Genomic DNA, 144,179 nt, shown 5'->3' with positions numbered 1-144,179 from the left:
GATTAAAATACATCACCCCAATTTGTCAGCTAAATAATAAGAAGACAGTAATTACTAGTACTTTTAGTCCTCGTGGATACGATATTCCCTACTTACCATAGCTATAATATTGTTCGATAGGTGTGCTTACCTTTGCCGTATTTATAGTTAGTTTAATGACCATCACGTTGCGACAAGGAACCACTTCATGTCGTGACATCAAGTTAAAATTTTGAAAATGTTGCAATGTGATCATTGTTCGATTCTGGGTTAATTTTAAAGCATACGTAGGCTTGTATAAGACCTGAGAAAGGTTGTATTGTTGATTTTGAATTGACATGGTTTTGCTTGTATGATTTATTATTTTAAAGTGTATGTTAATTGCCCGTAGTTGCTCCGGCAACGACTGTAGCATTCTAGTAGCTTGGACCCCACGATCGGGTCAGGAAAGAGGTGTTACAACCTAGTCATCCATGGGTGTCAAGGTTCAACTTGTAAGGTTAGTGTTATCTAATTTTGCATTTAAGGTTTTGAAATTAAGGATAAGGTTTTAAAGGTAAAAGGTTTCTTTTTATAAATTCCTAACGAAATTTAATTCCCATCATTCATGTATGGTTGAAATGACATTTGTAACGATTCGATTTTTGTCGGTGTTGGAGAACTTAATTCATGGTCAAAATTCCTTAAATCGTGATAGCCCAAGTATTAAACCGAGTATACATAATTATGAGTTAATTATGAAAATTAAAAATGACATTTATATGGCAATTTATTTAATTGATTAATGACAATATTATAGGGGAAAAAATGGTGGTTAACTAGTAAATAAATTCGAGGAACTTGATTGGCAATAATTTAGAATTTAGTGACACATTGTAGAAAGTCTTTGCTAATGATTAAATATAGTTAGCAATTATGAGTAAAGATTAAGTTGAAATGGAAGAAAGAAATAAAGGACTAAAAGTGTGAATATACCTTTAATTGAAAGGACTTAGTTTAAAGCATGAGTGTTAATTAAACCACCAGTTTAAAGCCTAAGTATACACGGTAATGGAGAAATTCCCTAAGCTAAATGATAGAATAAATAAAAGTGTTAATCTAAGTGCTAGGTGTCTTAATTTAGTAAAGACTGGTGGGAAATAAGGCTAAGTGTCTTAATTAGATGACACCAAATCCACTAAAGAGAGAAGGGAGATGATCGACTGTTAATTGGGAAAAAGAGTTGCTGCCATTCGACGAAGGGGAGAAGAATAAATAAATAAATAAAAAGGGAGAAAAAAAAAAGGACTCCATGGTTTCTTCTCCCCTGCCGTGACAACCTGTTATCAACATCAATTTATTGGAAAATAAGTGTTTAATAGGAAATGAATTTCATATTGTTTAGGAATAAAAGACAAAGAAATTATGAGTCTATATAAAATTTATATTCCATATTGCTTAAAAAAATAAAGGTAGTAGGACATTGGATCTATATAAAAACCTATGTTATGAATGTTAAATGCACCAAACCAAATATTGAATCTTCTGTTTGGTTTTTGAAAGTTTCCTTTTATTTATTATTTTTTTGAAGTTTTTAAGAGGTGTACTTAAATTTTAGGTTAGTGACAGGGCGGGTTTGAAATAGATAGAAAGTTCATTTCTTTGATGTCGAATTTAGTTAAGGAAGATGGTTTGGAAGAAAGTAAAGATCATTTGCAATAGTTTTAAATGAGGAAGGTATGGAACCAGATAACAAGCATGAATTGGGTAAGCGTTATGTCATGCAAATGAGATCGTAGCTTAATATAATTGAATTTGGTTAATTTTTATTTGAGTTAAATAGTTAAAGTATATAGTTACTGGGTTCAGCTGTTAATTTTCTAATTTTGAAATGAAAGGTATATTCATAATTTTGAAAATATTAATTATGTTTCCTTCTGTTATTTGGATGTTTTTGGTTGATGCAATCTTAAATGAAGATTTTAGAAAGTGTTTTCACATTATTTATTTGCTGTAAAGTTACATTTTGACTATTTGGATGTGTTTGACTGATGCAATCTTAAATGGAGATTTTAGAAAGTGTTTTCATATTATTTAATTGCTGTAAAATTACATTTTTGACATTTTGATAGGTTGGTTTTCAAACACAATGTCTCGAGATAAGTATTATACATTCTTGAGATAATGACCTTATTGCCTCGAGACAAGATAATATCGAATCCTAAACATAATTTGATCAATTTAGGTATTGAGACAAAAACTCTTCTATCTCGAGACACATTGTTTAAATTTAAAGATTCAATTTTGTTTTGATTCTTAACTCTATAATTAATACTATTAAACCCCTATTTGAGTACAACAAGATTAATTCATATTCAATTAGTGGCTACTTGTGTACAGTTTCAAACGTTGAGAATTGAATAAGTCTGAGTTGTTCCAACAACGTGATGCGACGTCACACATTCGGATTCAATGATTGGATCGGGTGTGTAACAACCCAATTTTAGGTGATGTCGGAAACAGCGGTTCGAGACCACCAAATTCGGCAAATAAGCTCGTAAGTTTGTATTATTTAATATTTACAAGCCAAATGTGATTTTTAAAATATTTTTGAATTAGTAATTTGTGTTTTATAAGCCTTTATTAGGTTAAGTGATTTAGAGAAGAGGTATCGAGATCTCAATCCTATAAACCGAGCCGTAAATATTTTTATAAATATTTACGGAGTTTCATTAAGGTAGTATTAAAGTTTCATTAGAAAATTTTAACGTTTTGGTAGTTAATTAATTAAAATGGACGAAATTGAAAAAGGTGCAAAACTTGCTAATTAGAGAAATAGTGATTAAATAGCCTAAATAGTAAATAAAGGAGGACTAAAAGGGCAATTGGACCCACATGGGATGGCTGAGGCGGCATAAGCATAGAAATATCAAGAAATTGATGTCATATAAGGGAAAAATTGTAAAATTTGCCAAATTTAAGTGAAATAAAAGGGAAATTGAAATTCTAGACATTTTCATCATCATTTTTCAGTTCTAAAATAGCCATTGAAGAGGGTTTATGCTGGTTTTTCAATATTTGCTTCATGTAAGTTTAAATCTTGCTCTTTCCTTGAAATTTTTATGTTTTGGGACTTTTACAATTAGGTCTAACTAATCATTTCATTAGTTTTTTTTATTTTGTCAAAAATTTTGGAAGATACCATTGATAAGTTTATATGATTTTAGTTATTAGATAATGAAATTGAGATGTTGATGGATATTTAAAGTTATTTTATTAAAGGATTTTGGATGAAATCATGATTTAGGGATTAAATTGAAAAGTTTTTAAATTCATGGAAAAATTCTAAAATTTCATGGAATTCATGGGCTTCTATTGATATATATATATATATATATATATATATGAAAATATCTAGGCTTGGGATAAGGATTAAATTGCATGAATTTCATTTTCCAAGCCTAGGGACTAAATCGTCATTAATTAAAAGTATAGGGGCAAAATGGTATTGAGTGTAAATTATATTAAATTGATGTTAAATTTAATCGTATAGATCTGGATAGATCAAAACAGAGTTAAATCGTGTAAAAGAAAAAGTATTGGATTAGTAGTTTACAAATCATGAACAATTGTCGATGTAAGTTTATGTAACTTAATTGTGTATATTTATATGCTTGTATTGAGTGTTGAATATGTAAATTGTGTAAATTTCATATATTTGTATGTAATTAGTCTTGTAACTAAAAATCTCTGATAAATAAATAAGTCTCATTTGGATAATGAGATTCGATGGATACAGGGTTCTGTTTCCTAAAATGGTAGTGTTCCTGCATATGTTGCGTACGTACCATAGCTCGAAAGAGTGTCCTGTTACAATCCCTCTCAAGCTTCCCATTATAGTGTTCTTGCGAGCTTCCCATTAAATGCTCTTTGGAGTATCCTGATCAGTTGCGACCCTACATGTGTTGTAGGCACACCGCAACTCTTATGAGCGTCCTGTTATATGGCTCTTTGTGAGCTTCCTGATTAAAGGCTCTTTGTGAGCTTCCCATTAGTGCTCACTTGAACTTCCCGTTATATGGCTATTCGGTGCTTCCCATTAATTACTCTTCGAAGCTACCTGTTAATTGCTCTTTGGAGCTACCCATTATAGGCTCTTTATGAGCTTCCCGTTATATTGCCCGGATAAGCTTCCCATTATAGTGCTTTAGAGAGAGATTTCTGTTTAAGTGCTTATAAAAGTACTCCCGGATATGAATTGATAGATTTATAGTATTGTACACTTCAGGTGTACTACCCAAGTATCCATTGAGATTTCAAATGATTCAATGGGTGAAATTCTGACATGAGAACATGTGAAATCAAAATGAAACTATTATCTATATATGCATGAAATACATGGAAACTCGATACCTGATGAGCTAATCCTTGTTTTTGTTATTCACATGAAATACATGACTAACATGTTTGTTGAGGTTATATGTGTTAGGCTAATTGCCAAAATGCTTTGGATGTATTATGCATGTTTATTATATAAGTAAATGAATGGTAAGTTAATTTCTCGTTATACAAACTTATTAAGCATTAAGTGCTTACTCTGTCTTATTTCCTCTATTTTGTAGTACTCGGAGGCTCGTAAAGATTGGAAGCTGGTCGAAGCTACAACACACTATCCCCTAGGCTTTTTGGTATATATATAAATAGTAAACTAATTTTGGTAATTATGGCATGTATAGGTTAAATGTTACCATTGATAGCAATTTAATGTTGGTTGAAATTAGCCATTGGAATGGCTATTAAATGATATGTTTTGATATGTAAATAGTCTTAATATGCTTGATGAGTATGTTTAAAGGGTTGAATGAGGAAAATCATATAAGTATATTGGATATTAGTTTATGATAGTGTATTTGGTAAAACATGTTTATAAGTATTAGGATATCTTGCTAAGTTGGACATTTGACCATAGATATTAATATGTCATGCATAAAACTTAAATTTGGCTAGGTTTAAATGTCTTGAATTGGCTCTTAAATGTGTTTAAATGTTTATATAGGTGGAAGGTGAAATTGGGTGAAGAATAAAGCTTGGAAATGGCCTTATTTTGTCCATACGGGCAGAGACACGAGCGTGTGTCTCTGCCGTGTGTGACACATGGCCTAACACATGGGTGTGTGTTCTAGCCATGTGCCCCTTGCATCTTAAAATTTTAAAATAGAATGCTCAAAATTGACCACACTACCTAGCACACAGGCGTGTGGCTTGGCCGTGTGACCTCTGCACTTAAATGTATTGCAAGTTAAAAGTTACACGGGGCTGGGGACATGATCATGTACCCTACTTCAAATACCACATGGCCTAAAACATGGGTGTGTCACTTGGCCGTGTGAGCCACACGGCCTAACCACACGGGCGTGTGTCCCTGCACTTTGGAAAATTTTGAAATTTTGCGAAAAAATTCTCTGAGTTTTCGATTTAGTCCCGACTTGTTTCTAATGTATGTTTTGGGCCTCAAAGGCTCGTATAAAGGATGATATGATAAATTAATGACTAATTTCTGATATGAATATGAAGTAATATGAAATACTTGAATCTGATCTATAAACCCTGATAATGGTCCTAAACTCTGTTCCAACGACAGATACGAGTTAGGGGTGTTATAGAGTGTGGAGTGTTACAACATTGCACTGACCTCAATATTCATAGATGTCAAGGTTTTCAACAATTTTCCATATAAATAAGGGTTGAACCTCAACCTTTTCCCTCTCAACTCACTCACTCTAAACTAAACCCTTTCGAGCCTAAATCCTAACCCATTTATTAGAACCTAAACCCTCAATTAAATCATTTGAAAAACACCCATCAATTATTTTCCTTCAACCTATTCAAGTTATTATCACTTGTTAAAGATTTTGATCTAACTCTACCTTCAACAACAACAACAACAAAAAACCACCTCTAGCTCTCTTAATATAAATGGTTATTATGACCATGGTCTTCTACAAGTGTTAAAGCATTCTTTGGCTATGGAAAACTCTTATAGGCTAACCGACCGCCTCTGGACGTACTAAAGTCTAGAGTGTAATTCTTGCAAACGAATTAGGCAGTTTCCGTAAGTATACGAGTCAGGTTGTAATATAGCTTATATAATAAAGTATGGAAGTATTTCGAGGATCGTTTCCAAGGGAGGCGAATACTAAATTAATAATAAATTCGACATTAATAGATCCCATTAGTATTTTAATTAAATTATATTACGATAAAACATCAAGTGAAGAAAATTTATTTTACAAGAAAAATAAATAAATTGCATAAAAAAATGAACAGCTTAATTTGCAAATTTAATCAATTCTAGGAATGGAAGACTAATTTATCTCAGTGGTCGTAACTAATTCCTATTTTGGGTTCTGTTCAATCAACTAATCACTAACTTAGTAGGATCTCTCAATCTTCCACTAAACTAACGAGTCGGCAAGAACTACTTATCTCTTGACCTTAAAGTTTAGACCAGATTGGGGTAAGGTGTTCACGAATAGGCAATACCAATTTTAGGTTCATTCCCACCTAGATGAATTCCTAGGGTTGCCTGGCCTAGGGTTGAAGTTCTTTCTATCCCAACCAACTGATCCGGTTAGAAACCCTACATAGAAATTAATTACTTCCACATCTACTCGCTAATCCCCCATAGGAGGTTCAAATCCTTATGAATCTCATAAACAACATACACTTGATTAAAAAGGTAAACATTAAAATTAAATCAAGAATAAGGGTTTTAAGAGAAATCTTGGATTGTATTGGTGATTTGGAAGCGCAAAAATCCACAAGTGTTTGACCAATTCACAAATTAGATATTCCGAAGAAAAAGAATGAAAATAGAACTGAATTACAAATAGAAATCCTGAGTACAAAAGAAACTGAAAACTAAATAAAATTTGCAACCTAAACTAGAATAAAATATTAAAAGTACAGAGCAGATGTTTATGAAGTGTTCAATGAAGCCTATTTATAGGCTTAGGGTTAGTCGTCGTCTATTGACCAAATTTGGTTGGCGTTTCCTCATTAAAGTTTGTTGTGCAAAACAAAATGCCTTTATCTCATTAACTCTTCATGTCAAGGCAATGTCGTGACATCCTCAAGCCTATGCCGTGACACTGGTGGCATTTTACAGGCTCGGACTTGGATTTAGGGCTATGCCACAACATCTTCTAGCTATGTCGCAACACGAAGGAGTTCTTACTCTTTTAGGTATCCTGCTCACTATGTTGTGACATGGCTGTCAGCCTCGTGTTCTCATGCCTCTGAATTATGTCCTATACACTAATCAAATACATTAGCCTTAACTCAAATCACACTTTTTATTATTTGAGGACTAAAATTGAAAAACTGAATAAAACATAATGAAATTATTTTTATACAAGCTCCTTAAGTACAAAAAATGGTTTAATTTACTACAACGAATTGCGGTAGATCACTAACTAAAAATAGGGTGTATTGCAAACCTTAAAATTTATTTAGGGTTAGTCTAAAACATGTCTTCGTACCAAATTTATGCTCTAACAATTAAGTCCATTCACATGAAAGGCATTCGTGTTAGGAGATTCAAAGTCTCCATTGGTTGAAGTTAGAGTTCGATCAAAATCCTTAACCTATAAGGGACAAAACCTTAAATATAATAAAGGAAATAATTTGGCAATCATTTTTCAAAATGATTTCAATTAGGGTTAAAGGTTAAGAATTTGGGTTTAGGGCTAGGATTTAGGGTTGGTCTTTAGGGTTCAAGAAAAATAATTTGGTGATCAAAATCCCTACACTTTACCCATAGCAAGCCTAAATTTCTATAAAGAAATTTCAGAATTTCCATGATTCCTTCTTAAACCGTCAATCATGATGGCCATGGAAATTAGTTACCCAAAAAGTCTTATTAACACTAGTTGTCAAGTTTATATACCACTTAGAAAATGACTTTAGGTCCAAGACTATTCCTTCCTTTTTAAACATTCTTAACCCACCATTATTTCAAACATAATCAATTGTGAAGCAACCATATAGATTGCATTGCCTCCTAAACCTATTAGTTTCAGTAGTAAGTAATCTTGTCTCACAGAAAAACACCATACCAAGGTCTTTAAAAGGCACAAATCCCCTCAATTCTTGAACTGACAATAGGTTCCTAAGCCCATGATGGTTACAAGTAAATAGCCTTATGGCAAACGACGGGGCTGGTCACTAGCCTCTATTGATATCTCAATAGGGGTTAAGGCCTCCAAACACCTTTTAGTAGCTATTGTAAGCATATTTATCTCCTCATTAATAATCGATGTTTGTGCCCCCTTTTCTTCTCAATTTTTACTAAAGACTTAAGCCTTCACTTAGCGTCCCTTTTAGGCTTGGGGATTTTTTTTTTTTTTGCTTTAGTTCTAAGCTAGTAGCAATGTGCAACTCACCTTAATTCTCACCGTAATGACTCCTTAAAGGAAGAAGGTCCTTCTCCTTTCTTTAACATAGAACCATGCTCTTCAGTTAAGGAAGTCATACCCTTAACTGGTCAATCAAGTACTTGTTGTTGTGCACTACCATTAATATTACTAGTATCTTTAAGTCTAGTCAAATGAGACAATGCTTGGTTTTTCAGTTGTTGAAACCCCTTATATTGTGCCTTACTAATTATCTCAATAGCCCTCTTTAAGACTAAAATCTCCCACCAAATTTACTTTAGACTTGGTTGAATCTTGAATCCACTCACCAAATTAGCTAATTCTCTTCTTCCCTTTCAACACATGCATCCAATTTACAAGCTACGAATATGTGACCAATTAGGCCACAACCATAATAGAAAGTGGTAAGCCCCTTATATTTCACTAGTGTAGCTCGTTGTAAACCCTTTCCCATTATGTCCCAACAAAATAACATGTCTCAATGGTTGTGTAATATCAAATTGAACCCGTAGTCTAATTAATTCTCCCTAACCACCCTCTATTTCCTCCAATCAGTTGTAACTATCTCACCCATAGTACCCCAAGCTATAAAGCAATGGATCTCTTCCTCCATCCTAATGGAACATTATAGATGCACAACCAATACAAACCAATGAAAAATAATTACTTGATAAGCTAAATTTTCTACAATCATACATGGAAAATAAAAGCTTATCAAAACACCATGGGCCAATCTATATAACATTTTTCTTACCCTAGACCCAAACTTAATAAGAAACATATGAAAAGATAAATATGTGAATATTACTATATATTTTATGTGCTAAACACCTACGAAAACTTGCATCATTACAATTTTATTGAAGCTATTATTGAAGATAATTTTCCCGATAACCTAACAACACCTTACATCCTTCCTCAACTCAATTTTTTTCAACTATGCCTTCAAAAAAAATTCATCCTTAGTAATCGATATACAACCCAACAAACTATTAATCTCTTCTACCATCTTTCCCTTCAAAGAAAATTCTAATAAGCAAAGTTTTTGAAGTAGAAAAAGCAAAGTAACTTACTAGCCCTTGTAACACCAAAAAGAAAGATCACATTCAAGACATCCAATTGGCTTTCAAACCAAATGTTACAACTGCTAACTAGAATCAGGTTAGAAAAAGTAAAAGCCCACCCCACTACCTAGGCAAATACAATTTTCCAAATAGATTAATTGTTTCAACAAGAAGTTAAGTTTCCCCGAGAAAAAGTCAATTATGGATAATATGGAATAAAATCAGGGACAAAGCCCTTTCCTCAAACAAACTTCCCAAAAAGAATAAAAGAGTTATTCACTTGGTAGGAACTATCATTCTCCCATCACCTTTCATTGCCACAAGACCATCCCTTCTAAAATTACCAATGAATGAGCACTATTACCTTATTTCTCCCACAGCAACTCGTAAGGTAACCTTACCAAAACACAAAACTTGCCTTTTTGGTCATGTTGTTGGACCCTCTCTCATGCGCAAACTACTTACCCACATGCAACCCACCATATAACCACCCTGAGATTCCCACATTAACCCGTTCTTACACTAAGAACTCATCGAAAGAGACCTTTAATAGCCCCCTAGTCATCACTCTAACATAAACAGACCCAACTACTTCCACGAGAAAATTCGTGCTGAGCCCAATCACACAACCGTATAGGGATCATAGGTCACCCCTAATCACTTAACTAGCACCACCCACAATTGAGCCACTCAAACTCCCACCTCTATGCTCGGAGAAGAGAGAAAACACTATGACAATACTCTATGTTACCAGTAGACATTAGGATGTCCAAAATACTACCAATAGATACTAGGATTTCCGAAATTTTAAAAATTTCAAATCATTTCGATTAGGGTCAATCACAAGTTCACATCAAATTAGGTTCAAATCATTTAGGTTTAACGCTTAAGTATTTTGGATTAGGTTATATGAGTTTGAATCATCTTGGACTTGGATAAGTTGAAGTTTACATTGGATGGATTCTAGATGTTGGTTTTGTAAGGTCAAACATATTAAATCGGACCTAAATTTAAACTTAAGCCCTTAACTCTAGGTTTGAATCAAGCCAGGAAATTAGTTTAAATCCAATAAAAAAACGTGTAGTTTTATGCGGGTTTGGACTTTTCTTTTTTTAATCCATTTCTTTTTATTTGAATCATCTTCCCATGCTATCATTATTTGAATTAATTATTTTAATCAAAACAAATTATAATGAATTCAAATTAAACTTTTGTTGAGACGTACGAAATCATATTTTTATTGAACAAGCTCTATCGTTTAAAACCTAATTGAAGAGATATAAAGGAATGCTCCCTCTCATATTCTCAAATAGTGTGAGACTTCAATTAATCATTTAACTCGCCGAAAAATTGAATGATATTCAGTCTCTATTGCCGCCTCTTATGAGAAGTCTAATTAAACGTTTTCTTTTCTTTATATGGAAAGAAATATATGCAAATTACACACCAACTTTAGCTCTAATCTCAACCCTCCAAATCACCAGCGGTTTCCTTTCCAAGTGTCATACCCACTAAATCAATGATTGGATAACTCTCGACGTGTCAAATCCACCACATCACACACCAGCTCTCACACTGAATCATATTACAAGTTTCCTATATATAAGAACGTTGAGAAAAAAAGGCACTTAAAATAAACCAAACCGGGAGAAACTAGAAAACAGCAAACACACACCCTACTCAGTTATGGCTAACTCGCCAGGATCAAATCCCATTAGCCATGGTTCCTCATTAGGAGCACCCTTGCTCGTCCCATCAAAAGAACCCGGATGGGATTCCGGGCCTGGATCCGAACCCCAGAAGGTTTGCATAGACGACATGTTGCAAAACTACTGCGGAGAATTTGGGTACTGGCAGCTGAAACACTTTGTTTTAACGAGCCTGGCATGGGCCCTGGAAGCTTTCCATACTATGGTCATGATATTTGCAGACAGGGATCCTGGGTGGCGGTGTGTTGGAGGGTTAGGGTGTGATGAGAAGGAGAGCAATGTTTGTGGGTTGGAACCAGGGTCCTGGGAATGGGAGGGTGGTCCGGGGAGCTCCACGGTGGCTCAGTGGGGATTGGTTTGTGGACAGAAGTATAAGGTTGGGCTTGTGCAAGCCTTGTTTTTTGGCGGCTGCATGATTGGTGAGTCGTTTCCTGCTCTTCTTTCTCTTTGCTTCATATCTTGCCATCTTTTCAATAATGTTTTAAGCATTTTTCATTTTCTTCACTATATTTTCAAGCTATTATCTATCAGGGTCTAATGTTCCTTTGTGCCTAACTCTTTCCCGAGTGGTCTTAAAATTACCTTAATTTTATGTACTCAAAAGGAAATCTCCGTCCTGCTGTCCTGGAAACAGCACATGGTGCAGTTAATGCATTTATGGACCAGAAGGGGGAAAAACAAACAAAAATACAAAGAACGGTGTGATATACACAAATTAAGTCAGTAAATCTTTATTAATTATACCCCAAATTTATATATTTTTGGAGTGACAGGCATCAAGGTGAGGTTAATGCATATTACAAGAAAAGGAATATATTTAAGCAAGCGGCGGTGATAACTTATTTTATGCATGCATATGATATTAAATTATATTGTATAGCAAGCAAAGCATTGGTTGTCTTTTTAACGAGTTATTTCCCACTTGGAGCTTCCTGTCATGGTCATATGATTTGTAATCTGGTTCACATGTGAGAAATGGAAAATGTTAAATTTTGAAACATATAACTCATGATGTTCAAACTCTAGCTTTAATTTATTGCAAATAAGGACAAAATGGCAATATTGGACCAACTCCTATAAATAATTCTCAAGTGGAAAAATTTTAAAAAGATACTTGCAAAAGATTACTATTCTCGTGGTATATAATTAATTTCTATTATCAGAACTTTGTTGGAAGTTTCGTCTTAATTTACCTTAATCAAACTGTAAGGTAAGTTAAAATAAATATTTGATTATAATTAAATTAATTTTTTATAATATTTAAAATTATTTATAAGTACTTTTTATACGCATATTAACGCGCTCGAATCTCGGTCTTTTTTTTTTTTGTCACCATGTCTATCTTAACTGAGTTAAACTATTTTATTGTATAAACTCTTATCTAATATTAAATGCTTATTTACTCTCTTCTTCTGACGCATCTAAACTTACACGGCCAAGAGCTAAAAATGTTGAATTCTCAACTATTAGTCATGGTGGTCCTGGAACAATTATTCCCCAGATACAATATCTGGAAAATATAAAGTGAAAGAAAATAATAATTGCAATCTTCTTAACCTGTGAAGAGGGTGAGAAATCTACCACGTCTCTTAACGTACTAAGAATAGTGTTATGAAGCCTTGTCCTCGAGAGAAACACTGGATGCTTTTTGGCAATATGCAATATACTACCATTAAGTAGACCTTTTTTCTTCTTTTCATTGTCGCTTACCCTCATGTTGAAACCCAAATGATTTTGTTCCTTTTTGAATTTGTTATTCACTTCTCTTCTAAATGTTAAATCATCTAAATCCCTTTTGGTATTTTGATTATTTGATGAAAATTTTCAAGGGAGAGAGAGGAAAAGAAAACAGTTCATGATTTGGAAGGTACAGTGCCGGAACATGAAAATCATGTTCTTTATGTCGATCACTTTGGGTATTGAATACATCGTTCATACTCCATTACATCGATGGCGTGTTCTACTTTCTTCAACTTGTCTCATCATGTCATGTGAGAGGTGGCGTCCCTATATCAACCTTTATGTATTTAAGACAGCTTCCCTTACGGAACTAGAATGTTAAAGTCATAATTATTGCGCCATGGACACCGCCGACTTCACCGTAATAGTAATAATTCTAAATAATAACTCATTACTGACACACTGAAATGCTGGAGAACTCTCTGTTGTAGAACTTCTGGTTTATTAAATTCATGACTGAAATTCAATGTTTTGGACACACATTTTCAGGTGCAGGGGTTTTTGGTCATTTATCAGATTCAAAACTGGGAAGGAAAGGTTCCTTAACCGCGGTCTGCATCTTAAATGCCATATTTGGTTGCCTTACATCATTAGCCCCTGACTACTCTACCTATCTCCTACTCCGCTTCGTAACGGGATTCAGCACCGGAGGTGTCGGCCTCTGTTCCTTCGTCCTGGCCACTGAACCTGTTGGTCCAACGAAACGTGGTGTTGCTGGAATGTCGACGTTCTATTTCTTTTCGACTGGAATCGCATTGCTCTCGGGCATAGCGTACATTTTTCCTTCATGGCGTGCGCTGTATGTTGCCTCGTCTATCCCCTCTATCCTTTTCCTTGTCCTGGTGGTCCCTTTCATCTCTGAATCCCCACGTTGGTATCTTGTTCGTGGGAAAATGAACGAAGCCATGAAAATAATGCGCACCATAGCTAATGCCAACGGACATCACCTTCCTGATGGGGTCAGCCTTGCACTGGATGATGAAGCTAATGATGCTTCAAATGGTAATCAAATTTGGAAAGCAGCAACAGTTGAAAAAGAAGCAATCAGTGGTTCCATTGTAGATGTAATCCGATCACCAATCACTCGAATTCGACTATTCCTAGCAGTGGGAATCAACTTCACCTGCTCCGTCGTGTACTATGGTCTTAGCTTAAATGTCGTCAACCTCGAGACAAACCTTTACCTCACTGTCCTACTTAACGCGGTAGCTGAAATGCCAGCATTCACCATAACAGCAGTTCTGTTGGACAAATTTGGAAGGAAGCCATTGGCAATTGGGACACAATGGTTTAGTGCAATCTTCTGCTTCATGGGGAGCCTTACGGGCAATGTAGGAATATCCAAAGTAATAAGAATGTGTTGTGGGCTTCTGGGGATATTCGGCATGGCTGGGACTTACAATTTGTTGTTTATCTACACAGCAGAGCTCTTCCCTACAGTGGTGAGAAATGCAGCACTTGGATGTGCAACTCAAGCAGCCCAAATGGGAGCTATATTGGCACCATTTGTGGTGATTTTGGGTGGTGGTTTTCCATTTCTGGTGTTTGGGGTATGTGGATTGATTGGAGGAATGCTTGCATCTTACTTACCAGAGACATTAAACAAGCCATTGTATGACACAATGACCGGATTGGAAGAGGGAGAACTTGCTTGAAAGTTGAATATATAAAGGGTGTCAATTATTTGTCACACAGAGCAGCTTCATTTCATCATTGAGCATTTTAAGCTGGCAAAATTGGATTTTCGCTGCAACAGAATCAGAAAAATCAAGATTTTCAGTAAGGGAACAAGAGCAAACAAGTTTTATATGGTTTAAGATTGTTGATGAACGAAATATAGGAGAACCAAGTTGAATAAGCTTTGATGAACAATATACATATTGAATAATTTGATCTTTTCCTGTGGCAGAATTTGAGTGGAGCCCCAAAATTGCAAATTGATCCTTATATTGTTGAATTTCTTTATTTTATCAAAAACAAAAAAAAAGGAATCCCCATACCGAAATCTACTTGCGTGGGCGTTGGCCCAATGATATTGACATTGACTGCAATGATATGACAATGGATATTCTTGTTAGGTATTTTATAATAGTAATTTAAATATTTTGATTAATTACGAAAATAACTCAATTTAGAAGTTATCTGTTTAAATGGATCGATTTTTATAGCGTCTATTAGTGTTGTTTAGCGCATCGGCGGCATCTACTCTCATTATTGGCTAATGATTGCATTTTCTAAAATATATATTTTTAGTAGTATCATTGAACAAATTGACGATATCGGATTGAAATATGATTATATAAAATATTTAGGGACTCGATAAAGCAGTTGTTTTTTTAGATTGTTTTTAACTTTTGGTCTATTTGTTTATTAGGTTTATCTCTTTTAAAATTAAGTTTAAATAACTCTTAAAATATATGAGAATAACAAAATATTCTCTATTTTTATTTTTAAAACAATAAACTTTAAAAATTATAAAAATTTTATTTAAATCACTCAAATATATCTTTCAAAGAATTTCTTTAAGTTTATCTAAATTGAACATTTTAATTCATTTCTTAACATATTTAAATTTAGATAAGCTTGAAATTTGTTAAGGATATTTCAGGTAATTTAAATAAAAAATTTATATAATTTTTAACGTTAATTTTTAAACTTTAGAGCTATTTAAATTTAATTTTAAAGAGGACGAATCTAACATGAAAATAGATCAAAAGTTGAAAAACATTTAATTTGGTCTCATGATGTTGACAGGTGGCACATTTTTTCAACCTATTTAAAAAGAGTAATTGTTTTTTCAGGTCCTCGAGTATATTATATAATCACATTTCAATATGGTGCCGTTAATTTATCGGACGGCACGACTAATTTTTTTTTAAAGAACAGGGCAATCATTGGCCGATGATGGGGCGCCGATGCAGTTGGTGTGTCTATGGCACTGACAAGTACAGTAGAAATCAGGACATTTACGTATATGAATTTTAAGTTGAATCATTTTTGTAATTAATCAAAAAATTTGAATTAGTTTAAAAAAAATAAGCTCTTTTGGTTATGTATTCCATTAGGACTAAATCTTAGATATATGCCGGTTATAAACAATTAGAGTTTTGGCTTGAATTTTGCGATATTTAAGAAAATAGTACGTATTTTCTATTTCTCTTTCTAAAATCGATCTATTTCTTTAAATACGTAGAAACCCATTTAAAAACCTTTTTTTAAAATGGCATATTCCTAAAATTTGGTTATTTCAGATTTTTTACTTTAATAATACGGAAAAACAACTAAATTAATATTTTAATAAAATTAAATAAATTAATAATATTTTTTTAAAGAGGCATCCATTTTCATCGACTTTTACTTATTTTATTTTATATATTTTAATTTTTGACTTAATATTGCAAAAGCCCTCAAATTAAAAGAAAGGTAATTAAGCCCTTACTTTTTACATTCATTTGGGTACTTAAACTTTTAAAATGCATAAAAATACCCTTAAACTTTTTCAAAAAAAGTAATTAAGCCCATGCATTTTATGGAAATTAAAAGTTAGTCCATTTATTTTAATTTATCATAATTTGATCTTTATATGTTTTCAAATTTAAATGTTAGTCAAAATTTTAATACTATTAAATTTGATCATCAAATTATTTACCTCAAAATCAATTGCAATTCATACTCAAAGAATTAATAAAATTATCGATTCCACAATTTATATGTGGCATTTAGAAAATTTTGATAAGTTAATGTTTTATGTTTTCTCAAGTTTTAATTACTTTTTTGTATCATATATGTTTCATATAATCATACAACGTCAAGTATTGTTAAGTTGTTTTAAATGTCTAATTATGAATTTTTATCTTTTACTTTATAAAAGAATTGAGAAACTAATTTTGTACTTTAATTTGTTAAAATTTAATTCTCGTACATTATTAAAATTAATTCAATTGTTGATAAAAACATATAAACTTGAACCATCCGACTCATTTCTAATTTGTAACATATATATTATTGGATTGATAATTTTATTAAATTTGATAAAATAGCTAATCTTGATGTAAATAATTTGATGATCGAATTTAATAGTATTAAGTAGTTTGATTAACTTTTAAATTCAAGAACATATAAAAATCAATTTATGATAAATTAAACTAAACGGAATAACTTCTAAATTTCATAAAATAGAGGTATGAAAATTAAAATTATACGAAAACTACCCCACTTGTGACTATAAGATGATGAAACAAAAGTATATAAACTTTAAAAAAATTTGAAGCTTGACATTTCGACGTCATCTCTTTTAAATTAAAATATTTTTATTAAAAATGTGATTTGACATATTAACGACACTATTTTTACTATTTAAAATAATTAATTTTCGTAAACAATATATTTTTTCGTCTAAAAACCCCTATCCATTGCTTTCTTTTTTCCCAATCTTTTTAATTATTTTTTCGACAATACAATGTTCAAAATAAATAAACAATACAATATTATTTATGTACAAACATAGGCGGCTAAAGAAAAAAATTGCGGATAATAATAATCAATAAACAACCTGGAGATGCGGGAGATAAGTCATGGCGACATCATCTTTGTCGATTGAGGCTAATGAAAAAAAAAATTAATGATTTCTTAAAGGTGAAGAAACTTTTGTTTTGATTAATGTCTAAAATTCGTGTTTTAATATGAGCATAAAAATTAATTACATGATTTCTTTCATAATTTGGTGAATTAGTACTTCAATATTATCCACATGATAAAAATCGATGTGAATTTTATTAGGAAGTAATGCTGTTAGGTATTAATGAAGTGTCAGTTAGTAGTTAGTGTCAGTTATGGTTAGTTGCAAGAGCAGTTAAGTGACGGTTGTTTACCTTGCATTAAATACGTGTAGTCTGCATGAGAACATTTGTGATTTTGGAATACATTTTTTCTGTTTTCCTTGAGTATTCTGTCATCTTAGCATGGTATCAAGAGCCATGATTTTCTTGGTTTTCTCGTTGTAGAAAGAGATTTTCTGTCCGTCTCTCATGGCCACTGATGCGGCAACAGATACACCACGTCACTCATCCAACACCAGGGAGGTGAACATTCGCAAGGCAATGGTGTTCTTGGTACGCCAGCAGTTCATTACTTCTCTAAGCATGATACCATAAAATTCACCTCGCACAATTTTCTTCTATGGAAGCATCAACTTCTGTTGATTCTTGAAGGCTATGGACTTGAAGGGTTTGTGTTAGGTACCACTCCATCCCCTCCTCCTTTTGTTATTGGTTCTGATGGGCAGCAAGTTGAGAATCCAGATTTTCTTGTTCATAGAAAGCAAGACAAATTTCTTGCTTCTTGGCTGTTATCAACAGTTATAGATGATATCTTGGCTCATCTTACGACTGCTAAAACAAGCTTTGATCTATGGACTGCTATTAAAAGGAGTTTTAGTGCGAAATCAACAATAAAAGTCTCTAGCATGCGTCATGCTTTGTACTCCATCAAGAAAGCAAATTTGTCTATTAAAGAGTATGTGTCTAAAGTAAAACAACTTAGTGATAATTTGACTGCTGCTGGTAGTTTTATTTCTGAGCAGGAACAAGTGAGTGTTCTTTTGGCTGGACTTTCAGTTGAATTTGAATCCATTCAGGTGTTTGCTTCAGCAACCTCCTTATCTTTTGACCTGTTAACTGAATTGTTACTTGATTGTGAATCCCGTCAACTGGAGTCATTAACAGAAACTCCCTGTCAAGCGAACTTAGCAACTTGTCAGCAAGGCAACGATGATGGTTTGAAACGGTCAGATGAGTCTTCTCGGTATTCTTAAGACTCCAAGCAAGGTTATAGAGGACAGGGTCGAGGTTGGTCTCGTGGAAATGGAAGGGGCTGGTCACGTACTCGGCCACAATGTCAGTTGTGTGGCAAGATAGGTCACATGGTTCAGACCTGTTATCACAGGTTTGATGAGAACTTTTCTAGTGTTACTGAGGCCAATTCAGTGCAAGCCAATTGTCATCAGCTGCATGGCTCTGGTTGTGTGTCCTTCGCTCTTGCTTCTCAAGTAATGTCTCATTGTTGTGGCTCGGTTCCTCAGACTGCCTCCAATCATCTACTTCTTCGAGCTTTATCATCTTCACAGGTTGATTCTATTTGGTGCCCCGACTCTAGAGCAACAAATCACATAACACCTGATGTGTCCAACCTCACGAATGATTCCTCCTATACAGGTACAAATCGTGTCACTATGGGCAATGGTGATTCAGTTTCTATTGCACATGTAGGGTCATCCACTCTCTCAGTTGGGGCTCGACTACTACGACTTCAGAATGTTTTGCATGTTCCTGCAGTATGCAAAAACTTAATGTCTGTGGGTCAATTTGCCAAAGATAATAATGTTTATTTTGAGTTTCACCCGGCTTTGTGTTTTGTGAAGGACTTACAGACAGAGACAACACTGCTCGAGGGCCATATGCATGATGGGCTATATCGGTTTCAGTTCACTACGTCTGCTCCAACTGCTGTTGATGTAACCCCGAAGCCTAGCTACAGTTCATTGAACAACACTCAACTCTCTTCCTCTCCTTTGTGGCACAACACACTCGGCCTCCCCTGCAATAAAGTTCTGACTCGTGTGTTGAACTCTTGTAATGTTTCCCTAAAAAATAATAGTATGCAGCAAGTATGTATAGCTTGCCAGCTAAGCAAAGCTCATAAGCTTCCTTTTACAGGTTCACAAACACTGTATTCTGTTCCTTTCAAACTTGTGGTTTCAGATGTATGGGGCCCTGCTCGTGTGCCTTCGAATGGTTTTTATTACTATGTCTCATTTGTCGACATGTATAGCAGATATACGTGGGTTTATTTTCTCAAAAACAAGTCTGAAGTGGCTCAATGTTTTCTGTATTTTCATCAGATGGTTATAGTCCAATTTGGCTGCTCTATTAAAATGCTTCAAACTGATGGGGGCTGAATATCGTGCATTGGCTAAAGACTTGTCTCATCTTGGTGTTCAACACAGGGTCTCGTGTCCCTATACCTCGAAGCAAAACGGGGTTGCAGAAAGGAAACATAGGCAGTTAGTTGATATGGGCTTGACTCTCTTAGCTCAATCTAGTATGCCTTTAAAGTTTTGGTTCTATGCCTTTGTGCATGCTGTACATTTGACTAACAGGCTACCTACTCCTATCTTATGTCATTCTAGCCGTTATTAAGTCCTTTACAAGGTTAAGCCTGATTACACCTCACTGAGAGTGTTTGGATGTGCTTGCTTCCTAAACTTAAGGCCCTTTTAACAGAACAAATTGAATTTTCAGTCCCAACAGTGTGCGTTCCTTGGCAGTGTCCCCAACACCAAAGGTTATCGGTGTCTCGCAGTGGATGGTCGAATATTTTTGGCTCGACATGTTACATTCGATGAGACAAAATTCCCCTTTGGAGATGGATTCCACAAAGAGTCTTCAACACAATCTGAGCGGGGTATTCCTTATCAATTTGTTCATCCTTTGGTTATAGCTGGTGGTGCTAGTGTACCTACTAGAGATAGGTTATCTCTCAGTCCCTCTCATATAAGATCTTCTTTTGGCAGTTGCAAACTGATCAAGCTTCCTCTAGTGTTTCTGCTAGTCCTCCGACAACAGCTATTGAGTCTATGAGGATGGCTCCACTTACTGAAATAGCTCGGTCACCTACAGTACAAATGAATCATCACGCCATGCAGACTCGTTCCAAAAGTGGAATTTTCAGACCCAAGGTCTTTGCATCGGTCTTGGATGAAACTGAACCAACAACCATCACTGAAGCCTTTCAAATTTCTACATAGACAACAGCAACCAAAGAAGAATACAGTGCCTTGATTACCAATAACATATGGGATCTTGTTTCCTTACTAGAGGGTCGTCGTGCTGTTGGCTGCAAATGGCTCTTTCATATTAAGAGACATGCTGATGGTTCTATTGCCAGATACAAGGGTAGACTGATGGTCAAAGGGTATCTACAGGAAGTCGGAATTGACTTTCAGGAAACTTTCAGTCCTGTAGTTAAACCAACCATGATAAGAGTAGTTCTTGTATTGGCAGTATCCTTCAACTAGTCCCTTCACCAAGTCAACATAAACAATGCATTTTTAAATGGGGAATTGAGTGAAGACATCTATATGGCACAGCCATCAGGGTTCGAACAGTATGGTGTCAATGTAGAGCCTCTTGTCTGTAAGTTAAAAAAATCTCTCTACAGTCTTAAACAAGCTCCTAGAGCTTGGTTTCAGAAGCTAAGGGATTTTTTGGTTGCCATGGGTCTTACGGCTTCTAAGGCTGATAGCTCACTCTTCATTCTTCAGAATGGTACCCAATTACGGTATGTTTTAGTCTATGTTGATGACATTATAGTAACAGGCAATGATTCTCAAGAAATTGATCAGTTCGTCAATAAACTCAATGCTCAGTTTGCATTGAAAGACCTTAGACAGTTGAGTTACTTCTTTGGAATTAAAGTTAAGTATACATCAGAAGGGATGTTGTTGTCCCAGACTAAATACATCCGAGACTTACTTCACAAAGTCTCCATGGAGAGGTTGAATGCTCTTCCAACACCAATGATCACAAATAGTCATCTGTCAGCTACTGAAGGGAGTCCTTTCGAAGATGAACATCACTACAGAAGCATAGTGGGTGCCTTGTAGTATATGGTAATCACCAGGCCTGACATCGCCTATTCAGTACACAAGGTGTGTCAATTCATGCATAAGCCATTGGATGTTCATTTCAAAGCTGTTAAAAGAATATTGCGGTATCTCCAAGGGACGTTGAGTTATGGTTTGCAGTTCACTCGCGCTTCAAGCTGTTGCTTGAAGGATATTCAGACGTTAGTTGGGGGTCTGACGTTGATGATCGTAGATCCACCTCCGGGTTTTGTGTTTTTCTTGGCAGTAATCCAGTTTCTTGAAGCTCCAAAAAGCAACAAGTGGTCTCCCGTTCGACAGCAGAGGCGAATCACGAGTGTTGCTCACATAGCTCTTGAAATGATTTGGATCTGATCCTGTTAAGCGAGTTGTGTGTTCGGTTTGCCCAAAGCCTTGGTCTAGTGTGACATTCAATTGCGGTAGTAGTAGCAGGAAATCCTGTTATGCATTCCAAGTTCAAGCATGTGGAGTTGGATTTTTTCCAGAGAAAATGTGGCAGCCGAAGTTCTTCAGGTCGGTCATGTTCCAGGTTCTCACCAGATTGTAGACATACTAACGAAACCTCTATCAGCATCAGTGTTTAACAGATTTCGGGATCAGCTTAGAGTTGTTAACATGACTTAAAAGATGTTGTGATCAGTAAGGAAGTAGATAAGTATAGGGAATATTAGGAAGTAATGTTGCTAGGTATTAATGAAGCGTCAGTTAGTAGTTAGTATCAGTTATGGTTAGTTGCAAGAGCAGTTAAGTGACGGTTGTTTACCTTGCATTAAATATGTGGAGTCTACATGAGAACATTTGTGATTTTGGAATACATTTTTCTGTTTTCCTTGAGTATTCTGTTTTCTTAGCAAATTTGCAAAATAAATATATGGCTTAAATATTTTGTTTATCAACATAGAATAAAATATTTCTACCCTCGCCACTAGGGTTTTTTTAGTTTGATTATTGGTGTCCTCTTTCTGTGTATTTTGATGGTATTTTCTGAAATTTTCGAGTTAGAGGTATTCAAACGATGAATTTGAGATCGTTTCATTTTATACTTGAACCAAAATATTATTAATTGAATCGAATTATTATTAATTGAATCAATCAAAATTTTAAAACTTTAACAGTTAATTGAATTAATTTTTAAAATCTATTAATTAACTGAATTAATTTCGATTAATTCAAATTTTTACATGTTTTTCTTTTGCTCAAACATGAAAAATATTCATTGCAATATTCTTTTTTTAATTTAAATTAATAAAACAAAACAAAAATAACAAATAATACATTAACAACACTAAATCATAATCATAATAAAAACAATAACTAATGTCAAGTCCACATGCTTAAACAAACAAAAGGAGAAAGGATATGAATAATTTTAAGTATTGTGTAAAAAAATAAATATGATCGAAATGTTATGAGATTGTTAAAAAAACTTATGTGGCAAGATTTACACTAATTTTTGTTAGGTTAGGGCTTCTTTCTTTTATTTTTTATTTTTGTTAATTTTTTAGTTTAAAATATATATAAATTTTAAGCTTATTATAATTATTTGTGTAAATCTATTATGTTTTCAGCCCATTCTTTTATTTTTATATTTTGGACTTACATAATATATTGGACCTATCTAATAGATTGGGCCTATAATATTTTATTATTAATAATTTGATTAATCGGTTAATTATCTAATTTTAAATCAAAGTAACCGTTAACTGAAATTTCGAAAAATAGTAATCGACTCCCACTGAATTAAATTCGATGGTCAACCAATTAATCAAACTAATTTGGTTTGATCGGTTAATTTGATTAAAACTAAAATATGCGCAGCCCTACTTCAAGTTGAGATGTCATGGATAAGGAGATAAAAGGAAGTTGTATCCAACTTAGGCCCCATGCAAACCCTACACCTACATGGTTTTTTTTTTTTTTTACTTTTCCATTAAAAGAATTGGCATGTGTATTTAATGAATTGTTGATATCTTGGTTCCTCTCTTTCCATACTACATAACTTTGGATTTACTACCTATGTCCTGGTTAATGGGGATGATATTATAGTCACTGGTAATTATGCTCGAGAAGTTCACTATATCATTGATGTACTCTTTTTTTGCTTGAAGTTCATTATATCATTGATGTACGCTTTTCTTGGTTCTTCCTTACAGATTTGGCCCAATATGTTTTTTTTTTTTGTGGAGGTTGTTCTAGTTTTAATGGTATTTTTTTTCTCTAAGCATAAGTATATCATGGATTTGATGTTGGATGTTGATATGGCAAATTGTAAATGTGTGCCTATCCTCGTGACTTCTTACTTAGAATTTCTCATCGTCTACTAAAAATAACCTTGTTGATGCTTCTCTTTATAGATGTATAATTGGGAAGCTTCATTCAACCAAACGTCTCTTTTTCAATCAACAAATTACCTCAATTCATGCATATACTAGGTATCAATCATGGGTGAGCAACCAAACATCTTTTGCTTTATCTTCGACATACATCTAATTTTAGAATTAAGATTGTTCAAGATAATTGCAAATTCATTGCATATTTTAGTTTTGATTGGACTAGTGATCCCATTGATCAGACCTCTACTGTTGGCTTCATAGTGTCTATATTGGCAGCACACCTATTTACTGGTCATCCAAGAAGAAAAGTTCTCATGTCTTGGTCATCAATTGAACCCAACTATCATGTTATTACAACAACTATTTCAGAAATAAATTGGCTTCAACATCTACTGTGTAAGCTTAGCTTTCTCTTTTTGTCATCCCAAGTATTTTATATGACAATGTCGATATAACTTACATTTGTTCCAACTCAAATTTTCATAGTCGCATGAAACATGTGGTTATTTACATTCATTTTGTTTGTAAACAAGTTCAACAATGTGACATTGAGGTTAAACATCTCCATACCGCACATCAAGCCGATGATGTTCTTATGGACCTATTGTTGCAAGCTTCCTCCCTTCGAAATTATAAGGAATTAACCCGTGAATGCAACAAACAAGTAAATAAAGTATAAAATTGAACAGATTGAACACACAAATTTTACGTGAAAAAACTCCTCAAATGAAGATAAAAAAACCACAAGCAAAAAGAGATTTCCCTAAATAAAAAAATAGTGCAAAAAGATGGAGAGAATCAAAACAAAAAAACTCAAAACCCTGAATAAAAAAACCTTTCAAACTTAAAAATAGAATTTTCTCAATCTTAATATTTTCTATTGTGTAAAACCTAAAATAACTAAGGTTTTATATATAGGCTGAAATTCGTAACATTTATGACTAGAATATCCCTATATTAATTAGAATTTTAGTGGGAAACTAAAACAGAGTTTAATTAAGAGAAGAAAATTGAGAAGATTGAGAAATACGTCGCCACATTGTGATGTGCCGTTTGGTCGTTAGGATGAAGAACGATCGCGTCGTCGAGACGAAAGTCTTCTTCTCATCGTGGTTACACGTTGGGACTAGGAGTCTTCCTTTATTATGACATCACTCACTGTTTTGATCGAAATGCGAGGCATATTTTTACAAATATCAACCTTGACTCGTATTTCACTTAACTCTCTTGTCAAGCCCTATTACGGGACCAATTAGATCTTTTTTGGATACTTACCAAGTCTAAGCATTGTACGAATTTTGAAACTAGAAGACTTTTTTTCAACATGTCGGCCAAATTTGTTCTGTGCCAATTTTATGGATCTAAACATCCCCTTGATGATCACATCTCGAACAAAGTGATAACGAATGTCTATGTGCTTTGTCATTTCGTGATGCATCTGATCTTTAGTGAGATGTATGACACTTTGACTATCACTGTCACACCCAATTTCCTTTAAGACTGGAAATTAAAGAATAATTGGGGGATTAAATTGAAAGAAACCATAAGATGGTAGCCTCTATTGAAAAATTAAGAAACCTTAGTGACTGATTTTGGATGTGGTTAAAATCCAATTTTGGTTTGATTTGAATTAAAACCAATTGGTTCCTTAATGGAAGACAAAATGATTATCAATGGATGGTTTCCATACGGTTGGAGATCATACGCGAAGGACTATAAATAGTAAAGTAATTTTTTAGGGTGAATTTATCTCAATTATGTTTCATTCTCTCTTCTTCTTCATCTTCTTCCTTGGTTGTTTTGAAGAAGAGATAGATATGGAAGCTCTGCATGGGGCGATGATCAGGAGGCTTAAGTCAAAAAAGTAGAAAATCCAGTGAACTAGTAAAGCTCTAAGTCATTTGGTGCTTGTAAATTTCAGAAACAAAGCTAAGAATTTTTAAGAACCTTTGAGTGGCTCTGCATGTTACTGTAAAATTAAGCTTTAAGCCGAAATTTCTAAACTTAACCCATGATTTTGGTTGTCTTGCTTAGCTTCTAGGATAGTGGAAACTCTGAAGTTCAGAAAAGCTAAGCTAAGAGGGTAAAAAATCATCAGGTGAGTTTTTGTACTTCATTCCTAAAATGCTGAGTGGCTGGCATGATTTTATGTTAAGTTCTGTGATGATGCATGAACTTTATTGATTGTGAATGTTAAGCATATGTAGGATTGTCTAGTATATGGGTATTCACCAGTGTAGCTTAATGTGTATGAAATCAGTTATGATTCCATGTTTTTAAAAAATTGTGTGCCCCATGATAGTATGTAAATGAAATGCATGCATTGTATAATTATAACGGTTGGGTATAGAGAGGAGACCATTAACAGGTTAGATGAAGCTAGGATTCAGGAAATAGTGTTTCTGTATATCGTCATATGGTGTTGTTGGGTGCAAACCATGATGTACGAAGCTTCGGGCCTAACGAATGGGACACTTCGGTGTTTGGGCATCAAGGTTAAAAATGGAAAATTAGAGGTATAGGCGAACGAATAGGGAAATAGAATTTCGTTAAGATACTAATACGGTGTTGCTGAGTGCAAACCGTGATATGCGAAGCTCCGAGCCTTACGGATGGGATACTGCGATGTTCGAACATCAAGGTTAAATGATTAATGGAATGATATCAACAGGTAATTTGAGGCAACATCGTGATGACGTTTATTAGGTTCCATAGAGCAACACCACGACAGCAGTTAGCAGGCTCTATGGGGTGACACCGTTACGGTGGTAAGGTCCTACGAGGTGACACCTCAAAAGAGGTCTAACGTATGTGACCATAACTCAGCTATGGCAACTAGTAGTCTGTTGGAACAGTAAATATGGAATAGTCTGTTGGGACAATAAACACAATGTAGCCTACCGGGATAGTAAACACAGGGTAGTTCACCGAGACAATAAACACGGACTACCAGTAAATACAGGGTAGTGTGCTGAGACAATAAATAGGATGATGTCTGCAAGGACATTAAATATGGTATTACAGGTGTAAGACCATAGCTCGATTATGGTAGCATATAGAGTTCGTTAGGATGATAAATGCAGGTGGTTCGCCAGGGCTGTGAATATGGAAAGTCACGCAAACGATGAGAATTACAAGTATTGGCAAGCGATAGTCAACCAGTAGATTTGAGGAATCTACCAAAAAAGGAAAAAAATGTAATATAAATGGAAAAATTCCACTTCACGGTAAATAAGAAGGCCAATAGGGTGTATGGTGACAACCCAATTAAGATTTATTGGGGGAATAATGTGTTGTTACTGCCTTGTATATAGGCAATGGAAAGGGATATTTCCGTAGATCGCGGGTAAGGATCCATCATTAAAAACCACCAAGTAGGGATCAAAGAAGTTTTACATGTTAAGGGAAAACCTTGGAAGGTTATTAAGAGATACGCACCCGATATAAGGTTCGGTGAACCTGTGGTTTGTACGGGGAGGGTTAATCGCCTATACTCCGAATCGACTAATCGATAAAGAGGGGTTGGCTATAACCCACTGACAAAAAGAGGTACTAAGAAGGAATAACCGAGTGATAGATATGTCTATCGAGGCTATTCCTCTTTAAAGGGATATCATTGAGAAAGTACCAATCAATAGGCTAGTTCTATAGGGAACCATCATATGAGAGAAATCGTAAACTCAAATTGTCACCTAAATGACAGTCTGTCGAAATACTATAGACCAAAGCGGTCCATAGTAGAAAAACTTGTGCCTTTAAAGCAATGTATCATTGTTAGGGCGGTTCACAAGGGTGTAACCCAATCAACATTGCAACCAGGATGTAGGGTGAATTGAAATCTAGTTCGTTAGAATGGCATGGGTCCTCATTAGCTAAACCAACTAGTGGAGTGTCAGTAAGTCCTACAGGACTAAAGTAAGAAAATAGAGTCTACCAATGACTAATTAGATTTACTATGATCACCAATGAAGGCAAAACAAAATGGTTATTAGGGTGGTAAGCAAGACAACTATGTAACAACTCGAAAGTCAGTGGTAACGGAAAGTGTGGTTTCGGGACCCCATTTCCGTAATTGAGGTACATGAATTAAATTATAAGGTAATACATAACTAAATGACTTACGAAGCAAATAAAATTTTTTTCAAATTATTAGTGGACGACATTAATGTTTGAAAGATTAAAATGTTATAAAATTTTGTTAAAATAAAACATAATTTAAGTTAATAAAGGAAAATAAAGATAGTGGAGAATAAAAAGAAACAAAACAAAAATATTTTTCTCATCACCTTTTGCACACTGAATTGGAGAGGAAAGAAAAGAAGCTTTCGGCCTTTGAGTCTAATTTTTGGAGCTTGATTTGGTTAATTAAATTTAGTTATTTTCTTATAATTTTTATATTTTTAGAATCCTGATATTATGAGGTAGCCAACTCATGTCTTATTTTTTTGATACTGCTTAAGATTTTAAATGATACAAATGTTGAGTAGTTAAAGCTTTAGCAATTAATTTGATAGATTTTTAGGTTGGAAGTGAAAAAATGACTAAATTTTGAAATAATTGTTGATTTTAAGCAATAAGGACCAAATTGTAAAAAATTTCAAAAGTTAGGGGTAGAAATGAGAAATATGGAGTTGAATTTGGCTTAGAGTGAAATTGGTATAAAACTTTAGGGTTAAATGTGAAGTTAGGCTAGTCTCAATTTTAGGGACTAAATTGAATAAAATGAAAAATTTACGTAAATTAGCAACTGAATGTGAAATTGTTTGTGTATTGATGAAATGTGTTGTTTGTTTTATTCCGTAGCTAACATCGACCCGTATTCCTTAAGAAAGAAGGGAAAAGACAAGATCATCGACAAGTAACTCGGAGTTTACTATTTGTGTTTCTATAATCTTAACTAAATTATAAATTACTGCGTACTGATTTGTTTGTGAATGGTAAGTAATTGAGGTGAGAATTCTTGTTCAATTGGGTTTATTTAAATAATTTGATTATTAAAATGACTTGATTATGTATATTTGAGAAATATATGTATTTTTATGATTGTATGATTTGAATATAGATTTTGAGAAATTGTGGTTGGGTTCAAGTTGAATAAATGCTCACATGTTGATAATATTTATGAAATTGAGATATTGGTTGTATTATAATATGAAATGAAAATACTATTAACTATTCGAGCTGAGTCGAAGATTGATGACATGCTATAGGATAGGAAGTGTTTAGGGTTGCTTTGACTATGAGTCGATGAGGCACTGGGTGTCAATTTGCTTCAGTTTAATCGATGAGACACTAGGTGTTAATTTTCTTCGGTTTAACCGATGAGACACTGGGTGTCAACTTATTATAGCGTTAGGCACAATTATTTGCTTCGAATGTATCCAATGAGGCACTGGGTACCAAACTAGTGTGTTGGTTGGATCAATGTATCCGTCCGAGTCTGAGTCTTGTTAATAGGGATATAAACAATGAAATGATGTGTATGAATTGATATTGCTAAAAGAATATGAAAGGAAATAAGAAATAAGAAATGAAAGTATGATACATGAATCGAAATGGAAACATTGATATGATATGTTCCATACGCTTTGAAATTAGACTTTGTTATGGAAAAGGTTTATATACATTTTGATAATAAATTTGATAATCTTGCATGTCATTTTTATTTATTATACTTAAGGTTTGGATTATATAAATACAACTAAAATATGCTTAGTGTATGTTTTGTGACATGTCCGCAGGTTAGGTACATTTCAGTTTGTTGTCGACTCAGTATCTAACAGTGATCTGAGTCTCAAGTGTGGGTGATGTTTCTATTTTGTTATGGCATCTACCTAGGAGGTCTTTCAGTTAATAGTTTGCTTTGGTAATGTGATAACATATTAAATACTAAGTGTATAAGTGTTTATATTCATATGGTTGAAGTTTAAACTATGTTTTGGTATGTTTAGTTAAGCTTGATGATTTACATATATTTTGGTGACTTAGGTAGCTAGGTAATTAGTTCAATATGGAAATTTAGTATAATTGAGTAGTTGAATGGTTTTTTGCCTTATATTAATTTGTTTGAATTGTAAATTGAGATGTCATTTGAGGCATATTAGGTTGACATTTAAGTGTTTAATTGGATGATGTTATAGTTCTTACTTGATATGTGAATTTGGTAAGGAATGAACTTTCTAAAGATGAGATTTTTACCATATTTATTTTTAAGTATCGATACTTTGGCATCTGGTATCGATACATGGCCATATGAACAGTTTTAAAACAAACAGAATGCCAAATTGGTATCGATTTTTATTTGAGTATCGATACTTTTCATAAAATATCAATACCTTTGTTTTGCCAAGAAAACATAATTGAATTTTGGTATCGATACCAACTATGTATTTTCGAAATTCATCTTTAAACTTTTAAAATTTTCATTTCAATTCTTTTTCATGCTTGAAATTCTCAATTAGGCCCATGTAATGTTATAAAATTTCAATATGCTTGATTATATTTGATTTGATGATAAATATTTAAATAATATGTTGATTGTTGAATTTTGTTGTAGCATCTTATTACTCGGGTCTAGAGATCGAACCGGGTGAGAGGTGTTATAGACTACCTTATAATTCCAAGGTGAAAAAGAGGTTCTATACTGGTAATTGACCACCCAACTATGTGGTTAATGATTAAAAATTATGAGTAGAAGGATGTCTAGGAAGGGAGATAGGTGAAGGAAAAAATGTACGTAAGGAAGGGACAGAGTCTGCGATTATGGTGAGACACCAAATAAACTACCAAAACTTGTCGAATGGCTATAGGGTCAGCCAGGGGAAAATCGTTTATAGATAAGTTTGGGAATGAATCAAATACTGTCAACCCAGATTGAAAGAAATTGTCTTAAGACAATTAGGGAGTTAAATGTGTTTAGTTACTTTTTTTTATTATACTGACAAGTTTGAGGGTTATTTTGCGTAGTATAGTAAAGAAACTCACTAAGTTCTTTTGAACTTACAGAATTGAGCTTATGCATGCAGGACTCGATGGATGAGTAAGGATCTTGATGAGAGACCTAGCTAGACCGAAATAGATCAATGAGCAATTATTAGTTTGGTGTTATGGACATAGGAGGGGGTACCTTTAGAGGCTTCACCTAGAGGTCAAATATAATGTACTTAAACAATTCCCTTAAAGTTTGAAACTAAAGATAGTATGTTGTAATTTAAATTAAGATTCCGTTGTAAGAAGTGTAATTTAAATTAAGCTTAAAAATTGTGTTTAATCCAAATCGATCCAATTGTGGCACTTCATACCCAGATTCAATGATCGGGTCGGGTGAGGGTCTTACAATCACAATATATGACAACTACCCTTTTCTCAATAACCAGTTCGCTAAACAGGCCTCTTAACCAAATTGCTTCCTTTACAGCTGTAGTGATTGTCATGTATTCTGCTTCAATAGTTGATAAGGCCACTGTAGCTTTAAGTGTAGCTTTCCAACTGATGGCACAATTTCTGAGACAACTTGTGAGAGAACTCCTTTGATCTAAGTCTTCTGCATAATCTGAATCAACATATCTGACTAAACCATTTTATCTTCTTTCGAATTCTAAGCACATATTTGAAGTATCACGCAAATATCTAAAAATCCACTTGATTGCATGTCAGTGTAACTTACCCAGTTTTTCCATGTATCTACTAACAACACTAATAGCATGTGAAAAATGGAGGCGAGTGCATACCATTGCATACATTAAACTTCTGGCTACGCTTAAGTAAGGTATTTTTGACATGTACCTTTCTTATTCTTCATTTTGATGGAATCTAAAATTGAAAGTTTAAAATGTGCAACTAAGGGAGTACTTACTAGTTTTGAGTCTTGCATCTCAAATCGTTCGAGGATCTTCTTGATGTACCTTTGTTGCAATAAAAAAAATTTTCGGAATGTTTATCCCTTGAAACAATTTTGAGCTAGAGTAGTTAGATGGTAAATACCTATTTAAATACCTACATATCAGGTCCCTGAATATTTTAGGTCATCACATTTCAGTCTAGTGTTGCTAATATGTCAGGTGGCACCGTCAGAGCACTGTAGCAAATACCTATTTTCATAATTAATCTGTTTTCCATACTATTTTTGTAATTAATTATTATTTTTATATTAATTACGTAAAAAGAACTCCAATTTTTAACCATTGTAATACACGCAGTATCTTGGAGAGGCAAGGGGTTAAAGTGGGTAAATAATTCTAATAGCCTTTGACTTTTTTTCTAACTGGTCCGGTGAGAGTTTTGTGAATGGTTTAAGATTATTGATGAACATACGTTGATGAATGAAAAACCAGAAGACCTAAGTTGAGAATTTGAGTCAAGCCGAAATTGCAAATTAGTCCTCATATTAATGAATCTCTTTCCTTTTATGAATTTTACTTACGTTTACATTGACCCAAAGATTTTGTAATGATTACGATGATCTGGCAAAAATGACGTGCATCATTTTCTTTTCTTCCTTTTTTACTTTCAACGATATGATGTTCAAAATAAATGATATTATATTGTTATTATCAAAGGGGGAAATTACCAATAAAATCTGTTTTTTTTCAAAATTTACCGAAATGGGCCGATTTTTTGATTATTTACCGGAATGGTCTATTTTCTGGGAAATCACGTCCACGTCAGCGCGATGTCAGGGTACATGTCAAGACATCGCGTCCACGTCACGCCACTGGCGGCGTGGACGCGATGTCCTCCGCAGTGAACAAACAGTACTAACGGTCAAAAATTTGACCGTTGCCCCTAACGGTAAAAAACTATAAATACCCCACCCCTTTTTTTCACAAACAAATCCTATCTAATATTTCCTCTCTAATCCTCTCAATTTCTGTAACACCTAGACCCTTGTCCGTCGTCAGATTAGAGTTACGAGGTATTATCGATCAAAATCCAACTCGAAATTTTTTTTTAACTCAACCACGAAATTTTATTCCATATATATATATATATATATATATATATATATATATATTATCACATAACCAATTTAAAATTAAACATGCATCTTTAATCAAGTTTCATATACTAACCATGTTTCAACAATTCATCCACATCATTATCATTTACCTAATCAAAATTTAATATCATAAATCAAACATTTATCCAAACATTTATTTCATTTCAATATACTAACTATACTACATATTACAAACATAGGTAATCTACCCTGTTTGGACAGCTCTTATACATCAAAAATTGAGCAGCATATATGTATAAAATTAGACAGCATTTTTTTTTTCACCAAAAATTAGGCAGTATACATATATCAATTTGGACAGCACTTATACACAAAATTTAACAGCATGTGTATACAAAATTGGACAGCATTGATTCACCAAAAATTAGGCAGCATACATATACCAATTTGGACAGCACTTATACACAAAATTTAACAGCATGTATATACAAAATTGGACAGCATTGATTCACCAAAAATTAGGCAGCATACATATACCAATTTGGACAGCACTTATACACAAAATTTAGCAGCATGTATATACAAAATTGGACAGCATTGATTCACCAAAAATTAGGCAGCATACATACACCAATTTGGACAGCACTTATACACAAAATTTAACAGCATGTATATACAAAATTGGACAGCATTGATTCACCAAAAATTAGGCAGCATACATACACCAATTTGGACAGCACTTATACACAAAATTTAACAGCATGTGTATACAAAATTGGACAGCATTTTTACATCAAAAATTTGGACAGCATATATATGACAATTTGGGCAGCATAAATACATCAATTGGGCAGCATTTAAGCATAAAAATTAGATGAACATATACCACATTTTAAACCATTAAAGCATATGCATTAATACCAAATTCAAACTAAAAGAGATAAGCCATTTTCGCATGGCTTTTAAAATACATATGCACATTGGTTCCAAAACCAATATTTTAACTATGCTATACATGCCATATATTTGAGAACGATTTAGCAAAATACCAAAAGAAAATATCTTTAGTGTGACGAGCTTAGCTGACGATTCCCGAACACGTAGCAAACACCGAAATCTATACATCAAAATAATTATCCAACATATTGTAAGCTAATTTAACTTAGTAAGTTATAAGCAAAATAAACTCTACTATTTACCGATATCTCAAATAATATTCAACCAATTCATACTACTAAATCATCTTACCTTTAGCTTACCATATCATAAGGTAATTATTCACTTATTACTATGATTTAACTAAAATCAATATAATTATACATCCATAAACATTTCTTCAAATTTAAACACAAGACCAAATACATTATGCATTTCCTCATCATGTAATATAAAGAATCATATTATATATATATATATGATTCCAAATATAATCACCACATAGGTTTAATACCTATAAAATTTAACCTTAAATAAAACCATAATGGCTATTACTCAAAAATTCCAAGTGTTTACTCATTTTACTAATCATGATTTCTCAATAAGACAAATACTCAATGCTAATAGTTATTCGAAAATATTTAATAAGTTCGCACACTTAGTGCTCAATAATCAAACTCGCACACTTAGTGCTTTACCATTAAACTCGCACACTTAGTGCTTTACAAATTAAACTCGCACACTTAGTGCTTTACAATTAAATTCGCACACTTAGTGTCGAAAGTCAACAATTCAATACATCTTATTTCAATAATTTTATCACTACATGTATATATATATATATACCATTCAATTCAGCATAATTACATAGATACTAAGCTGATTTTTAAAACGATACAATTATATATATGCTTAATAACTTACCTCGGATGTCGTCGACTAATTGATCGACTACTCAACTACTTTCGATTTCCCTCGATCTAAATCCGATTTCTTGATTTCTTGATCTTAATCTAGCTCAACAATGGCCGAACCCTAGCCAAGCTTTTATCTTTTATTCTTTCTCTAGTTTCAAAAGTGGGAAAAGATGATATGATAATGGCTTTGTTATTATCATTATTATTATTATAACATATATTATAATATTATCATTTTTAACTTTTATTTTTAATGTATAAAAAAACATATATTAAAACAACATGTCGTCCACTACCTTATAATTTTGGCTAAATTTCAACATAAGACCTCCAAATTATAAAGACAACAACAATTAAGAACTTTTTTATTTAACCATCAATTTTTCATTCTACGTGATTAAGCCCCCCCTTTTTTTTTATTAAATTGACACTCAAACAACAAAATTAATTCATGAAACTTTCACACATGTAAATTCACACAAAATAAACACAGAATAAAATATTAAAATATTTTTCAGACTCGGATGTGTGGTCCCGAAACCACTGTTCCAATTTCCTTCCAAAATTCTCTCAAACCTATATTTAATTTCAATTTCCTCTCAATTTCCTTCCAAAATTCTCTCAAATCCATATTTAATTTCAATTTCCCCTCAATTTCATTTTTTAAAATAATTTTAATTTTTTTATATTTTCATCAATGGCCGGATCATTGATTCGTCTTGATAGGAATCACATATTGGTGGAGCAAATGAAAATGGTAAGTATTAAATTTAATTTTTAAATATTATTTAATATTTTTTTATTTATGTATTTTTAGATAATTATTAATTTATTATTTGTTATAAAAGTCTGAAGATCGGTTATTGGAATGCAATATCCGGAATATGCATGCTCCTCCATCACCGTTAGTAGAGAACTACCTGCGGGAAGCGGGTTTCTGGCACATGGCGACGGTAGACCGAGGATGCAAGTTAGACCTGAAACTGATCAGTGCGTTGATCGAGAGGTGGAGACCCGAGACGCACACATTCCATCTTCCATGTGGAGAGTGCACTATCACTCTAGAAGGTGTCCATCTGCATTTGGGATTGCCGGTGGACAGGCACCCAGTCACCGGGTCTGCCCAATTTAGCAATTGGGAGGCGGTGTGCTACGAGCTTTTGGGCGCTATTCTGGATAAAATGGATGGAGGTAAGGTCGAGATGGGCTGGTTACGTGCCACCTTCCCCGATCCGAATGAAAATTCAACCGAAATTGAAAGAATCCGATATGATCGATCATACATTCTTCAAATAATTAGAGGTTATCTGATGTCCAGCACGTCACGGAGCCGTGTACATCTAAGGTGGCTACTAAAACTCGTTGATTTTAGAGGAGCCGGTGAATTTAGTTGGGGGTCTGCAGTCTTGGCAACATTATATCGGGAGATGTGCGGGGCGACGCGACCGAGGAGAGCAAACATCGGAGGTTGCCTGTCACTACTGCAATCATAGGCACGGTTTCGCTTTCCATTTCTATGTCCTCGAGTGAACCACCCATATACATTCCCACTCGTAACAAGGTAAATTTTATATTACATTTTGGAATTATTATGTAGATTTTTTAAAAATAAAAGTATGCTAAAAATTTATTTAATTAGGTGGAACCATCCGGCAAGTTATTGTGGATTACAGTCTGAACTTGAAGATATACGGCTTCTATTGGAGCAACGGTCGGAAGCAAAAGTAAGTATTATTGCAAATAGATATTTCCATACATTTGCTAGTCGATTGATATTTAGTATTTAGTATTTAGTATTTAGTATTATGTATATAACTAATATTTCTATCATGTTCATATAGTTTCAATGGACACCATACGAGGATTCGGCAATCCGGGCAGCAATCCCGGAAGAGTTTTTACAAAATCCGAACGCTTGGCACGCGAAAGTGGTGTTGATCAACTATGCAACCGTGGAGCCCCACCAAACAGACAGAGTGCTACGACAGTTTGGATGTAGACAACCGATTCCTGCGGACCCTGAGGTGTTTGACGATCACCACAAAATCGACATTCGGCTATTAGGTACGGATTGGCCTAGATACTGGTCTGAGTATACAGAAATGTGGGAAAATTAGCATGAATATCTACCTACTAGGGAACAAATCATCGTTCCGGAGTTAGCGTGCATTCCAGAATACATGCCATAGTTTAGGATCCATGGCAAGCCGTATTTACTTACGCCAGAGGAGAGGCAGCGGCAAATACGTGTAGGAAAGGAAAGGCGCGGGCCTCTAAATCCAAGACGACAAGACTATGAATGCAGCCCCTGAACGAGACCCAGACAGTTACCCGGCTCATCATCAGCGGCCATGCAATCACCGTCCCCAATGAGAGCACCGACGCAGTCACCTGACGCAGCAATTCAACAGATGATACCCACGTAACCGCCTTTCCCTATGATGTCAGGTGTGTTTCCTAGCCCTTATATGTACCCTAACCCTTACATGTATCCTTTTTCGAATCCTATGGCAGGTTGGAGCCAAATGCCCGGTTCAGCTCTATTTCTTGTTATGCCGAGCAGACCGCCGATATCTAGGCCAGCGGCGCAGGAGGGATCGCAAGGGGGGCCGTCGAGGAGCTCTCCTTTTTACCAATCACCACCAACGTATGGCTTTCAAACACCGTCACCGTTCATGATGCAAACACCTCCACATACACTATTCTTTGAATGTGGATCATCATCCCAAGTCTGACAACCAGGTGCCGAACCGGAAGAACCACAATCACCACCGGAGGAAGAACAACCGTCGCCGGAATCTAGAGGAAAGAGGAATCCAACGCGTAACCGTCGACGGCCGCCATGTGGAATCGAATCCCCCGGGCATAGACATTGATTGTCATATTTAAATTTATTATTTGATGTAATAAAATAGAAGTTTATTTGATGTAATACGCATAGAACTTTTTTCGAGTTATTTTGATATTATTTGATGTAATAAAATAGAAGTTTATTTGATATAATAGGAATAGAAATTTTTTCGAGTTATTTTGATATTATTTGATATAATAAAATAGAAGTTCTATTTGATGTAATAAAAACCTAATTTAATTAAAAACCTAACCTAATTTAATTAAAACCCTAACCCTAACCTAATTTAATTAAAACCCACTTGCCCAAACCTAATTTAATTAAAAACCCTAACCCTAACCAAATTTAATTAAAACCCTAAACCCTAACCTAATTTAATTAAAACTCACTGCTTTAACCTAATTTAATTAAAAACTCTAACTCTAACCTAATTTAATTAAAAACCCTAACCTAACCTAATTTTACATAATTTGATAATTTTACTAACTATTAACACAATTTTGGACTTAATAATTTTACATAATTTGATAATTTTACTAACCATTAACACAATTTTTGGACTTAATAATTTTACATAATTTTACATAATGTTAGATTTGGTAAAATGTTTTGACTGGTACTAACAATTAAGAAATTAAACTAATTTGATAATTTTACTAACAATTAATACAATTATCAATTAATAATTGAATAAAATATAATTTTTTTTCTAAAATTACATTCAACTATTGCGATTAAGGCATGATCGACTTGTATGGCCTGGGTTCCTACACCATCCGCACAACTTCTGTTGACTGGCTGTTTCTCGGATATCCATATTGTTCCGTATTCTAATGGAGCAAGGTCGACCCTTTGGTTTGCGACGCAATTCTCTATCCTGTAACAGCTTCAAAGGAGCAAGAGATACGGGCGGCCACTTACGTTCATCTGGGACCGGTGGGAAAACGTGTCTCCATACGTTGTACATGTTTTCTAATTTGTACACTTCGTCCACATAACTCATCGGATCCAGACGGAGTTTCTGACAAGCTGCAATAACATGAGCGCATGGATAACGAAGTGCATCAAACTTCCCACAGTCAAAAGTCTTATTTTGCAAGTGTACACGATATTGCCCGCCAATAACACCTTGGTGCGGTCTGTCAAACTCCGTCACGCGAAACCATAAATTGTCTCAATCGTGACACACTGTGTGCATGATGTTTTCCCTAGCCTTCGCCTTGTTAATTTCTTGAACTACCTTACTGCACCATATATGGCCACCCTGCATCTGGCCTGCATAAGTTGCTGCTCGCTTTGGAAATAGCGCCACCAAACAGAAATATGTCTCTCGCACAACCGATGTTATCGGTAGATGGCGCGTTCTTTTAAGAACAGAATTTATGCATTCTGCCAGGTTCGACGTCATATGGCCATATCGTAGGCCTCCGTCGTATGCTTGTGCCCACTGTTCGAAACGTATGTTACAAAGGTAGTCCGCCCCTTCTCCATTTTGGGATCGTAAAATTGCCAACATTTTGTGAAAACGACCTTTATTTATTTCATACCCTACCAATATAAGATCATAGCGAATCTTTTATACCACTTCTACCAATAAAACTAATTCAAATTGACAAACGAAATAATACAGTTATAGACTAAATACCCATGTTGGTCACTTGTCGTCATTCGCTCTTAGATGGATATTGCCTGTAGTAGTTCGAAGCAACGTGTCTTAGGCAATATCTATGGTGTGTGCACTGCTACAAGCTTCCCTCTCGATCAAATGCAGCTAGTATACCGGCGCCCCGAGCTGAAATAACACAGATATCAGGTTGGGGGCACACATGCCTCCTTAACCTAGAGAGAAAGAAATCTCAGTCATCAGACGACTCCCTCGGTGTTATTGCAAATGCAATTGGAAGAATTCTCCCACCGCCGTCCTGTGCCACTGCAACCAATAGCCGATGAGTATACCTACAGAACATGAAGGTACCGTCAATTTGTACCAACGGCTTGCAGTATGGAAATGCATCTCGGCATTGTTTAAAGGTCCAAAATAGGCGTTTGAACACTTGGCATCCACGTACCAATCGGCCGTTGTAGTACGCATGTTCCGTTTCAAGGTCTGTGATGGCACCTGGGATGTATCTCTCTAGCACCTGACATCACTGCCATATTTCATTATATGAGGCGTCCCACCAATTATGCATCTTCTCCAACGCTTTTTGCTTAGCTATCCAAGCCTTGCGGTAAGAGGGTGTGTACCCCATTTGGCTACGGATATTGGCAATTATCACCGACACTGAAGTCCTAGGATCTGCTTTTATCGTGGGCAGTATCAAGCTAGCTAACATAGCTGAATCCATTTTGGGATGATCTTGTGAAACACCTACAGAGGGAGTACATTAAATAATGCAACATTGCAAAATAAAATTATTATTCAGATACATTAAATACTATACCCGCAGTAATGTATGTGGACCTTTGTACTTTTTTATCTCCCACAACCCTGTCATTTTCCTTAACGAGGCGACGATTTTCCATGAACATGTGTCGTCTTGCACCGCACACTTCGCCTCAAACTTATCAGATTTTGATTTAAAGACATGGTAATTAACGCTGTTTTTGATGCTATGCTATTTCAAAGCACCAATAAAACTATTCTTGTTGGTAAACTGATTACCAACTTCAAGTTCACTGAAATATACCCCCGAACTTGTACGATCGCGCAACCGGTGTGGTAGATCTGGAAACTCTAACGCATCATCTGCTGACAGATCGACATTATGCATGTGGGCTGGAGGTGAGTATGCTCTGAATCGTGGATTTTTTTCATCATCTGAACTCCTTTCAGCATCTTCACCTTCTGTTGGAATAGGCTCCGGTTCAAAAAATAATCCCACTTCTTCACCATCCGGCCCGGGCTCTCGAGGTGGATCCACATCGGAGTCATCTTTTAACCCACAATCATCTGCAGCGTACGACGTCCCCTCACTGGTTGACGTTGTAGGTAGTACGTCATCCCTTCTTCTGGGCATTTGATAACGTCCCCAATTGGATGTAGATTGCCATCCACTAGAACTTGATGCAGTTCCCCAGTACGTATTTCCAGCATCAAACGTCGAGCCACCGAAGTACATGTCCCATCCACCAACAGAGTGTCTTGCGAGGGATGTGCATTCGACACCGCTACCGAACATGGGCTGTTCCGTATTTTGTAACCCGCTAACCAAGTGTCGACCAGGGGTCGTGTATACATCTCGAACACCGGACGGAAGTACATCAGTTGGCGACGTAAATTGTACATATAACTCAATATAATATGCTCCACTAGCAAAATGAGTCTGCACCATTGCCTCCAAGCTACGAGCACCTTTTATGTCGAACGAGTCATATGTCACCGGATCAACACAAGAACAAAATCGATCGTGATTGATGAACTTTCATTGGCGTCGTTCAAGATTTTACGCCTAATTCTTTTACGAAGTTCACAAATCTATGTTCGGTTAAATGACAATGCACCGTATTCTCCGACAAAAAACAACACCATTCTCGGTGTGGCAAACCTCACCATCGTAGTAAATAACAAAGACTAATCGTTCACTCATTTTGAAACTCTAACTTTCTTAGCCTCTCTAAATTGTTTCGCTATGACTTATGCATTCTAAGAACATTTTCGCCTAATTTATAGCCTCATTAAACTTACTATCAGTAGCAAAACCGCGTCCACGTAGGGCGCGATTTCACAATTTCTTCTCAAATAGCATCCTGGTAGAAGTGATTTTATACTATTTGCTCAGAAACGTCAAAAAAAATTATTTCTTACATGACCAACTGTAGCAAAATCGCGTCCACGAGGGCACGATTTCACAATTTCTTCTCAAATAGCATCCTGGTAAAAGCGATTTTATACTATTTGCTCAGAAACGTCAAAAAAAAATATTTCTTACATGACCTACTGTAGCAAAATCGCGTCCACGAGGGCGCGATTTCACAATTTCTTCTCAAATAGCATCCTGGTAGAAGCGATTTTATACTATTTGCTCAGAAACGTCAACCCGAAATAATTTATTCCGGGACTTAAAAACCCTAAAAAGCCTGAACCCTAAACCCTAAAAGCCAAAAAAACCAAACGTGAAAAAACATCAAAATCGAGTCCCCCGAAACGCGCTACGTGTCAGGACATCGCGTCAACGTCAGCGCGACCTGCTGACACGTACCCTGACATCGCGCTGACGTGGACGCAATTTCTCGAAAAATGGACCATTCCGGTAAATAATAAAAAAATCGGCCCATTTCGACAAATTTAAAAAAACGGTTTTTTTTTGGTAAATTACCCATTATCGAAGACCAATATTCAAGTTTTGATAATGTAATCTCCTTTCCTAAATAATAATAAATCCAATATAAAAAAAAGTATTCATGTGCAAACAAAGGCGGCTAAGAGAAAAATTGCCAATAATAATCAATAAAACATCTATTGAAATCCTTAAAGTTGAAATCCTACAGTGGTTTCGATTAATGCATATAAGACTCAATTCATACTACAGTGGTTTAGGCTGCTAAGTTGGCACAAAACAAAATTCAAGCTTCAATTCTGATTTTCTCATTCCTCTTGCAATTCTACCAAAATTAATCCATTAAAAATAAATATGAAAATTCATATTTGAAAAAGTCAATCACTCGAATTTGAAGACTTGTGCTGACCTCAAGGGCAAAAAAGAAATAAAAAATCCTAAACCAGAGCAATTTCAATAATATTATGCTCTAAGTCCTTGTACTTTTTATACATTTGAAATTTAATCCATTTATTAGTCTTTCTATTTTTAGGTTTCAAAATTCAAATCCGGTTGTTACCACTGTTAAAATCATTTTGTTAAATTTTCTAGTGTGATATTTTGAAATAAAAGAAATATTCACTTAGCGACCATATTACAATATATATATATATATATATATATTGTAATAAAACTAAATTTAACAAAAAATATTTAATTGTGTCAATAATTAGACTTGTATTTTTAAATTTGAAAAATAAAAAAACTAAATTACTTGAAATAAAAATAAAGAAACTAAATTCAGAATATGCAAAAATCATAGGGACCTAGATCAGATTTTAGCCTTGCTAGGTGGTTTGGCTGCTTCTGGCCTTTTCTGTTTTAGTTTTGACTTTGTGGTGTCGTGTACAAGGGTCTGCTTATATCTCGGACCAAACCCCATGTTACGTTTTATTTCAATTATGAATATATTTTACCATTAAAAAATAATATATGAAATCATTTAAATTAAATAAATTGAGAGTAAACTCACTAAACTATTAGTGAGTTTACATTTTGATCACTCATCTATAAAATGTTAATTGAATTATTTAAAAGTTTTTATTTTAAGTCACTAAATTATTCAAAAGTTTTTATTTAAATCATTAAGTTGTTAAGTTTTTTTTTTTAATTTGACTAGTGAACTCCAAGTGACAATTCAACAACACACTGAATCAGTACCCATTCACGAGTAGAAAAAAGTTATTTGAATTTTAGTTTACAGATTCGTAATATTCAAAATCGTTCCATAACAAGAATTGAATTGTAGCAGAAAAGTGGAATGAAAGCTTTCAATTGGTGCAACAAAGAAAGTCATACAACAATAGCTTTAAAAGTTTTCAAATAATTCAATAATTATTTTGTAACATTTTTTTTAAAATTAAATGATCAAAATATAAACTAAACTCAAAATTTCCAAACTCAAATCAACCCCATCCCACTAATTAATCAACTTTAACATAAACCATAGGTTGTTGATGTTAGGAAGGATATGAAGGAGGAGATGAAACGTTTGCAAATGTTACAAGATTAATACTTCCTACTATTATATACGTAGGAAATGAAAATTTTACAATAAATTACTAGCAAAGGGTCCATGGAATTAAAGATTATTAGAACATGAAAGGTGTAGGGGAAAGCCCAGGTAGGACCACTGGCACCGATTTTCGCCTGCAAATTTTACCCAAACAACTCTTAATATCTAATTTACCACCCAAAAAACTCATACATGATAAATTGTACTGATTAAGTTGTCTATGAAATTTATTTTGAGGAAATAAATAATAATAATAATCCAACCACGAATTAATTGTAGATATTTTCATGGTCAATTATGCCTGACCACGCATTTATTAAAATACAAAAAAAGATTTAAATCTAGTTTTAGTCCTTCCACTCTGCTGAAATTTAGGATTTAAGCCCTCTAATTCTTTTCCCAGCTACTCCCTTTAACTTAATTCGACATAATTTGATGCCCTCTACTTTTATAATGTTATCAATAAGTCCAAATTGTAAACACTTGAGCTACCGAACTTAGAATGATGGCATAAATTTATTTTTTATTATTATGGTCTATGCACTTGGGACAACAAGAAAATTCAATTAACTATGTTCAACTAATAATAAATTTACATATTAACCGAATACTTTAAGATTGTTTAAAAAATCCACATGAATACTTTAACAACAACTAATGTTATTATTAATTTGGATCTACTAATATCATTATAAAAGTAGATGGTCAAAGATTAAACGTGTGTTTAGTTGGGTAGAAAATTGGAGAAAGAAAATGAATTTGAGGTATGTTTGGTAAGAAAAATAGGAAGAGTAATCATTTATGGATAAAAATTAATAATTTCAAATTGGAAAGATGAGACAAAACAAATGAAAGAGATATGTATATTAATTTAAAATTATATATTTTTCAAAAATATTTTATTTTTCAATTCTACTATGGATGGAAATAAATAAATTTAACTCTCGAATTTTAACATGCTAAAAAGATTAAAACCTCAATTAAACCTAAAAAAAAATCAATTTCTTACCCAAAACATAGCAACTAATTAAGTAAATAACTCAATAATTTTTTATTTTCTTTTACCACAAGAACTTAAGGAAAGAAAAGGTTTAAATTACTGTGAAGGAAAAAAAAGGAAATGAAATTACCCCGTGTCATTGCTATAGCTTCGAACATGAACTTTAGAACGTGAACCACCGGTGGTCTTCCTCTTCCCCACCTTATCTACCGTCGTTTTCGTCGCTTCCGACGGCGTTTTCTTCGCCTTGACGTTATCCTCCGTTATCACCCGCAACGTAGGCTTCCACTGCGGACTCGTCCCTGTCCTTACCCTAATCTTCTTCTTCCTCAGATCTTCCGTATCTAAAGGCATCAAGGAGTTTGTCTCCTCCTTACTTGGAGGCGTCTCCACCTCCTCCCTGATGGACACTTGAGGAGTGGTACTCCAACATGAAATCCAGTCCAAGAAAGATCTCATGGCAAACTATATAGATTTGTAAGTACCTGCGCGTAAAAGTTATAGTGAACAGAAAGGAAAAAGTGAAATGAGTGTGGAGAAGGAAAAGGGGGTCTACTTTATTCACGAATTTAAAAGAAAAGGATTGGACTCTAATTTCATTTTTAAGAAAATCCATTTAATTGCATTATAATTAGTTTTTAAAATTTATGGATAATTCCTGTTTTTAAGGATTTTTAATTAGATATACATTTAAAAAACAATGCATAAGATTACACATGGTTTTACGACGTGGTGTGGGAAATGCCAAGAAGTGTGGGTCTGCCTTCGTTGACGGAGTGAGGGCTTGGATGCCCAGTTTGCACTCCAAATTTATTACCAGAAAACAACAGTTTTTGTTTTTTATTTCGGGTTATTCATGTGTTTTAAAAAGATTTTATTTAAAACTATTTAATAGTCGCAGTTACAACAAAAAATTGCTTTAAACTTATTATTAATTAAAATTTTGATAAATTATTTTTTACTTAATTTTTGAAAACCTTTTATTAAAAACAATTCTAAACAATATTTCAAAATTTAAAAACTTGTAAATTTATTTTAAAATAATATTTCAAATTTCCGAAACTTTTAAAATGAATAAAACTTTTGATAAATTGTTTTTATATTTTAAAAGTTTTAAAAATATATACACAAATTTTATTTTAAAATAATTTAGTTTTAATATTATCAATAAAGTGTTATTTCAATTTTAGAAATTTAATTTTCAACCTTTTAGTTTTAAGAATAAGTAAACATCCATGTAAAATTAAAAAAAAACTTCAAAACTGTTTAAAATTCTCTTGCAATTTCTTTAACTCTAACTAAAATAAGGAAAATATAAAATATATGAGTTTGATTTTTAAAAAACCTAGAAGATAGGAAAAATATTTAATGAAAACGAAAATAGATTGAAAAAGTTGTTGCAGTCAAAATTTAAATTAAATATATTTTAAAAAATAACTCCCTGCAAAATTTAAACTAATCAAAATTTACTAATTTAAAAAAATATTTAATCATATAATAAATTATTCTAAAACCATTAACTCCTTACAATTTTTCCCTTAACACTATTCAATACTAAATTTGCTTCAAATTATATTCATAACGGAAAAAAAATAGGAAATTTATATGATACGTATTAAATTTAAATTTAGTAATTTTATTTTATGGATAGAATTGATTAAAATTCAAAAAGAATAGAAATGTATAATTTAATGCATTTAATAGACAATGTTAAATTTATTAATTTCCATTTTATTGAATTATATTATAAGAATTAAAATTAAATTTATTAAATGTATTTAATATAATTAAATATTTTAAAATTCCATATGAAAAAAATTAAACAATACACTGGTACTCCAATGGCTTACAAAGATGCAAAAAAAAATTACTTTTTCTTGTTTAATAAAAATATGATTTTATTTTATTTTATAACGTTTCACGAATGTTTAAAAATTATGGGATTACCTTTCTGGTCACCGTAAAAGAAGAATTACATTTGTTAAATTTATTATTTCTAAAATTATTAATTTTAAAAAATTATCTATTTAACTTTTTTATTTATAAGTGATTATAACAATAGTTTAAAATTTTAGAGAGTTTTTAAAGAATAAATAACTTATGATTTTATTACCAGAAAAATTAATGAATAATTAAAACTAGAAAATAAACAGAAAAATATAATTACACCACTTGTCGCAATTTTAATGTATCTTATTTTCTATGTATATATTTATAATATATTTATTTCTTTACTTAATTATAAAAAATAATATATAATATATACACGAGGTTCATGAAGACCTTTTTTTGGTAATAAAAAAGGATGCACTAAAAACAATGCCTATCTGAAACGTACATTGGACCTACAATTTGTAGTCGCATCACAATTGAGGTGGTGCAGGACTTGCGGCATAGGAAAAGGGAAAAAGTGCAGCGCCGGAGGAGTACCTAAAATCAATTTTGCCACGGTATTTGCTACCCAAGCACTTTAACCCTCCATTGGCGCCTACAAAATTCCTGTATTTCTTTGACCAAAACGGAGAAAGCATCCATTATTCATCAGCTCCACAGCCTCTTTGCTCTTCTCCATTTGCTCATGAATCCTATCAAAGAACCGAATCGTGAGTATTTCGTTTATGGTTTCTGTGACCATTCAATCCAAAAGTAATGGGATCATCATCACCACGATGAACTTTCTTCAACTCTAAGCTTAGAAGACACCTGAAATCTATTTAAAATGATGAATTGCTATTATATGCTATAATTTTAAATAGTTTTAATAAAAGTCAAAAGTGGGAGTTAATTTGAAATCATCTGAAAAAAAAAATTAAGGTTGTCATGGGCCAGGAGTAGTTGGCATAATTGAATAAAGTATTTCGTTCAAATCATTTAAATAGTATTTATTTGGATGTTTATTAAAATTTTGATATATATTTAAAGTCATGTCGTTTGATTAATGAGCTTAAACGAGTGCAAAAGATATTAAAAGTGAGGGATTCTAATAGACTTCGTATTCAAGAGGTGGAGTTGAGGCAAGAGATTGAGGAGGTACTTTAGCATGAGGAATTGTTGTGGTTTTAAAAGTCCCGTTCAACTTGGCTGGGATAGATGTTGCATATACATCAGTGAAATTAACAGTAATGTAAATATTGATTTAAATTATAAAATCGAACCAAAACAATATATATAATCTGGAAAACAGAAATTGGAAATAAAAACTAGATCGAAATTCTGTACTCGAAATCCAACTGGTAGTTGAGGCCTGTTTTCACAATATCCCAAGATACAACAACGAGATGAGCACAGCAGTAGCACGGTTGTAGTGATCAACGAACTGTAGCCTAGCTTTCTTCTATCACCAAAAATAAGTTCGAAATATACAAGGAAAAGATCTCAAAATTTTTTGCAGGAAAATAAAGAAAAATTCAATGTCCTTTTTCCTGTAGATTATTTCAGTTTTAAATGAAAATCAAAATCAAAATCAAAATGAAAGAACTTTTGGAAATTTTAGCTAATGGAGCCATTAATGTCCGTGAACTAAGAAGCCATTAAAAATTCAAATTAATGTTTGAATTAAAGGAGCCATTAACCTCAATATTTTGCATCGCCCATGTCGTGCGGTGCGGCCCCAACCCCAGTGGGTTTTGATTTGCACCCTTTTGCCCGCGAGGGAGAGCATTAGCTTAGTCATTCAATAACCATCAAGCTAGTTCATATATATAAACATATTCCACATTTGATATCTAACCGACTTGGGACTAAGCTTTCCATTTTTCTCAACATAATTCACAAGTGGCTTACTTTGAGCATCAAATTTTCATTCATCACTCAACCATTTTGAGCATATGATATATCGTTGTAAAGATCTCATGGGGTAGAATATAAAACCATAATTTCATGATTCAAATCTCCACCTTTACTAATCGAGAATATGCCTCAAAGCTTCCGGAAATCTATTTTTTCCAACAATCCCCCACATGAATGAAATTGATAGTTTTAACGAAAAACATTGACTCAATGTGGTGATAGAATCTACGATCGATAGTTGCATAGGATAGGTAGGCATTAACCCTTGAACATTCCCTTGTGAAAGTATGTTTACTTTATTAGCTGACCAGTAGACGTGATGTCCTCGAACTTTTATGCTGTTTGTGTAAAAGATGATATACCTTACATAACTACCTCCCTCACAAGGTTTTAGTTCTCATGGGTATGTTTATATGGCCGTGAACATCTCCTAATTCTGCAAGAGTTTAAGAGAATTATACCCCAATAGTCTCCTCGAAGCGGTCCCACTTCACTCTCACATAGTTGACTTATGTTGCTCAGCTCACCGAAACATACAACGGTCATTAAAAGCATTGCTTAACCTATCCCACTTTTAATCACAGTTTATATCATAGGAAGGAACTTGGGATAAGAACCCCCACAATAACCTCACAAGGTCTATGCAAGTAAGTTGTCCCTTTGAACCTAGATCTTGGGATCTCTAATCAACTAGGTTGGGTTTTCCTTTACATAGTGTCTTTAATTTTCATGGGTTTTAGTCTCATTCCTTTCGATGTTTTATCAACCTGATCTCGATTTAACCCTTTAGTTAGCAGATTCGTAATGTTATCTTTTGATTTTACAAAATCAATAGGGATAACTCCATTTGAGATCAGTTGTCTAACGGTATTGTGTTGACAACGCATATGTCTCGACTTACCATTATACATTACGTTCTGTGCTCTACCAATTGTTGTTTGGTTATCACAATTTATGCATATTGTGGGCACAGGCTGTGACCAATTAGGAATATCCTCCAAGAAGTTTCTAAGTCATTCAACCTCTTCTCTAGATTTGTTTAGAGCTGCAAACTGAGATTCTATTGTGGGTCTAGTTATAATAGTTTGTCTTGAGGATTTCCATGACACAAATCCTCATCCCAATGAAAAAACATATTCACTTGTGCGTTTGGTATCTTGAATATCAGATATCCAATTGGCATCAAAGAATCCTTCTAAAATAGTAGATCTCTGGAATAATGCAGTCCATAGTCCCAAGTATATTTGAGATATCTCAGTTCCCTAACAATTACTTTCTAGTGGTTTTCCCCTGGATTTCTTGTGAATATGCTTAAACTACTCATAGTGAAAGCAATATCTAATATAGTACAACTCATAAAGTACATTAGATTGCCTATGACTCTTGCATATTCCACTTGGTCAACACTTTCACCTTTGTTTTTGGACAGATGTTGGCTCGTATCTATTGGAGTTCTGGCTATACCAAAATCATTATTGCTAAATTTCCCAAGAATCTTGTCCACATAGTGTGATTGAGTCAATATGAGACATTCAGATGACCTCTTGATTTGGATCCCCAAAATCACATCAACTAGTCACATATCTTTCATGTCAAATATTGAATTTAACATGTCTTTGGTACGTTTTACCATTTCATTGTTGCTTCTAACAATGAGTATGTCATCAACATATGAGCATGTGATTATATATCCAATGTCGGTAGTTTTGACATACACACATTTTTCACACTAATTAATTTTAAAGCTATTGTCATTATGACATTATCGAACTTTTCATGCCAATGCTTTGGTTCTTGCTTAAGTCCATACAAAGACTTCACCAATTTACAAACTTTCCTTTCTTGTCTTAGAACTACATGACCCTTAGGTTGTTCCATGTCAATCTCTTCATCAAGATCTTCATTTAGGGAAGTTGTTTTAACATCCATTTGATGTACTTCTAGATTTTGCAAAGCGGCAAATTGCAAGTATCATCCTTATAGAAGTTATCCTGGATACTAGCAAAAAAGTATCAAAGTAGTCAATGCCTTCTTTTTGTCTATAACCTTTTATGACCAATCTAGCCTTGTACTTATCAATTGTTCCATCTTCTTTCATTTTCTACTTGAAAATCCACTTAAAATTTAATGGTTTAATTCCTAGAGGAAGATCCACTAATTCCCACGTATGATTTTGCATGATGGAGTCAATTTCACTTTTAATAGCATCTTTCTATAAAGTTCTTTCGGATGACCGTATAGCATCATTATATGTTTAAGGTTCGGTCTCTAGCATAAAGGTCAAAAAATCCGATCCAAAATATTTTTCCACCCTTACTCGTTTAATCCTTCTTGGCTCTATCTCAGATTCAACCTCTTGTTGAACGTATTGACTATTTTCATCTATAGTCTCTGAAGTTCGTTTCGTTGGACTTGAATCAACTTTTCTAACTTTACAATGGAAGATAATTTCAAATAATGAGATATTCTTTGATTCCAGTATAGTATTTTTGTGAATGTCAGAATTATTTGATTCATACACAAGAAATCGATATGCATTGCTATGATCTGCATAGCCAATGAAAATACAATCCACTGTTTTAAGACCTATTTTCATTTGCTTTGGTAATGGAGCCATTACTTTTACAAGACACCCCCACACTTTCAAGTAGTTGTAAGAAGGTTTTCTACCTATCCATAACGTATATGGTGTTTTGTCCCTTTTCTTGCGGGGAACCTTATTTAAAAGGTAATTAGCTAATAGAATAGCTTCCCCCCACATGTTCTGTGATAACCTAGAGCTTCCTAACAATGCGTTCATCATTTCCTTTAGAGTCTGATTTTTTCGCTTGGCTACTCTATTTGATTGAGGAGAGTGGTAGTGTCACTTCATGAATAATACCATGTTGTGCACAGTAGTCACCAAATGGTTCAACATATTCACCACCATGATCACTTCTCACCATCTTAATCTTTTTATTAAGTTGAGTTTTAACTTCCTGTTTATTTCTCTATAGCTTCGTCTTTGCTTTTAAGCAAATATATGTATAATATTTTATACTATCATCAATGAAGGTAATAAAATAGTTATTCCCTCCTCTATTTTGAACAAACTTTAAGTCAAAAATATCGCTATGTATTAGATCAAGTGGTTTTGTACTTCTTTCAACAATTTGAAATGAAGACCTTGTTAATTTTATTTCAACACAAGTTTCACATTTGTGATTATAATTAATGTGAAATGAAAGAATGTGCTCTAAATTAATTAATCTACGTAAAGTAACATAATTAACATGTCTGAGCCTACCATGCCATAAATTAAATGACTTAAGCATATAAATAGAAGAAGCGACATTCTTATTCATTGTCTTTTCTTTTTCAAAGATTGCATTGAGTTTTCACATGTCATTTAATACATATCCCCTTCCCACAAACATTCCCCCTTTAAACAAAATTAATTTCTGGGATTCAAACACCATCCTAAAGCCGTGTACACTTAAGAGTGTCCCAAAAACAAGGTTCTTGCGTATGTTAGGCACATACAACACATTTTGAAGCTTGAGTTCTTTGCCAGAAGTCATCTTTAAGACCACAGTACCATTTCCCTTGATCTTGGAAGTCGCGGCATTGCCCAAATTTCTTTTAAGGGGTTGAAATGAAATTTTAATTTTTACGATAGTAAAAATGCAATTTCATTATTTGAATAGCATATATTTTTATAATTTTAAAGGATTAAATCAAACTTTATCATTTTTAGGCTGCGAAAGTGCAATTTTACCTTTACTAATTTAAATTTTTTAAATATTTAAAGGGCCTAAATGAATTTTTTTTTATTTCAGGGGAGGGCGGGGCCTCTACCAGCCCTTATGGCTACGCCTCTGTATTTAAGGAAATAGGTCGATTTTGGAGAGAGAAACAAAAATTGCGTCTTACAGAGCACGCTTTTTGACTTATTTGACACATCAGCTTATTTGGTCAAATGTCAAATGTCAAATGTTAGTGACTTTGTCCTTAAGTCATGGGTTTGGTTTTTCTCCTACTCACATTTGTATTTTTATTTCATATTGTTTCAAGCTTTGCTTTCATTTTTAATTACCGTTTTTAATACATTAGCTTTTCTAGTTAGATAGTTAAATAATAGTGATTTTATCCTTGAGTTCTAGGTTCGATTCTCTTCTAAGAATATTTGTATTTTTATTTCGTTGTTTCGTGCTTTTTTTAATTAATAAATATATTGTTTTCCAAGTGTTTTAGTTTTAATTCATCTTTTAATTAATAAATTTTTATTTATAAAATCAAATAATCATTGTCAAATATAATTATTTTTAGTAAATATAATTTTTATATGTGTAATATTTATTTTTAATCCATATCATGAGTGTAGTAAATTTTAGTATTATATATTCTTATATGTGTATTTGAAATAATTATTTGAAATATTTAACATATAAACATAAGGATATTTGAAATAATTAATTGAAATATTTCACAATAAAAATATTTGAAATATCATATCCATAATGTAAATGAAAAATAAAGATATTAGAAATATTTTACATATAAAAATAATAATGATATTTGAAATAATTATTTGATTTTATAATATTAGAAATCATCATGCCCACAATATAGGTGGAGAAAATAAATATTTGACATATAAATATTATATATAAAGAGAAATATATCAAAAATTAATTGATGTTTTTAAAAATAAAATAAATTTAACATAATGATAAATATCAATTTTCTCAAAATATATTTTATTATATAATTTGCAATAATTATTTAATTTCATAAATAAAAGAGTTATTAGTTAAAAGATAAAATAAAAATAAAAACTTGATAACAATATATTTATTAATTAAAAACTTTAATTAAAAATAAAAAATTGAAACAACATGAAATAAAAAATATAAATGTGCTTAAAAGAGAAATCGAACTTGGGACTTAAGATAAAATCACTATTATTTAACCATCTAACCAAGGGAGCTAGTGTTAAAAACAATAATTAACAATAAAAGCAAAGCACAACATGAAATAAAAACAAAAATGTAAGTAGGAGATGAATCAAACTTGGGACTTAAGGATAAAATTACTAACATTTAACCGTCTGACAAAAGGAGCTAATATGTCAAAAAAGTCAAAAAGCGCGTCCTATAGGACTTGTTTTCATCTTCTCTCTTCAAAATCGACCTATTTCCTTAAATATCACAGAAATTTGCCCATTTCTCTAATTTTTCTTTAACATTTACCTTTTCATCAAATTTGGCATATATATATTAGGTATAGGGATGATTGTGTGAGGTGTAGATATCTTCAGTGATATTATGTGTAACACCCCTACACCCGGTTCGACCCAAGGAACCTGATATAGGAATATTACATTTGGTGTCAGAGTGATTTTGGCTAATCACTAATATATTTGAACCTAAATAAATAAATTTTTATAACTTATATTTTAGTTTCTACTACTTAGAACACACTTGATTTTCCTAATGTACATGCCATTCTATTCAAAATTTTGAAACGTACCCTCTTGGCACTTGGAGATGTGATGAGATGGATGCTCATAACCTCAATTACAACTCTTCAAAATCACTGCACCTAATCTGCGCGCGAAAAACAAAACTGTACGCTGAGTAAAAGCTCAGTGGTATTTCTATAATCCAAATATTTAAAGACAATATAATATAATAGGCACAATTAAATTATAAGGACATATTAATGTCTAGTATCATAACTATTATTTTTCATTTGTTAAACAATATCCTAATTCACACAATTGCTATATAAATGGTTATTCACATATCAAACCACATTTATTCATACAGTGGCATCAGTCATGCAATACTCAATTCATGAATACATTATTTCATACCATACTCAATTCTCATCATTTGTTATATAATAGCTTTTCACAATATGATACTGATATCATTTAAACAACAATATTGTTCATTCCATATCCAATTCATGAATATACAATTCATGTGTCTCAAACATATTTCAAATCACTGTCTCATTTTCATTCCACGTCATTTCAATTAATTTCCCCTATTAACACGACTTGGACTCGGACGGATACACGGATCCAATCAAAACACACTAGTTTGGCATCCAGTGCCTCATTAGATAATTCGAAGTAATAAATTGACACCCAGTGTCTCATCGACTCGAAGTTGAAGAAATCCCTGAACTCTTCCAATCCTATGGCATGCCATCTATATCCAACTTAGCCTGATACAGTTAATAGGGTTCTAATTCACTTTTCAAATACAACCAATGTTCATTTCAAATCAAATAATCAATATATTCAATATATATATACTAATTCAATCCATTCAATCAACTTAAATTCAATTCAATGACAAAGTGTCAAATACTCACCTCAATACTTACCATATGCATTAAATAAAAAAATACAACAAATAATAACTAAGTTCGGATTATAGAAATACAAATTGGAAATTCTGAGTTATTCGTCGTCGACTTTATCTTTTCCCTTTTTAGTCGAGGGTTCTAGTACGACTTTAGCTACGGAATTAAAACAATTAAAATTCATCAATACAACACAATTCAATCTCATATTTAATATTTCAATTTTTACTCTATATTTGCCTAAATTCTAATTTAGTCCCTAAACCGAGACTAACTTTATTTCTTTACATTTAATTCTTTATTTTCATACAAATTCCACTCTAGACTAAATTTAACTCCCTATTTTCACTTAAATTCCTAAATTTTGAATTTTTCACAATTTAGTCCCTATTATTCAAAATTTACAATTTATTCTACAATTCAATTCTTTTCATTTCTAACTTAAAATCTATCAATTTAATCCCTAATTCTAAAATTATTCAACATTAACAACACTTAAAAACACAATAATTTCTAAAATTTCGACATGGATTGGGTAGTATTTAACACCGAGATTCCAAAAATATAAAAATTACAAGAAAAAAGACTAAATTAATTAACCAATTGAACTTTAAAACTTTGAAGCCCTTAAGGACCTTTGTCTCCTTCTTTCTTCTTCTTTCTTTCCCTTTTCTTTTATTTATTTATTTTATTATAATATAATATAATATATATACTTAACTAATTAATTAAGTATAATTTAATATAATATACATTAACTTTTTTTTCTTTTATTTATTTGTTTTATTATAATATAATATAATATATATACTTAATAATTAATTAAGTATAATTTAATATAATATATATTAAATTTGAATACTTTTAACTTATGCGGCCTCATTAATAAAAAATGGCATAATTTCTTCTATAGTCCTTTAAATTTTTCTTTAATCTATAATTTAACTTTCACCCTATATACAATTTAGTCCTTTTACCTAATTACTCTTAATTTAAGCAAATTCTCTTAACCAAGACCTAATTAACTACACAACTAGCTTCATAAATATTTTTAATAAATATTTACGAGTCCGACTTATGGGAACGGAGTCTCAGAAATACACTTTCCGACACCCGTGACTATCGGGTCGTTACATTATGTAGTATATTTTGTGTTGGGTTAAGATTGTCTTTGGTCATATTTTGATTCTGATCCTTATCTCATGCTTTTATTTGGTAAAATTTTGCCTCTAGACTATTATAATGACATTAGTTAGTCCAAATAATTAACACATTTAACTATTCCAGTTAAATGTTAATATGGATTTTTTTTTTCTTAAAAACACACATTTGAACTCATCGTGATAATTTTTTTGGAATAAAGTTCTTAAAAATATTGACAACATTTTAATCGAAATAATTAACAATATTAACTCAAAAGTAGAGGGCCAAATCATATAAAAATTAAAATATAAAGGTTAAATTTCAAATTTCAGCATAATATAAGGGACAAAACAAAAATTTGACCACTAGTTTATAATGTATATATATAAAAGGTAAAAGACAACTCTAAAAGAAATAGAAAGCTACTTGTCAGACTTTAAGACCCTTAGGGTGTATTTGGTTCAAGGAAGGTAAGATTAGCTTTGGTAATAGGATTTTGAGAATGTAAAATTATGGGATGAAATGTTAGGTATGTTACATTATCCTGGTTAGTTGATAAAAGGTAGGATTTTGATTTGGTTGATGGAAATAAGATTATCTAGAAGCACATCTTTATTAAATTGTCATTGTTATAGAACTAAGGTTGTTTGAATCGAATTATAATAATCAGTCGGACTAAGAATCGAATAGGGTACCAATTTGGAGAGGGGCTTTAAACCAATTGAGCTGAGAACTGGTACAAACCAAGTGAGCCAAGCAAAAAATCAATTGAACCAAGCGGTTGAACTAGTTGAACCAAAATTTTGGTATTTTTTTTATAATTTTTTAGTGATTTATTTAATCAAACTGAATAGATCGGTTGAACCATTTGGACTGGCAAATTGGTGGCCTGAAAAGTTCGACCATCGGTTCGGTTCTGAAAACCTTGTATATAACTTTTTTTAAAGTTTAGTTCTTTTAATATTTTTTAATCTCAATTTCCATAAAATTATAATAAATATTGTTTTATTGTAATTTATTTATTAATAAGTAAATATTTGATGTTAAAATAAATTTATAAATTATAATTATAATAACCCATGAAAAATGATTGAATCACCGACCATAATTTATAAATCATAATTATAACCATAAGTAATATACTAATAAATAAATCTTTGGAGCAAATATAATAATTATAATTTTAAAGTATGAAATCTACTATTCCGAATTAATAAAATTAGAGTTTTTTTAATTAGACTTAAATTTTATCGATAAAAAAGATTAAATTGATTAAATAATAAAAGGTAAATTCGTTCAAAATATTATATTCGAGTGTAATCTTGACACTATTTGAAATTGTGAAATTAAATTACGAGATAATTAAAATATTGAAATTCAAATCGTAATCCAAAATGCGAGATTATAGGTTATAATCTAAAATAACATGAACCAATCGCCCCCTTAGACCATTTAGCATGTAGTGTGTCGGTTTTAAATTAGTATCTAGTAATTAAAAATCTATTTGATCAAAATTTAGGAGTGTTCCGATAATTGTGGAATGTTTCGGTCAGTTTCATCAATTTGTATCGGTGTGTATCAACTTATGTGGATTAAAAGATTTTGATAGTTTAGATTATTTTTATTTGTTTATAATTACAATAAAAATAAGATATAATCTTTAAATTAAGTTATTTAACTTAATTAACAATTTTAAACATTATATTTATATATAAATATAATTCTACATTTAGAACATTATATTATTTTAACATATCAATAATATCAATAAATATTAGTACTAATAATATCAAACAAAATGATTTATCTATCATACCAATAACCTTGGTACTAATTTAAAATGTCATAACAATGAAAATAACCATTAACATTTTTTTTTGACAATTTGACCCTTCATTTTCTTTCTTCATTTGAGTAATTTTGCTTTCAACCTTTCAATCTCAAGTCAAAATACTTATGTTTTTAACTTTAAAAAAATAACGGTGTTGAAATGGATCAACCATAACAGGAAACGATTGTGCTTTTATCAATAGCAGCGGTGTTACCATCAAAACTGGTAGTGATGGCATCATCTATGTTTTTGTAAGTCCGTCCTTGTATTTCCATCTCTATTTACAATGAAGTGATGAAAGTTTGTGGTTTTAATTCCATGTCAAATGTCATGTTTTAAAATTTTAGATAAACTATACTAATAAACTATTAGTAAATTTATGTTTTAATCACTTAACTTTGAAAAATTACAATATAGTCGCTAAACTATTCGAAACTTTTCATTTAAGTCGTTACACTATTCGAAAGTTTTTATTTAAGTCATTAGGTTGTTAAGTTTTTTTTTTAAAAAAAAAGCCTGGCTAGCAAGCTCCAAGTAGACCTGATCATGGGTCAGACTAGTCCGATGAAAAATTTTAGGCTCATTTTATATGCTTGGCTAGAAAAATGGGTCTAAAATTTTGCCCAAGCTTGATCCAGATAAATGATGCTAAACCCGAGATAGGCCTGTCCGTATTAAAATTTTTTATATTTTTATATAAAAATAAATTTAAAAAAATATAATACATCAAATACATTGATGTTAGACAAGAACTAGCAGTTAACTAGTTTGTTAAGTCAGTTAGTCTGTTAGTAGTTAGCTGACGTCAATTGGTTGTTAGCTAGTAGTTATTACTTTGTTATAATAGTTACTACTCAATGTTGTATAAAAGGGTGCTAATGACTTGTGCTAATCAAGATAAGAAAAATGATTTGTTTCTTTATGTGAGTTTCTGTCATTTGCTGATATGGTATCAAAGCTGAACCCTTTTGCTTTCGCGTCGCAAAAGGTTGCTACCTTGATTGATGATAGCAACTTTTTAGCATGGAAGCAACATGTTCTACTTGTGGTCAAGACTTATCGTCTTCAGCATTATCTTGATGGTACAGTAGTTGTTCCCCCTTCAACAGTTGTTGATGATGACAGATCGTTAGTTGAAAATCCTACATTTGTACAATATGAGTAACAGGATGCTACAATTTCTGCGTGGCTCTTATCCATAATAAGTCCCTCCTTGCACAATAGATTAATTGGTGATTCTTCTTCTGTATCTATGTTGTGGTCTGCATTGAATAGGATGTTTGGGAGTCAGTCAGCAACAAAGGCCATGAAGTATCGTTCTTTACTCCATAACTATCGCAAGAATGATATGAGTATGTCTGATTACTTGGCTAGTATAAAGTATCTCTGTGATTGTCTAGCTAGATATGGTCTAAATGTTTTTCAAGAAGAGCAACAATCTGCTATTCTTAATGGACTTCCACCAAAGTATGATCATGTGATCTCCATCATTACCACAAGTCAAACACCATTTGATCTGCAAGGGATCGCCACTGCCTTGTTGGATGTAGAGGCTCGTCAGAATGCTCACCTTACTCAAATGACAATTACTGCTAATATTGCTACACAGACTCTAGTAGCTACAACTTAGGTACCTGTGTAATCATTCTCTAAACCATCAGTACCTCAGTCATTTCGATCTGGAAGAGATGGTTTTAGCAGGGGTCGTGCTTGAGGAAGATTTGGGTGTGGCTCTCGTCCTCAATGCCAGATCAATGATCGAGTAGGACATGTTGCTCCTCAATGCTTCTATCGATATGATGATGATGTAGACTTTTAAGCCCCATCATCATGTCCTTTTCAGGCTCCTTCTCAGCATGCAGTGGCTCAATATTGTTATGTTAAGCCTAGTTCAGGTCATGCAGTGCAGGCTTGTTCTCCTCAGCCTGTGTCATCTACATCATGTGGTCCTTCTGGTCCTGAGGTGTCATATACAGAGTATAGTGGTCCTAATTCTCATGCAAATCTAGCCACCATGGTTGCTACTCCTCGAACAGTGGTTGATCAGGCATGGTACCCTGACAGTGGTGCTACTGCAAATATAACTAATGATACATCCAAACTAATGTAAGCTCAGCCATATGATGGATTAGGTAGAGTTGTAATTAGTGATGGTAGGTCTATTTCTATCTCTCAAATTGGTTCCTCTGTCTTGAATTCTTTGGCAGTTAATGATGTTTTTCATGTGCCTCGGATAGATAAAAATTTACTTTTTGTCTCAAAGTTTACTAAGGATAATAATGTTTACTTTGAGTTTCATCCCAATTTTTGTTATGTAAAGGACCTACACACTCATCAGATCTTGCTGCAAGGCACTGAATGTGGTGGTTTATATCAGTTACAACTAGTTTCTTCCTATCTAGGCTTGGTGGCTACTCATGTAACTGGAACTAAATCATGTGCTCCTAACATGACTAAGTTTGGATGCATAGAAGGCTTAAACATCCCTCAGCTGATGTTATAGTTCAATGTTTGAGGTCTTGTAATTTGTCTATTCCTAGAGACTCAGCTAGGTCACTATGTAGTGCTTGTGAGTTGGGCAAATCTCACAAGCTGCCATTCTCTTTGTCTCAAACAATGTATAATTGTTCCTAATCTTTGGGGTCTGGCACCCTACTTTTCAAATAGAAAACAATATTACATTTCCTTTGTTGATGCTTTTGCTCGTCATACATGGATTTGTTTCTTGATTAAGAAGTTTGATGCTTTGTTTGCATTCCTTTTGTTTAAAAAACAAGTTGAGTTGCAACTGGGAAGCAAAATTAAACAAGTTCAGACAAATGGTAGAGGTGAGTTTAGGAGCTTTATTCCACACCTTCAAAACTTTTGCATTCAGCATAGAATTTCTTATCCACACACTTTTGAATAGAATAGACTGGTAGAACGTAGACATCGCCAAATTGTTGAGACTGGATTGGTTCTTTTAGCTCAGGTCTCACTTCTTTTGTCATACTAGAGTGATGCATTTGCCACAATAGTGTATCTCATGAATTGTTTGCCTACAAAAGCACTAGGAGGACTTACTTTTATCATGAGGTTGTTTGGTAAACAATCAAATCTACAATCTCTTAAAGTGTTTGGATGCAGATGTTATCCTTTCCTGAGGCTTTATAATAATCATAAACTGTAATTTAGGTCTGCTCCTTGTGTATTGTTGGGGTATGCTGACAATTATAAAGGGTATAAATGTGTGGATCATCATGGAAGAGTCTACAACTCACAACATGTGAGGTTTGCTGAGGATGAGTTTCCCTTTCAAAATTTAGTATCTAAATCTGTTCAAACTGCTAAGTCACCTTAGACACTAGCCCCTCTGCCTGTGCTTGTTTAGTCACAAAGTGTTATAATTGACAACTCATCTGCTTTTGAGGTTGGTAGATCATCTCCCTCTAATGAGAGGTTTCAATCTGTGGAACCTGATGATACAGATCAAACCCTCGACACTAGAGTCCAGTTCTTGCTTGAGCAAGTTGCAAATGTTGATCTAAGCATGCTGCAGGTCATGTTGATGTTGTGAAATCTTTGCCTAGTAACGTACATCCCATGGTCACAAGAAGTAAGGTAGGAGTGTTCAAACCTAAGATCTATGTTGCTGAATTAAATATGATTGAACCTAAGAGTGTTCATGAAGCCATGATGATCCCTTCATGGTAAAAAGCTGTTGATGAGGAGTATTGGGCTTTAATCAAGAATGGTACATAGGAGTTGGTACTTGCTCTAGAGTATCAAATTTTAGTAGGACGTAAATGGTTGTTTAAAATAAAGAGGAATCCGGATGGGAGTGTTGCTAGGAATAAAGCTCAATTGATGGCACAAGGTTTTTCTTAAACTACTAGTTCAAATTACCATGAAACCTTCAGTTCTGTTGTTAAAACCAACACTGTTCGCATGGTACTTGCTGTAGTAATGTCTCAGCAGTGGAAAATTCGCCAAATAGATGTGAACAATGCCTTCTTAAATGGCAAGCTACTTGAAGAAGTGTGTATGAGGCAGCCTCTTGGGTTTGAGGGTTGTGATTTTGAAGGTAATCTTCTAGTGTGTAAGCTAAAAAAATCACTATATGGACTTAAGAAAGCCCCTCGTGTTTGGTTTGATACACTTAAGAACTTCTTGACTGATGCATTGGGATTTCAAAGTTGTAAAGTTGATTCCTCTTTATTTTTTAAGAAAACCTCAGCTGGATGTGTGCTTTTTCTTGTGTATGTTGATGATATACTTGTCACAGGAGCCCAAGAAACAGATATAATTGCTATGATTCAAGCCTTGCATCAGCAGTTGTCATTTAAGGATCTTGGGGATCTTCATTATTTCCTTGGTCTTGAGGTCAGCAGAGGAGTGAGTGGTATACACGTATCATAGTAGAAATATACCTGTGAGTTGTTGGAACGGGCAAACATGAGCAATGCTAAGCTAGTGGCTACTCCAATGGTTTGTGCGCATACACTGTCTTCACTCACTAGAACCAAGCTGTAAGATGGAACTTTGTATCGACGGATTGTGGGTGGATTGAAGTATCTGTACTTAACTCGACCGGACATTTCCTTTGTTGTTAACAAGGCCAGTCAGTATACGCACTTTCCTCATGATAAGCATTGGTGTGCAGTAAAGAGGATACTAAGATATGTTAAGGCACTACTGATTTTGGGCTAAAGTTTCAACCATCTGCAATTACCTTGACAGGCTTCTCTGATGCAGATTGGGCAAGTTCATTGGAGGATAGGAAAACAACATCTGGTTACTGTGTGTATTTTGGAGCTAATCTTGTTGGTTGGTCCTCCAAAAAGTAGACTGTTGCATCTCGTTCTACAATAAAGGCAGAATATCGAAGTCTAACCAATGCCACTTCTGAACTTGCTTGGTTTCAATCTTTGCTTATAGAAATTGGAGTTATGTCTACTGGAGTGCCAACAATTTGGTGTGGTAATGTAAGTGTTGTCTCACTTGTAGCAAACCCAGTTCTTTATGCTCAAGCCAAGCATATTGAGATTGACTTGCACTTTGTTCATGATAGAGTGTTGCATAGTCAACTACAGGTTAACTTTGTACCAAAGAATGATCAGGTTGCAGACATTCTTACGAAGCCTTTGTTTGTTGGGAGCTTTTAACGCTTTAGAGATCAATTAAGTGTTATATCTTTTACTGATTTTGAAAAATAGAGTAGGGAGGTTGTTAGATAACAACTAGCAGTTAGCTGGTTTGTCAAGTCAGTTAGTATGTTAGTAGTTAGCTGAAGTCAATTGGTTGTTAGCTATGTAGTTATTACTCTGTTATGATAGTTACTACTCAATGCTGTATAAAAGGGTGCTAATGACTTGTGCTAATCAAGATAAGAAAAATGAGTTGTTTCATTATGTGAGTTTCTGTCATTTGTTGATAATTGAGAACATTAAAATAAATATTTTCCAACAAATTGAAAATACATTAAAAAAAAACCTTTTATACTTAAATAACACTAAGATAGTTGCAACTTAACATGCAAATGCCTCTAAAATACTAGTAAAATTAACAATAAAATAAAAGTTAAACAATATCCAAATAAAAACAACAAAATAGTAGCAATATAATAGTAAAATGACAACAAACAATAGTAAAACTGTAGCAAAACAGCAACAGAAATTTTTTTAGCCAAATTCGGGCCGAGCCTGAGCCAAAAAATCTTACCCAAGGCCCGGCCCGTTTAGAAAACATACCTTATTTTTACCCTCGCACTTTTCAAGCCAGCCTTCGAGGCTAGGTGGGTGGCCTGACCTATGATTAGGTCTAGCTACAAGTGACAATTCGATGATCGGTACGTTGGATCAATACCCATTGACGAGTAGAAGAACATACCTTAGATCCAAGTCGACCTAACGACCAATGTTGGAGATCAGGAAAAAAAAGTTGTTTGGATTTTGGTTCACAGATTCATGATGTTCAAAGTTGTTTCATGAAAAAAACTAAAGTGTAGAGAAAAAGAGAAGGATGCAGGTCGTAGGAAAAGACGACCATACAACAACAAGTTTAACAGCCTAGTGACATAAATGAAAACTTTCGAATAGTTAGTGACTATTTTTTAACTTCTTGAAGTTAAGTGACCTAAATGTAAATTTAATAATAATTTAGTGACCTTGAATATAGTTTACCCTAAAAGTTTTAGTCTCCGAAACGGTGTTGCTTCGTTCATGTCAATTAAAAATTTGCACACGTCAACTCGAACAAAATTCCCTTGCCTCATGTTTGTGCCCCTCCAATAAATTATTGAGATGTGGACTACATAATTATACACTAACTGAGTTTTGTCGTCAACTTTAGTTACTCTCCAGTTTTCTCTCTAGATTAACTTGAACAAATCCTTTTCAAATCCATTAACCTGCTATTGAAAGTTGCTTTAACATACTTGAGGTTGCAGGGTAATGAATCAAACAAAATTGGGTAACTTCAGTGATAGCTTATCTTGGAGATTTTCTTTGGCTTGGATAATCCAATTTTCAATTAATTTTTTCATATTTGTTTTAACAAACCAAGTCTTCGTCGAATCAATTAACAAGATCTTCTTTCTTCGTTTTTAATAGCACCATGGCTGGCTTTTAGCCTCCATTATTTCGAATATATGCACTTCTTTATAGATAACATAGCACAAAATCAAAAAGGCAGAAAGAAAGTAGAAATACTTGAGATCCAACTATACTATTGCTTTATAATTTTCCCAGCATATGTAACAAGAAGATTAGATCAAAGGCAAGAACTACTAAAGTTTAATTGGCTTACTTCTAATAACTCCTAAAAGGTTGTGTTTCAGTTAGAAATTTTGGATGGTAATATTTTCTTAATTGAAAAGAGATGTTTGGTCAATAAAATTGCTTAGTTAAAGTAACTTTGAATAGTAGGTGAAGGAGATGGAGATTAATTGCTAGGTTTGGTAAAAGAAAGTCAATTCCTTCCCAGTTAGTGTATAATTTATTGGAGGGTAGAGAAATTTTAATCTTTTACGTGGAATCCCAATATCTACAGAAAAAAAACACCAATCTCCCCCACAAATTTTCTTTTTATATTAATTTTTATTCGTATATCCGTAGAAACCACATTTCTATTTATTTATTTTTTACTTGGACGATTTTTTTTTTTAAACTCAAAAGAAGACAACCGACCAAGAACCGCAATCAACCCTTTAAAATTTGACAAGACGAAAGAGTTTTTGATGTAAAGCTGTCGAGAAACGAAGTCGCCTTTCAAAAATATCAAAATGTTAAGTTATTTTCAAGGTTATGAGAAATTGCCAATTGTTAGGACTGTTATTTTTATTTTTTGGAATATTTGTATAGAAATTAATAGATACGTCGTATTTAGCATGCAACTTAAAGCCAGATGTACATTTGTTTTTTCTTTGTAGTTGATGTTGCAGATAAGCTCTCTTTATAGGACTCTGCATGCAGTCACTGTATTCAGCTTCATGTAGACGATTAATGTCGTGTGCACCACTACAATGACTGAAAGTCTCTGGTTTTGAAAGCAGAAAAAGACCCTTGAACAAATATTGCAGATTGGGTACGTGGAATCTATGAAAATGTTGATGATCGTGATATACATATATATAAATATTTGTTGAGGACCGGCCGTGTTAGACTCTCAACACGTCATGTATTGATCTTAGTTGTGATAAAATGTCTAATAAAATGATTGACAAAATGACACATGATTATCATGTCGAGAATTAAAATCCAACCAAATGGAATTCACTGAATCAGACTGGTATAATCCAATCCTTTACGAAAGTTGAAGTTGCAGTTGTTGTGATATTGTCAGTTATTAAAGACCATATAGGATTTGGGTAAAGTCAATTTGGGTTAGCTCGAACACGTAATGTAATCTCAGATGTGCAATTATGGTTCATTACTTAGCTATCTTGAAAATGACAGTTATATGGAATCGGTTACCTTTTATATGCCATGGTAAAATTTTGTCTATTGACAAACAAACCTTTTCGATACAAATAATTCTGTGCTTAATGATAAAATTGATGTCTTTTAATTTTAATCTAAATATACTTTGATTATTAATTCATTTAATAAGTTAATTTTATTTATATTTATTATCTTTCTTCATGAAATCTTAGGATTACACTTTGTCCCATGGTTAAAGGTGTTTATGGACTAGGTCGAGTGGGTCTATGCATGATATTAACGTATTTTATGTTGTCCATGCTAGACTTGACCAGAAATATAGGTCTAAAATTTTGCTCAAATCTGTCCATATTTATAAATAACTAAATTAACATTTAATAATTTTATATAAAGTCACCTTAACAATTTTAAATGTTTACATCATAGATTTACTTTTTATGTGTTATAAATTATATAATATATAAAAATAACATAATATAAAACTTTACTAACTTAAAAACAGATTGGGATGGACTCTAGCCTTATATATTCAAGCCTAAGCCCGACCCATATTTTAAACAGACCTAATTTTTTTGCCCAAACCCATTTTTCAAGCCAAGTGTTTTTGTCCAAACCCTCCCAAATTTTAAACAGTAGCTCAACCTATGAACAAGTCTACTCATAACCTTATCTAGCTAGGAAAATGTGCCATTGTAATATATCCACCAAAATCACGATATAAATGATGTTGTTTCTTGGAAAAACTCTAAAAAAGTAAGAAAATAAAATCCAATTTTGTATTGGGATTTATGATATTTGTTTCAACTCTATAAATTTTTATTAGGATAAATTATAGTAGAGTTCACTCAATTATGATTTTTTAATCATCTAACTATTAAAAGTTACAAAATGATCATTCAATTATTAGTAAACTCAACTATGAAAAGTTACAAAATAGTCACCTAACTATTCAATTGTCTTTTATGGTCACTAGCTAGCTAACGTAAAAATAGAAACACCCAAAAATCCAATATAGTTGGGTGTCCAAAAAAGAAAATTTGAATAGTTGAGTGATCATTTTGTAACATAGTTGGGTGACCAAAAAAGAAAGGCATAATGATTTATTTAACCCTCCAACTTTACAAAAAATCTATTCTAGCCTTCCATTTAAATTTTCGCCTCTTTTAGCCTTTAAACTTGCATTGTTTATCAAATCTTTCAAAAATAAATGGAAAAGTTAACATCTGTTGATGTGGCATCCACATGTGGAAGTCCACGTGTATGCCATATTAACAATTATTTAAATTTTCAAATTTTAAAAATATTTTTTTATTTTTATACGCTTTAATAAGTTTTGAATTTTTATATTTTGTTTTTTTTGAATTTTTATATTTAAAAAATTAATTAATTGCTAACTTGACATCTATGTAGAAATACATGTATATACTATGTCAACAAAGTTAACAGAGGTTAACTTTTTCATCTATTTTGGGGTGATTTGATAAACAAAGTAAGTTTAAGGGATAAAAGAAGTAAAAATTAAATAGAGGGCTAAAATATTTTTTATAAAGTTGGAAAGTCAAATAAATCATTATGTCATCAAAAAGAAATTTACTAATAATTTGGTAACACGTTAAAAAATCAATGAGATCTTGAGCCACTTATTTTCCATCACTTGTTATTAGTTGATGACATCACAATGAAGTAATCATTTGAAAAATAAAAAATACGAAATTATAAAATTATAAAAATTATTATAAATAAAAATCCAATATATATTAAAAATTTTAAAATATAGAAAACTAAATAAAAATTATAAAGAATTATAGAAATTTATAAGAAATTAAACAATGTAACATTCCTAACACTTATGAGATGAGAATAGTGTTATTTCGAGATTTGCACATGTTAGAATTTTTGAATATATAAAATAGGAATTAGTAGTTTTAGTAGAGAAGGTAGTTTGATACTATAGGGAATTAAAAAGAATCGAGAAATGAGATAAATTAATTCGAGGTATTGACTAAATCGTAATAATGTGAAAAATGTTGGAGCAAAAATGCGAGAATTTTTAAAAGTGTAAATGACTAAATTGAATTAAGAGAGAAAGAGAAAGGATCGGAAAGGAAATTATACCAAGAGAGTATCAACAAAACAAGGATGGAATTGTAGAGATTGATGAGGGGTAAAATGGTTTTTTCTTTAAATAGCTAATTGTGAGAAAAATCTCATCAATTGTTGGAAAGTTATGAACCTTTTAATTATGTTGAAAATTGGGAATAAATTATGGTCATTAAATTTGAAATGATGATGAATAGATTTTTATAATATTTTAATATTTTATTTATTAAATTAATTTGATATTTTTGGTAAAAGAATGTAGAGTTTCATCATTTCTTTCTCCATTTTCACGCCACCTTCATTTATGTATGAAGAAAAATTTTGCTTTCTTTTCAAATAAATTCTCTTGAGTACATTTCAAAATTCTTACATGGATTTCTAGAAAATCAATAGGAAATCTCATAGAAAGCTTAGTTTGTAAATTCAACTAGTGCTCATATTGGAAGAGAGAGAAAAGTGAAGTTAGGGTTTTGGGTAAGAGTTTAAGGTAAGAATGATAAGGTTTCATTATTAACTTCATGAGTTAGTAAAATAATCATGTTTATTTCAAGTAAAAGTGCATGGAAACACTATTTGATTATTATTTTATATTAAATCTGGTATATTTTTCTTATGAATGAAGAAAAAGAGAAGAGATGTGAATCTCAAGTTGGTGATAAGGGGAAAGAAGTAGCTAAAGAGTGAAGGAAGAAGAAGGAAACTCATCCAAGCACTTGGTTGTAAGTACTATAAGAATTTTATTTTACCTAATTTAACCTAAGTGTAAATTATATTAAAATGGTTATATGATTAATTTATATGTGAATATGTCAATGTTTTTTTTATGAAATTTATTAATGAGTACTGGAAATATGAATTGAATTCTAATTACAAAGTGAATAGATTAAGTGTATAGAAATAGTACTAAGAAGGGACTAAATTGTAAATTGTACAAAATTAGTTATGTGAACTAAAATATTGATAAAAGGGCTTGACCAAGTGTGATGTAATAGTGAGTAAATGTAAAGTGACATTATAGTGAAGTTATAAAGAATAGTGAATAAGGATTAAATTGTAAAATGTGTAAAGTTTGAATTGTCTTTACTGGTTGAGTGAATGTAATGAATTTAATGTATTAAATGCCCATATAGACAAGATGTGAACTAATAGGATTTAAATGGCATGTCATTAGGAAATTTTTATGCGCGCTAGTGATAGTGGCACTTCAGTCCAATCCAATGATATCGCACTTCTTTGTTAGTGACAATGGCACTTCGGTGCATTTTGTTGACTCTACACTTCGATGTGAGATAGTGTATGCATGTTTGTGCTAGTGGTTCAGTGTTTATTCCGCATATCCTACGTGTTCTTTTGAGTCTACAATTGGGCTAAAATTTAAAAAAAAAAAAAAGGTAAGTGGACTTATTAGTAAAATTGGTAAGTGGCTTATAAGACTTTACTTTGAGATTTCTTTTTATTTTCTATTTAGTTTCATTGTATATTATTATAAATAATGTATTTATATGTTAACAGTGGTTAATTTCAACGGTAAGTTTAATTTTTGACATACTTACTAAGCTTCCACAAGTTTAACACGTAGGTAAAAGCTCAAATTAAAGCTCTAGAGTGAAGTTGTAACCTAAACTCATCTTATCACATCTCAAAGCTTGGAAGAGAGTTTGATTTTGATATTTTCGTATTAGATTATGGCATGTACATAGGATAAATCAAAGTATATCTATAAGATTTCTAGTGAAAATACTTTTTGAATCTTGAATTTTTTTAGCTCTAAGAATTTAGTTAAGCTTTGATAAGATATTTGTTGTATTACATGATGTTTTGATGGAGTTTAATGTTTTATAATGTTTAGAAGTGTAACGGAATGAGTTATGATAGTTTAAAATTGATTTTAGATGTTTCAAACATGCTTTGGGCAATCTGCCTCCGATGTTGCAATGTTGAATAGCCAAGGTCACAACATTGGGCAAATCTGGCCTCAGTGTTGCGACACCAATAGTCAATGTTGTGACACTAGAAGTATTCTACTCTTACTGCCACGACACCACTAGTCCAATGTCGTGATATTGACCCTATTTACTCCGATTTGCTCTGAAAGGGTTCTAAATAACTCTCGAATGCAACCAAACTACAACCATATCTTGGAAATGACCCGCACCACTCCAAATGAGCTTAATTATGTTAAAATGAATAATTTAAAATAGATGTTCAAGTTGCGTAGTATTAATGCCCAAATGTAACATTCCTTGCTCGTGATATATTGATCCAATCGGGGTGAGAAGTGTTACAAACAACAAATATTGGCCCTTTCATTCAATTTTATTAAAATGAATATTTTAATATAACCATTTTAAATTAGGGAAAACGTAATTATCATTAGAAAACTCATTATATTAGTTTATTTTAAACTTTTTTCTTAAATAATAATAAAAATACTCCAAAATTTATTTTATGAATATATTATATACTTCACAAATGATGTGAAAAAATATTATTTTTGAATTAAAAGTGTCATGGAGGTCATTGTATTAGAAGTCAGATTGAATTTTGCCCCATCTACTAAAAAATTGCAAATTAGCACCTGCACGTTAGGTCAAAAAGTAAAATAGTCTTTCCGTTAAAAAATTCATATATTTCTACTATTAAGTGATGACATGGCTTTAGAGCAAGCCATGTCAACAAATATTTAAAAATTTGAAAATCCTAAAATAAATAAATTTTTAATAATTATTCGAAACACAACGTCCAAGATAGACCACTAACAAATTCAAAATAATAGAATCTATAACTTTTTGGGTAAACTACACCCATAATCACTCTAAAATAAGGTTTGTCCTATTTTGGTTACTCTAATTTTTTTCTCAATTTAGTCACTCTAATTAAGATAATTGTCCAAATTAGTCACTGTTGTTAAAATTTTCGTTAATCCACTAACAAATTGCAGATGTGGCACATTAACCCATTAAATGACTAGCATGTGGCTTTTTTTTTTTTTTTAGTTTTGACTAAAGCTAGTAATTAGCTCAAAACATTTTTTTGCTCTCATATCCCCGTGCTTTACTTTGTTCTCATGATGTTGGGAGTCATCGTCTCTCCCACTCGATTCCAACTCAAAAATCGTTCATCAAACCTACTATTATTTCCACTTACTACACCACTAGACACACCGCATCAAGAAAAAGAAACAAAAGCAAGAGAAGAGAAAGAACAAAAGAAGAAGAAGTTTTGAGCTAATTATTGAGAGGTTTCTAGCTTTAATAAAAAAAGTTTTAAAAAATGCCACATGTTAATAATTTAATGAGTTAATATGCCATGTCAGCAATTCATTAGTGGATTAACGAATTTCTAACTGTAGTGACTAATTTGGACAATTATTTTAATTAGAGTAACTAAATTAAGAGAAAAAAAATTAGAATAACCAAAATAGGACAAATTCTATTTTAAAGTGATCATGGGTATAGTTTTAGTGAGCAATATTTATATTTTACGTCACTTACTTTGACCTTGACCACTTTCCTCAAACATTTATTGATTTTTATTATTATAAATTTACAACATATTTTTCAAATTGGACCACTTAGTAGTGGACAAGATGTGGAGCAAACAACTATTTAAAACAACCATTAAATTTTACATTAATTCTCTACTTATTTGTCTTTACAATTTTTACATTTATAGTAATTCTTCATAATAATTATTAAATATTTAAATAAATTGTAACTCGATGATGATATTTAATTTACAATTCACATATTTATTGTATTTTTAAATAAATTTTCATTAATGTGTAACGATTCGATTTCCAGTGGTGTCGAAAAATATCGTTTTGGGACTCCATTTTCGTAAACAGAGATCGTAAATATTAAATAAAAATATTTACAGAGTTAGGGTATAGATGAATTGAAATTTGGTTAAGCGATTTTGCCAAAATTGTGAGTAATTATGGCTTAGGTGCTAAATAGTAAAAGTTTAATCTCTATAGATTTTTAATTAGATTAAGGTTTGGGGACTTAAATAGAAATTATTTAAAGGATTAAAATGACTAATAGACCAATTTTAAATGGATGATGGTGGGATGTGATGTTAATTACCATTAGATTAAAGTAATTAATGATTAGTGATTACTTGGTTATGATTAAGTTAATGAATTAAATTAAATTAAAAATAAACTAACTATATACTTAAGATAGTGGAAAAAGATTATAAAACATCATCTTCTTCCTCTTTTCACCACTGTTCACCCTAAAAGCCATGGGAGAAAGGTTTTGAAAGCTTTACACATTCGACCACCATTTTTAGGTAAGTCCGCAACCATTTCTCATTGTTTTTTATGGATTTGAGATCATGGGAGCTTTGATTTAGTTAGTCCATGTACTAATTTATAAAACTGTTAAAATTTTTGGAAGTTGTCATTGTTGAGAATTGAATGAAATTGGTGTCAAAGTGTTAGAAATTAAGCTTAGTTTAAGAAAAAGATTAGATTGTAAAGCTAATGGTTAGTTTAGTACATTAGGGGCCAAATCAAATTAAATGCAAAATTATTGTGAAATGTTGGTAGGAATAAAAAATAAAGGGTCCCTAATGAGTTTTGGTAAAATCATATTTTAATTTGAAGTCTTAAATTGAAAGTTATGCTTGTCCTAGTTTTAGGCACTAAATTGAATAATTTGAAAATATTTGAAATGCGCTTTAGCGCACTCGAACCCACATTCTCCTACACTAGTAATAATATCGATGCAAATCGAACTAAGACTTAATCATCTCAACGGAAGATAACTTAAAATAGAAAAAAATAATATGGTTTAGGAACTAAAAGCCTAAAATTTTAATTTTCATATTTTACCATTATTTATTTTAAAAACTACCCACTTCATATATAATTTCTTTTTTAAAAGTTCTTCTCACCCAAACGTGTTTATAACTTTTTTTTTTAATTTCTTTTTATTTTCAGCTTATCAATCATCAATATATTTTTATTAATTGATGATTTTTTACTTTTTCATATATATTTTTAATTTTTATTGAAAAAGAAAACCGATGAAATTTAAAATCCAGTTTGAGGTCTGCCATCTGTTTTACCTTTGATCCAATTCCAAGCCCACTGACAAAAACCGAACCCTCCCACAAAGCAATTTCCCACTTTTTTTTTTTTACCCAAATTTTTTTAAAAAGTAATTTATAACTCTTTTTTTCCCCTTTAATTTCATAATTTTGGCTATGAAGCGTGGATACCCGGAATCTCTCTCTTCCTCTTTAGGTCCACCTCAATCCCGATTCAAACATAACCCTCAAGGTAAAATTCTTGTTAGGACTTGTTTCTTTTCATGGGTTACATTTGTGATTAGGTATGTTATGAACTTTGGGTTTTTCATATTTTATTCAATTGTAGTTTCCATATGGTTAAAAAATTGATGAAATATTCTTCTTTTAGTTTATTTTATGGTTATTTGATTAAAGTGCAGTTTTTTGTGACATGAGTTTTGAAGTTTATGTAAGATTTCAGAAAACGCAAAAAAAAAAAAAAAAAAGAACTGTGAATTTTGATTGTTACGTGAAAATGAAAGTTTTTAAGAATGTGATATTAAATGGTTTGCATCTAAGCTGCCAAATTTGTGTTGAATAAAAAGCTTCAGGTTTCCGATACCTAGAAGTTTCTTAGGATCCAGTTTAATTGTGTACTGTATTTTCTGTTTTTGGTTAATGAGTTGGGTTTTAAAGTTCGTAGGATTTAATTTGAGAGGGAAGAAAAATATTCCAATGTTTTTAATTGCTAGCTTTACAGCTTATAATGCAGAATTCAGTAGAAAAAAATTATTATAGAAGCTGAAATTGTATTGTGGTATTAGGTGATGCACAATTTCCGGAGGATGAGAGCACGAAGATTTTTGCTAGGAAAGTAGCTGATCATTATAGTGCAAGAACTAATCAGACTCTGGAAGAACGAGAAGCAAGTCCAATCATTCACTTAAAGAAGTTGAATAATTGGGTATGTTGTTGAACCATATGAACTACATTCTGCTCTTAGGATATATTTTTGAGTCATTTGTCATTCACTTTCTTCTTGATTGGACAGATTAAAAGTGTCTTGATTCAGCTTTATGCTCGTAAGGGGGATGCCGTTCTTGATCTTGCCTGTGGCAAGGTATTTTAGGACCCTTATTTGTATTTAGCTTACTTGTTTTTTGCCAAATTCAACTTATTTTGATCCTTGTGATATGGTTTGCTTTTATGTGTTTTAGGGTGGTGATCTCATCAAGTGGGATAAAGCAAAAGTTGAATATTATGTTGGTGTTGATATAGCTGAAGGCTCGGTAAAGTGCTAAAACACTCGGGGTTTCCCCCTATTTGTTTACTCGTTTTTCCGATTTAGTAGCTCAGTTAAGCCGTGGCCAACCTATCTGGTATCTGGGCCTCCTTCAGTACTAATCATAATTGTTCTGAGCCACTAATTTCTTCAGCAGCAGCATTTGTAACCGCAATACTATTAGTGCATTTGTTTATAGATACATGTGAACTATTTGTTGCACGATTTGTTGTACTTATGATATCATGTAATAATTTTTAAATTACAGCTCTCTGAAACATGAGTCTTGTGCAATAGTGGATGGTAGTGTAGATGTTTTCTAGCTTAAAATCACGGATAAATTGTGTGCTTCTAAGGCACTAACAGCCTGCAGTCTAGATGTCTTTCTATACCTGAAAAGGAAATTAGAGACTAGAAAACAGCAGCAGGAAAACTAAATATTTCTCTGGTACCTATTTATGTCACTAGTTGCAATATTGATTTTGCATTCTCTATATATGCACAGATGGAAGATTGTCGTACACGTTATAATGGTGATGCAGACCATCATCAACGTCGCAAAAAGTTCACTTTTCCTGCCCGTCTATTATGTGGGGATTGTTTTGAGGTAATGATGTTGTCAGTAGCAACTTTGAAAATTACTAACTAGCCAGCATATTTATAGTTTCTGCTTCTCTGCATTACTTATCACATTCAATGGCATAATTAGTCATGGTCAATTTGAATAGGGTTATAAATTATCTGAACAGTGAAACAAAATTTATTTGGGCAATTGGACCTGAGGACCAACTTATTAAGGATGTACATGGTTTAGCAGGTATTGAAGGATATAGTTCTAATTTTTGCAAGTTGATGATTTTCAGGTGCGTCTCGATAAAGTTTTGGCAAATGATGCTCCTTTTGATATCTGCAGTTGCCAGGTGACTGAAGTGCTGTTGATGTTTTCTTCGATAGTTGGAATTTGGAAATTCTACTATTAAGTGTATTTTTTTTATCCTATGATAAAATTGCTATTTAACTATTTGTCGCCTTGTCTTTAATTACTTATTGTTCAGAAGTTTGACCTGGAGTTATTAATCTTTAGTATTCTGACAGTATTTTTAATAGAGCTCTACATATGTAGAAGAGCTACCGATGCTATAAACTAGCTGTTTTCTCATGTAAGCTCTTTATATGACTGAACCATAGATGTGGCTGTAACATGACACTTTTGGATTTTGCAGTTTGCAATGCATTATTCCTGGTCTACAGAGGCACGTGCACGTCGGGCGCTGGCTAATGTATCAGCTTTACTTCGTCCGGGAGGCACATTCATCGGCACGATGCCAGATGCCAATGTGATAATCAAAAAGCTTCGAGAAGGTTTATTATTGCAACTTGCTTTAATAGTTCTTGTCCTTTAAAAAATACATAGAAAGTTTTAGTTATTTTCTTTCACTTTTCTACTCCCTCCTTCCATCCCTCCATTCTTCAACGCAACCAAGCACACCCTAAAACGATGAAAGCTAGTCTTTCTAGTAACTAACATCATGTAGTTTTATGGTTTCTGTAGACCAATTAGCAAAGCAATGAGATGGTTAAATTATTCCAAGCTTTCTTCTGCTTTTTCTTCTTTCCCCCCTGCCATTTTTGAAAGTTATGATTGTTGGCATGTTGGACTACTTTTTCTTGTTCTTGATTTATTTTCACTGTAACTATGCAGCCGAAGGAATGGCTTTTGGCAACAGCGTTTACTGGATACAATTTGATGAAGAATTTTCTGATAAAGTAAATGACATTTCTCTTGCAACTACATTTTTGGAAAGATATTGATGTTGACTACAAGTTTTATCTAATTCTGACACACTTTTACAACATGGTTCAGAAATTTAAATCTTCAAGCCCCTTTGGTATCAAGTACAAGTTTCACTTAGAGGTATAGTTTTTGATGATTCCTATTCTCGAGATTGATCTTTAATATCAAATAATGGGAACCCTATTGCTTTTAGTATTCTAATTTGAGAGAATAATATGTTCCATCCGGATGTCTTGTTGCAGGATGCTGTTGACTGCCCTGAATGGATTGTTCCCTTCCATCTCTTCAAGTCATTAGCGGAAGAGGTATGATTCTGATCGCACCAAACTCATTTTTGAGGACATGGAGGTTTCTATAAGTAAACTCTTAGCATTGTTTTTTGGGATTTATTATGTGACCGTAAATTTGTCAGACTCATGCTTTCTTTGCATCGGTCTCTGCAGTATGGTTTTGAACTAGTTTTTGTCAAAAACTCGCATGAATTTGTGCACGAGTACATGAAAAGACCGGAATTTCTAGAGCTTATGAGGAGGCTTGGGGCATTAGGCGATGGCAACCAAGATCAAAGTAAGTTCATCGTTTCCCAAATACTTCCAGCATTTTTATTTTCTTTTTGACCTTTTCCCACACTGATAAATTATTATCTTCGTTTCTCCATTGTGTTACACCCAGCCACATTATCTCCAGAGGAATGGGAGGTGGCTTATTTATACCTCGCATTTGTTTTAAAGAAGGTTGGTCCCATATGCTCTTATTTGTGTATTTGCTATGTGCATCATGCATTCTCGAGCTGTCTTTCGAATTCCTTTACGATACGAAGTTACTAACTTGTCGGAAAATTATGTTTCCAGCGTGGCCAACCAGAACGGACACAAGCAAATAGTAGGAAAGATAAAGGACAGATGCAAATATCAAAGGAAGATATCATGTATATTAGTAGTGATGTTTAACAGGAAAACCTAATAAATCCCAAAGATTTTTCTTCCCCCCACCCCCCCCCCCAACATAATTCATGGAAATTCACTTTTGTAGGTTTACAAATTCTTGTTGTAACATTGCTTGATTTGCACGAAACCTTTATACACCATTTGTAATTTTGGGATTGAAAATTTGTAGCAAATATAAATGGAAAGTGACCGAGAATTTCACCACAACTAAAGTAATGAAGCCGATTAGCCTTTTCATACGTACTATTGTCGGGTCTACCATGTCGTGCAAGATCAATCTTTTGGAAATATTTTATATCAATAAATTGTTTTTAGTATTATTGACTTTGAAAATGACTTTAAATAGGATAAAATCATCTCTTGCTAGTAAGGGAGCAACGGGTTCTACCACGTTTAAAAGTGTTTATTTTTTAATTTATTTAAGAGTAGGGATAGGTTGTGAGTAGAAATAAGTAAAATATTTAATTTCATTAATTTGTATTTAATGGTTAATCTAAAACGAGTATTTATGTCTTTTGGTAAATACCAAAATATTTAAAAAATTAACTTACTTTGGGAAAAAAACTACCTCTTTAAATTCAAATAAAATAAAACTACCTTTTAAGAAAATCTTTATTTTTAATTATATACTTTTACATATTTTAAACTATTTTTAGAATGTTATTATATGTTATTATAAAATGAAAAAAATGATAATTTCTTAAATCCATTTGTAGATTTTTTTTTATTCTAGTGTAAACTAATTATTATTTTTTTAATTATTCATATTTACATTTTTTTTTACTTTCCACCTTGTAATCTGATTTTCCAAAGATGACTGTACAGCCCAAATTTACCCGGGCCTCAACAACTAACAGGCCCAAAAATTTAAAACCTACCCAAGCCCAATTACAAAACCCATTACCCAAAACACAAATCAAAAAAAAGAAACCCTAACCCTAGGTGCGCCGCACCTAGGGCCTTCTGCATCTGCCGCCGCCGTCAATCATCTCAGCCACCTGCCCTCTGACTCGCGCCGCTCGCCCATCACCCCACTTGCCTGCAAAGAAGAAAATCACGCAAAGCACAGTGGCAAACAGAGAAAAAGAAAAAAGAAGACTAAAATAGCATGTAAAATTGGCTATAAAGCCAAGTATCATCTCTGTAACAAGCCCCCTTTTTGCAAAAAAACATTCAAGAAATAAGAAATAAAAAAACAAATTCAACAACCCCATTTTCGGTATATTTATTTTCTTTTTCTAGTTTTTTTTTCTCTTTATTTTTTTCCTTTCGAATTATTTGTGTTCGATTTTGTTTCTTTTATTTTTTTAAAACTATATATATAACATATAAAAAAAAGGCAAAAAAAAACATACCTTTTGACACAGTGGCCGGCGCGACGGCCCCATGACCGGAGGCGGCCGGACCCTAGCCGGAGGAGGGACTGAGAAGAGGGAGAGTTGAGAGAGTATTTTGTGTTTTTTTTTGAAGAGTGGAAGAGAATGAATTTTTGCTAAAAAATTGGAATTTTATACCCCTCTTAAACGGCGTCGTTTAGGGCTTGGCATCATAGCCCTAAAACGACGTCGTTTAGTCTTTAGACCCGATCCACCCGACCCGCCTGCCAAGGATCCGCGTGTTTTCTATTAAGGGGTTATTTGCGCTTAAGGCCCTTCCGCATTTTCAGTCTGTTTCAATTTGGACCATTTGTCTTTTTTCTCCTATTTTAATTTGGACCACGGATTTGTTCCCTTTTTTAATTTGATCCTCAATTAGTTGGGCCCCTAAGGAAGGGACGCGTGGCCTCAAAATCGGGTTTATTACCCATTTGTTCCTTCTTCCTTTCGCACCCTTCTATTTTGGTCCTCCTTTGTGCATTTTATTATAGTCTTAACCTTTAAATTTTATTTTTATCACAAATTGACCCATTTTGTTATTTTTGTTGTTTTATTAACTAATCTAGCTATTATTATTAAAATTTGCCATTATATATATGTATATTTACGTCACCATTATTATACCATTTAGTTTTACATTGTTATTGTTATATTTTATTTATATTTACTTATTTAAATTTTGAATATATTTGTCCTATTATTATTATTATTATTATAACTATTTATATATATCATCTTATTATATATTTATATCTTATTATATATATCTATATATCTCTTTATAGACACGTTTTTTAGCTTATATACATACATATGTTTTGTTATACATACATACATATACGTCTATATCCATCCTTCATTTTTATAAAATATATGTATATACGTCTTTTTTTACATATATATGTACATACTTACACTGTTTTATTTTACAATATACATACTTATATAATTTATTTTATGTAATATATATGTATGCACATACCCATTTTTTATTTATATATGTACATATTTATACTTTTATAATATATATACATGTGTATGTACGTGTTTTTATATATATACACATACTTATACATATTATTTATATTTTAAAATCTATATTTTTCTTACATATTTTCTATAATTTATAATTCACATACATATGTTTTTATATATATATCGTAATACATATTAGCATCGTGTTTCATTTTGCCCAATATATCAAAATCCATTTCAAATAAATTAAATCTCGTGTTTAGATATTTGAAAAGTTGTGTCCTAACTTACTGGGTTTCGATTTTCACAATAAATCTAAACACGTGAATATTTTCAAACTCGAGTTTTCAAACGATCTCGGGAATTAAGAAAAGATCGTGTCCTAACTTACTGGGCATGATCCCTTTTCTAAACCCGAGATAATTAAAAGTCTTTTTAAATAAATAAATTTTTCGGCATGTACTCTCGTATCGGGAATTTGATACGTTGTGTCCTAATGCATTGGATATGACATGTCGTTTTCTCGAGATGAGGATTTTTTTAAATAAAGGCAATATTTTGCGTTTGGAAATTCGAGAAAACATGCCCTAAGGTGCTGGGTGTCGATTTTTCTCGTTCAACCAAATAGCTAAATATCCTTCCAAAAATTTCAAAATAAGGCAATATTTTGCATTCGAAAATTCAAGGAACATGCCCTAATGTGCTGGGTTTCGATTTCCCGATTGACCGAATAGCCAAATATCCTCTTGAATTTTAATCCATGCCATTCGAGTTTTTTTCGGATCGTATTTTAAATTTCTTTAAAGTTTTCAGTTTTTCGACACTAAGACATTAAGTAATCAACTAGGTACCAATTTTGGGCGTATCGAAGGTGCTAATCCTTCCTCGTGCGTAACCGACTCCCAAACCCGTTTTCTGAATTTCGTGGACCAAACTTGTTGTTTTAATGAAATTAAATTGTTTATTAAAAACAACCATCTTTTCAATGTGACCCAATCACACCTCATCAAAAAGGATTGGTGGCGACTCCCGTTTTCGTTTTCATTTTCAAAACCCAAGTCGACTCCGTTTTTCATCCAAAAAATGGTGTCAACAATGACATTTATTAATGTAGTGTGAATTAGTATTACAAATGATTTTAGAATTAATGTAATTATTTGATATATCATTAATGGAGAATTTTAGACTCCACAAGCGGGTTAAGGATGTAATGGCCCAATTCAGTGAGACCGGGCAAAATTAGTCCTACTTAAAAGTCTTTGCTCCATTCTCGTTACACGACAACGAGCAAAGAGGAGCAGCTGTAATGGCCCAATTTTGCCCGTGCCCAAGACTAAATGCAAATAATAAATAAAATCAAATGAATAAAAAGTCAAATACCAAGTCCATTTACAACAAACCCAACAGGCCTAAATTACAAAAAACCCTAGTGGCCCAACAAGCCCAAAGCCTAAACATCTTTTTAGAAAAAGGAAGAAACCCTAGCCCCCATGTGTACCGCTCCTCCTCAAGCAACGGCCCGCGCCTGCCTCGAGGTCCGCCTCCTCTGCTGACCACGCCTAACTCAGAGAAACAACAAAATGGCAAAGAACAACAAGTGGCGTAAAGCAAGAACACACTAGACAGTAGAAACAATAGCAAAACAACAAAAAACTAGAAGCAAACGGTCTTGTAATTCGGTTATAAAAAAGCCACAACATCTCCTTGTAATTTTTTGACACACACTAGTAAATCAAAAAGCAGAATGGAAGTTTTAAAAGGTGGTGGTTTTGATCTTTTCCTGATTTCTTTATGTTTTCTCTTTTCTTTTTATTTTTTTTTAAATAAGAAGGCTTAGAATAAAAAAAAGAAAAAGTCTAAAAGAGGCGTACCTAAGGGTTGTGCTCCATCGTCGTGGATGTCTGAGGTAGGCACCTCCGATGAAAGGTGACTGGAAGTCGAGGGGTCCTTTGCTTGTCTGGGCATCCTCGTTTGATTATAGGAAGTTTCGGCCTCAAAACGGGCTTAAGGAGGTCGAAACGGTCGAAATAGCCCTTTTTTTTTGGGCTTCGGCCGCCGTACACTGAGGTCAACGCTGTCGTCAGTCGGTGGCCATGACGGACGAACAGTGGCCCTATTGGCCGGATTTAGGGGAGAGGGAGAAAGAGTTTGAGATGTTTTTGAAAGTTTAAAAAAAAAGGGCTAAAATGATTTTTCTAATTTTTTTTTTAACTTAAATAGCCTTAGCAAAATGTTGTCGTTTTGTACCCTTGCCCCAGACGCTAAATGGCATCGCTTAGACGCGACCCGCGCACGACTCGACCCGCTTCTGGGGGATCCACGTTTTGTACGCGCACGACCGGTTTTGTACCCCGGCTCACTGACGCGCTAGAAAATGGACACGTGTCTAGGATTTGGTTTTTTTATTTTATTTGGTCCTCTATGTTTTCGCATTTTTATATTTTAGTCCTCATTTGTTTATTTTGTCATAATTTGTATTTAAATTTCATTTTTATTTTGATTTAGTCCCTAACCTGTTTGATTTCAACTTTTTGTAAATTTGTTATTTATTTATTTATTTTAAATTTTTCATATATTATTTATTTTAAACTTTTATATTATTTACTTTAAATTGTTTTTGTATATTATTTTATTTCATTTGTCTTTTATTATTAATTGGTATTAAAATGATGTACATTGTGTGATTATTGTCATTATGTGTACTATAATTTGTTTATTCGTATTTTCATATTATTGTTATTCATTAATGTAACATTTTATTCATAAATCGCTATTCCATGTTCTATATTATCATTCCATCTCATTTCATCACTTCAAAAGTTGAGTTTAACTTTTTACACCTATAATAAACTGCTTTATTTTATCCCTAATAAAATAAATGCACCTCGTTTAAGTATTGTATTCGCTATTATTCAAAAAAAGAAAATTTTTAAAATAAGGCAATATTTCGCGTTTTGGAGATTCGAGAAATCGTACCCTAACTTACGGGGTTTCAATTTTCTTGTTAAACCTAAATAGTAAAATATCCTTTAAATTTTCAAAATACATGAAATTTCAAATTAAAGGCAAGCTTATTCTCAAGGGTTCCAAGTGTCGTGTCCTAACTTACGGGATGTGACATTTCGTTAACTCGAGACGAGAGGGTCTTTAACATTCTTTTAGATTTATTCAAGCAGTTTTAAAATTAACATTAATAAAAAAGGATCGTATTTTAAAATCTTTTCAAAATTTCAAGTTTTGACATTAAGACATTAAGTAATTAACTAGGTAACAATTTTGGGCATATCGAGGGTGCTAATCCTTCCTCGTGTGTAACCGACTCCCGAACCCGTTTTCTAGATTTTGTAGACCAAAAAAAATTATCGTTTTAGTAAATTTAAACTTTTATTAAAATGATTAAATTATGAGATGATCCGATCACACCTAAATAAAAAGGATTTGTGGTGACTCCATTTTCGTTTTTAAATCGGCCCCTTTTACAAAAAAAAAAAAGGTTTTGACAAAGGATATGACAAGTGTCACATTTATTTATTTATGTAATAAATTTTTTATATTTTTACTATACACTAAATCACACTCTCAACTCACTTGTGAAATCTAAAAATCTCTACAAATTTGTATCAAATAGTTTTAGCTAGAATTAAGAAATGAAAAAAAAAAGAAAAAGAACAGGGAAAAGTCCAAGAGGAATGCAAAGACTGATGATAATAATGCCAAAAACAAAATCAAACAACAAACAAATAAATAGAAGGGTGCAAAAATGGTTCATGCGCCCTTACACGTAGCTGCTTGTGGGTTCGTTTAATGGTAAACCCACTTTTCCCGCGTAGCAAATTTGGTGGTGAAGGGGAAGGTGGGCTTTTTCATTTTTCTTTTTCTTTGGTTTAAAATTTGATTAAACTACTCAGAAAAAAATGTTTTATTTAACTTTGATACCAAATTAATATATATTTCAGACCATCTGAATCTTCGAATATTTAGAAGATCAAATACATCTTCCATTTTGAAAGTAGACTACGAATTTATAAAAAATTGATATATCGATTTTCTAATATTTAAACAGTATTTTTGTTATAAAGTGTAATATATCTTACTATTACACTAATAAAATAATATAAATTTAAAACAAAAGAAAATGGAAGCCAGATTGAAAGTAACACTTCTTTACAACTCTTAAACAGAAACTAAAATTGTTTGTATTATACCTCTAATTAAAAGAAAAACCTAATTAATTATGTGCTTGGAATTTTTTTTCTATCTCACAGCCTCCAATCCTTTCTCCTTTCTCCCTTGATTCTTCAACATCCCTGCCAAAACCTTCACATTATTAGTTGAACTATAACCAACAAACAAAATTTTAAATTCAATTTTTTCAACGGATTTTTAATTTCATTTTTCTTTTGTTAGTAAGTAATGCGGATTGAGTTTTCACCGGGCATAGACACAAAATGTAGGTTTAAGCATGTTAAAACGCTTTGTGTTTTTATTTACAAGTGAAAAGAGATTATAAATAATTCTAAACATAATTAAATTAAAATCTAAAATCTTTTTTTTAAATTATGATTATATCTAACTGTTTGAATTTAAATCAATATCACCTCATTTTTATCGATACAATCAAAAGAAAAAAACATTTTTATTTACTAAGAATATAATAACCCTACCTAACTAACCACAAAATCAGAATTTATCTAAACATTAAACGCACCAACAAAATGAAGTTATAATTTATAATAAAAAATCCTACTATTGAAGCTATGACCCTACTTTCTTTAATGAAAAGATTTTCAGTTTCGGAAGATGAGAAAATTAGGAAAGAGAATGGTTTACCTTGAGGTTTACAGTGAGGAGGTTCTTCAAAGAGAGATAAGGAGAGTTGTTTATGAGCAACACCAATGTCAAACAAGATGAGACCAGATTTAGGGTCATCTACTATGATATCTTTTACAGGTAACCAAAGGAATAGTTCTTCTTGGGTTAGCCCAACCACCCCAATGAGGCTGCCATAGGTAAGGTTAGCCCTCACTACGCTGTCAAACAACACCCTGTTTTCATACTTGGTCAAGCATGGTCCATCCAACAATACTTCTAGGCTTCCATCTTCTGCTAGTGTATACGATTTCACTTCCATTGGGAGTAGCCCTGCTGGTAATCCCCTTGAAACTAGAACATCATGGATGGAAGTGGAATGAGAAATACAGAAGAGTAAGGGAAATAATGAAAATACGAAGGTATAGACGCTGCTGCTCTTTTTGTTTCTCAGAATAGCCATGAATGCATAGAAAGATTGGGAAAAGGAGATACGAAAATAAATAATAAAAAAAAAAGAAAAGAAAAGGAAAGGAAAAGGACTTTAATAAATGGTTAGGAAAATTGGAATGACTCTTTTGTCCTTTGTTGGTGAATGGGGCCAATTTATTTATTTTAAAGGTGGTGATGTCAATTTGATTTCCGCTTTAATTAATTTTGTTTCCTTTATTAAAAATAGATAAATTAGTTATTATACGTTAGATTAAAAATTAAACTAGTATTTCATGTTAAAAATTTTATTAATTTGTATTATTAAAATTGGGATGATTGATAAAATAATCGATAATTACATGTTACATGTACTTTTTTTGTCATACAAGTGAGTAGTTTTAACATTTGAAATGAATAAAATTTTAATTTGCTTTTGGATCTAACTTATAGGGACTAATTTGCTCATTTTTAATAAAGGAAACAAAATGCAATCCAACTTTTAATATAAGGATCTCCATGATACTTTTATTGGTAAGCTTCAATTAAATTAAACAAATAAATCAACCAAATCTCTTTTATGAAAAAAATGGTATGTATTTGGTTCAGATTTTATACATACTATTTGGAGAAAAATATATATTATCAAATTATTTACTTTTTTTACTTTTCATTCACTTGAATAGGGCAATAGTATATGATTAATTGAAAATGCTTTTATAAAAATTAAGGATAAATTATTAAAATGGCCACTTTTGTTTGCCTCAAGTTACATTTTAGTCACTTATGTTTGAAATGTTACGTTACCGTGTTGTAACATTTTAGTCACTGAGCTGTTAATTACCGTTAAGCTGACATGGCACTATAAATCATCATTTCAAACTAAAATTCTAGGTTAAATTCTACAATTGGTCTTTTGTTTTGAGCAATTTAATTTTTTTTCTTTTATGTTCTTTTAACTTTCCTTTTTTCTTTTTTTCTTTGGCATTATCTTTTTCTTCTTCTCCTTCTGCTTTCCTCTCTTCTCCATTTCTCTTGACGTAGTTTTTCTATGTTTTCCATTTGTTAAAACTAGTCCACAAGCTTGCCTCACTCGAAAAAAATCAAATTGTTCAAAAAATTAAAAATTATAGTGGCTAGTTTTAACAAATGGTTAACATAGAAAAATTACATTAAAAGAAATAGAGAAGGGAGGAAAACAGAGGGAGAAACAAAAGAGAATGAAAAAGAAAAGAAAAAAAGGAAAATTAAAAGAATATTAAAGGAAAAAAAATTAAATTGCTTAAAACGAAAAAATATGGGGACTGATTGTATAAATTAACATAAATTTTTTGTTTGAATGATGATTTAACGTGTCACGTCACCTTATCATTACACCGTTAACGGTAATAATGGCTCAGTGACTAAAATGTTACAATGCGATAATGTAAGTGACTAAAACGTAACATTTTAAATATAAGTGACTAAAACGTAGCGTAGGATAAACAAAATTGAAAATGAATTAAAAGTCTATTAATTTGAACATTATCATATTAGTAATTACGCTGTTGTTTTGTTTCTAATCTACACAATAATATATTGGATCATATTACAAGTTCCCAATATCATACTTCTAATCATTCTAAGATAAGATGCAAAATAATTTTGTCTGACACTTCCCCTAATTATTACATCTCAGAAAAAAAATTAGCAATAAAATAAACTAAAATGTCATACTATTTAGGAATTGAATTTTCTTTTCTTTTCTCACAAGCAAAATGGGAAAAAAAATGAAATAACTGAGACAAGAAATTGGATACCCTACCAAATTGTTGTGTGGACAAAAGATCAATCAATCCCAATCTTTCTTGTTTAGATTTGGATGTTGCTCTAAGGCAAGCAAAATTATTATTCTTTTATCAAAACCCTAACCCTAATCGCAATGATGATCATAAACTAGGGTTAATTAACCCATGGGAGGGTACTCAATCTTCTACGTTTAAGGTGTGTTTTGATGGGCGGTGCGTTTACCTGCGGTTAGTGTAAAAATAGTAGTGGCGGTGAGATTAGATACTGTAGCGTGAGACAAAAAGTAAGTTAAACGTATCGCACTGCACCCAATCGCCCATTCAAATCCACCTTTAGTTAATATAGGTAAGCAACGGTTGCATGTTGCAGTTAAAAAGATATGAAACTCTCCAAGTACCCCCCACTCAAATGCCGATGTTGTAATAGTAGTAACTGAGGGGCATATATACCATTTCACCTTCCGCAGTTTAGACTCTTGATTTTTTTTTTTTAAAATTCCTTTATGTCTATAGGCTTTGAAGATTAGAACTTAGCTTTATTTGGAATTACTGTCGGAAGAAAATATTTAAAGAAGAGAATTTTCTGAGAAAATAGGACAAAATAAATTCTTTAATTACCTTTTCTGCCAAAGTAGCTCAAATGGAGAAAGTTGTTTTGGATTTATTGAGGGGCAAAAATGATTGCGTTACAGCGGAGGGACCTATTAGCAGATGACCCACCCAAATGATTTGACACATCTGGCACTCCTAGCTGGCCAGATCATTTTCAGTCAAACGTTGTAAGAATTGGATGGAAGACATGTATTAGTTGGATTTTTAATGTTTTAATTAATTAAAGTAAAGAATTGGATGGAAGAGAAAGAATTGTATTCTTTTTAGTCCTGAATTTTAAGATTTTATATAATTTTTTTAAGATGAAGATGTTAAAATTCAGAATAAAATATTAATGTGACATTAAATTATTAAAAAAATAACAGATGATGTGACATTACTGTTTTATACAATCATTTTTAATGTTAAGTTCAATTAATATTTTCGAAATTAAGTTAAAAATGAAAATTCTGTGACATGCATAAACAATTAACGTACTGAAGGGATTAGAGATTTTAGTAAAATCTCTTTCCATATAGTTTGACTTACACTGAAATTAATCTCGAAATTTAAATTTGATTATCATTGTATCTAATAAGATGAAATCTCTAAATTCCAGGTATGCATCATGCAGCTCCCCACGCTGCCGATCGTGGAATTTAGCTAACATATTTTTATAAAAATTCATTTAATATAAATAAGATGTATTTTTTTAAGAATAAAAGTAAAAGTTTGTACTTAATTAAAAGCAAAAACCTGCTGTAAAGAATACAAATGCGGTTGCATAAGAAAACATTGTACGAGATTAGCATTTCTATATTTACCGTTTTATCATCAGATAAAACATTCAACTTAGAAAACTATCTTTTCACTCATTTTGTTGTTACAAAATGAAATCTTTACAAAACCTTAAATTTTTAATGGTTATTAATTATATACATTATTTTCATTCTAGTCATTCAATTTTAGATTGCTTTCATCTTCGCCACCCTAAAAATATCTTTTTAAATATTGATTTTGGGTAAAAAATCAAGGATTAAAGTGAAAAACGTTAAAACCTAAAATAATACAAAAATATTGCCAAATTCTAAATTTGAGTTTTGAAATATACATTATTAAATATTAAGATTCAAAATTATAGTAACAAATCGATTGACATTATCAATGGATAAAAATTTTTCAATAATTTATTTTGATGTTTTGCAATTTTTTAAAAAATTATCAATAAAATTATTATCTTTAATTGTTGTCTATGAAGCCCAATTTTTTACTATATAATCACGAATCTTCCTTGCTAAGCTACAAGTAAAGAAAAATCCTTACAATTAATTAAATTAATTAGTTTCATCTTCCATGCAAAACAAAACTCATAATTTTTTCATCACTTATTTACGCAAACAAAGAACAATTGATTAATTTAATTAATTGCAATGATATTTTCCTTTTATTTTAGCTTAGCATAGAAGATTCGAGATTATATAATCAAAAGAAATTTAAGTTTCATAGAAAATTATTAAATATGAGTTATTTGAGTTGTTTTCGTTAATTTTAAATTTTAAAAGGATATTAAATTAATTAAATTTAATATTATAGCATCAAATCATTGATATTATTAATGGATAAAAATTCTCAACAATTTATTCAATTTATCTTGATGTTTTAAAATTTAAATTTTCAATATTAAAAAATCAAAATTTTTGGTAATGAGATAAACAAGTACAAATTCATAGCTTTTGTGTATTATTTTAGATCTACCACCTTTTCACTTTAATCCTTGATTTTTTTTACCCCAAACGATATTTAAAAAAGATATTTTCTAGGTGATCAAAACGAAAAGGACCTAAAGGTCGAGTGACCAAAATGAAAATGTAAACATGATATGATGTGAATAGTTAACTGTCGTTAGAGATTTAACACTTGAATGACTAAAATGAAAGCAAATAACTCTAATATCTTAGGGTTATTTGTTCCTTATTTTAGTAGGACTGTATTTTATTTTATAATTTAATTTTGATAGATTTTAGGAATTTTATTTCGTTGATGTTTTAAGTTAACTATATATTTATAATGTTAATTCAGACTAATTTTCGATGCGATCTTATCCAATGTAGGTCCGACAAAGTATGGAAAAGAATAGCATGAAATAAGCAGATTTCTGTTCTAACAGAAAATGTCTTCAACCCAACAAACATAGACAGGCGAATCTCCGTTTCAACGAAAAATATCTTCGCCCAGAGAAAGCAAACATATGACTTTTCACTCCAAGTGCATATACCTGATTTTTTTTAAAAAAAGTTACGCCTTTTATGATTATAAAAGGGAAAAAAACGAAACCAAAAAGGAGGGGAGAAGAAGAAAAAGAGGAGCCGCCTAAGCTTTCTTGCATCAAGAATTAACGGATTCCAATGAAAACACAGAGTTTCTCCTTCTTTTTTCCTTTTTGTTTCATTTTATTACGTCTAGTTATTGTTTTAATTTTAAGATGTTTCCCAAATTCTCCATGAACAAAATCTATTTTCTAAGGTTACAATGGATTTCATTCTTCCATCTCTATTTATTATTAATAGAGTCTAGATTATTTATTTATTATCGTTCTTTTTTGATAATAGTCCGGCCAACTATTAGTTTGACAAAACCTCAAGAAAGCGAAAGAGGACTTTTTATTTTAGGTCTAGAATGAATAACTCTTGGTCTTAATTAGATGGGCCAATCCGTGATTGATAATTAGGATAGGAATATACATGATTACCTTGGGTAGCCATAATTGGGGTAGTTCTTAATTAATTTAGTCTACATTATTGGCATAGGAATATAGCTCAATGGTTAAATTAAATTAGTTCTTTAATTGCTCGGAAGAGAATTAAGTGAATTTTAGTTTCCCAAGTTAATAATAAACTTATTAGGATAAACTGGATGGAGATAGATCAATTTGCTAACGCATTCGATGAAATTTTTGGGTTTTGCCATTTTGTTTATTTGATTTAGTTTGCGTTGCTTATTTTTATTTACTTTTAAATTAGTTAAAAAAATTATTATCAATTAATTTGGATAGTTTCTAGAGTAATACTTGGAGATTGGTGTTTTGATTAGTAATAGCTCTCTAGGGGATTAATATTTTATACTACTTGGAACGATACATATATTTGTGTGATCAACAAAAGCCCCTTAAAATTGGGTGACCAAATTGCAATGATTTCATTTTGGGTGATCAAAAATTGAGTTACCAACTAAGTAGTTTAACTGAATAATATAATAATGTCTTGACCTCGACTTAAACGTTTACCACCAGGGTTGAAGTCAAAAAGTTTTTTTAGGGGGGCCAAAAATAAATTGTAATATTTACGATAGTAAAAATGTAATTTTTAAAGGACTAAATAGAAAAAATTATCATTTTTAGGGAGATCAAAGTGTAATTTTACTTTTACAAATTTAAAATTTTAAAAATTTTAAAGAGAGTCGAGGATTGAGATTTTGTTTTAGTAAGGTGGGTTGATTTATTTCCACAGTGTTTTGTGGCTCTCAATTGTTTGTAATTCTTATTCATGTATGAAATTTTTAAGAAATAAAAGAAATGATGGGAAACGTAATATCATATAAACAGAAAACAAGTCTCATTTACGATTATGATCAACAATTTGTGGGTTTTAAACGCCTGCAATTCTTCTTTCACACCATGCTTTGTTATAATAATAACATTTCATAACCTTTTTCTGGTTTTACATTTACAAGTCTTCTAAGAGTCTTTTCTTAAATTATTATATACTCCTATTTTCATTTAATTGATTAATTTTGACATCTTTGGAATCAATATCGTCACATGAATTAAAATTAACTGAAATACATTTATCCTTCTATTTAAGAATTGAATAAAGATTATAAATATAACTCAAGGACATCACACAATTTCTACTAATAGTATTACCTAACTAGACATTATCGTCTATTGATCCTTATAGATGAAGAATTTTCTGAATCGATTACAAAGTGTTACCTATTAAGTTAAAATTATTATAGATGTAAATGATAATATCATATTTGTATCATACAATTTTTTATAATTAATTTAAATTAATTAAGAGATAAATAATAAAATGTATATTATCAAGACTTAAAAATAATTAAGTGATAATAATAAATGATTATTTTATCTCTAATTAATTAAACTAGTATGAGATAAATAATAAATAAAAGAGTTGAAGAAAGCCACCTTCCAATCTAGTTTAATTGAGGAAAAGAAGTCAAATTTTATTTATGAAGAAAATCACCTTTTGATATTGTTCAACTGAGAAAAAAAAAAGATGTCAAAACTTGTTTTAAGAGCAAGTCACCATGATAGTTGAAGCGGGATCAACCATATAAGATCAAGTCTAAATATTGGATTCAAACTCTCTTCAAACCTGTTTTCAAGATTCAAGTCTCGACAACCCTTGAAGCGGAATCATTGATTCAATATCAAGTCTCGGCGACCCTTGAATTAAATCAAATCAAATTCTCAAACAAACATATTACCAAACTCAGCTTTAAGATCAAGTATCGATGACCTTTGAAGCAAATTGCATCATTCAAAGATCAAGTTAAGATTACCTTTGGGTTGAAGCTCCATCAAAGAGAAGAATCAAATCAGTTTTCTTTGTAATCAAGAAATCTAGAGATTGCATCTTCTTTTCAAGTTATCAATACAATTTGACTCTAAATTTTCAAGTCAATTTATGACTTGAAATTTTTGTGGACGAATTTATAGCTCGCTTGGTGGGAAGCCTTTCATCTCTTCTCTCCAAAAATCAAAGTTCAAAGTTGCAACGGTCTCAAAGAAGATCATTATTAGCAAACCAACGATGATGAAGCATGTATAATTAGCTGCTATTAGAGATTTAACGTTTGAGTGACTAAAACGGTAAATTTCTCTAACGATGATGATGAAACTATAAAAATTCTTTTTGAAGTGACCAAAATAAAAATATTCTAAAAGTTAGATGACCACTAATTAGTTTGCCCAAAATATAAAGTTGAGACATTCTACCTCAATCCAATGGAATGATTTTTCTTATTTCCACTCAAAACGCGAACATAAGTGGACTTTTAATTATCCATCAACCTGAACTAAGGCTCCGTTTGTTTGCAAGTAAAATGTTTTCCGAAAAATGATTTACTTTTCTGGTGTTTGGATGAATCTGTGTAAAATATTTTCTGTTGTTTGGGAGGTTTCCTGAAAATATTTTTCGGAAATCCTAAATATAATAAATTTTATATTTAATACAATAAAATTTACATCAATAGTGGAACAAAATACAAACCGAGAGCTTTTTCAGAAGCAAAATTGATTAATTAGAAACCAACTGATGAGATTGTTTTACATGTAACAAAACAGGGTGTATTAAATAAAAGAGCAAGCATCCTTTGGAAATGAATAAAAGTAAGGTGGAACACTGCAAAGTAGAAACCATTTGAATCCACCCAATCCTCAACCTTACGGTCGCCTTGAAAATTTTGAGAAATCTGGGCGTCTACGCTCCACATATGCTGATTTCCCCTCGTTCCCTTCTTCAGTTATATAAAATATGAGTGTCGCATTTCCACCAACTTCTTGAAAAAATGTAGAGGAAATGAAACAAGTGAATTTTCAGATTGAACAGTTTTTTTTTTAAAAATGGGTTGCTTATGATTCGATTTGGTACTTGAAGTCCAGCATGGCCATCATCAACAGCATTAAGAGCTGCTTTTAACACTCTGATTGCTGTTGGACTGTTTCTTAGGATCTCTCTACACCATTTAATTGTTTCTTGCTCTAGTTTCTCTAGCTAGATCATATGCCACAAAATTAACCTTCTTATCTTGTAGGGCCCAATTTCTGCCCGGCCCGTTAAATAAATAAAAACCAAACAGAAACAAAGGCTAATGTTTCAGTCCAATTTTGTTACAAATCCAATAACGAGCCAATAGCTAATTCCTAACCCAGGCCCGAAATTAATGGAAAAGGAAGGGTTAGGAAACCCTAGCATCAGCCTCCCCGCTTCCAGCAAAGCCTCCAGCCGCCGCACGTCTCGGGGCCGACTCCTCCACGTGCGCTCCACAAACACCTGCAAGCACGAACTCAAAGAATCCGAAAGAGAAGAAACAGCAAAAAATAGCAATTATATTCGATTTATTTTTCTTTTTCGGGCTATATAAAGCCGTTTTATTTTGTAAAATAGGGACCGATTGTATTGAAAGAGTACGAAAATACGAAAGAAAAAGAAAACAATTGTCGAAGGTGATCTATTTATTCGGTTTTTTTACTGCTTTTTGTTTCATTTTTCTACTGGTTTTAAAAATAAAATAATAAATAAAAGAAAAGAGAAGGAGGGAAGATTCTTACCAACGGTGGCGCGCCATCGACATCTTTGTTTCGCTTCATCCAAATCGAAGTTGAAAGGGGGATTTTGGCGTGAAGAGCAGGGGAGAGGATGAAACAATTCTTGCGGCTACTATGCTGCAAACGGAATTGGGTTTTAATTAGGGATTGAAAAGGGTTTTAAAGCATTGATGGGTTATTTACGTTTTTAATCATTCCATTTTTATCTCATCGTTTCAAAATCATTGTTTTCTGTTTCCAATTTTTCCTATGAAATATTGAATTTGTTTTATTTTAATCCACTGCTGTGCAATGTTTTGGGTGGTTTGGATAAATTGCTCTTTCGGTCCTCCTCTTGTTACGCGTGTTTTAATCTGCTCCCTTTCTCGTTTTTTTAATTCACCCCTTAAATTCTTTTTATTTTCAACCTAATCCTTAATTTATTATTCTAATTTTTTATTACTAATACTGTTTATTTATATTATTATTACTGTATCATTATTAGTTTATATTTTTATTTATTATATTATATGTTACTATCATTATATCTATATATGCGCATATGTATGTAAATATATAGGTATACATTTTAAACGTTTTAAATACATATACATATTATGTACATAGTTTTTTATTATTTTATTTTCATAGTTTTTTCATACATATATACATTTATATTTTATAATAGTTACACGTTTTCCATGTTTTATAATTTATACATGTTTATACATTTTTTATATAATATGTACATATATATCCAACTCTATTTAAAACTTACTATAAATGTATTTTCCACATTATTATATTTACCAATATACTATGTTATACATTTTTTGTAAATGCATAAATATATTTCATATGTATTTTATTATTGTTATTTTCATGACTTTTGTGTACATATATATGCATAAACGTTTTCAAATATGTATGCATCTTTGGTATTTCATAGCCATACCTATATTTGCAAAATTCACCTATATATCATGTCTATATATATTCATACTTTGTAAATATATATACATATATATTTTAAATCAAGTATTTGTTTCATGTTATACATCAACTTTTTAACATGCCTTTTAGAAAATATATATTCTGGTTGCGTGAAAGCATTAAAATCGTCATATTTTACAAATTTTCAAAATATTTGGTATTCATGATTCTCGAGAAAGATTGTGTCCTAACTTACTGGATTACGATTATTTTTCGATGGATTTAGAAAGCCAAGTATTTGTTTTGCAATAAATCCACAAATTTCAAATAAAAGCTTATTCTCGGGAATTCAAAAATGTTGGGTCCTAACTTACTGGTCATGACATTTTATTATCTCGAAATAAGGATTTCAAAAACAAAAGGCAATATTTGGTATTTTGAAGATTTAAAAATATTGTGCCCTAACTCACTGGGTGTGATGCTTTATTTCTTTGAAATAAGAATGTTTTATTTTGATTCATTCACGAGTTAAAAGTTTTCTTTTAAAATCTTTTCAAATTTTCGACACCAAGACATTAAACAATCAAATTCGGTACCGATTTTTGGGCGTTGCGAGGGTGCTAACCCTTCCTTGTGCGTAACTGACTCCCGAACCTATTTTCTCAAATTTCGTAGACCGGAATTATTTTTAAGGTGAGCCGATCACACCTCAATCAAAGATCGGTGGCGACTCCAATTTTTATTTTTTAAAAGTCGACAACTAAATTTTTGTTTTCAAAAAACGGTTTCGACAGCTTGGCAACTCCGCTGGGGGCTGTTAGAGAGTTGAGGCATAAAATTGATTAATTTTTGTCTTGTGATTGAAAAATCCAATCTTTGTTTTCAAATCATGATTTCACTGTGCATTCATTTTCATCATGATATGTTTGCATGATTGGACCAAGTCGGTTGATCTGTATTTGCATTTTGCATTGCATGGTCAGTTTTACCCCTCTAAGTGGGAGCGAAAAACTAGTCCTTCGTGAGGTTTTCACCTCCGTGCAGGGTAGTGGACCGCTTCCGGGATACATCCGTACATATGTCTTCATGAGATTTTCATCTCCGTGCAGCCATAGGGAAATGTATTCCCTTGAACTGAACTCGATCCATATGAGCCTATAATGGGTAAGGATCGAGGAATCTATTGGTTCAGGTACCCATGCTCTAGAAACTAACCCTCATATAGTAAACCTTAGGAACTTGCCCTAGGTAGAGCTATACCAAACCCTAGAGGAGTCCTGAATAGGTTCTTTTATTATTTCTTGTGTACGTTGAATTATGATTTTATGCATGATACTAACTTGTGTGTTTTGTTTTGGCTGCATGACATTTTTGACTGCATGACATTTCATCATAGAAAAGAGATGTTGATTCATGTTTGGTTGTTAAATAGAGAGTTTGCCATAGAAAACAGATTTCTTGATAAGGCGGAAGATAATATGGTTGTCCGAGTATAGTCTAAGAAAGCATGACACGAAAAGCCTAACAAGAGGAGTATACGACTTTGCTGCGTGACCTGAGGATTCAAATTGTCAAAGGTTATTCAAAAGTCACCAAATGTCCCAACCTCTTAAAGAAGCTAATGAACGTGAGTAAGCAAGGAGTTACAACCTAGATCAAACAAAAATGAGCTCAAATTCTCAAGATGCATCTTAATACCTGAATGGTCGATATCTTTGCTTGGAGTACGAGGGCGAAGCCGTATATATATATCCGCTTTGTGTAAAGAGATTTACTGTCTAGAGAAGTTTTCTAGTAAAGAATTGAACCAGAATCAACGTCTTTTTTTTTGCATTCATTTCATGCATTTGCATTCCATTACATCATATGTATTAGACACCGTTAAATGATCCTAATTAATTAAAATCACTACTCAGTTAACCTGGAAACCAACCAACCAAACACCGTTACGGCACTCGAGCAAAGATTAAAGACATGGATCAGTGATTGGAAAAGCTCGAACAGTACCAGAAAGAAATGCAAGACCAACTCCAGTTACATGTGCAGGAGCGGTTAGACAAGATGCAACGGGATATGTCAGAGAAGATGCAGGAATCCCAAAACAATATGATGGCAAAGTTGACCCAACTGTTGACTGGAGGGGATGATAAGGGAAAGGGTCCCATGGCTGATATCAAAGAGTGTATCGAGGATGAATCACTCTATCCTCCAGGCTTTACTCCTCCACATGTGCGAACTCAAGCTGAATATCCGCACAAATCTACTGTCACAATCAGGCCTCAGTAGTTCCAGGTCGGTGCTTCAAACTTCCAGGCTGGATCGGGTTCTAACCCCAGAAACAACCTTGTTAACTCTGCCATTCCTGACTTTGATGAAGTGGCTGAGAAGGAAAGAATAAAGGAAGAGTTACCGAAACAGTTAGAAGAAAGGTGCAAGTGGCTTGAGGAGAAGTTCAAGGCGATGGAGGTCACTGAAAGCTATCGTGGGATTAACGCTAAAGAGCTGAGTTGAGTCTCGGATTTGGTACTCCCTCATAAGTTTAAGATGCCGGAATTCGAAAAGTACAATGGGACAAGTTGCCCAGAAGCACATATCACCATATTCTGCAGACGAATGGCTGGATATGTTAACAATGACTAGCTATTGATACATTGTTTCCAATATAGCCTCACAGGGGCAGCATCTAAATGATACAATCAATTGAGCCGTACCATGATCGGTTCATGGAGGGATTTAGCACAAGCGTTCATGAAATAGTACAGTCATGTAACAGACATGGTACCTGACAGAATCACCCTTCAAAATATGGAAAAAAGCCGAACGAGAGCTTTAGGCAATATGCACAAAGATGGAGGGAAGTTGCCATTCAAGTTCAGCCGCCGCTATTGGAAAGAGAAACAACAATACTCTCTATCAATACGCTGAAAGCCCCATTCATTACGCATATGTTAGGAAGTGCCACAAAGAGCTTTTCTGACATAGTTATGAATGGTGAAATGATTGAAAATGCTATAAGGAACGGAAAAATTGATGTAGAGGAGAGTAACAAGAGGTCAGTCTCAAAGAAAAGAAAAAATGAGGTGAACAACACGGGTTACTCTAAATCAATTACTGTGAGTCAACCAAGAAAGGTGGTTGGTAATCAACAGAATTTATCGAGGCAAGATTCCGACATAAAGACTGAGAAGTTCCAGTTTACACCAATCTCAATATCGTATAGGGAATTGTATCAAAATTTGTTTGATGCACATGTAGTTTCTCCTTTTCATGTGAAGCCTCTACAACCTCCGCATCCCGAATGGTATGATGCGAATGCACAATGTGACTACCATGCAGGAATTACGGGACACTCAATAGAGCATTGCACTGCCTTCAAGAAACTAGTGGAAAGACTCATCAACATGGTGTTGTCAAGTTTGATGACTCATCTAGTGCAGAAAGTCTGCTACCCAATCATGATTGATAATGGAGTAAATGCAATGTATGAAGAAGTGGTGAGAAATTTTCACATCGATGCCATATGTGCAGACACAATGAAAAGGGTCATTGTTAGATTTTCGCCTTTGAGGTGTTCTAAATAATTGGACTGCAAAAGAAACCCCTATAGTATTTAGAGTTTGTTAGAGTAATATTCAGAACACACTTGTTGCTTTTAGCCTAGAAGCAATAAGAACTTCTTTGTGAAATAGGCTCATGTCTGAACATTATTGTTTTAATTAAACACATTATTGCAATCATCTTTGAGCAAACATTCTTTCATTTTACGATTCTTTCATTCTTTTGGATTTTTTCTGTCAAACCATTCTTTCATTCATAATCATATTATTTATAAATTCATACATTTTTTGTATATTCTTTAGCACCTACAATAGGTTCCTGGATATCAATGACATGAGTGATGCTGCTACAGACTCAGAATCTCCTTTTGAGTGAGACATGTGTTTAGAGGGATCTCATGACTTTGAAGATGTCAAAGATTGTAACTTATCTCCTAACTTGTTGAGGGTGGTAAAGCAATAAGAGAAACAAATTTACCTCATGAGGAGACAATGGAGACTGTGACCTTGAGGGAATATGCATGATCGAAGAAACAAAGCAATATATTATTGAGTTACTTCAAGAATTCAAAGATGTCTTCGCATGGTTATACCAGGGTATGCCCGGGTTAAGCACTATCATTGCAATCTGAACAACAGCACGATATCAAAAATTTACAGTATGTTCCAGATTAATATCATGAATGATGTAATGAAAACTCTACCAGAGCAATGCCTCTCTTTTTAGTTTATCACGGTTTCTTTTTCTATTGAAGTCGAAATTCTTTCTCTCTGGGTATTGGCTAAGCAAGTTGGATGAAGCAGAACAGATCCAATCGCGATGTGATTAATTGAACTTGATAGAAGAAAAAAGGCTAAAAGCTATTCATTACGGTCAGATGTACCAAAAATGAATGATGCGAGCCTATAAAAAAAGGTTCATCTCAGAGAATTCCATGAGGATGACCAAATGTTGAAGATCTTCCCTCTATAAAAAATGTTTTGGAGGGGAACGAATGCCAAATTGGGAAGAACCTTACGTTATAGAGAAGTTTTTTTTCCAAAGGAGCTTTGATTGTGAGCGAGATGGATGATAAGTCCTGTAAACTCAAATTCAGTCAGGAAATACTCTGCTTAAAGAAGGAGATGACCAAGGTAAAAACCCGCAAAGGGCACTTTGAGTCATTAAAAAAATGATGAAATGAAAAAAAATGAAAAAGTGAAAAGGAAAAATGAAAAAGTGAAAAGGAAAAATGAAAAATGAAAAAGTAAAATAGAGAGGCTAAGGTGAAAACCCGCAAAGGGCGCCTTAGACCAAAGGAGATTTGAGTTGAAAACCCGAAAAGGGCGGCTCAAATATTGATCAGAATGGGGCCTGAGATTATCGGAGCAGCTCAAATACTGATCAGAATGGGGCATACAGTGGTCTTGCTATACCTGAACAATAGGAAAGGGTAAGCGACATCTTGGGGCATCGACAAAGTACTATAGATCTCCTAAACACATGTTAAACTCAGAATGGTCATCGAAAAGTTTGTACAGAGAAGTTTAAGCTATGATATTTGGGGCACCTAATCCTTATACCATTTTTGTTATTCTTGGAACACTTCATTCGTTTCCAAGACATGCATTCCTAAATCAATTTCTTTGTTATTCATCTTTATTATCTTTGACAATTTATTCATTTTGAGCTATAAGAACCAATTCTATTTTATCCATCATTTTATTTTTTTACAAGCATGTTATATTAGAATAATGATTAATGGGCTAATAAAACTTTCACAAAGGAAGTTTTGCATATTGCTCTAGAAGTTTCTAAATAATACAGGAACCTGAAACAGGACTATTGTTTAGAACGCACCAGGATTAAATATTGGAAATCTAATAAGGAAGAGTCTAAATTAAGACTATCCCTTTGAATTTTGTTGTCTAAAACAAAATGACAATATGTCGTGTTGGTGACAAAGCTTTAATGAACAAGCAAGCAATAATCACCGAATAATAATAAGAAGTTGTTCTTGGAGAAGAAAATTCTTCATTTGTGCATGAGCATTTGGTATGACACCTTGGGAATGGTGTAAGAGACCAAAGAGTTTCACATCCTATATCCTTGAATTGTGATAACAGAGGATTGAGAAAAGGCCAAAACTTTTTACTCTTGGGTTGCAACGGGAGGAAGATGGTACAAATTTTTGCATCCCAGTGGATCAAACTGGAAAGTTTACAGTGGGGGCAATCTGGTCAAGTGTTTCTTTGGAGACGCCAGCCGAGTAAAAAGGTGCTATAGCACATTTACTATAAAACTTTAATAAACTTTGAGTAGTGATAACCTAAGTGATAAGGAGGGATCATTCTCGAAAAATGACATTCTACATTCATCCAAATGTCATTTATACATGTCTAGTTAGGAGCATTTGATTCATTCTGTTCATGACATCCTATTAGGCATAATTAGGTTCATAAGATGAATTATACAGGTTATGTTCCACAGAGAACAGATCGGTGAGATCATAAAGCCTTATTGCCCCAAATAACAGTGGGCAGTTGAAAAGCAGCGAATCTTGTCTTCATATATTGACATGAAGTAAATCAAAGCTAGCGGATCTTGTCTTCCCATACTGGTGGTGAAGTAGATCGAAGATGATGGATCTTGTATTCATGCATTGACATGAAGTAGATCAGAGATAATGCATCTTGTCTTCATGTATTGACATGAAGTAGATCGAAGATAGCGGATCTTGTCTTCCCATACTGGTGGTGAAGTAGATCAAAGATAATGGATCTTGTCTTCATGTATTGACATGAAGTAGATCAGAGATAATGAATCTTGTCTTCATGTATTGACATGAAGTAGATCGAAGATAGCGGATCTTGTCTTCATGTATTGACATGAAGTAGATCAGAGATAATGGATCTTATCTTCATGTATTGACATGAAGTAGATCGAAGATAGCGGATCTTGTCTACATGTATTGACATGAAGTAGATCGAAGATAATGAATCTTGTCTTCATGTATTGACATGAAGTAGATCAGAGATAGTGGATCTTGTCTTCATGTATTGACATGAAGTAGATCGAAGATGACAGATCTTGTCTTCCTATACTGGTGGTGAAGTAGATCGAAGATAATGGATCTTGTCTTCATGTATTGACATGAAGTAGATCAGAGATAGTAGATCATGTCTTTCCATACTAGTGTGAAGTAGATCGAAGATACAGGTCTTACCTCCCCAACATTACAATGGAGTAGATAGAAGCACCAATTCTTGTACCTCTGAAGATGCAGTAGGAAGGAACGAGGCTACCTGAAGAGGAGAAGCATTGAAGAAGTTGAGGCTCAGTAAGACCAGGCACAATTGGGCCTTGTAGTCTTTGCTCTGTTCCCGTTACACGACAACGAGCAAAGAGGGGCAGCTGTAGGGCCCAATTTCTGCCAAGCCCGTTAAATAAATAAAAACCAAACAGAAACAAAGGCTAATGTTTTAGTCCAATTTTGTTACAAATCCAATAACGGGCCCAATAGCTAATTCCTAACCCAGGCCCGAAATTAATGGAAAAGGAAGGGTTAAGAAACCCTAGCATCGGCCTCCCGCTTCAAAGAAAGCCTCCACCGCCAAGACGCCTGGGCCGACTCTCCACGTGCGCTCCACAAACACCTACAAGCACGAACTCAAAGAGTCTGAAAGAGAAGAAACAACAAAAAAATAGCAATTATATTCGATTTATTTTTCTTTTTAGGGCTATATAAAGCCGTTTTATTTTGTAAAATAGGGACCGATTGTATTGAGAGAATGCGAAAATACGAAAGAAAAAGAAAACAATTGTCGAAAGTGATTTATTTATTCGGTTTTTTTACTGCTTTTTGTTTCATTTTCTCTTGGTTTTTAAAAAAATAATAAATAAAAGAAAAGAGAAGGAGGAAGATTCTTACCAATGGTGGCGCCCATCGACATCTTTGTTTCGATTCATCCAAATCGAAGTTGAAAGGGGATTTTGGCGTGAAGAGCGGGGAGAGGATGAAACAATTCTTGCGGCTACTATGTCGCAAACGGAATTGGGTTTTAATTAGGGATTGAAAAGGGTTTTAAAGCATTGATGGGTTATTTACGTTTTAATCATTCCATTTTTATCTCATCGTTTCAAAATCATTGTTTTCTGCTTCCAATTTTTCCTATGAAATATTGAATTTGTTTTATTTTAATCCATCTTTGTGCAATGTTTTGGGTGGTTTGGATAAATTGCTCTTTCGGTCCTCCTCCTGTTACGCGTGTTTTAATCTGCTCCCTTTCTCGTTTTTTTAATTCACCCCTTAAATTCTTTTTATTTTCAACCTAATCCTTAATTTATTATTCTAATTTTTTATTACTAATACTGTTTATTTATATTACTATTACTGTATCATTATTAGTTTATATTTTTATTTATTATATTATATGTTACTATCATTATATCTATATATGCGCATATGTATGTAAATATATAGGTATACATTTTAAACGTTTTAAATACATATACATATTATGTACATAGTTTTCTTATTATTTTATTTTCATAGTTTTTTCATACATATATACATTTCTATTTTATAATAGTTACATGTTTTCCATATTTTATAATTTATACATGTTTATACATTTTTATATAACATGTACATATATATCCAACTCTATTTAAAACTTACTATAAATGTATTTTCCACATTATTATATTTACCAATATACTATGTTATACATTTTTTGTAAATGCATAAATATATTTCATATGTATTTTATTATTGTTATTTTCATGACTTTTGTGTACATATATATGCATAAACGTTTTCAAATATGTATGCATCTTTGGTATTTCATAGCCATACCTATATTTGCAAAATTCACCTATATATCATGTCTATATATGTTCATACTTTGTAAATATATATACATATATATTTTAAATCGAAGTATTTGTTTCATGTTATACATTAACTTTTTAACATGTCTTTTAGAAAATATATATTCTGGCTGCGTGAAAGCATTAAAATCGTCATATTTTACAAATTTTCAAAATATTTGGTATTCATGATTCTCGAGAAAGATTGTGTCCTAACTTACTGGATTGCGATTATTTTTCGATGGATTTAGAAAGCCAAGTATTTGTTTTGCAATAAATCCACAAATTTCAAATAAAAGCTTATTCTCGGGAATTCAAAAATATTGGGTCCTAACTTACTGGTAATGACATTTTATTATCTCGAAATAAGGATTTCAAAAACAAAAGGCAATATTCGATATTTTGAAGATTTAAAAATATTGTGCCCTAACTCACTGGGTGTGATGTTTTATTTATTTGAAATAAGAATGTTTTATTTTGATTCATTCACGAGTTAAAAGTTTTCTTTTAAAATCTTTTCAAATTTTCGACACCAAGACATTAAACAATCAAATTCGGTACCGATTTTTTGGCGTTGTGAGGGTGTTAACCTTTCCTTGTATGTAATTGATTCCCGAACTCATTTTCTCAAATTTCGTAGACGAGAATTATTTTTAAGGTGAGCCGATCGCACCTCAATCAAAGATCGGTGGTGACTCCAATTTTCGTTTTTTAAAAGTCGACAATAAATTTTTGTTTTCAAAAAATGGTTTCGACATATCTATTTGAGGGAATAGGCTGAATGAGTGGCACTCTTCATACAAGAACAACTTACCGGTACAACAGCATTCACAAGCCTCATTTTTTCTACCTTAGAGGCAGTGTAAAACCTGGCAAGAAACCACATTTGGTGCGCCTTTTTAGGTCCAACCTGTTAATCGAATCCAGATCAAACACACTGTTCAGATTGCATGTAAAACGAACAACGAGTATCATGCCAAATAAAAGCCTCCATCTTTCTTGTTGTTTACCAAACGGGACATTATGGAACTTCCATAACCAGCATCAAAACTTCCCACCTGCGGCATATCCAATCAGATAATTCTAATCAGGGCAACAAATGTACAAGCATGTAGCATCAGCACCACCATCCAAAGATGAAAATTACAAAAACAACAAAGCTAGAGCAACAGAAGATGTGATTTGTAAGCACCTTGGGACCAGTTTAACCGAAAATAGCATTATCCGCAGCAATGGTCAGATCACAAACCATATGTAAAGCATGCCCTCCTCCAACAGCATAACCAGCAACCTGATTTATAAGAATGACAGCAATTGAAATAATGAAAACTAATGTAATCCAACAAAAAAAAACCACTGTCACTAATTATTTTAGAAATAGAAGAAAAGAGATTACCATTGCTATCATTGGTTTTGGAAAAGATGCGTGCAAGGGAACGTAACAACTTGCCAAGAGAACAGTCCATAAGTTCCTTATAGCACTACACTAAACATGTAATACTACAAGTATGCTTATGCCAATGAACCAATGTTCAAAAATTTTGTACTAAACCATAAAAGCTAATATGTGTTTTATTGTAAGTGCAGAATAAACTTCCATTCAACAATCCAGTTAATGACTTTCATCATGCCACAGTTCAAGCAAACCATAAAACTTCATGAGCATAAATAAGAAAGAAAGGTTCATTGGATTAATGACAACTAGGAATTTTTTCAATCAAGCTTTCACTCTGGAAGTGGTGTAACAGTGTCGACAATGCCACTGCTAAAGCCCCCAATAGTGATGTGAACAATTTAACAACTGATTGTGGCTGCAAATAACAGTATAACACGAAATAGTAGCGATACCAGTCTAGAATTTAAAGCTAAACCAATACCTTTTATGATATGAAACACAGTAACAAGCCGCAAGATAGAAAATAGAAAATCAAATACAGCAAAGTGATGCAGAGGTAGAAAGTAGACAACTTAATCGAACCAGAACTCAAAAATCTCATTACTCAATACTCAAGTAGAAACTCAAAAATTTAAGACCAAAAATAAGAAAGAAAAATGCATCAGGGGATCGACAACTAGGAAAATTTTCAATCACTATAGAACCAAGATTGAAAACCCAGTTAATGTGAAGGAAACCTTTATCATATGCTAAATATCCAGATCAAACCTCTTCGACCAAAAAAAATAATGGATTGGTTTTTACGGTTTTTCTAAAATTCAGTAAAAATTCACTTAAAAATTTAACAGATCCATTTTGAATGAAGTAACCTTGATAAAAAGAAGACTGAGATATACCTGGACTGTGGCTGCTAATTTTTTAGGGTTTCTTCAAAATACAAACTTGGTAAGGACCACGGTTGACCAAGAGAGAAGACAAGGCAGAGATGATGAGGTGAGGCCAACGAACAGAGATGAGAAGGAGAGGCGGAGGCTAATGGATAGAGAGGAATGGAGAACCACTGTGATGTGAGTGAAGAGAAGAGAATAGAAAATGTCTTACATGTTAGAAATCGGCAAGACGTTTTTCGAAAATTGTGAAATGATTTACCTGTGTTTTGGAGAATGTGTTATATAGGAATTCATTTTCCAGCAAACAAACAACGTAAAATTTGGAAAATGTTTTTCGACCTTAAACAAACGAACCCTAAGTTGAATCTAGTGTCACGGACTTAGAGCTTTTGTTCGTCATGGTTGCGTGTTCTCATGCGCAACCCATGACATTAGAACCAATTATTAAAATTAAGTATTAACCCATATCTTAAATCGAAATTTAAAACTTAATTAAAACAATACAATTTTCAAAGTTTAATTTTTTGAAGTTTGGTTACCAAACTACAGTTAAAAACTATCATTAAAAACTATTCACATATTGGTCACCTATTGTTAATTTAATATTATTGTACACTAATAAATTTTTATTTTGATTACTTATTTTTTAATTAATTTTATTTAAAAATAAAAGATAGTTTTACAGGAATTGAGTTATTCAATTGCAGAGATGAAACCTAAATTTTTCCTTTTAACTCAATTAGTTGTAAAAACTCAAGTAATTATTGAAAAATAATTTCCATGTAAAACCCAAGTTTTCCTATAAACACCCATGTAATTCCTTGTAAAACCTCAAGTTTTTCCCTTTAATTTAGTGGGAAAATATTTACAATTAGTTCTAGAAAAATGAATAAAATTAAAGGAAATTAAAAGATAATTTTTTTAGTAAAGCTCAAGTTTTTCCTATAAAACCTGGTTAATTCTAAAAGGAAAAAATAATAAAGGAAATTAAAAATAAATTATTTTCCATGTAAAACAAGTTTTTCATGTAAAATTTTAAGTTTTTCCTACACACACAAGTTTTACCTTTAACTAAAAAACTAAAATTAATTCTAAAAAATAAAATGATAAATAAGTAACTAAAATGAAAACTTACTAAAGTTGAGCAACTAAAATGAATGTACAATAACATTGAATTAAGGACAGATGACTAAAATGAAAGCCGTTTTTAACTGTGGTAATTGACTCGTGACACCAACTCAGTCAGAGACTTAAATAATACTATAGATAAATATACAATTGATGGAAATAATAAAGTGTGCATAATAAATTAAAATGTATAAAAATAGTAAAATAAAACTTTAGTTGAGTGGTAAATTAAAAGTTTTACTAATATAATTGGTTTGGGTTCAAATCCCACCATATTTATATTTTTATTGGGCTTTTTAATAAAAAGACTAAAGTACTTTGTATATACACAAACACAATTGAATGAGGTAAGCAAGTGTGCATAATAAAATTAAAATTTATAAAAATATCAAAATAAAGTTTTAGTTAGCGGTAGATGTACATTTTACTAATGCCATTGATGTGGGTTTGAATTCTATCATATGCATATTTTTATGATTTTTAATTAAAAGACTAAGTCGCCCTTGAATAATGTAACTTATTTTTAATTACGGAAGGACATTTATGTAAATATTCTAATCAAGTTTGTTGACTCATGACACCAACACGCTTAATAGCTTAAAAATAGCATAGATTAATAAAAAGTAAAATAGAGAAAATTAAACTAATAGTATATGAGATTTGCCGATTGAGCATTAATTCATTGACATTATTGTTATTCAACAATTAAAATGACATGAGTTTAAGTGTTCTTAAGGGCATATTTTTTAATTTAAGGATTTAAAGAGAAATTTATGGGTTGAAAATAATTAATAAATGAGATTTAAAAAATCAGATTTAAACCAAAAGTGTTTAAGGTTATGAATAGTAGAATAATTAGTAAATAAAAGTGTTACCAAATTTATAGTTCTAACTTAAATATTTTACAAGGAATGAAATAAACTTTTATTGAAGTAAGAAACATTAATATACCTTATTTTCTAATAATAGCATAAGATATTTTTAATATTTTTAAAATAAATTATTAATTACTTTTAAATTAAATTACTAATTATTAAATATACTTTATTTTTTTATCAAGTGATGGGTGCAATGACAAGATATATTTATAGAGGGTTCTTTTTATGGAGAGATGAAGTGTTGTAAATAAGTGAACGAGATGTATCGAAAGAAGACAGAGAGAAAGAGTGGAGCAAATTAGGTAACACTATGCGTAGCGACAAATAGTAGTTGATAAGGTGGAGAAAGGAAAATGTGAATAACAATAAGGCTAAGTAAATAAAATAAGTTGAGAGAATTTTAGAAAGGGCTTTGAGAATCAGAATTCTCAAAGTACCAAAAGTCATTTCACCAGTTGTGGAAAACTTCTATTTATAGTATTTCAAGAATACAAATTACAAAGTTAGTAATTAATAAGAGTAATGATAGATATTTCTTATTTACAATTGCATTAATGATAAGAAGGGATAGTGGAAGGTTTTGTTGGTGATGATGAATAGTGAAGAAGAATTCACTATGTTTATGAAAGGAGGGGGAAACACTTAACATTACAGGAAAGTGTTAAAAGAAGAACTCTTAACTACCTCAATATTTGATACACCAAGCTCTCCAGAACATCCCAAAAGTGAAAATAACATAAGAACTTTGTCATATTTCAGTATTACTTCCACTTCTACTTTGGTGAAGCGGTACTATGTGAAGCATCTTTCACGAAATATATCTTGAAACGCAAGATGATGATTGTTCTTGGATGAGACTTGTTCATGAATAATGATTATTTTAGCTTGTGATAGGTGCTAAAAGTAACATGTTTTAGCCTCATTCTTAATGCGTTTTTGGGTGATTATTTGATGTTAATAGTGAATTTTATGCTCCTAATCTTTTAAATTCATGTTTTTATATTTAGGAGAGCATTTGAGAGCAAAAGGAGCGAAAATTGGAAAATTGGAACAAGTTACAGGAGCCACATTGGTTGACCCCTTCCACACAGCCGTGTCAATTTTGCGAATTGTACTTTGAACAGCCAAAAACGTGATTTTTAGGGTTTTTGGGTATTCTAAGAGTTGTATATAACAAAAAAAAAAGATAGGAGTGAGCCGTCATAGAATATTCAAGAAAACAACTCGAAAAACACCATTGAAGCCGATTCTGAAACAAATTTCCATCAAGATTGAAGATTCCCTTGTGATTTATTTGGAGATTATTATGAGTTCCTTTGTTTCTTGTGGTTATAATGTATTTTGGATGTTTTTATTCATTAGCATGAACTAATTTTCTAAATACCAAGGGAAATGAACCCTATGATGGATTCTGTCGTTTGATTTTTATTTTACTCAATAAAAACTTAGATCTTGTTCTCAATTATATGTGCTTAATTCTTGATTTAATATTTCTAAACTATTGATCCATGTTTGATGTGATTAAATTAGAGGATGAATAGACCCTATTTAAGAGTAGATCTAGCATAATTGAGTGGAGTTGCATGCAATCCTAGAAATAAGATGACATAAATCTACCTGATTAAAGTCAAATCTAATAGGGGAATCCATAGATCGAGTTAATACGATAATAGGAGTTTTAATTAGAAATAAATTTCAATTAATCAACCTAGAGCCAGTTGCTCTGAAGAGAGATATTAACATAATTTAGGGATTTATACAGATCAAGATGCTAAGTGAATAAATTGCGTAATTTAGATTGATAGGGGCAGATGAAGTCTAGGTAAATTCTTTCCTTGGTATTGTTTCACTTTTTGGTTATTATTCAATTATTTTCCTGATTCATTCTTTTTCGCATTCGTATTTAATTAATTTAGTTAATTTTAGTTTTAATCAATCACTTAAATTTATCAGTTAAATAATAGAAAGATAATAATTACTAGTACTTTTAGTTCTTTTCTCACTGTAACTATACTATTAATTGATAGGTACACTTACTTCAGTCGGATTTTTAGTTAGTTTCATGGACATTAGCTTGTTCCTAGCATGAGTTGTTCTCAATGTAGAGGTTGTTTCGAATAAATGTTATTTTGTGGTGATGATTTTCTTAGTAAAACTTCTTTTGAATAATGACTCTTCCACAAAAACACAATTGTTCTAAATATAAGTTGTTACAAACAATGGTTGTTTCTGAAATGCCATTATTCTAAACAAGAGCTATTATAAACTTTAGTTGTTTTCCACATGAGTTGTTCTCAAATAAACATTGGATGGTAGCTATTCTAACTAAGACCCTATTCTGAACTAGCTATTCTGGACATAACTATTCCTGAATAATAGTTGTTCTGAACAACAACTGTTCTAAGCAAGAGTTATTGTTCTGGAAGAGATACACTTGGTAGCACAATTTCTTAAAATATAATTTTCTTTATCTCAAGAGATAAAATGTTGTAGCCAAAATAGAGTATCTACATTATTGAACGCTTATCTTGTAAATGACATTATTGAAAGGAGCAACTCTTAATCCTAAACATGAAAAGTAACACAAAAATGGCAAGTATAAAAAAAAAAACTAGTTTTAAAATTATAATAAAACTAATTAAAGGGTAGACTACATTAGTAGTCACCCAACTATGTTTTTTCTCTTTTGAATCATACAACTATGAAAAATTATAAAATGATCATCAAACTATTAGTAAATTTATTTTTGACCACCAAACTATGAAAAGTTACAAATAGTTACTCAACTATCCAATTTTTCTTTTTTGGTCACCTAACTATCTTGGATTTTTGAGTGTTTTCATTTTTATCTTAGCAAATTGGTGATAAGAAAAAAGATAAAATGAATAGTTGGGTGACAAAAAAAAGGAACTTACTAATAATTGAGTGACTATTTCATAATTTTTCATAATTAAATGATAAAAAAGAAATAAATTATAATTGGATCACTAATTTATCCCTAATTAAAACAAAAATATTAAAATTTAAGGAGCCTTGTTGTACCCTGCCAAAAGTAAATCAAGCAGAGATCACGTTTTAAGTTGCCTTTTTTTCCCCTTCTTTCGTGTTTTCATTTTAGTTGACTTCTAGTCACGTGAAGACCCAAATACTACAAAAACAGCACTGGCTTTCATCCAATACAATAGCACTCAATTTCAATCGTGGCTGAATTTATGAGCATACATATTTTTTTTTAGGATACGAATCTGTTCAGTTTAAACCCAAAAAAATAATTAAATCAAATATCCAAATTCATTTACAACACAAGTGTTATGTAACAAACTCTCTTCATTGTAATTAGCTAAAACATGCAACACCAACATGAAACATCAATCAAAACTTGTGAATTATGCTCTCAATTCTCATCTTCAATCCATTTTAATAATAGACCCCGCCCCCCAAAAAACCTTACCTGTTTTTAAAGGAACGATCATCTCTGAAAAACGGAACAATTAAGATTTTCAGTTCATTATTGTTAGGCATTAGCTCTCTCTAAATCTCTAAGTCATCGACCAACAAGTCATTGGTCAAGGGTTCAAGGACTGGAGAAAATGAAAAGGAATTTAGATCTAATTAATATAGAAAACTATCTCATGCATAAAAAGGTTTCACCTCAAATTTTGTTTTAATAGATTAATTTTGTTAAATTACTTCCATTTTTATACTTTATCAACAAGATTTTGGTATTATTAATAAAAGTTGAGATTCAAGTATTTTGATGCCCTCAAATTTGATTCATACTGCTTATGAACTAACACAATCATACTTATAAGTATACATTTTGAAGAAGGATGATGAAAACAAGATAATTGTCTAATGTTGTGAGTTGACTTCCAGCTGGTTCGGTCAACAATGAGACGTTTAGTGGTAAATTGTAGTGGTAGGACCCTAATCCCATTCACGCCCTTTAAATTCTTTCGAATTCAAAGCAAACGAGTAAGAATGGAAAATGGAAATCCACTTCATTTACTGTTCTACAATCGGCTGTCTTCAACATTTTCTCTTTTTGTCTCTTGTTTACACTTAAGAGAAAACATGGGATTTCATTTGATTAGTGTTAGTCTTAATTGACAATCATTTGTATTGGATGGTGGATAGGAAAAATAATGAGCAACTTCAAGGAAGATGTGTGTTCTTTTTCAGTTGTTTGTTTACATTATAAGACCTTTGTTTGCGAGTTTCTTCTCTTGTAACATCAACTACCTCCCTCGGTTGAGTCAAGAAACTCCCTTCATCAGCAGGTTTGATCCATGTTCTTCATTTCCCTTCCATCTTCATATTTATGTTCTACTCAACGTTTGCATGTTTTCAATTCCTTTTTTCAGGGTTTGAAGTTCATTGGATACTATTATAATATCTCCAAGCAAACATCTGAGTAAGTTCTTGAATCCATCTTCATGTTGATGTTATTTTCAATGTTTCCAGTAATTTTTATGGTTGATGTTAAGCTCAAAACATGAGTTCTGTGAGGTTGTTTATCCATTTTATTTAAATCTCCAAAAACTTAAAAATTTTCAATTCATCTTCATATTGATGTTTTACTGCAGAAAATTTGCAGGTTAATAACATAAAAAGAAGATGGCGGATGCAATCATACAAGTTGTAGCAGGGAAGCTGATTGATGCCCTGAAAGAGCACAGTGGTCGAGTACTTGAATTTCGTAGCCAATTCATGGAGCTTAAAACACAGCTTGACTTCATGAAATCCTTCCTTGCTGATGCTAACAAGCTCAAAAGGAAGGAGGAAACCGTGAAGACAACTCTAAGCATGATCAGAGAATTGACCTATGATGCCGAGGATATACTTACTGATTGCTTGCTCCGAGCTGAATTTCGTGACCATGTCTTTCGCTGCAACCATTTCCTTCCACGAGAGATGATCTTTCAGCACCGAACTTCGAAAAGGCTCAAGGACATCAATGGACGGATAGAGAAGATGCACAAGGTCTTGAAAACATATTTGAAGACAATCGGACAGCAAGGTGTCCATGACGATGTCAGCAGTGTGGTTCATCGTCGATGGACGTCGCCTGCTTTCGATGAATCCAGCATAGTTGGTTTGGCTGAAGATACAATGAAGATTATAGGGTGGATTCTTCCTACGAAAAAACAATTGCACCAAGTTGGGATTATTGGGATGGGGGGATTGGGGAAAACAACTATAACCCAGAAGATCTTTAACAACCACGCGATCCTCGAACGATTCGAAGAGAGAATTTGGGTGTCCATATCTCAAACAGTGAATGAGGAAGAAACAATGAAGACCATGTTGAAACAACTAGGAGAGGATACGTATGGATTGGATATGGGTCAAATGCTGCCGAAGATTAAACAAGCACTTGAGGGTAAGGACTATTTGATAGTGATGGATGATGTTTGGAGTGTTCATGGCTGGTGGGAAAGATTGCTTGCTGGATTACCCAAGAGGGAGGGACAGAGCAGTGCTGTAATAATCACTACCAGGAAAGAAAGTGTTGCCATTGAAATGGGGGTGGAGAAAGCTCGAATTCATCAACCTCGCGTACTCAATGAAGAAGAAGGCTGGGCATTGTTTTGTAGGATTGCATTTTCTTCAGAAAAGGAAGCAAAGCCGCACTACGAGTTGGAAGAGCTAGGGAAGGATATAGTGAAGAAATGTTGTGGACTTCCATTAGCTCTCAAGACCGTAGGAGGCTTGTTGAAATCGAAAACTTTGTCAACTGATGTTTGGAGACGAATTCACAACAATTTCCACGATGAATTGGCTACTAGAGAAGGTGAAAGCTCGGTTATGGCTTCCTTACAATTGAGCTACGATGAGCTGCCAACTCGCCTCAAGCAATGCCTGTTATGCTTCTCCATTTATCCAGAGGACTCGGTGATAAGTGCTGAGCAGTTGGTTCATTGGTGGGTGGGAGAGGGTTTCGTACAGGGAAAAGACACCCGGACTGCAATCGAATTAGCATTTGATTACCTCTCAGAGCTCATCAGTAGATGCCTGGTTGAAGTTGTGAAGCACAGAGGGTTCGATGGAAGAGTCTACACTTGCAAGATGCATGATCTTGTGAGAGACTTGACCATTAAAATTGCTAGAGAAGAGTCCTTTTGCAGCTTTGATGAACATGGCAAACAAAGACCCAGCATACAATCTCGGCGTTTGGGTTTTACAGGGGAAGAAGATGTGAAATCACAGAATAAAAAATCAAAGCTCCGGGCATTCCTGATGATGAACAGCTCTCCTGTTAGCCCCGATAAGACCATCCCACTGTTCAGAGTAAGGTCTCTCAGGGTGTTGGATTTTTCTCTGAATAAGCTAGAAAACATCCCCATTCACAAACTCCTGCATTGGATCATCTCTCTTCAACGCTTATCATATCTGAACCTAAGAGGAGTTGCTTCCCTCAAGGAACTTCCACAGTTAATCGGTGAGCTCCGGAACCTTCAGCTTTTGGTTTTGAATGGATGCAACAATCTTCAAAAGCTTCCCTCGTCCATCACAAATCTGCAGAAGCTAAATGTATTGGATTTAGGGTACTGTCCTATGATGCGATATCTCCCACAGGGGCTTGGGAGGCTTTCAAATCTTCAAGAACTCTCAGGATTCACTGTACCAAGTGAAGCTGACAGGAATGGGTGTCGTTTAGGTGAGCTTCAATGGCTGTCAAAGCTTAAAGTACTGCGAGTAAATATAAACGAAGAAAGCGACATTGCAGAAGAGGAACTCACTGTCCTTTCCCACCTAAAACAACTCAAGGTTTTGTCCATCAACACAGAAGGATGCGAGAAAGAAGAGATTTTCAGGAAACTGGATGGCTTATCTCCTCCACCACATCTTGAGGAGCTGTATCTGAGGTATTACCGTGGAGTGACGACGCCAATGTGGATGAATCCCAAGTCACTTCGTGATTTGCATTATCTTTGTATCGAAAATGGAGACCTGCAATTCGTGCATCCAAGCTTCGAGGGTGGTAAAACCATTACATGGAAAGTTGAGGGGCTTTGTCTCAAGTTCCTTGCTAGGCTACAAGTGGAGTGGGATTTGGTTCAGAGTGTGATGCCTAGAATAAGGTATGTGGAAGTTAGCCATTGTTACATGCTGAAATCATTCCCCTGCAACACTGAAAAGCTTGGGGTTTGGAGGAAATGAGAAAGAACCAAGTTGCTAATTCAATGGAGGAGATGATCCACTTGGGCTCAAGCCTCACAAGTTCTTACCGTTACATCATAAAATAATATGGAGAAATTAGCTTCATATGAAAGCTTACTTACATATTTGAAGCTACCAATAATCTTCAATTAAAATCTAATGCTAGCTTCAACTTTTTTTTCCCTTCAGCTGATTAGAATTATTCTTTATAAGTATTTTCTATTTGCCTATTTTGAAAATTGTGTAGAAGAAGTATGACTTGACACTGAAATCACTCATCAGTATATTAATTGGTTATATGAACATTTATGAATCAATTAACACATAAATTAGGATCATCTCTTCATGTAACAATATGTACTGGCCATATATGAACAGAATTAATACTATTTGCATGTTCATTAGCACAACATGAATTTACTTTTGTTTTTATTTTTCTTACCATTCATTTCATAACAAGAATTGTGCTATGACCGAGACCAATAGCCACTGAACCGAGACCAACATGGCCAAAGCATTAAAATGGGCTCAAACTAAACCAAGGTGCTATGACCCAACTAGAATAACCCAAGTTTTAGGACTTCGAAAAGGAACCCAAAATGAATAGCAGAGGCAATAACTAGCCATGATTTTTTTTTCAAACGAAAATTCATTTCATAGCTAAAGTAACATAACAGAAGCAAAAGGAGCCAAATCCCAAAGCATAAAAGACATAAACAGAAATAAAGTACACAAAAAGAGCAGAAACAACCAAACCAAAATAAAGAGATCCAAGCCGGACTAAAGCTACCTTTAGCCATAAGTCCAGTAAACCGAACTGATGCGTTGGATCGGGCCGAGAAGCCAGCATCAACAGGGCACGCATGACGCCATGAATTATTATTTTTGATGTATCTGTTACTGTTCGGCATATCTAGCAGACACACATCACCATTGAAAATAACAGGTTTGAAAATCTGCAACGTTTTCTCAACCACTCTTTGCTCCATTATTCTTGTTTTAAAATGCTAAATAACTTTTTTATTTTAACGAAGTTAGTCAATGCATGATGATGCAAGGTTGCAACTAGAGTCAAAATCATCTTGTTTGAGTAAACAAGAGTAGTTAGTAGGGAGTAGTAGGCTAGTAGCAGATAAAAGAATATATAATATAACAAGCTCAACTGTGGTTTAGTTGACTAATGATGATTATTATTATTATAACCAGTGTTTGTTTATTGGAGCTCAAATGTATACAGATTCAAACAGTGTGTCTGGTTTATATAAACCAAGAATTTAAGCAGCTGGGAAAAGGTTGGGCACGTTAAAACCTGGCTCAGAATCAAACTTGAAAATATGTTTTTCTTTTTAATGGTTGTTTAATTCTCAAACATTCGCCTTGAAAACTGCAAAAAGAAAAAAGAAAAAAAAGAACAACATTATCTGTTCCTAGTGTTGAACTTGGTTGAATGTTAACTGATCCACCATTGATATCTGCAAATATATTTTTTTAAAATTCTGAAAAGGAAAGGTATATTATCTGCTTAATAAACAAAGTTTCAATCAGCAATCAATGAAGCAAAAACTAAAGTTTTCAAGTTGTTTTTTGAATGAATAATGTGAGTCCACAACACAAACAAATGGTCCATTCAGATTGGAGAGACCGTAAAGAGCATTTTACGGCTTTTGCATGAATAATGTGGCTTAGACCTCTGATAGCTTTAGTTTATTTATCCAGGTTGTCCAAATGTCTGTTTCATTTCCTATCTTTCCTCTCATTCAACCACACCAATCAACATCATATCAATTTTTTTTAAAGGCATGTTTTATAGTTTTTAATATGTATTTTTTTTTTATCATATAGTCATTGTGATTATCCTAGTGTTAACAATGCCAGACAAAACCTTCACCAGAAAAAAAAAAGAAAAAAAAAAGGAGGATAAAACTGTTGTCACTACTGAGAAACTGCATCCTTGTCTCTCCAGGATTGGATTCAATTAATAATATTTCAAAGTCTTTGCTACAACTTGGTCTAAAATATCCCATCTTATTCAACAACCAAACCATATATATATAATTTTTCCAAAAGAATTGGGTGCTTCTGTCATCTTTCATCATCACCCCTTCAATTATATGAATCAAATGTTATCTGTTTTTGCATATTGGAACATAAGTATATATAAGAATATAATGATTATGAAACACGTATCAGCAAACAGGGAGGAGATGAAATGGTGAAGGGGGTTTTGGGTGAAACACATCAATCAACTTAACACGATGGAGAGGGAAACCAAGGCAGATATCCCTCACGTGTGGGTGGGGTTTAACTGGGGGGCAGTTCAAAGTCTTACAATCTATGGGGGCCAAACCCAAACGTGTTATTGTCTGATGACGTCTCCATGAATAGCCACGTGTGTAATGACATCAAAATAGGCGCCTCCACAGCCTCCCAACATGCCCATACATGGTTTCACGTGAATTTTGGGCCAACTCTGTTACATCTTTTATTTATTTTGTCTTACTGGAATTAGGCAGGAATGGCTCTTAATTACTTAGGCAGCTAGGCTTAATGTTTTTCTGCATGATGCCCATTTACAGGGTCTTCTCTTCGGAATATATACACATAAGTATTCGTTAACAATTAATTACTTTTATATTCTTTTACAATTTATATAAAACTCTTTGAATTTAAAATTTCATCTATTGGAATTTTTGAATCAATTAAAATTTTCATTTAAGGATAAAGTTTGAAATTTTGTTTTCTTAGAAGTGTATTAAAATGACTTATTTGAATTTTTAACATTTAAAAGGGCTGCAAAAGGCATTATACCATTTAATCAAGGGAGTCCCTTGTTTTCCCTAAGCTGCACCATTGAGAATATCATCTTATGGCTAATATATGAATAATATACATTCGAGTTGGCGGAGCCAACATACTTTTTTTTTTTTTGAATAGTTTCATTTTAGGTTTTGATCATATCTATTTTCTTAACATAATATCTAGAACTATCCATAGCCCTTCCTCACCCTAAAAATAGAAAGATAATGTGCTTCAATGCACTTAAATTTACGTCCTCCTGTATTGCCAACAATACCATACCGATCGAGTTAAAATCCAATCGACAAAAAATTAAATACATTTAAGTTTCTCAAAATTTAACATTCACAATTTAGATTTAATAAGTATAAATAGTCTAAAACAAAAAAACTTTACACCACAGACAATTGCTGCTCTTGCTAATTGCTTAATTTTTAACTATAGCAATCAAAACTTAAGAAATCATGGACATTTTTCTTTATCCTCAACTAAGCTCGAGTCAATTGTTTATAAGAATATATTTCATGAAAAACACTTAATTTGTAATTCCTTATTGAAATTGTCTAACTAGAGAATAAATTTTGTAGACAAAGAATGGATTCTATTGTTGTATTTTGTAGATTATGTATATATACATGGATCTATCTTAGCTACAATTGTACTTTTCAAAGCAATCATTTTCACCATTCCCATGCATCCATTAAATTTTCGTAACATGCATGCATCTATTTCCGACAATAATTTGAGCAAGAAATCGACTATACGATTTGGCAGGATTATTATTTTGTTTGCCAATTAATTTTTGGAATGAAAGAACTCTACCAATTAAGTTAAATTTTGTCGACTATTGATTTAAATATCATAAATTAGGAATCTGCATTTTTTTATCGCTTACATTTTCTAGATTTGGATTATTTTGAATTACTACTTTTATAAAAAAAGTAAGTACTAATTGAATATCTTTTAGATTTATGAAAATTAATCATTTTAGGGTTTTAAATATAAATAATACACATCTAAATAATTATAATTATAATTATAATTAATCATTATGGAATATATCTAGATTTAGGGTGTACCAAATCATTGAAAATGGAAACTTTCAACATTTAATTTTTAAATTGTGTTTGATAATGATATTAGCTATTTATCCGTTAATGTGAAAATATTAATTTGAAATAAATTACTTCTTCATTTCATTGAAATTTAAAATATTTAAAATTTATCTCTAATTTTATCCAAAACTATTCAAAATAAAATAAATAATGCCATATTACTAAGATTCTTTTGAGAGTATATCATATTAATAAGATTAAAATTATGAAATAATGATTTTCAAAATCAATATTTACTATTATCAAGCAAAAAAATTATATTCAGTACTTAACTTTTACTAATACATCAAATGATTTTATCTTAGATCAAATAATTATATTCCAAATTATAGTAAATTTTGGATTGAAATCCACACATGTGAATCTCAAAATTTTCAATGACTCGATCTTGTTATTAAACAAAGACCTCATTATCATATTCTTTTGGATTTAAAAATTCTAGTCAATATTTTAATAATTCTTTTTATCAAATCAAGTTACAAAATATCAAACTCAAATTATTTAAAAATGATTTATAAATAAATTCATTTTATGGCATCTAATCATAATTACAAAATAATATCCTTAGGATTGTAATCCACTATAATATGCTTATCCTATTGAAATTTTACTTTCTAATAGTGTTTAAAAGGGTGCCTCTCTCTCTCTCTCTCTCTCTCTCTCTCTCTCTATTGTTAACTTTGGTTTTCTATGGGACATCCTTTTCTATTATTATCACAATATTTTATAAATTTCACTATCCATCAGTCATCTTTTAAGTCATAATAATCAACATCAACTTAACTTTTATTCTGGTTAATCACATCAAATTAAAACTTTGATCGGTTGCTATAGGTCATTGTTGGATAAATAATATTTTGTCCCTAAAAAGCAAAGCCTCTATTTTTCCTGTAACACTTGAAAGTTTCTCTCTTCCTGATCCTTTTTTCAACCTTTCAATCAGGGGTTTTTTTCTGGAATTTTTTTTATAGAAATAGATGGGATAGATCATCTTTTTAGTACTATAATATATCATTAGCACTAAGAAGATGATAGTAAAAAAACCATTCATGCTCCCTATTCACTTATTCAACAATGGTTAACATAATGATAAAAATGATAGTTTTGCAAAATAAGTCAACATTGTTGATATTAATTCCGAGATACTTTTAAGTAAGAAGTGATAGTATAAGAGGAAAAACTCGAGAGTTTAAACTTAAATTTTTCACTATAAATGTAAATATTATATCTTATAATTATACCCAATATTTTAAAAAAAAATTCATCACAAGAATAATGTGAGATGACAAGGGTTTATCTTAGCTTAACCAGTGGTTGAGGGTTTGATCCGCGTCTTGGGTATGGAGCAATTTTAAAACTCCTGGCTAACATTTACCCCCTTAATGGGTCTACAGATGCCGATGATTAGTTACTGGGCTCGCTCCGTAAAATACCTTAAAATAAAAAATCTAACTCGATGATTGCAAAAATTATTTGGAAAATAAATCTTAAATAAACCAAACTGATGGGCACACTTTTAAAATTATCCAAGAAGGATATAAAACTCAAAAACAAATTCTCTACTTATTATCGACTAAATACGTTACCTATATTATATATATTCATAGCTTTGGGATGTTGTGAGCTACTGAGAATACGTCATTTTAGTTCATTTGGCATATATCTGAAAAGCATGTAGGAAGAATGAATATTATATGCCAAACTAAAACATGATAAAATTGTGTTGTTGTTATTATTATTATTCAAAATAACATACATTATGAGGTGTTTTTTAAAACAATTTTATACATGAAAAGATTTGAGCTGAAATCATGATGAACTTTGATATTTTAATTTTATTGAGTATTCATATATGCATTCATGATTCTCTAGTACTTTACAAGGCTCAGGATTGAGGATGAGGAAATTATTGAGGGAGATCATCTCCAAATTAGCGTTTCAATTCAAAGGTATCACTCAACCCTAATCTTCCAACAAAAAGGAATACATTAGAGACATCTTTTGAGGCAACCCAATTTAGATGGCTAGAATATCTTTATGAAAAATATGTTAATTAGTGTCTCAAGGTTATATTTATATTTTAAAAATATAACTAAGTTTTTATTTTAGTGTCTACTAGATTTTTCTTCTTACATATAAACTTTAAGATAATTTCATTTTCTGAAATTTGAAAAGTTCACCCTTATATGTTAATTTCTCAAAATGTGGTCATTATATTTTACCAAACCTAACAAGTCACTTCAATTGTGGATCAATACATCAACTTTAATAGTTAATTTGCTACATATTAATTGTTAGATTAATGATATTACCTAATTCAATTAACTTCTCGATTTTTATAAAATATGATGACCAATTCTAACAAATTAAAGTATGCACAATCATCATAGATAGGTTTCAATCTCATAATGTGTAGTTCAGGGGCGGAGTTAGGGGTAGGCAGAGCCTTGCTAAAATTACACTTTAACCTTCTCAAAAATGATAAAAATTTGATTTAATCCTTTAAAAATTATAAAGATAAAGATTATTAAAATTGTGAAGTTACATTTTCACTATAATAAAAAATATATAATTTAATTCCGTCCAAGAAATTTTTTAGCTTCATCCTTGGCGTAGTTGATATAAATAGGTTATATTCTTAGTATAGTTATATTTTATGATTTGTCAATATATATTTATAGGGATAAACCAGTAATTTCCTTAATACATGAAATTGAAATAAGATATATGATTGAATTTTTGCAACGAAAAAAGAAATGGTGATTATTTTGAATTGAGTTCAAAACTAAAAATAAAAGCATTTTCCATAAGAGATAAGACCAACAACATCTAATATATCTAGTTTCACTTGTGTCTTCCAACGTTCCCAAAGTCTTCACATCAAACGGCAAAGATGGCGTCTGATTTTTTAAATATATTTTCCAGGTGGGCCCAAGTGAAAAAAACAAACCCACGTGGACGCTTGTGCAGTTATTGATCTCAAAAGCACCATGTGGGCCCACATTGCACCATGTATGTAGTCAACGGTTATTGCTTGCCACGTGGCAGGATATTGTGAGACGGCCCCCTACATCAAATATTATTTATTTTCTTTAAAATTGTAAAATTTCCCGGATTCTACGCTTCTAGGGAACCGTGACCAGCATGGATTTTGGGTCCCACTATGCTGAGTGGGCCGTAGATATACGAGTACACGTGGCGTTGTCTCCTTACCTTTTTCTTCAACTCCTACTCGCCGATTTATTGTCTAATCGTGCCAAATTCATCAGTTTTTCTTTAAAAAAAAAAAAAAAAAAAAATCTTTTTAGGGATTTTTAAAATTATTCATCAATATAACGGTTTAAATCAAAATATAACTAAATAAATTATACACATGATGAGATTAGATCCATATATTGACAATTATATATAGCGAAAAATTCAAAGTTGTATTATAATGGTAATGCTGAATAATCACATTCATGGTGATGCGTTGGAGTATGTGACTATGAAAAAGAGGTTTGTCTTTCATATTTAACTTTTACTCCATTTAAGGGGTTGATTTTAAGCTTTCCTAATGGGGTAAGTAGAGCCACACAACAGATATAAAAATATATTCCATGCTTAACTCATTTCATTAATAAATGATCACTTCAATAATTTAATCAAAGTACCGTTTGATTTCTTTCCCCTCTACATAAAATCATTGGTGAAGTTGCTTTCAAATGTCTTATTTTATGCCATGGGAGTGGATTGTTAGCCCCTACCTACAAAGAGGGATTGGTGTGCAACATTATGTTGGCAAAGTGGCCCTATTTGACAAACAGGGTTCGTTGAGATTGGATAAGGGAGGGAAAGCATGGTTAAAGTGACAAATGAAGGCTTTTACTAGTGGAATTATGTAAGCAACAACCCTTGTATTATACAGAAACAAAGATGCTATGATCTTTATACCACTTCTTCTTTACCTCATTTGTTCCCATATTGAATTAAGGAAATTTCACCACCTACTTTAACTTTTGCCCTAAAACTAAAGTGTTCAATTATTTTTTCCACCAACTCCATATTCCAGAAACCCCAAATCATCTCTGGTACTTTTCTCTGATTTTTTAGAGTTTTCTTTTCTCACATCGCATCATGAGAATTCCTTTTCAAGTTGGATCTCGAGTTTTTTCCACCAACAAAATAGCTTTGTGTTTGAAAATTATCTAATAATTAAATTTGGATGTAATTGCTAATAATTACTTATATGGGGCATGTTTGGTTAACATTAGACTTAGTAAATCCCATTGAATTGAGTGTACTCGAAGCACTCCAATTACACTATTTCATTCTTAGGAGAATGTGAAATTGAGTAATTACATGAATAAATTACAAATAATCATACTCAAATCCATTTATTCTATTACTTTTAAACATGCTTGTACATGGTTTAAGTCTAATAATTTTTAATATAATAATAGTATTATAATTTTAGGATATATATTTTATTTTTAAAAATATAATTATATGTTATTTTATTAACCTCATTTAAATAATCTAAAAATTTTATTGACGAGAAATGATTTTTAATTCAATTTGACTTACTAAATATTTTACTAAATTATATATTATTTATTTTACATGATTATATAGCATTAATTTTAATTTTTATATTTAGCCAAAGACTCACTGTGATTACAAAGGGATTTATGTTTCATGTTAGAGAAGGAATAACTTAACAAATATGGAGTGCTAGGGTAATTAGATACAATTGCATAGGGTGCTTATTTTTCTTGTTAATTTTTTAGTAATCATCTTGTCAAATACTTTCTTGGTCTAACATATTACATATGAAAATTGTTATTTATTTAAAGAAATTTCTTTTCAAATATTATTAATGATTTTTCGTAATAATCATTATTCTTTTCAAAATTAAATTTATATAGTTGTGCAATTACAATTTATATTACCAAACATAACATACAAAATTACAGTGTAATTGCGCTCTATCATTACAAACATGTCTAGAGAATTAAAATTTCTTATCATTACAAAAGGGTATGATTACCACCTTAATAAGTACACTTTCATCCAATTACTCTATGGTGTTCAAACATATTGTAGGGAATTTCCTTTAAGGTCTAGATCTTTCGAGTTTTTCTTTGTTTCCTTAGGTTTTGCTTTTTATTTCTTCGTGGAAGTTGTATTGATAGTGGTTGTTAATCAAGGGGATAAATGTTGGAAATATTGGATTAGAAAGCAATTTTTTTAGGAACAAAAAAAGTTTAAAATTTTTATAAAAATCAAGCCTTGTGATACTTATAGTAATAAATTCCGAAATCATATGTGGCGCCCAAAACCCTACCGGGACGGTCCAACCCGAATTTCGAAGGTCACATTAGCCACCAAAGTGACTCTCCGTTTAAACCACCACAAAGCACACCAACCGACCAATCACACTACGCATCATTCAGAGAATATTTAAAATCCTAAAATCATGCTTTTGTTGCGCTACTCTGATCATCGAATCAACAACAAGACTACTTCGTAATTTAGTATTTAACAGGTAATTACTACGAAAACTTCAGTTAAACATACATGCATGCAATAAGGTATTTTTAAAAGTCTATATTTGTAAGGGCTTGGAAAACCGTTTTGTTTAAAAACATATAATTAGATTAAAAAGTAGTATAGTAAAATGTTGAAAAAAAAAAACTCCATTTCGCAATGTCTGAAAATAGTATTGTAGAATTTATACGTATATATCTTATTTAGGAAGATTCATTAAAACATCATGTATTTCTTCATAAAATCATCACCATTTAATTAGTTCATAGGACACCTACTATTTACGTTATTTGTCCAATTTTACATTTCATGCAAACTAAACTCATGATTAATTTCCACATCACACATAAAACATATAAGACTTACCTCGATACCCAGCGACCCTTCAACCTGCAATTACAAGTTAGTCGAACAATTGCTCATACCATTCATCAAACATTCATAATCTACCATTCAATCATCTATCTGAAGCAGTGATAAAAGTTCCAAATCGGACCAATTAAAGAGTCCATAATGTCTAATTCTAAATCTCACTATTTGGTCCCACATTGCCTTCCTCAATTACCAAGCTATAGCTTCGTTATGGATCACTTGGATGACTCACTTCCCTACCTTTTCACAAGCTAAATCACTGCAATGATATAAAAGAGTGTGAGCTTATGAAAGCTCAGTGAGTGCTCAAACATCTACAAATAAACACATCAGTCAGGTTAAGTGAAATAGGCATGCCTAAACGATTCACTTTTTATCACAACTCACACAAGATAATAGTTAACACGAATTAAACAGTTCACATTGAATAGGTAGTTCGCATAAAGTAACAATTCATATGAAATAACAGTTCATGCATAATAACAGTTCATTCAATATAATAGTTCATACAATATAACAGTTCATTCAATATAATAATTCATTCATACCACATCGTAACTCATATATCTCAAATAATGATAAATTGACATTTTTGTGATTATGAAACATATAGGAGACTCTACCACCACCTATAATTGGACTCTATCACTACACATTGGATAAACAGATCTTCTTATAACGCCTCACTTTTGGACTCAAAGAGCCCTATGCTATCTTCGATATAAGTGTAGCATAAATGCTTACACTCTCCAACACACTCGACTCATAGAGACCTACGCTGTCTCCGTTGAATGGAGCTATGCTCGACATTCCCTTATCTCTCCAACGCTATCTCCGGGTACAATGCTCATCAGAATAATGAGGGTGAGTACCCAAAATCCTATGGCATGCCAACTATATCCAATGGTTCCATAAGGTCACAAAGCCAAAATATCTATTTAACACATTCACAATATTCAGTATAATAGGGCTCACAGTTAAGCAGAGCTCACACATTATAACACAGTTCGCAATTCACAATTCGCAATAGAGCATGGTTCGCAAATAATATAACTTTTATGCAACATATATTGCACACATAACACAATTCACATATCATTCATTATCCGTATAATTTATTTAGCATAGGGCATGCAATAGCTTAGTTGACATACAATATAACTCAAAATCTCACAATACACAGTTTGGCAAATTAATACAATTCGCCATATTAATGCAAATCACCAAATTAACACAATTCGCCATAGTAATATAATTCGCCAAGTTAACATGGTTCACAATATAACACATTACACAAATATAATTGGCTCACATTATAGTTGAGCTCGCACCTAGCATTTCACAATAATATAATTTTGCACTAAATCAGAGCTTGGATTACCGTAGAGCTCATAATTCACATATTGGTTCATGCATGCATAGATGTACATTATCAGTAAAATTTATATGTTATAAGAGTTCACATTATATATATTTTATTAGTTTGCAAGCATTACAAAACCCATATACATATATATATATATTATATAAAACAAGACCCATATATGCATATATATCATATATATAATCAAGACCCACGCATATATATTATATATATCTAAACCCACGCATATATATTATATATAACAAAACCCGCGCATATATATATTGTATATATACACATACCTTTTTAGTACATTAGCTCGCCTTTAATATTATGCTCACACACACGCACGCAATAATGAAATGCACAATTCACACACACTTATCATGTTAAGTACATGGTTTACAACTACAACTTGCCTATTTTATTCCTATAACTACATGCACATTTTAAATTCATGCATTTGGCTCATTAAAATCGCACAGAATGCATACCCTACACTCAAACAAAATTGCAATGGTTTGCACAGAAGAAATCAAGGTTCACATATTAATTAAGCTGGTGATTTGCATATGTTACCTTAGCCTGTGTAATGGAGTTTAAATGCAATATATTAGACCACTCACTTAGCAACCATTATCATGCTTAAGTAAGCTTTAATTTGCCTTTGTCCATGCTTGTGGAGGCTCCCAAATGAATTGGAACTTTTCATATGCATAAAACACATTACAAAGGCATTACTAATAACAACAAACACCATCAAATTATTCCAAAATCATAGATCAAAGCCTTTTAACATCTATACCAAAAACTTAACTAATTTTGCTGAAATAGGTGTTTAACCACTCAAATCTCACTTCTAAGCTTAGATTTCAACTTCATACATCCTAACTATCATCTAATTACATATCTAGACCATCAATTTCATCCAATTTCACCAATTTAATTTTTTTCAAAAAAAATAAAGCTTATGCAATCTTTTAAAAGGGGAAAATATTCTATTTGCTTAAATTCATTAAGGATTTATTAAATTAAGATCAAATACCTTTTAATTAGATCAAATGAGTTAGAAATCAACTCATTTTACCGAAATATAAGGTTTCCTCACTCGATTATTGTTCCTAAACCTTAATTAAGTTTCTAAACATCCTATTTAACCTATTATTACAAATGTAAACCTTTAATTTTACCTAATCTCACGAATTTAAAATTTTTAGAAAATCAAGCTTGTATGAACACATAAAAAAGGGAAATTCAAAATTCATTAAAATTGGATACTGATCTATCAAATTGAGTTATGTATAGGGTTCAATTGGCCACTAACAGGAGTTTATCGCCATGTTTTTTATCAGTTAATACGCATCTTTGTATGTTTTGTTCATTAAAGCTCCTCATATGGCTGCATTTAGTCTTGAACGTGCGTGCACATCCAATTTGTTATAGAACATTTGCAGTCTTAGGCACTCAAGTAACCTATGATGTGGGCATCTCTGTTATGTTTGCGAGAAGTTATGTTGGTGGTGGTAAGTCCTCTGGGATATTATTGTTAATCTTGTCAAACAATGGATTGTCTTGGGATGGTAAATTTCCTACAATAGGTGATTTATTATGCATCTGCTGTTGCTATCGATGATTTTGGTGAATTAGTCTCTCCGAATTAGTAGCTAGCTCTATAGGTGTTCCCCTAGTACAAGTCATATACTGAAACTAGATCGATCCATGTCCCGAGCCACCTGATCTGGCCTAAAGGACCGCCCAAAATATGGGAGTGTTTGGGCAAAAATATAGGCCCAAAAAATGGGCTTGGGTTTATGAATGAGGCCCGCTTTAAAAATGGGCTGGGCTTCAGGCAAGGGTTTTTCAGCTTGGGCCCAACCTGACCCAATTTTATTAGCCCCAAAATTTTACCCTTGTTACTAGTCCCCACTTCTTAACAACCCTAGTCCCGATATTCCCCTTTCCTTTTCCCATTCCAATCTTTAATTCCTAAATTTTTCCTTGCTTTTTTTTTTATTTTTTTTGTCGTTGCCACCACTGCTGCTTCTCTTCATTTTGCTGCTTTTCACTTTTTTCTTCGCCACTATTGCCATAGTTGCTTCTATACCTTTTGTTGGTTTCCACTTCTTCGCTAGTCTTCGATCGCCGCTGCTCTACCTTAGTCTCATCGCACAAAGACATAACAATTGGTTGCTAGTTATTAAAAAAACTGGTTAGTAGTTGCAACGAAGTAGGTAAGTACTTCGAGGATTGTACCCAAAGGAGGCGAGTACTAAATTAATGTCAACCTAAATGGAAATAGAAGTGATTAGTAGTTTAAATAAATTATAGTACGATAAAACATAAAAAAAAAACATTTTGGGATTTTATAAATAATGAAATAAAAATAACAAAAAGAAAGTGAGCTTCGTATATATAAATTCTAACTTAATCAAATCTAAGTATGAGTGATTAGCTCAATTTGGTAATCATAACTAATTGCTATTTTGGGTTTCTACTCAATTAACTAGTTGCAACCCTAGCAAGATCTCTCTATCTTCCATTAAACTAACAAGTCAGCAAGAACTACTTATCTCTCGAGCTCACAGTCCAAACCGGTTCAGGGCGAAGGTGCTCACGGATAGGTCATACTAATTTTGGGTTAATTCTCACCTAAATGACTTCTTAGGGTCATCAAGCCTAGGGTTTAACTTCTTCCTCTACTAAATAGCTGATCCGCTAAGAAAACCCTACGTAGCAATTAATTAATCACACTTCCACTCACTAATCCCTCATAAAAGGATTAGTTCCTTATGGATCTCGTGAACACAATAATATTGATAATAAATATAAGAATAAATAATAAATCTAAAGAAAAGGTTACGAGAATCCTGAATTATATTAATTGAAGCACAGAATCCACAGTAGTTTGATCATAGTTACAACTCACATTCTCCAATGAACATGAAATAGAGAAGAATTGAAATAAACCTAAAGCCTAAAAGAAAGGAAAAACTAAAGACTAAATTTACAAAGAAAAACTTAGAATGTAAAATTTGTTCTTTAAACAAGTGTTTTAATAGCCTATTTATAGAGTTTGGGTTGTTGTCGTCCTTAACCCTAGGTCAACTGATGTTCTCGTGTTTTAATTTCCATTGTGTGGACCAAAATGCCCCTAGCTCGTTAGTTCTTCCTATACAGGACTGATGTCGCGATACCTTAGTCCTTATGTCGAGACATTGAAGGCAATATACATGGTTCAAAGGTAGTTTCAGAGGTGTGCCACGACATCCCTTGGCTATGTCACGACACCCAAGACAGTATAACAATCCTGACATTCTGCTCTCTATGTTGCGACATCACACTCCCTGTGTTGCAACATAGCGACTAGATTTGAGTTCTTATGCCTTTGAATAGTCTCCTACACATTTACTAAGTACGTTATCTCACCTTTAGGCCTCATTCGGCCCCTAAGGTCAATAAAAGACTTAAAATGCACTTTTTATTGAATTTAAACTAAACTAAGAAAACATAACTCAAACATACTAAAGTTGCTCGTATCCAAGCTCATCAAGTATAACAACTAGTTTGGTATTATCGGATATGTGATGATTTTCATACATAAGACATTTATATAATTAAAAAATATGCAACGTTCAATTCAAACATATTAATATACATAATTTAGTTACACGGACTTCCTCGATAATTGTTCATGTTCGTAGGCTACTAATCCGATACTTTTTGTTTTCCTCGATCCAATTCTGAACTAGGTATATCCTGATCTATATGAGTACATTTAACTCATTTGAATACAGTTCACATTCAATTTCATCCAATTCACATCCTAGGAAAAATTACCATTTTGCCCCTATATTTTTAATAAATGACAATTTCATCCCTAGGCTCGGAAAATGAAATTCATGCAATTTAATCCTTATTCCAAGTCTAACTAGATTTTTCATATAACATTTACAACCCATGTAATTCATAAAATTTAAAAATTTTCTATGAATTTTACATATTTACACATTAGTCCCTAAATCACAATTTCATCAAAATTCACTTTACAAAAGTTGTTTATCTATCAACAACCTTTCATTTTCTATCACAAATTTCAAAATTTCAGCACACTCATCCATGGAAAAATTTTAATACTTTGATAACTTTACAAGTTAATCTCCAAAATAGGTAGATTAGGTTACTATGATCTCAAAAATAAAAAAAAATTACTAAAAACTGGACAAGAATGGTTACCCAATTAAGCTAATTTAGCTTGCTTGAACTCTTTTCTCTTAGCTAGGGTTTCCATGAAAATAATTTGGGGAAAGATGATGAAAAAGATGATATTTTGTTATTTAATTTAATTATCATATTTTATTTTTCCACTTTCCAATTTAGTCCTTTTCTTTTTAAAATTTCCATGGATGAATCATCATAAATATTTGCTAACTTCTCTTAATGGTCTATTTTCCTTATAAGGACCTCAAATTTTGAATTCCATAGCTATTTAATTGTTCTAGCTACTAGAATTCAACTTTTACATTTTATGCAATTTGGTCCTTTCTATAATTAAACATGAAATTAGTAAAATTTTCTTATCAAAATTTTCATACGTCTTTCCTATCATAATGCATACCATGCAATAATATTAAAATAAATTTTCTTTCTGACTCGAATTTGTGGTTCTGAAACCACTGTTCCGATTTCACTAAAAATGAGTTGTTACAATCATGGTGTGCAGGATATTCATTATGGTTTAATTTTGGATCTAGATGCACGAATTGAATTTGTTTCCATTTACAAAGGCTAATGTGGAGAAGGTCAGAACCAAGTTAGGCAAGCAAATCAAGATTGAGAATCCGAGTGGTTTTATAGTTCTTAAGATATGTTACTTGTTAATGTTGAGTTGTTGGTCAATTGTATTGTGTGTAACACCCTACACCTAGTTCGAAAAAAGATTGAATGTAAAACACCACATTCGTTGTCATATCAACACAAATGAATGGCCATACAAATATTTCTCACAAAATTTTAATATGAAAATAGATTCATTGGATGTGTAAAGATCATTTTAGATGAAAATTGAACTTAAATAGGTCCGCATATGATGTTTCGAAGTAAATATAAAAATAAAAAATAAGTCCATGTTACGAATCTTGGGCTAAATGGTCAAAATGCAATGCCAAGTCTTAAGACACTTTATCTGACCTCATAAGCACCATATGTACCAAACAAATCTTGAGACATTTATCTTTGAAGTTGTATATCTCGAGACAAATGGATCGTGTCTCAAGAAACTTTTTTTGGTACATATGGTGCTTATGAGGCTAAATTATCAAAATGCAATGCATGTCTCGAGACATCTCAAGACAAGCATGGAATGTCTCGAGACATGCACTTAGGAATGCATGATCAATCAATTTTGTTCCTTTTGTCTCGAGACATGCTCTTACTCTCTCAAGATATAAGTCTAGAAAATCCATAAAATCATCATTTAAATTCATGCAAACATGTCTCAAACCTTTCAGAAATAAAATAGGCATGCTACCAAAAGTATACTAGCAAGTTAGATTTGTAAAAACAAGTCCAAAACATACAAATCCTTCACTAAAAGCATGCTAAATCAAAATTTGACTAAGTAAGTAAATTATAAGAATGAAACCATGATGCAAAACCATCAAGATCTTAACATTTGAAAAAAAAAACCTCATAAGCAACATATGTACCAAATAAAGTGTCACTATACCAATATATCTCAAATCAGCATAAGGCAGTGAACCAAAGACCTTATAGTATCCTAGGCCTAAGTACATGGAAAAAAGCTAAAACAAAGTTAAAATAAAGGTCATAAAAGTAAAAGAACCATTAAGACTCCCAAGAGTGGAATTGGTCGGCCCTAATGAATGTTCACAAACCTTCTAAACCTGCACATGTAACATAAATCCACGGTCGAGCTTTTCCACTGAGCTCAGTGGTGCATAACTAATTTCCATTATGCCAAATATCAAGATAAATTAAAAATATACCAACAAGCAACAACATTAAATCTCATGGAATTTAAGAAGCATAAAATAATTAACATTTCAAGTAGTACAAGACATAATTAAATCACCAAGATTATAACATTCCACATTTATATCAAGACACATTAAAATTCATGGCTACATTACATAAGGAAAACATCAAATTTCATATACATTTCACTATAACAAAGATTTCATTAATATACTTATTAAAACATTTCTCCAAATAACCAAATTTAACATCGTAAATGGATACACAAATATCCAACCAGTCTTAAAAAAAATGCATAAACAAATCAAATAGGTACACAATAACGAATCTTTGGGGATTGTGTGACACGAATTATCAACATATTCCTTAAGAATGCACAAAGAGCTACAAAATGAATCTCCCAAGTGCATTGAGCAAACTCATAATGTAACACCCCATACCCAACCCGATCGGTTAATCCAGACTACAGGGTGCTACGTTTCTATTCTAAAATTTAACTAACACATTCTTTAGTATATATTTTGGCATTCATACTCAATATATTTATTACTAAAACACGGTTATAAAATTAATACATTCATTAATACAATCCACACTTCATAACCACTTAATAAAAATATTAATTAAAATGGTTAGTTACTTGACTATGCCAATTTAAGACTTTATTTCAAATATATATACCTTTAATTTAAGATATAGAAATTACACAAAAGTAGCTTTACTATATTGTCATATTTACTTAATTACAAATTTGACTCTGACCTTGAGGCCCTGCCTTTAGGTCAACCCATTTTATGCATATTACTACGAAGAAACATGTCCGTCCGAACAAGATAGACTCTAGCCTGATCCTTCCTCAAAACTTCAAATTTCCCTATTTACCTAAAATACGTAATAACACATACGTAATGTCAAATGAACTTAGTGATTTATCCATACCTTACATCAGCAAAATGCTAACAAGCTGGTACTTCATGATTCAGATTTCAAGTCTGACTTTGTCTGTACTAGGATGGTTCGCCAATCTTATTGGTATAGTATTTGCATCAAACTAACTAGCTCACTTGTACTTGGTACATTATCTTTAATGACACCATCACTTATTTACTTGTTTCATTCTGAAGTATAATTCCACTTAGTCGGTTGCATTTGATCTACTACAGACGGCTTAACAATAGAAGATTTTGTATTTGACTATACAAAACTAACACATATAAAGCTTCCACTGATGAGATTTCATAGAGTTAATGCCAGAATACAGATTTATAAATGTTTGACCTCTTGGCAGATTATCCCTGTGAATTCTATCTTCACTTGTTGCCTCTGTAGACTCCTATACATCTAATTCCTTGAGAGGAAATCCTTGTGGATTCTTACTTATAGGCTTATGAAGAAAACCCGTAGATAATTCCCATAGCATGTCTCGCATCAACAAATACAGATAACTGAATAAGATAGATCTTGGCGAATGGTTCCTTCTACGGACTGCTATTGGTAGCTTGTCTTAACGGGCTCAAATTTGTAGTATGATCTTTATGGATTCATGCTTCAGACCCAAGTATGAGGTTCCATACTTGTGATACATATCAGTGGATTCATTAAAGAAGACCCTCATTACGATTAAATAAAAGAATAAACTCATACCAATCAAGCAAATGAATCTGGCAGACTATCATATCTTGTATACGACTTGCATAAACAGATAGCTTGTACCTTTAGATTCGTGCATAGAAATAGATTACAAGTAAATGAGCACACTTTTGGCAGACTTATGAAAGCAGATCCAATATTTGCGGAAACATAGACTTGGACATATGCACAAATTCACATACGTAAATTATCTCGCGGACCTCCACTAGATCATGCCATGGCCATGGACTTGCATTCATTTATACGGCTTAAAGCCTTCGGCTCCGTAGAGCCGTTTACCACCCTTAAAAGGCTTTCATATACTGGTGCATACCCTTCTCTGTACAGTCCTTTCGAACCTCCGCAAAGCCAATTATCATTAATATTCATTTTCTGTATAGTCCGCCTGAGCCTCTACAAATCTTCCTTGTTAATTTGAACACCTAAGTGTTCCCCTGCAAGGACGAGGTCATTTGCCAATCTCGGTTCACATGTCATACCAGAGGCAAAATTTATAACATATCATATTCTCCTTCTCTGCCTCCCATCTCAATCACACTTTGACAGACCTACATGACTCCGCATATCATTCATACGCATGCATTTCATACACAAGCAGTCAACCAATACTACTGTTTATGCATGACACACATTACTCCAAACATTTCATTTATCCAATGTGGTTACTTACAAACAGTTATGTATTTTCATATCTACACACGGTATGCATCACGATATATCATCATTCAACCGTAGAATAATTCATTATTTGCAGAAAGAAGTTAACATACCCAACATATGATACTGAAAAAAGTAAATATCCATTTAAGACCTGAGTTCTGAAACTCACCTGGAAGTTGACGCAAAATCCATCTACTTATCTTTGCCCTTGCTACTCGAGCCTCTTTAGTCAATAAAACATAACAAGCATTTCATAATTCCAACGAAGATAATTCATCATCATAAGAACCATAATTCCTTTATATGTAGAGGTCATCTAAATGGTTATATGCAACCTTACCCATAACGGAATAGAATCGATGGATAACCATAATCCTTAACTTTCTTTCCTTTTTCCTAAATCCATTAACACGGAAAGGTTAGCAAGCTTACCAGCTTACAAAATTTCTAGTTTCTTAGGCTCACACTTCTGTCTCGTCCTCCATGCATAAGGCTCTTTAACCTTTCTTTCTTCCAGAATAGGCTAGAAAAAAAAGATTTAGGAAGATCAAAAAAATGAAAGAATAGCCTGGAGAACAACATCTTTCCCTTATATAATACTCTCGCACTTCCTTCACCGATATCAATTCAACAGCCAAGTGTACATACCCACAATCATTATATCTCCCACTAAGAAACCTTTAGTTCAAGCGTAACCGAACTAAAGGTTGAAATCCAACCTTTCCACAACCAGTTTTTAAATCCCTATTGTTTGCATTAGAGCCTGCTAAATTTGTAAGCTTTTCAATTTAGTATCCAAAGTCACTATTACAACTAAAGCTTTGACTTTTTCGAGTGTGAAAAATAATACAAAAATATACAAAGAGAGCTTTATCTACTGTATGACATGCCCCAAGTATACCTGTGAACTATCCAAAAATAATTTATTAGGGCCTTTAAAAAATAAAACATGTAATCACAACAAAAAATATTCCACCAAAACACATCTTCAATTTAAACAACATCATAGAATCACTTAACCTTGCAAGAAAAAATCATAAGCATCAATATAATCATAAATCACCATACACTCAAATCAATATAGAAAATAAAAAGTTTCTCAACAAATTAGTCATATAATATCAATATCATACATTTAGCTTATAAACAATTAATTTAGACCAAAACATAAAGTATAACGAAAATTAGAATGCACAAATTGAAACCACTATGCTTTAGATACTTTCTCCTTTCCTTTAGCCTTCAAACTCTCACCAACTTCTTTGGATTTAAATTTAATGTCAAAATAATAAATCAAGTTGCTATAACCTTAAATAATAATTAAAACACCCAAATATAGTGAAATGATATAATTTGTTAAATTGAGAACCTAGTTTCACTTCCTAAACCATTTAAGATAAATCTAATTTAAACTCATTTAATATGAAATTTATTCACTAATGATTTAAAACTCAAAACTCCTAAAACTTCTTCTAATCCCACTAAAATCAACAAGAAGTCTTAAAATCTTTTGTCACTAGAACTTGAATTGAAGCTTCAAGAACTCAATTAAGTCTTATAAAAATTCGAATTTCATTGTTATAATGTTGTTCTAAACTTAAAAACACTTAGAATCTACCTAAAATCAACAAAAAATCAAAGCCCTTTCTCTCTAGAAGAAAATTTGCGTGAATGAGAGTAAAGAGAGAAAATGTTTAATTCATGTAAAAATATAATTTCTAATAGTCAAAAGATGATTTTAAAATTTTAAAATATTAAATCTTTTGATAAATTCCATCAAGAATCATCAAATCCAAAAGCCTCCTCCAATTTACTATTAACATGAAACACAAACATTATAGAGAAAATGTTGAAACCAAGCTTAGTTAGTTAGTAAATGAGGAAAATTATTTAAAAATATTGCTTACCTTACTGATAGATTAAAATCAGGGTTCAAGGAAATTTTCTTGCAAAAGTTTGGAGAATTTTTATCACGATTTTGGAAATGAAAACGTGAAATAAGAGATGATAATCGTTCTTTCTACCCATTTTTAAGCTATGGATACTCTGGTTAGGTACCTATATGGACCTTACCCTTTTCTAATCCTATTCCTCACTCTTAAGACATTTTCCTTATTAATTTTGTTACCCTTACAAGCTAGTCTATATATCAAAAGTCTATCTATATAATTCTAATTATTTATTAACTAATTACTAATTGATACCCACTAATTATTGATATAAAATTGACTCGATTCTTATTTCCAGAAACCTATTAGTTTAATTTTGTAAAATTCTTGGATTACCAGTTTAAAAAAATTACGTAATTTTTTACATCAGGAAAATTTTGAGGTGTTACATTGTGAGTTGCAACTAAAAATACAATTAGAACTAAAAAGCTAACACATTGAACACGCAAATTGGTTACGTAGCTCAGAACTATTTCCTATATCTACAAGGCTTTGCTAATAGAGTAATCCATCATAAGTTTTACTCACTCATCTTGTTACAACCTCACTCCCATATATTTATCTAAATTCATTCTCCCACTAAGTCTTTCCCCCTTGAAAGCTTAGTCACAAATAGATCAGAACAATTTATTTCCAATATAATATGCATTCAACAAAAGTTCATTTCTTGAACAAATTAGTGCTCTCTATCTCTTGTATATAAAACGATAACAAAGTCTTCACTATATAGGCATTGTTAGACTTGTATATTTGAGCTAGTATGATTTCCTTACAGTGTTGAAATTGCGCCCCAATTAGACTCTTATTAAGGCATGAATTAAAAGTTATCTTCTTCACTTTAACTTCTTCAATTGCGATATATTTTAACATAAGGTAAGTAGATCATACTAGGAATCCTTTGAAATAACATTGCTTAACAAAATCTTTTCATCAATTATAATCTTGAAAATTCCTACTTAATATCATTAAAATGAAACATGAAAATATTCAAAGTAATTGAGTTAAAACATGCTAACAAAATAGGCAAGTTGTATTATGCTAGTTGCAAAGTAAGTGGCAACTAGTAGCACTAACATTCTCCCCATTGAAATTTTTAACCAAAATACATTTACATATATTCCTTCATGTAAGGTAAGAAAAAATTATAGTAAATTCAAGATGAAACTCTGCCTTAGAATTATCATCACCAACTATGAAAAATCATAGTCATAGTTGTTAGTTCCAAAATCAATATTTGGAAGCAGAAACTGAGCAGTGCTACGAGCAGTGTCAATTGCTTCAGGCGCTAGTGAAGAGCGCAATAAAAAAACAATTCACACTCAATATGTGTACAAAATTTGGTTTCCTTACATCTGCGAGGCCTTGTTCTAGAGAAATAATCCACTATCTTAACACTTTGTAAAAAAGTTACTACAAGCATTAACACTCGCCAGGTTAGCAACCTCACTTTTGTACCTAAGATCTAAATCACTCTCCTTTAAGTTTTCCCTTGAAAACATAGGATAAAAAACCAAGTGGCTCACTTGACTACTTACAAATGCACTTTGAAAACAAGTTCTAAACAAGTTCTAAATAATAAAGATAAATTATAATAAATCTTTCCATCAAAATAGCAAAATAATCAGTATGAATGATACCTTAAATATGATTAAGGTAAGTCTTTAAATCTCCAGGATATGTTACCAAGTTACACGATTCGATTCGATCCGATCTAGTCAAATCTCCTCAAACTATAGAAGTTTATTTGTTTGATCCAATCCAAACCAATCTTCAAAATATGTTCCTATAATAGGTTTGGATATCATATAAAGGATTGCACATGTCCAAAATATCAACAATATCATAGCTCAATAATTTTGTTGAGTGTTAGGAGCAGTGGGCACTGGTTCCGCCACTTGCTTCCACTTTTTATTTCTCAACGTTTTAAAGTATTTAAGTCTGATATGACCAGAAGGTCCATAATAATGAAAAAAATAACTTGATGATTAGAGATTACTGGAATAATGGAAATGTGTAAGTGTACACAGTCGTGACAAGTAATAAAGTGATACGAATCGAGTATCATTTCCACAGGGACTGTATAGGAAAAAACTTCTATGAAATAAAGACTTTAGCAATTTGGTGATGGAAAAATATTTTAAAGGGTATGAGCTATTATCTAAACTAAAACTAAGCAACAAATTAAACTAAATTGTAACACAAGGTAAATGCAAGATTTTGAAGAGTGTAATCAATATGACATAATTGTGTTAGATTAACATTATTCTTCAACTTAGAATTATTAAAACAATGTTCATGATGTTACGAGATAATTCCATAGCAACTTGGTTCTTTGTTGATCGATGCAGTCCTAATTACTAAATTATTAAACCTCTCTAACATATGTCTATGTTAAATTAATTAAATAATTTTCATAAGCGGACATAAGAGATAGTGAAGTAACAATATATTTCTATCTTTGAAACAAATTTAATCACGTCAAACTTTAGGTTATGCAAGGCAACAATATCTCAATACTATCACTCATTTAATCTAATTTATCCTAAAAAGATTAAACATGCACCATTTAGATAGTGTGTCAATTAATTGTAATTTCAATCCGATTAAATAATTAATTCATTTGTATTCTCACAATTATAATGCAAGAATAATATAAACGTGTTTTTATCTAAATGAACAATTAACCAAAGTATATTACATCAAAACATAATTTTAATAATTTAAGCGGATAGAATGCGGTCAATCTAACACAAACATAATTTAAGTCATTTTAATCAAATTGAAAGCATCAAAACAATTAGCAAACATATTCATAATCTCAAAACAAATTAAAAAGAATAAAGAAAAAAGTTTAGAAGACAAAGTCAGTGTTTCTCCGAAGTCAGACTAGTGTGCTTCCCCTTTCTTCCTTTTACTTTGTTCTGTTGATCAAAGACCTCCAAGCTGTTGAATGCTGCTACTCCAAGGACTTGCAAAGCTCTCTTTTTCAAGAGGGAAACAATCAAAAATAGGAAGGGAAAAGAATGATAGAGCAAATGAGAGAAATGGATGAGAGGTGAGTGAATTGCTTCCTTTTGAAAGGCAATGAGGGTGGCTATTTATAATAGCATGGGACGGCTAAAAATAGCATGGGAGAGCATTGATTTTCTCATCCCATGGCCAACCTTGATTTTAGGATAAAGGGTTTGAATGATTTTGCTAAAGATAATTAGGTGCTTGAAAATGGAAGGCTTGAAAAGTGAAGGGATTGGAACTACTTTATGGAGAAGATTAGGGACTATTTTATAATTATTTTTAATCAGATTTGGATGCTGATTTGGGAAGTGTTTGGATGGTTTTAGGCTGCTCTTGGGCTGGTAATTCTTTCCTCTTTAATTAGACACTTCGGGCTTGCAACAGACTGTAAATTCCATCAACTCAATTCTTAATTGGGTCAAATGAATTTTTTTTAGATGGTCCAAGAATACTAATTTGGGCATCCATGTTTTTCTAAATATCAACTCTCTCTTTTATGAAAAATGCCTTGAAAGAATGCTTCAGCAATTTGATCTTTTCAAGGTGTCTTCGAAACTAGTTTTTTCTTTCATTGCATAAAACTACTAAAAATTGCAAAATTTTGTAAGTTAAGCATAAAAATAATTAAATATATATATATATATATATGTATCTAATTTTTCCAATTTAGATATTTTGTAATAAAATTACAAAAATATGCTAAAAAGAACTCAGATTTTGCAAAATTTGTTAGTTAGAAAGTGCTGAAAAACCTATAATTTTTTAGTTTCCAATTACCTTTTTTTAAACACGGATCAAAAAATGCTTTTTGAAGCATTCACCTTGATCATCATTTTCGATAGCTTTGAGAAACACTATTGGACCATTTATCACATCTTTTTTTCTTCTTCTCGACATATCTAATGTCATCTTTTGTTGAACTCCTTTTTCTAGTAGCAAGCATTTATTCAAGTTTACCATTATTGGTATTAAAATTTTCTAGCATGGATTATGTAGTCCATCTATTTCTTTTACTTTATAGTTTTCATTCATTACATATTATCTTACATGTAATTTGTTTCTGGTTATCTCAAGCTAACGGGGGCCGATTTGACATATATAATTAGGGCTTAAATAATTTTTAATTTAGTTATGGCTTTTCGCCTATTAGTTACAACATGATTTAGTCACGAATTCTGTAACACCCCAAATCCAGTCTAGACGTTATAGCCGAATCTCGGAAGTTACACTAACAACGCTCAAAATTATTTACTTATTGAAAATAACTAGGTTTGAGTTGTTTTGTGAAAACTAAAAGAATTTGAATATTTATTTATTTTGTTTCTTTGAGAAATACTTAAAAATATAATCATTTAAAAGGAAAGGGAGACATTATATTGTAATGTCATTTTAAGTTATTTGAAAATAAAAAATTTGCACTTTAATTATTTATACATATGAACATATACATTATACAATCATAATAATCATATCAATTTCATATAACTCAATATTTCACATTTATACTATGGATGATCATGTCATTGCACATTTTGTAAAACGATGCATGTTTTATGGAAACGACCCTACCCATCTCTGCTACATACCACAATCAAGTTGCCTAGAACACGTCCATCCGATAACACACTTAGTTGTGAATAGTGTCATGGTAATGCAAATAAACTGTCACATAATCAAATTGTGGACAAGCCTCCACTTTTGCAGATATACTGCCACATAACAAAATTTGTGGACAAGCCACCACTTTTGCAGATAAGCTGCCACATTCTTCCACCTTTCACACATCCCACCCCATGTATGTGATATGGCCACAAAATCAATCTTTCACTTAAAAATCATTTTTCACTTTGGCATGTGTGACAGACTCATTATATCACTTTTCACTTAGAGGCATGCTGTAACACCCCTAACCCGTATATGTTGTTAGAATAGGGTTACAGAGCATTACTGTACAATCAGAAACATTTAAAATTAACTTCATCCAATAACATAAAAAAATCATTAACGACTCATATATATACATACCGTCCCTAAATCGAGACCTCGAGGTTCTAAAAATACCATAGAAATTATTCGGGACCAATCTAAAATCATTTAGAAAGTTTAGGAAAAATTCGTAAAAAAAATTAGGAACAAGGGACACACGGCTGTGTCCCAGCCCGTATCCTCACCCATGTAACTTTCTGAGTAGGGTCACACGGTCGTGTCAGATGCTCGTGTGCTAGGTTGTGTAACTCTTTGAGTTACCCCACACGCCTGTGTGTTAGACCGTGTGTTAGGCCGTGTAACTCACTGACTTGTAATCTAAGGAACTCACCAAATAACACACAGCCTTGTCACCAGGCCATGTGTCTTACACGGTTGAGTCACAAGCCCGAGTCTCAAGTCATGTGGACCCAAATTTACCAAAAATCAAGTCATTTCCAACATCATTTCATGCATAAACATTTGGATCATTTGTGCACACTTTCAAGGCACCAAAACCCTACCTAAACATACATATGTATATGCCATTCCAAGAACCTAACTCAACTAACCAATATGCCATTCAAAGGCACCTCAAATGCATTCAATAACACTTGCCTAAACATGTTAATTTTACCATATTTCAATTATCAATTACTAGATCAATACTTTCCAAAACATGCCATAACTTGACCATAATCATACCAATTCAAAACATACCATAGGAGTCATTCAAAACATGCATCATAAGATAACCAAAATGACACAATCTAACAAGATATCAAATGGTACCAACAAAGTTAACTTCCACAACTTATACATGCCAAATCACCAACTAAACATTCAACAAAATACCATTACAATTCACCCTATACATGCCATTATAAACCTTGGCCAAAACATTCAAAAACTACTGATATATTTGTTGGATAGTGTGATAGATCTCCAACAGGCTTCCAACCAAATCGAGCTTCCGATAATCTATAAAACATAGGAAAGAAACTACGTAAGCAATTAATGCTTAGTAAGCTCGTATAAATTAAAACATAACTTACCATTTCAATTGCATAATATAAAGTATAAACATATTATAACCCAAATCATAAGCTTGACATAAGCCTATACATCACCATCAATACCCAAGTTAGTACACTTGCACTAAAATCAAATGAACCAATCATAATATAAGTCATTTTCCATATGGAATACATCAATTAGTTCATACATTCTTTCCATAAGATCATGCTTGACTCCATTTGAATACTTACCATTTCAATCCTTTTTTTTTCCCGTTAAACCATCTAGAATTTCTTCGAATACTCGAAAAAGCTCACACAAAGTGTGCCTTTACATATAATCGTAACCTTTTCTTTACATCATTGCTCACACGAGCTATAACACCCCTAACCCTTATTCATTATCGAAATAGGGTTACAGAGCATTACCGAATTTTATGAATTAAATACGGACATTTCCTAACTTTTGTTACACATATTAAGAATCAATCATATAAGACTCATATTGTCCCTATATTCACCTTAGAAGTGAATCGGGACTAAATCGGGTACTCAAGAAATTTTTCCCAAAATTTCAAAAATTTTCTTAGAAGCAGGGGACACATGCCTGTGTCTCTGCCCGTGTGGATGAAAATAATCCATTTTAAGGCCACTTTTCTTACCCATTTTGACATTAACCTACACTTAACATTCACATACACTAATATATCTCAACCAAGCAATCAATACAAGCTAAAACATGTTGTCAACATGACATAACATCACAAATATTTCATTTACTTATACCTACCTATTTAACTCATTTCATTGATTTATCAAATTCTACTACTAATTACATGCACACAAACATTCACAACCACAATTCAAACTATTTCATTGCCAAACCAACCTTATACATGCCATATAAACCAAAATTTACATTGCAAAAACTATCAGAATAAACTGGATAGTGTAGCTTTGATGTGTTGATCCTATCTTTGTACTACACGTTAATCTACAAGAACATTAAACAACACGAATAAGCTTAATGAAGTCTAGTAAGTTCAATAGGTTAAACATTGATCTTACCGAACTTAATATAATAAAATAAATTAAATTGTAAATAAATCATACATTTTCCCTGTCAAATACAATATAATCAATTGTAACGCCCAAAATTTCTAATTTTGTAATTGTGAAAATATGACACAAATATCTGTTAGCCTTAGTGGTTATGTGTTCTGGGAGTGTTTGAGAGGTCCTAAGTTCAGGCCTTCGCTTGGGCAAATTTTGGTATTTTGAATGAATTAGGCCTTACTCCTGTTCAGTAGGCTTTTATTTGATTGTTGGGTAAATTACATCAGAATGGGCTTGCTGGTTTGGTGGTTAAATGGTGTCTTATTATGGTGGGGGTCTTGTGTTCGAATCCCTATGCAGGCAAGGGTATTATTTTTTTGCTCAGATTTTGGGATAGAGTTGTGTAATAGGGGGATTCTGAGTAGTGGATGTGTAGTGGGAATTACGGGAGAAGATTAAAGGATTTTTGTGGTTATCGAGATTTTATTTTATTTTTTTCCCATAACCGAATTTTGACTTTCTTTTCTAAAAAAAATTCTACCGTCTATTCTTCTCCCTCTCCTCTTGCCGAAATTCTCTGAGTTTTTCCATCTTTCTCTTCTTTTTCTTCTTCTTGATTTTTCTCTAATCCATTTATTTTCCTTTGTTTTCACACGCGGTTAGTGCTTGCTTAGTTTTGGTAAGTGTTTCTCTTCGTTTCTGTCATGAATCTCTTAACGACTGAAGTGGTAATGTTTTTTCTCTACGATTTGGGCGTAGGGGGAGGCTCGGACTGGTGAATTCGGTGTTCTAGTCTTAACAATAGTTAAACGGAGGGTTATCATTTCTGGTAAGTTGTGTTTCGTTCTTGGTTGTCAATTCACTTGTAAATCCATTAAATTGATGTTGAGTGTCTTGATTATAGGCTTTGGAGTGCTCGGGGACTGTTTTAGTATCAAACAAAACCAGGTGTATACCCGGAACGCAAAAAATGGGATTCGGCGAAAAGCCAAAATTGCTTGCTGTTTGGACAACAGCAGTAGGCTAACTTTAAAAAATCACCATAAATTGTGGAAATCGAATTAGAGGATAAACAAATATTTTAATTAAATCTTATTAAGTCTAGTTTCTCATAGAAGAAACGTTGCAAGTAATGAAATTATAAATTGTGAGATATAATAAGTTTTATGAGACAAGGTCAGAATGAATTTGGGTTCCCCTATTCTGAATTTGGAAAATCATCAAAATTGGAGAAAAATAATTAGGGTTAAAATTTACATGTTTATATTATTAATGAGTCTATTTTCAATAGAAACAAATAGTAAAATCATCCAAAATTTTTTACTAAGAGATAATTAATTTTTAGCAAAGAAAGGTCAAAGCTGTCAGACAGCAGAACATGGGTAAGATTGAAGATTTTACTGTACTTATTTGCTAAACCAAAAATTATAAAAATTTTATGGTAGAAAGATATTTGAGTTTAGTTTCAAAAACATCAAGTGGATCTTAATTTTGAATTCTGTAGCTCAAGATATAAATAATTTAGTAACAGTGACTCAAGTAGACAACTTTGAAGGAACATATAAGTAAATAGTGAAAACATATATGAATAATTAACTAGCACGGGTTACATTAAAAATGGATCACGTAGCCAAGGCCAATTTGGGCTGAGTGGGCCACAAGGGCGTGTGAGCCCATTTTTCTGAAAAGTTCTGTAAGGTTGCACGTGTTGCCCAAGTTGACTGTGGACCTATTGTAGGGTCGGTAAGCTTTACTTAGACCCCTATATGTGTGATATGTCTGTCTGATTTTTATACCTAGCATGACTTATGATATCTAAATGTATGTACTATTAATTGCATAATGGCATGACATATTTTTTATGTTGCACTGCATCGGGGTGGGTTGATGATACTTGGAGGAAGTGTCTGAAAGGCTATTCAGCTTATTATCTGGCAGTTCAGCTGCAACCTCCTGATTATGTGCCGCATTTTGGTACAGCATGGTATGTAGGGATGGGTGGGTTGATTTAATCCACACATA

General features: G+C 32.4%; 6 protein-coding genes and 3 long non-coding RNA genes across 12 annotated transcripts; 3 read left to right on the top strand and 6 right to left on the bottom strand.

The window, feature by feature from the left end:
- Window positions 1-10,930: 10,930 nt before the first annotated feature.
- On the top strand, window positions 10,931-14,853 carry LOC105780007 (organic cation/carnitine transporter 4). Its single transcript, XM_012604065.2, has 2 exons — window positions 10,931-11,585; window positions 13,396-14,853. The coding sequence occupies exons 1-2, from the start codon at window positions 11,144-11,146 to the stop codon at window positions 14,559-14,561; spliced, it is 1,608 nt and encodes a 535-aa protein (XP_012459519.1). The 5' UTR covers window positions 10,931-11,143; the 3' UTR covers window positions 14,562-14,853.
- Window positions 14,854-38,243: 23,390 nt separating this feature from the next.
- On the bottom strand, window positions 38,244-40,964 carry LOC128039265 (uncharacterized). Its single transcript, XM_052627673.1, has 2 exons — window positions 40,009-40,964; window positions 38,244-39,935 (listed from the first exon to the last, which is right to left on the bottom strand). The coding sequence occupies exon 1, from the start codon at window positions 40,897-40,899 to the stop codon at window positions 40,183-40,185; it is 717 nt and encodes a 238-aa protein (XP_052483633.1). The 5' UTR covers window positions 40,900-40,964; the 3' UTR covers window positions 38,244-39,935; window positions 40,009-40,182.
- Window positions 40,965-43,275: 2,311 nt separating this feature from the next.
- LOC105779999 (hypothetical protein) lies at window positions 43,276-44,982 on the bottom strand. Its single transcript, XM_012604051.2, has 2 exons — window positions 44,530-44,982; window positions 43,276-43,533 (listed from the first exon to the last, which is right to left on the bottom strand). Exons 1-2 carry the CDS (start codon window positions 44,856-44,858, stop codon window positions 43,476-43,478), a joined length of 387 nt encoding a protein of 128 aa, XP_012459505.1. The 5' UTR covers window positions 44,859-44,982; the 3' UTR covers window positions 43,276-43,475.
- A 27,692-nt stretch (window positions 44,983-72,674) lies between these two features.
- LOC105779979 (mRNA cap guanine-N7 methyltransferase 1) lies at window positions 72,675-76,793 on the top strand. The gene is made up of 13 exons (XM_012604021.2): window positions 72,675-72,828; window positions 73,382-73,521; window positions 73,609-73,677; window positions 73,775-73,846; window positions 74,345-74,446; window positions 74,703-74,759; window positions 75,063-75,201; window positions 75,542-75,606; window positions 75,704-75,754; window positions 75,877-75,939; window positions 76,078-76,201; window positions 76,307-76,368; window positions 76,486-76,793. The coding sequence occupies exons 1-13, from the start codon at window positions 72,753-72,755 to the stop codon at window positions 76,582-76,584; spliced, it is 1,119 nt and encodes a 372-aa protein (XP_012459475.1). The 5' UTR covers window positions 72,675-72,752; the 3' UTR covers window positions 76,585-76,793.
- Window positions 76,794-77,384: 591 nt separating this feature from the next.
- On the bottom strand, window positions 77,385-78,186 carry LOC105779993 (uncharacterized). Its single transcript, XR_001129159.2, has 2 exons — window positions 77,937-78,186; window positions 77,385-77,620 (listed from the first exon to the last, which is right to left on the bottom strand). It is a non-coding gene; the product is annotated as an uncharacterized LOC105779993 (long non-coding RNA).
- A 4,800-nt stretch (window positions 78,187-82,986) lies between these two features.
- On the bottom strand, window positions 82,987-84,223 carry LOC105779984 (hypothetical protein). Its single transcript, XM_012604034.2, has 2 exons — window positions 83,763-84,223; window positions 82,987-83,239 (listed from the first exon to the last, which is right to left on the bottom strand). Exons 1-2 carry the CDS (start codon window positions 84,202-84,204, stop codon window positions 83,187-83,189), a joined length of 495 nt encoding a protein of 164 aa, XP_012459488.1. The 5' UTR covers window positions 84,205-84,223; the 3' UTR covers window positions 82,987-83,186.
- Window positions 84,224-92,356: 8,133 nt separating this feature from the next.
- Window positions 92,357-93,219, bottom strand: LOC128041306 (uncharacterized). The gene is made up of 2 exons (XR_008196085.1): window positions 92,904-93,219; window positions 92,357-92,625 (listed from the first exon to the last, which is right to left on the bottom strand). It is a non-coding gene; the product is annotated as an uncharacterized LOC128041306 (long non-coding RNA).
- A 9,694-nt stretch (window positions 93,220-102,913) lies between these two features.
- LOC105786733 (uncharacterized) lies at window positions 102,914-104,791 on the bottom strand. 2 transcript variants are annotated; one of them, XR_008196088.1, is made up of 3 exons: window positions 104,514-104,791; window positions 103,414-103,666; window positions 102,914-103,279 (listed from the first exon to the last, which is right to left on the bottom strand). It is a non-coding gene; the product is annotated as an uncharacterized LOC105786733 (long non-coding RNA). The 2 variants fall into 2 exon arrangements; XR_008196086.1 differs by having other exon boundaries at window positions 103,414-103,512; window positions 104,514-104,764.
- Window positions 104,792-110,508: 5,717 nt separating this feature from the next.
- LOC105779967 (disease resistance RPP13-like protein 4) lies at window positions 110,509-113,865 on the top strand. Of its 3 annotated transcripts, none has more exons than XM_012604001.2 (3): window positions 110,509-110,793; window positions 110,878-110,927; window positions 111,111-113,865. In XM_012604001.2, the coding sequence occupies exon 3, from the start codon at window positions 111,131-111,133 to the stop codon at window positions 113,675-113,677; it is 2,547 nt and encodes an 848-aa protein (XP_012459455.1). In that variant the 5' UTR covers window positions 110,509-110,793; window positions 110,878-110,927; window positions 111,111-111,130; the 3' UTR covers window positions 113,678-113,865. The 3 variants fall into 3 exon arrangements, with proteins under 3 accessions (XP_012459455.1, XP_012459463.1, XP_052487099.1); XM_012604009.2 differs by having other exon boundaries at window positions 111,100-113,865; XM_052631139.1 differs by lacking the exon at window positions 110,509-110,793 and having other exon boundaries at window positions 110,803-110,927; window positions 111,100-113,865.
- The last annotated feature ends 30,314 nt before the right edge of the window (window positions 113,866-144,179 follow it).

This window comes from Gossypium raimondii, chromosome 1 (assembly GCF_025698545.1).
Source record: "Gossypium raimondii isolate GPD5lz chromosome 1, ASM2569854v1, whole genome shotgun sequence".
NCBI classification, from domain to species: Eukaryota; Viridiplantae; Streptophyta; class Magnoliopsida; order Malvales; family Malvaceae; genus Gossypium; species Gossypium raimondii.
This window is presented reverse-complemented; position numbering and strand designations above follow the sequence as displayed.

Bases quoted from the DNA above. Each gene is read 5' to 3' on its own strand.
- LOC105780007 (XM_012604065.2), top strand. From the start codon at position 11,144: ATGGCTAACTCGCCAGGATCAAATCCCATTAGCCATGGTTCCTCATTA. The intron at 11,586-13,395 runs GTGAGTCGTTTC...ACACATTTTCAG, and splicing joins TTTTGGCGGCTGCATGATTG to GTGCAGGGGTTTTTGGTCAT.
- LOC128039265 (XM_052627673.1), bottom strand. From the start codon at position 40,899: ATGGTGCAGACTCATTTTGCTAGTGGAGCATATTATATTGAGTTATAT.
- LOC105779999 (XM_012604051.2), bottom strand. From the start codon at position 44,858: ATGAGATCTTTCTTGGACTGGATTTCATGTTGGAGTACCACTCCTCAA. The intron at 43,534-44,529 runs GTAATTTCATTT...TAAAATTTGCAG, and splicing joins AGCTATAGCAATGACACGGG to GCGAAAATCGGTGCCAGTGG.
- LOC105779979 (XM_012604021.2), top strand. From the start codon at position 72,753: ATGAAGCGTGGATACCCGGAATCTCTCTCTTCCTCTTTAGGTCCACCT. The intron at 73,678-73,774 runs GTATTTTAGGAC...TATGTGTTTTAG, and splicing joins TTGATCTTGCCTGTGGCAAG to GGTGGTGATCTCATCAAGTG. The intron at 75,755-75,876 runs GTATAGTTTTTG...GTCTTGTTGCAG, and splicing joins AGTACAAGTTTCACTTAGAG to GATGCTGTTGACTGCCCTGA.
- LOC105779984 (XM_012604034.2), bottom strand. From the start codon at position 84,204: ATGGCTATTCTGAGAAACAAAAAGAGCAGCAGCGTCTATACCTTCGTA. The intron at 83,240-83,762 runs GTAAACCATTCT...AGGTTTTGGCAG, and splicing joins TCCTCACTGTAAACCTCAAG to GGATGTTGAAGAATCAAGGG.
- LOC105779967 (XM_012604001.2), top strand. From the start codon at position 111,131: ATGGCGGATGCAATCATACAAGTTGTAGCAGGGAAGCTGATTGATGCC.